The sequence below is a fragment of the Apis cerana genome, linkage group LG12 (assembly GCF_029169275.1).
Source record: "Apis cerana isolate GH-2021 linkage group LG12, AcerK_1.0, whole genome shotgun sequence".
Lineage (NCBI taxonomy): Eukaryota > Metazoa > Arthropoda > Insecta > Hymenoptera > Apidae > Apis > Apis cerana.
The window spans coordinates 1,201,266-1,345,444 of record NC_083863.1 but is presented as its reverse complement, the minus strand read 5'-3'; the positions used below and the strand labels follow the sequence as shown (position 1 = coordinate 1,345,444).

At 25.4% G+C, this 144,179-nt stretch overlaps 8 protein-coding genes and 1 long non-coding RNA gene across 29 annotated transcripts in view; 3 read left to right on the top strand and 6 right to left on the bottom strand.

Moving 5' to 3' along the window:
* LOC108003690 (microtubule-associated protein tau) overlaps positions 1-44,607 on the top strand; it is a 69,013-nt gene extending 24,406 nt beyond the window's left edge. Inside the window, exons 1-10 of one of the 11 annotated variants that reach the window (XM_062083231.1) lie at positions 5,500-5,902; positions 20,877-21,023; positions 24,173-26,429; positions 28,012-28,058; positions 28,154-28,259; positions 29,648-29,856; positions 30,717-30,902; positions 32,743-32,787; positions 34,116-34,277; positions 42,738-44,607. In XM_062083231.1, coding sequence (XP_061939215.1) covers positions 20,946-21,023; positions 24,173-26,429; positions 28,012-28,058; positions 28,154-28,259; positions 29,648-29,856; positions 30,717-30,902; positions 32,743-32,787; positions 34,116-34,277; positions 42,738-43,469 — 3,822 coding nt within the window. In that variant the 5' untranslated portion in view covers positions 5,500-5,902; positions 20,877-20,945 and the 3' untranslated portion in view covers positions 43,470-44,607. Of the gene's footprint in view, positions 1-1,092; positions 1,214-5,499; positions 5,903-20,876; positions 21,024-24,172; positions 26,430-28,011; positions 28,059-28,153; positions 28,329-29,647; positions 29,857-30,716; positions 30,903-32,742; positions 32,788-34,115; positions 34,278-36,261; positions 41,376-42,737 lie in introns of those variants that run through there. The other 10 variants (XM_062083229.1, XM_028669645.2, XM_028669643.2 and 7 more) reach the window with 10 other exon arrangements.
* On the bottom strand, positions 44,307-47,213 carry LOC108003688 (cyclin-dependent kinase 2-like). The gene is made up of 5 exons (XM_017066116.3): positions 46,863-47,213; positions 45,416-45,611; positions 44,997-45,269; positions 44,675-44,878; positions 44,307-44,606 (listed from the first exon to the last, which is right to left on the bottom strand). The coding sequence occupies exons 1-5, from the start codon at positions 46,976-46,978 to the stop codon at positions 44,496-44,498; spliced, it is 900 nt and encodes a 299-aa protein (XP_016921605.1). The 5' UTR covers positions 46,979-47,213; the 3' UTR covers positions 44,307-44,495.
* A 1,141-nt stretch (positions 47,214-48,354) lies between these two features.
* LOC108003681 (tetraspanin-13) lies at positions 48,355-54,169 on the bottom strand. 2 transcript variants are annotated; one of them, XR_009832243.1, is made up of 7 exons: positions 53,726-54,162; positions 53,163-53,330; positions 52,386-52,484; positions 52,182-52,301; positions 51,969-52,100; positions 51,662-51,789; positions 48,355-51,482 (listed from the first exon to the last, which is right to left on the bottom strand). XR_009832243.1 is itself a non-coding variant. In XM_062083240.1 (6 exons), exons 1-6 carry the CDS (start codon positions 53,783-53,785, stop codon positions 51,411-51,413), a joined length of 651 nt encoding a protein of 216 aa, XP_061939224.1. In that variant the 5' UTR covers positions 53,786-54,169; the 3' UTR covers positions 48,355-51,410. The 2 variants fall into 2 exon arrangements, 1 of the variants encoding a protein (XP_061939224.1); XM_062083240.1 differs by lacking the exon at positions 51,662-51,789 and having other exon boundaries at positions 53,726-54,169.
* Positions 54,170-56,601: 2,432 nt separating this feature from the next.
* LOC108003687 (facilitated trehalose transporter Tret1-2 homolog) lies at positions 56,602-63,213 on the top strand. Its single transcript, XM_017066115.3, has 3 exons — positions 56,602-56,743; positions 57,722-57,797; positions 58,538-63,213. The coding sequence occupies exons 2-3, from the start codon at positions 57,746-57,748 to the stop codon at positions 59,917-59,919; spliced, it is 1,434 nt and encodes a 477-aa protein (XP_016921604.1). The 5' UTR covers positions 56,602-56,743; positions 57,722-57,745; the 3' UTR covers positions 59,920-63,213.
* A 1,242-nt stretch (positions 63,214-64,455) lies between these two features.
* On the bottom strand, positions 64,456-112,342 carry LOC108003700 (polycomb group protein Pc). Of its 7 annotated transcripts, none has more exons than XR_009832239.1 (5): positions 95,975-97,016; positions 80,763-81,149; positions 79,737-80,034; positions 72,023-77,572; positions 64,456-71,750 (listed from the first exon to the last, which is right to left on the bottom strand). XR_009832239.1 is itself a non-coding variant. In XM_028669639.2 (4 exons), exons 1-4 carry the CDS (start codon positions 109,671-109,673, stop codon positions 77,496-77,498), a joined length of 1,020 nt encoding a protein of 339 aa, XP_028525440.1. In that variant the 5' UTR covers positions 109,674-112,342; the 3' UTR covers positions 64,456-77,495. The 7 variants fall into 7 exon arrangements, 2 of the variants coding, with proteins under 2 accessions (XP_028525440.1, XP_061939211.1); XR_009832238.1 differs by having other exon boundaries at positions 64,456-75,692; positions 77,143-77,572; XR_009832241.1 differs by having other exon boundaries at positions 64,456-77,572; positions 80,763-87,378; positions 95,659-97,141.
* A 453-nt stretch (positions 112,343-112,795) lies between these two features.
* LOC108003683 (urea transporter 2-like) lies at positions 112,796-133,244 on the bottom strand. 4 transcript variants are annotated; one of them, XM_017066111.3, is made up of 10 exons: positions 133,086-133,244; positions 132,779-132,901; positions 132,430-132,549; positions 131,949-132,100; positions 131,238-131,382; positions 123,596-123,688; positions 122,738-122,885; positions 122,009-122,193; positions 121,694-121,861; positions 112,796-113,067 (listed from the first exon to the last, which is right to left on the bottom strand). In XM_017066111.3, exons 1-10 carry the CDS (start codon positions 133,122-133,124, stop codon positions 112,846-112,848), a joined length of 1,395 nt encoding a protein of 464 aa, XP_016921600.2. In that variant the 5' UTR covers positions 133,125-133,244; the 3' UTR covers positions 112,796-112,845. The 4 variants fall into 4 exon arrangements, with proteins under 4 accessions (XP_016921600.2, XP_016921601.2, XP_061939209.1 ...); XM_017066112.3 differs by having other exon boundaries at positions 123,605-123,688; XM_062083225.1 differs by lacking the exon at positions 112,796-113,067 and adding an exon at positions 120,062-120,221.
* A 395-nt stretch (positions 133,245-133,639) lies between these two features.
* LOC108003697 (DNA replication licensing factor Mcm6) lies at positions 133,640-137,466 on the bottom strand. Its single transcript, XM_028669638.2, has 11 exons — positions 137,061-137,466; positions 136,823-136,966; positions 136,457-136,721; positions 136,159-136,361; positions 135,880-136,081; positions 135,270-135,800; positions 134,887-135,192; positions 134,481-134,811; positions 134,276-134,395; positions 134,073-134,212; positions 133,640-133,972 (listed from the first exon to the last, which is right to left on the bottom strand). Exons 1-11 carry the CDS (start codon positions 137,150-137,152, stop codon positions 133,865-133,867), a joined length of 2,442 nt encoding a protein of 813 aa, XP_028525439.2. The 5' UTR covers positions 137,153-137,466; the 3' UTR covers positions 133,640-133,864.
* A 1,179-nt stretch (positions 137,467-138,645) lies between these two features.
* LOC108003698 (uncharacterized) lies at positions 138,646-142,800 on the top strand. The gene is made up of 3 exons (XM_017066139.3): positions 138,646-138,765; positions 139,390-139,700; positions 141,361-142,800. Exons 1-3 carry the CDS (start codon positions 138,727-138,729, stop codon positions 141,827-141,829), a joined length of 819 nt encoding a protein of 272 aa, XP_016921628.2. The 5' UTR covers positions 138,646-138,726; the 3' UTR covers positions 141,830-142,800.
* Positions 138,815-141,362, bottom strand: LOC133667047 (uncharacterized). Its single transcript, XR_009832151.1, has 5 exons — positions 141,054-141,362; positions 140,827-140,972; positions 140,520-140,745; positions 139,717-140,376; positions 138,815-139,626 (listed from the first exon to the last, which is right to left on the bottom strand). It is a non-coding gene; the product is annotated as an uncharacterized LOC133667047 (long non-coding RNA).
* Positions 142,801-144,179: the final 1,379 nt, after the last annotated feature.

Here is a 144,179-nt window from a genome sequence, read left to right as displayed (position 1 = left end):
TAAAAGTGGGACAGTTATTGCATCAAATATAGAGAAAAATATATGTCGCTAAAACTAAGAAGATATTAAAACTTTTTATCACCAAAAGTAACTTTTGACGAAAATTGTGCTCACAATTCTAAAATGTCAGAATACATACATACGTATATATATTATAATAATCGCGTGAGTAAGTTATTTGTTTGCAATTGTTTTTAAATTCAATTTACTATTCTCTTTTTTTGAATATTTTATTTTAAATATTAATTTCTCATGTCAAGAAAAATATTTATTTATTTGTTATGTATTGTATAATAATACATATTTAAAATAATTACGTACTGAAATTAAAGTTATATTTTTTGAAAATATTAATAGACAAATTTATGAATTGAAATTGAACAAATAAAAATAAATATAAAAATTATTAATCTTTGTTAATCGTTTTTTAATAATTTAAAATAATATGTATATATTTCTAAATCACTAATTATATCATTTATTAAAGAGTATAATGTATTAATATAAAATTAGATGGAAATCTAGTTTTTAAATTTGCAAAAATCGAATTTTGTGAAATTTTCTAAACTTAGAATGTTTCTTCTCTCTCTCTTTCTTTCTCTCTCTAAAGAAATATTTATTTTGATGAATTTTTGGAATTTTTCAAACTTAAACTCATAATCAGCTAATAGTAATAATAATTATTTGATTCGTAAAAAATTTAAAAAATTTTACGCAAGTTATTTTTCTCACGGATTTCAAGAATTTAAAATTACAAAAATAACAAAAAATTTTGAGATTCAAAAATTTAAATGATGACTTTTTAAATGATCCATCCTTATAATTCCCTACATTGGAAAAAAAATATTCCACGATGGCAGGAATAACTTTTCAATTTATAAAAATCAATTTAAGCCATCAAATTCATTATCAATGTAAGAAAAACATTAAAAAGAAAAGATTTAATGATGAAAACAGTTTATTAATTTACACATAATCCAAATAAATAGAAAAATTACAAAATATTATTTCATTTTTATTAATATATTTTATTAATTTACAGAATTCAATTTACAACAAATTTAATAACGATAAGTCTTTATTTTATTTCAGGTAAAAAGAATCAAATCCTCATTGTTGAATTAAAAGAAGCTATGCAGTGAAGCAAAATCTCCAGCAACCAGAAATAGTCGACAATCGTGAATTTGATATTTTCTGCAAACAATATAGTCACGTATGTAACATTTTAATATTATTTTATCATCGATCTTCTCGTATTTCTGTACAAGAATGTGGCGCCTGTGGGTCGCGACACAACACATTAGTTCGTCATTTGTCGATAATATCGCCACTTGGAACATGGTATTAGGGTATACCACATTGAGAAATGAATGAAACAACTGTTTCATTGAAGAAGTTTGACTGGATCTTTATACAGTTAACAACATGTAACCGACGATGAAGCGCGAAATAAGCAAGGGATATATCAATGATGGGCTTACAGCTACTGGATAATTAATCAATGGAGATACAGGCGAACTCTATAACCTCTATAATTTAACTTTAACAACATAACCTCTAAATTTGTTAAATCTTTAATGTGAAAAATTTTACGAGCGGAATTTTATTATTGTACTTAATTTAATTTTTAGATGTATTAGTTTTGAAAATTCAAACCAATATTTAAAAAATTAAAATTTACCTTTCTAAGTTTGTCTCTAATATTATCTTTTATAGGAGAAAAATGAATATTACTGAATAACTTCTATAAATCGAAAACCTTTATAAAATTATAGTTTTATTTATTCTCTTTTTATTTGAAATCTCTGTAAATCGAAATATAAATTGAGTTATTACGCTTTTAGGTTAGGTTAGATTAGATATATAATATTATTACTATACTAGTACTAATAATTGAATTCAAAAAGACTTTTATAAATCAAATTTATATAGTAGTAATATAATTCTAATTATAATGATTATGACAGAACAATCTGTCAATAATCATTCGATAGTTTTGTTTCAACTAATAAAATTATAATAACATCGAGTGGCCGAAAACAACAAAGTCGATACTTGTGAATGTTCCTCTCTTTTATTTCCCCATGCAATTGGAAAGCTATCAACCCTTTTCAATGTTCCATAAAATTTTTATGGCTTGAAAACTTTGGTAAGATGAAATCTCTACAAGATTTTGTTTCCCTTTTTTTGAAATACGAGTTGCCAAGGTTTTAGCGTGTTATGATGATCTCGAAAATATTAGTCTCGTGACTCCGACTGAGCGATATTTATCAATGACTAGATAACATATTATTAAGCGAATTATGGACACGGTGATAAAAATTTTATTATCCTACCGTACATGCATTATAAAAAAATTCTACTTTGTGTTTTATATTTTTAACGGTATTCTACGGATTATAAAATTGTTGTACTTCTACTTCTAAAATAAATCAATACTATTAAATCAAGTGGATCGAATATTAAAAATTTTAAATTTTAAATTTTTTACTCTTGCAATATCAGATTACTAATAAAAATATCATTTTTAAATGTTATTCGATATGCGTATGACAGGTTAATTGATACAATTTTTAAAATAAAATTAAAAACTGCACATTACGAATTTATGTTTATATTTATATCAATTTGGAAGAATAAATTTTTATAAAGATCTGACTATCTTTATACACAGAAAAAGAATTGTAAAATTGATAACAAACTATAATAATAAAAAAATCATTCATCGATGGAAGATTAAAAAATAGCTTTGCTCTTTAATAAAAAATAGCACGTCTAATTGTTAATTAAAATATTTTATTTATCAAATAACTTTTCGTCTCGAACTTATAAAATTTTACATCTTTTTCACCTTTCTTTTGAATATTTAAAAAATCAAAAATCTGATGTTTATATACATTTTTATCATTAGATATAAGTTAGATAGAAATCAAAATTATACTAGAAATATTTATGAAATTAAATTAAATGTTCTCAATGGTCACTAAAAAAAATTATAATCAATTCTTGATGAATCTTGATATAAAAATTAAAAAAAACCTTTAAATTTTTTATAAATAATCGTTAAACGAATCCTTGAAATGTTTTATCCTACATGCATAAACTATTTATACACAGATATCAAACTCTAGAGACAAATTCTTTAAGAAGAGAATTCTATCAAAAATTTACTAGGAAGTTTGAAATATATCAAGCTAACTAGGGTGCCATTGCATCAAGGTAATAACACCGGAATTAAAGTGGCCGACTAGAAAAGGGTGCGCCATGCTTTATTCGCGCTACAGGCCATTCGACTCTTTCGTGCTTACAAGATAAATGTATATTTGCCCATAACGAACGAGAAAAGTTACGGTAATTAGAATGGAAGCGAACGACGTGTTTAACTATTTTCTGTTTCCTTTCCGAATTCGTGCTGCTGAAATCGTATTTTCGAACAGATACAAAGAAAGAATTAAAAAGATTTGAGGAGATATATTATTAAATGAATATAGACATATAACAAATCATAAGGAAGTTGATATTAAGTTTAATATTATTGAAATAAAAATGAAGTAAAAATATAGAAATATAAATATAAAAATATATATATATATATTAAATGTTAGATTGAAATTTAATATAATAATTGTGTGAATTGATTTAAGAACAAAAGTAATCACGTAACAAAATTTTCATGCAGTAGAATAAGAAACAATCAGCATTTCATTCTCTTTAAATCTTAAATCATCAAGTTCTTTTTTCAAAATTATAAATATCTTGAATTTGTTCTTTTATTCAAGTTTTTTAATCATGTTATGATTTATTTCTGTCTTAGTAATATATTTCGTATGTACTTGAATATTAATAATTCAATATTTTAATATTGAATTATTGTAAACAGAATTTTAAACAGAAAAAAGAAAAAAAATTTTATATGTATATGTTTATATATAAAACATTCACACAACAGAACATTTATATAACTCTATGATGAGGCAGATTTTACTATTTTATTGTTATATTTTATGCATTTGAAGAAATATTTATGTAGAAATTTATTCGAAACATTGTGTAATATTTATATAAGTCAATATAATTGTATAGAACATTATTCTTTATATTTCAATATTAACTATTGTGGAATATAAAATAATTTAAAATATATTTTCAATATGTAATTATTAAAAATATAAAAGAGAAAAAAAATACACAAAAATAGTTTAATAATTGATTTTTCATTACTGTTTGAGCTGTATTCTTTATTAGATATTTATTTAAAAAAAAAACTTATAAAGTATGTACAAAAATTTTAAAGTTAGCTGATAATAATAAATTCAAGATTTCTTAAAATAAAACTTTGCTAGATTATCAAAGTTTCACTAAGTTATCACTAAACTCGAATTAAATTCCATGAACAATTTTCCACCCCAAAAATCTCAACTTTTCAATTCACTTTCGTGTTCGTCAAGTGTACACTCTCAACAAATCTCCGATTACATAACTGCTTATCGCAAGAATAAACTTTTTCCTCGTTCTCTCTCTTTTTATTACTTACTTTTTATTTAATTATCGTACAAAATAAATTTCAATATTTTATCAGAATTATAATATTATATCACGATTGGCCAATTATCGAAATAAATATTTAATTGAACAACAATTTGAATAAAATTTTTATTTCATTTTTTATTTATTACACTTTATTTATTATATTTCATTCATCTATTTATTTCATCATGAATATAAAAAAAAAGTTTTTTTATTGTGGAATTTCTATTCTATTCTAAAGTCATTTTTTTTCTTTATTTATGTCAAAGTATATTACTTTTCATACTTTTCGACTAATGCACTTTTTAATCTCAGACGAAATCTGTATTTCTTATGTACGAGAAGCTATTATTCCTTATCTTTTATTTCCTATTATATGAAATAATCAATTATTTGAAAATAATTCATTTCTAAAAAAAAATTTGAGCGAAATTTATTACAAATAATAATTAAAAATTAAAAATTATTATTTCGAATAATGTTATTCATTATTTGATAAATAATATATATTAATTGAGATTATGTTTTTTATTTGGTTAATTATAAATATTTGAGATAAGGCCTAAATATTTGGGAAAATATCAAATCAAAGAATTAATTATTTAAGAAATTAATATGTACTTTTTAATAGAAAATTTGTTTTTAAAATGATTTTCAGAATATGAACAATAATTATAATGTAATAATGTTAATCAAAATACAGTAACATTTGATACTACATGCTATTTATTTTTATCGAAACAAATAATTTATTTCATGATATATTAAATAAATCATTTAATTGTATATAAATATTTCTATTTATTTTCAATATAAAATACTTTATATAACGTAATTAAAAATTTAAAAATCTAAAAACATTCAAATTTATTGTCAAATATAATTTTAAAATTCACATAACCATTATTTCAAACAAATCTATTTCGTTCGAATATTCCTTTTATATAAAATAAAAGATATCCAATCCTAATCATCTCTAACCATTGACCGAAATTCTACCAATCATCCCTTCTAAAATTTCTTCTGACAGAAAGCACAAGAAAGAAACTACTATCACTAACTATCGCGTGTATGAAAGAAGAAAAAAAAACAGTCCAGTGGTACATAATTTATCGATAGATTGTTTCGTAAAAGCTCGACCGACTGGGTGGGTTATCGAGTGAGCTGGTTAGGTTAGGTTGGGTTGTCTCGTCGGGCGTCGAGGCGCAGGAGCAGTGCACATCAGGACAAACGGACCGACGTGGGACGAGGGACGGACGTACCTTGCCGAGGAAGGACTTCCAGGTCTTTAAACGGGCTAGTTTCTCGTGAGACACTGATCGACGGACAACTCTGGAACCGTATTCGACAAACTACTTCTAAATTCTCTAATCAGGTAAGAGACACGCTGTTATCCAAGCACCAATAGCATCCAGGCAGCATCATACGTGATTGGTCAATTCTTGATCACATAGGATCCTGGACTGTCTTTCGTGTTGTCACTGAGAAAAATCGAATAAACGACAAATGTACCGTGCTTTTTATTTTTCTTTTAGAATTCGTGTAATATGATTTAGATTTATTTTAAGCGTAGTATATGTGACTGGTCAGTTCTGGATAACGTAGGATTCTGGATTGTCTTTTGTGTCGTCACTGAACGATCATCGAACGAACGATTCGGAATATATAACCGTGTCTTATTTTTATTTTTTATTTCTAGAATTTTTGTATCATGATTTGAAATCATTTTAAACATTGTTCACGTAGCATACATAGTTGACCAATTCTGGATTATATAGAATCTTTTATTATCTTTCGTGTCATCAAAAAAAATAGAATATACGATTCAGAATACAGGGTTTTTTTATTTTTATTTTATTCGAGACTCGGATATTGTGGTTTGAAATTATTTTGAGCGTGGATATTTTAGGATTGGATAGAAATTATGTCTGTGTCATATGATTCTGACGCTATACATACGATGCCTCGCGGAAGAGTCTAGATTCTGTGACCTGTATTCGCAGTAGATAAGTCTGGAGGATCCTAAGATGATTTTTTGTATCATCATTTAGATTAAGGAGTCAAAATTATTAATTTTTTAAGAATCATGAATATGAAATAATTAATATTTATTTTAACTCTATTAATATTTAGGTTTGTTATTTGTAACATTTTCTTATTTGAAAACATTTGCTATCGATTATATTGCAAGCTTGTAATATTTTGTCGCTAGAAAATTATTCAGAAGTTGAATAATTATGGCTGTTGACGTAAAGATTTTTATTAGAATAATTTTTAAGAAAAAAATGTCTCTTGTAAGGAATATTATAGCTATGGCATCGATGAATAGCACTGCTTATGCAATTCGTAGCTCAAGCAACTCGATAATTTGTTTTTAAATGGTTTCAGCCGATTCAAATTATTAGTGCAATCACCCGCAATAGTAATTGGAAGCAAACATCCATAGGCGTATAGAATACTTGCACAATACCTAGTTACATGTACTTAAATGTGCACTCTTCATCTAGTTCATTCTCTCAGTATTTTATTTAATTATTATGTCCAATTTATTTGTCCCTTCTCGTCTTCGAATCGAATAATATAATTCCTAACAATTCTTGACGTCAATATTTTTTGTTTCATTGTTTGGTGGTATTGTGTACGACAAGATAGCAATAGGATGATGAATATAATATCGAGCGACTGAAATGTAGCATTTGATGACCACACGAGGAAAACACGATGAATCATATTTTATATTTTTTTCAGAAAAACAATTTTAAAGCTTGAAAAACTGTCAATCGATATTATATTTCAAAGAAGAATATTTTCCATTTAAAATTAAATAATTCTTTCATAAATTTTAAATCGTTATCTTTAACATTTTTTTGATTGTTTAATAAAGTTTTATAAATTTATTACTTTTTTCTCTATTTGTTAAAAATTTTAAGACAAGAAGTTGTCATATCTTTCAATTTTTTAATTAAATTTTATTAATTTATTAGCTAATTTGTTAAAAATTTTAAATAGATCGATTTATTTCCCTTTAATTTTACTTTTTTTAATTTTTTAATGAAGTTTTATAATTATCTTAGATAAGGATTTATCATCTTTTGATATTTTTTTAATTTTTTAATGAAATTTTATTGATTATTAGCTTTTCCTTATTTATGAAAAATTAAAAAAAAAATTATTTATCATTCTCGTTGATATTCTCTTATTTTTAAAAAATTTTTTTAAATTTAATAAATTTATTTTTTAATTTTTGATAATATTTATATTGTTTATCACTTTGATATCTTATAAAATTATTATAAAATTGTCTTTGATTTGTACGTCATTTCTTTAATCGTTTTATCATTAATATTTGTCCCCGAATTTTAATTTGTCCTATTTCATGACAAATAAAAAATTCGTATATTGAATATTTGAAAAAAATAAAGATAGCGTATGAATAAAACGAAACTTATTTATCATTCCATGTTCGATCTCTGACATGATTAACATTCTAATTCACAATTCTAAATATGTAACGATACGATTATCTTGAGAATAGAAGTTAAATTGATTCCAACCCTTCTAATGAATAATTCTATTTCATATTTACGTATACATATATTGAAATATATATATATTTTTTTTTACTATCAAAAAAAAATCAAAGCTGAGTAAAAATTGAAATATTTCCATTTCCATAAACAAATATTATTTAAAAATACTATTTCATTTTATATCATAAATCAAAGTAGTATTTCGGAAATATTATTTTATTTAATACTTAAATTACAAGCAAGTATTATTTATTATTTACTTTTAAATAAAAAGAAGATTTCAATAAAATATTAAAATTTGAAATACTTCTTATTATATTATTATATATATTAAAATTATTTATGGGATTTTCTATTAAAATACTCTTCAAAATATTTGAAATACTCTTTCTTTATATAAATATTATTTCAAAGAAAAATTAAATAAAAACATTCAAAAATAAATAACCAAATATACATAACCTCAATAATACATGTCAAAGCTTAAAGTTGGATCAATACGTTAAATTATTTTATCAATTATTTTATTATAAAGAAATATATTGTATATTGTAATAAATTTCAACATTAAATACTTTGATATACATATTTAAAAATCAATATAACATGTAAAAATTAATATTATAATATATTTACAAAAAAAAGATTGCATTAAAGGAACTATCTTTTGTTGAATTGTTTGTTACATTATACAATATTATATTTTAATACTTTTAATATTATTACTTCACAATTGAGCAAGATACATGAATTTGTTGACTCAAATTTTTTTTAATATTATTTTTAATAAAGCTATTAAAAACTCTTATATTAATGGAAATAATCTATAAAAAAAAGTCTATTTCTTTTTAACCTAAAAAAAAAATAAATAAACAAAAATTAATCATTCAAAAATCAATCATATTCTTTCATCATAATTCTTATATAATTTAAGTAGAAAAATAGATTCGAAATATCAGAGAGTTGAAAGCCTTTGTTACGAAATTTACACGTTTTTCGCAGTAAGAACAAAAACGTATGCGCATTTCTGATTCGTCTCTATCGAATCTCCATCGAGGCACTCGTTCGATAGTACAATATCGTGAAAGCACCTTTGAAGAGTTGAGCCTATGCTCGAGCACAGAATTCGAGGTGTCGATCGTTGATTGATTGATATCGACTGTACCACCTATCCTGTTGGCACTTAAATCGCTTTTAATCTCGGTTTTCTAACGTGACTTTCGAAATTCCTCTTCGAATATTTTATATTATCACGAATAAATGATTCTAAATCATGAAACGTAAAAATTCCTTTCTTTTCGTTTGACAAATGAATATATTGTTTAATTTGAATCTAATTGTCTTATTACGAAAATGTATATGAATTAGGTTATATCAAAAGTTCTTTTCGCTTCTTATTGAACAAATCTATATTTTTTCTAAAATATTCATAAATATATATAAATATATTTATACAAAATAAAATATTCCATGTCAGAATCATTTTCTTGATTTAATAAATTAGGTTATATTAAAAATTCTCTCTGTTTCTTATTAAACAGATTTGTATTTTTTTAGAATATTAACACAGTTCACTTTATTATTTTATCACTCATTTTTTATCACAATTTTGTATAAATATATTTACGCATATAAAGTATTTTAATATCAGAATCATCTTGATTCAAAAAAATGTATAAATTAGGTTATATTAAAAGTTCTCTTCGCTTTTTATTGAATAGATCTTTTTGTCTTCTAGAATATTTACACATATCATTTTATTATTTTATCATTTATCTTTTATACAATTTTGTATAAAGTATTTTAATGTCAGAATCATCTCTTTGATTCAATAAATTAGGTTATACTAAAAATTCGTTTCCTATTAAACAAATCTGTACTTTTTTAGAATTTTCATGATTCAAATTTTCATTTTGTATTTATCCAATACATTTTATTATTTTATCATTTATCACTTATACAATTTTACACTTTATGTACAGAATACTTAAACATATGAGATTCACTTTGAAACTGAAACTCCCATTCTATTTTTTTAAAATGATTTTGACTCGTTTGCAAAATATCAAGGCTAATTTACAAAAACTTTTACAAAAAAAACACTCTTTTATTCATAAACAAACAGTTTACGATTAAATTCAAGTAGTAGAGTTCGTATAAGATAAAATGATATTTATATCTATTTCATTACAACAAAAATTGCAATTCAGCCTCAAACGTGAAACTCGCTATCTTATTGGCGTATAACTCGTGACCATGGTAAATAGGTTAGCATTCAGGAAGCGTTGATGTGTTCGATAACCACACCATGTGACAATTGTACATCAACATTGGTGATGTACTCGAAGATGCTGTTGTAAGATAAAAGCAATGTCACCTGTACCTGCGGGTGATTCGCCTGTTGTTATCAGTCGTTAACCTCAATCCGTCTTTTCGTTTTGTCCGCAACGAGAGTCGTAAATAATCCGAGTGCACGCAAAGACGCGTCTAGCAGTAAAAAGTATAAAGGCTTTGAGTTGTTCTTTCGGTGGTGAGATTTTTGTCGCAAGATCGATAAAATCGAAATTGAAATGCAATGTGAGTGGTTATTGGAGATATTTGATATAATTATTGACAGATATTCGCAGAATTGAAATGCAATTATTAATGAATATTCATAGAATCGCAAATAGAATTCGTAGAATCGAAATTGAGATAAATTGAGATAAAATTGAATTTAAAATACAATATTTAAGATTTTTGCCATGAGATTCATAGAATCGAAATTGAATGCAATATTGTTAATAAATACGTAATTTATATTTGTGATTAATAACAAGAGGACATCGATTGAAGTGATTAAGTAATTTCTATTCGAAAAATATATAATACAGAATTTTTATAAATACAATTCAGTGTTTAATTATAAAATGTGTATAACACAAATATCAAGTAGTACATATAAACCATATCTTCTGTGAAACTTTTGAAACGCTTTTGAAACTAAAATTTATTTATACTTTAAAGATTATTGATAATTTTTATATTTTTTTTTTAATAGAATTATCTTGAAATTTTAGTATTCAAACAATATTGAAATTTAACTTAATCTAACCTAACCTGATCAATTCAAAATGTATGAGAAATCAAGAAAATTCTATCGTTCCTTTTATGATAGAAAAATAAAATGGTAGATATAGTAAAGTAAGAAAACATTTTATGAAACACGTGTAAGCTCTATTCTACAGACAATTCCAAATGATTGTTATGACTTAAAATTGGATACGTGATAGATTACATTTACATTTATATGTTTCTCTGCATTTCTACTGCATTCGATTCAACAGCAAATACAATAAATTTGAGGTTAATTGTCACGAGAATGTAAATGAAACTTTCTCACGTTAAATTCACGTTCTCTTAACTTTTTTCTTTCGAATTTGTAAATAACTTTTCTTGATATAAATAATCATCTTCAAAATTAGAAATAGAGGATCAAAGGATTTTTCATTTTTTCGACAAATTAAATCGAAATTACAACATTCGTAATTTAATTCTCTTCTCTGCATTGCAATTAAATAATTATTTTAATTAATAGTAAAATTTGTCTCGTATATTTCTTTTTCATTCTTTTTTTGCTATTAAAAAATAAAAAGAATAAGCAGTTGAAAGTTTAGATATTATCATACACATCGACAGCGTACATATAATAAGTCTTAAATATCTTCTTTATTGATATGACACGATTGCAAAAGTTGCAAAAGTTTTAACGAAAAGTTATATTCATTCGCTGACCTAAATATAATTAAAATAATGTTTGATCGATGTATCGATTCAAGGTAATAAGAAAAATAATTAAAATTAACGTATCCTCGTGTTAGATAATTCCATTCCATCATTGATGTTTTAATATGATAAATGAAAAATTCATAATTGTTTCTAAGCAATGGAGTTGCTAACAAAATTTCCACACATCGTTTGAATTTATTTTCAGACGATTACAAACGTCTAGATCTAAAACTGTTGCTTGAAACATCGAAATTCACAGAGAAGGATCTTCTTAAAATATGAAACACTGCCAAGATCTGCTTATTATCTCCTATAATCTATTTATCAGAGATGTCGAAATTTGAATTTCTTTTTTTTTTCTTCATTTTAATTTTATCAACTGACTGTTGATCAACTTAATTGATTCAATTAAATTCAATCAATGATTGAATTTATATGTTATTTTTGAAAGATGATGTGATTCACTAATTATTATATTTGAAATTATGAAAAATAATTTTATTTATATTAAAGGATGATTGTATTTATATTAAATTTATTCATCTATTTATTACATTGAAATTATAAAAGATATTAGATAGAGATGCTAGAATATAAAAAAGGATGAGAGTTGGCTAGAATCAAATTATTATCTAATTTATCTAGAGAGACAAAAACTTGAATTTTTTGCAACTAGTTGATTGCTTGAATTGGTTGAACTCATTTAAGTCGTTGACAAATTCCTATTCCTTAAGTATCAGGCTTGAAATAGCTACCACCTACATTTTAATATGACAATTAACAAATTCTATCTCCCACTATTTATAAAAAGCTGTTCTAAAATCGAAAAATTAATTGAAACAATATATGAAAAATTCTATCTTTGAAAACTTTACTTGTCGATTGCACGATTAATTGAATTAGGCAATCTGGAATTTTATTAAGCAATTATTCGTTAATTGAGTGATGATTACATGACCATATGTGAGCTGATTGGATTCCATTGTTTTTTGATCTAATAATTTTTAAATAAAGCGTATATGTTGCTCTTGATGATAATTGAATAAAAATTTGCAAAAATTAAAAAAAATATGTGTTCGCATCTCGATATTTTGAAGAAGATATTTTTAGTTTGAAAAATATTTGAATATTTAATTCTTTAGATATTTGAAGCAGATGTATCTCAGCTCAAAACTATTGTTGGTCTCTAAGGCTAAATGTGATGATTGACCTACTTACTTAGACAGTCAAGGAAATGATTAATCAGTGAAACATTCGTATTCATGAGGATAATGATCTTAAATACACAAAAATATTCTGTATAAGCTGCAAAAATTTTTATTAAAATTTATAAGAAAGTGAAGTTGTGAAGACAAATTTTTGAAATAAGTAAACATTTATTTTCTTGAATGATAAAATATCTTGCAAATAAGTTTCTCTTTTAAGTAATAATTATAATATAACAGTTAATAACAATATGTAGAAAAATGAATATTTAAATAAATTATAAGAAAGTAATAATATTTTCTTAATATATCTAAAACCAATCAATTTCAACATTATTATCAATATTTATTGATTATATAATGAAATAAATAATTTATTTACATCGAATTTAAGTATAAATAGTCACAAATATTTATTTATATTTTAAAAATTAAATGAAATAATTATTTTTTTATTTTTAATTTAATTTTATTCTGGTATTTTATTTGTTTTAATTTATTTTTCCAATTTTTCGAAAAAATAATTAACTGACAATCTAAAGTAACTTTTTAGAAAAGGATAATGATTTGTTGTTAGATAAGAAACTTAGAAAAATCTACTTAGAAAAATTTTAATCCAACTTGTGAAATAATAGTTATTTTAATTTGATTATAAATATACAATTTTAAAAACATTAATATTCAAGGTATTCAGCATGTTCTTTCATTTAGTTAAGTGATAAAGATGATCTCATATGAGATCATAATTATAATGGTATAAATTTGTTTAAATAATATTTTAAATTATAATTCCAAATTAACATTTCAACTAACTGATCAACTAACATAACAATTTATATATATGAAACAGTCAAATTTTTATTTAAACCATTATTCTTTTCTAATAATATCAATTTATGTCAAATTAAATATATTGTGTTTAAAATAAAAATAACAAATAAGTAAAAAATATAATTAATTCAAATAAAATAAGGAATATGTTTGTGAATAATTCATCATCTTTCAAAATTATTGAATTATTCAAATAATTATTCACAAATTATTTATAATAGATCCAACTCATTTATTTGTCCTCTGTCTTTATTTAGAAATCGAAAATTATTTATAATAAATGTCAATAACAAATACAATATTGCTCAAAAGAAAATTATTTTTAAAAAAAGCAAGCAGAAAAAATTATTAAAAGTAAACAAAAAATATTATTCTAATAATTATTTATAAATATTATTAATTTATTCATTCTTTGCTTTTATTTATCAAAAGTCATAACAGATGTTAACAATAATCTTCAACAAAATAAAAGAAATTATTATGAATATGCACATACAAATTAAGAATATCATCTAAAATAATTATATAATTATTTATTCATCGAAAATCATTTATAACAAATGATAATAACAATCTTTCAAACTCGAATTCGAATATTGATATTGAAAGAAAGGAAAAAACTTATTATTACAAACAAATTATTCACGAATTATTCGATTCTAATAACCCAATTCATTTGTTCATCCGTTTTATTTCCAAATCTATATTTATACTGCCATCAGATATTAACAGCAACTCGAGTCATCCAATGGCCACTAGTTCAGGGTTAAGTTCCTTCACAAATAGTGGAAAATGGCGAAGCCTTCCTCACGCAAGTATATACGTGGAATGCTGCAAAATCTTGTTAATGGGCCGTGTATAGACAGTCGTCACGAAGGTGTCGCCAATTTTTTTTCTCCTCCCCCTCCTCTTCTTTGATGACGCGTGCACTCATTAACAAGTTAACTTAACCGTATTACACGATGTGCATATACACCGTGTGTATATAGAGTCGAACATGCTCACCGGGTCGGATCAATAACTTCAGGAATGGGCACTTGGGCTAAGAGTTGTACAGACACGCTGTGTATGACCTGTTTCTCGGTCTCCCTGGAAAATGGGGATGGAAGACTTTGATGTAGGGGCGATCATCCTCCAAAAGATGTATTTTAATGGACTTGGGCGGATTTGAGGTTATGTTACAACAGTAGATAAAATTTACTTATTCGAAATAATGTACAATAATTTTTGATTGGCTTTTAACGGAAAATGAACAATGGATAAAATTTTTGATGAGCTTCGTGGAATGTTTATATAAATAATTTATAGAGAATTATCTCAGTATTTTGAATTAACATTAAATCATCCAATCGAATAAAGTAGTAGACATAGAAATTATTTGAAATTATTTGAAATTAAAGATTAATTGAAGTATAACTTGAAACCACTTGTTATTTTTTTTATAATTATTTGAAGTAATTAAATGAAGTAATTATTTTTGATAACAATTTGATATATATCTGTTTGTATAATCTTAAACATTAGAATTTAAGATAATTCATTATAAAAATTTGCTTAATTTAAAAATAATTTAAAAATAAATCTAGTTTATTCTATTACTTAAAATTTTATAAGAATACAATTTACAATAAGGTGAAAGAAGGAATTGTTATGAGAATCAGGGCAATCACAATGAAGTAATTAAATATGTAAATAGGTTAAGTTAAGGTAAAAGTTTAAATAGACTTGAATTTAAAAGGAACATTTTATTAAATAAAGGAAATTAACGCATAATGTGAATTACACGTCTATTAATATAAAAAATAAAAATAAACTTAATTGTATGTAATTTTTTTTTCTTTGTTTCTTATAGAAATCGTTGTAAAAAAGATATTAAACAAATATTATTTAAAAGTCCATTAATTACTTTTTTTTTATTAAGAGAATAAATTTATAAATTAATAAATACTCAATGATTTATTTAGATATACTTTTTTATATTATTTTAAAAAATAAGAAATTAGTGTTTTATCTATTTAATGATGTAATAAAGAGTATATGATTTTTTATTCGAAGGATATTAAAAGAAAAATTAAAATTTTTTATGAAAAAATGAGAATAATTAAAATATTTTCTAATTTATCCAATGCTTATTATTAAGCAATTATTAGTAATTATTATTAGTGTTTATTATTATTAAACTTTCTTATTAAAGTTTTAAGATTTAATTTTATTTCCTATCTATTGGAATTGATTTAATGTCAATGGATAATATAAATACCGTAATGATAAAGTAAAATCAATAAAGAATATTTCTTATATAATAATAAATTCTTGAAATAATGAATTATATTCCAATATTAGAATCATTTCATTTATTACTGATTTAAATTAAACAAAATTTTTTCGATTGGTAAAAAATTTCCTTTTCGATATCGTCGATAATCTTGACCACTTTTTTCTAATTAAAACGAAAGGATTGTTTTCTAATAAAAACGTAAAATAAAAAAAGAAAGCACTGAAAAAAAATATAATTAATCGACAAAGTTTCTACAAATTGCAAGAGATTAATTACTATACGATTAAATGAGTTGTTTTCGAAAAGTGTAGTTATTTCTGACCATCAGATAGCTCGATCACGTGTTCACCGAAATGAAGTTCACACGAAATTCTGTCTTCTATAGATATTTCAGAAAATTCGAAGGGAGTATTCGTGTAAAATATATTGAAGGTGTAAAAGAAGGTGTAGGCGATATTCTGTCGAAAGAGAGCGTATATGAATTACGTTTGAGAAGTAACGAAAAAAAAAAAAAAAAGGAAAGGTCAGTAGATGCTTTAAACGATAAATATGTCTGGAGGTTACCAGAAGGTTAGAGATTATATTAGTGATGTAAGAAACGAGCGGCCACGATACATTGCCCTCATATTTTAATCAAATGGAGACGTTACATTAACTTGGACACGTTATATTAAACCGAGAAAAAAAATTCAGACGTTGTCTGATCTTTTATTTAACTTTTACGAAGAAATTTAATTTGTGGTAATTGATAACGGAGATAAGAAAACAAAATTTTTTATAAAAAAATATGTTAGGTGAATAATTTTTAAACGATATAACTATTTTATTCAATGTCTGAAAAGAAAAATGAAATAAGGTGAATACTGCAATAGGTGAATACGATTATCTTTTAATATAATATTCCCATTGTGTTACCATCGTATGGTAATATCTCTTTGTGAATGGTAAAATTTATTTTGAAAAAAATTATTTTGTTAACTTTACTAATTTTACTAATTTTTAATTACAGATAATGATTAATCGAATTAAATTCGTTTCTTAAAGTATAATTTTTACACTCGTGAAATTAAAATAGATCTCTATGATAGAATCGCGTACGTGATACGAGTTAGAAAAGAAATAAACATTTTGACACACGAGAGATGTATGATCTTAAAGGAAGTATTCCATTAAGGTAATCGGTCAAACAGGGACTCTGCGTTACTCCAATTTAATCTCTTTCACACGAAATAGTTACGGTTTCGTGATATCTACATAAATGTATTTGTCCAAGGTTAACCATTGCCCCTTATTGCCACGTAGAAATGCTATTCTTCAATCTTTCACGGATAGAATGGTTGCGTGCATTCCATCCCCCTACAAACTTTTTCACCTTCTTCTCTTTTTTTTTTTTTTTTTCTTTGTTTTTTGTTTTGTTCTCCAATGAAACTTTCACGCCTGAAAAATTAGTTAGTCGGCAACTTCCAACAACGAATCGAAAGTAATTTCATGTTTTCGCAATTAACGACCTGGTATTTATCTTCTTATTACGTTTGGAATTTTACGAATAACCGAGTGATTATTTTAAGAAAAAATATTTTATGGTATTTTATATAATGTTAATTAGTTTCTAATGTTATATGCAATTTTTTTTATTATTATTATTATTAATTATTGCCAATTTATAATTTTACAAATCTGCGAGTAATTATTTTTATTGTTATTAAATAATAATATTTCGTAAGGAGTTTGTTATATTTAGATACGACGAGGCAGGTATGTGATAATTGTATTTTGATAAAAATAAAAGTAAATTAAATTTTTTATTAGAAAATTCAAGGAAGTTTAGGAAATTGAATTTTTGAAGAAAAATTTATCAATTTATTAGTATTATTTATATTAGTAGTTTTGTTAATTTGCACGTTTTAGGCAATTATTAAAAGCGATTCTTGCAACATGATTAAAATATTTTATCAAAATAAAATTTAAATAAAGTCGTCGATACAAATGAAATCGTATGCAGTATTAATAAATGTATTTTCTTTTATCATTGTGCACATTTAATAACTTTAAAAATATAAAAAATATATCGCCTATATTTTTCATAAAATGAAATATAAATTACATTATAGCAACATATACACAATTTTCCGAATAAAAACGTATTCGCAATAAAAATTATAATTATAAAAAAATAATAATAATAATTCAATTTATCATATATCCAAGCCATTATTCCATTAATAAAGAGTACAAACAAAGAATCAAAAAATCGAATTCATTTATAATCAGCACATTTAAATTCACAATAATAATAGTGGCACTAATAAAATACACGAAACGTAAGTTGAGGCTAAAATGCTATAATCACGTTACCAGTTAGCAAATAGTACGTATTAGGCACGATATAACGTTGTATGTAATATTCTATAATTTCCAATTGAACAGTTGTTGCACGCACTATACGTAAGTATCAACAGATAGAAATAGCAATCGAGCAAATTGCACCTAATTATCGTTGAATTATTCACAGGAACTACAGTAGTTTGAATTTTCAACAATTTGATCCTCCAACACGCTGTCATAGAAATTGGTATCTAATATTGTATATATTTACATATAATTTCTGTAAACGTATCAAATGTACGGGTATCTTCCAAAAGTGCTTAATAATACACTGTTATCACGTATTATACATAAACTATTGTCACGAATAAACTAGAACTAGAATTCTACGTTGTACTAAATCGTTATAACGTAAATAAATAAGTAAATAATCGAGAAAAATATTTTTTTTAACTTTTTTTTTATAAAAAATGTGAAATATTCTCGATATATTCAATGATTAAAATTTAAAGATAATCGAAAATTTGTTTGCGAATTTAATTTACGCAAATATATTAAATATGTTTCGTACATTTTATATAAATGAGGAAATAATGAATACAGAGCGTTCAGAAAACGTAAGAAATTATTCTTCGATATAATCTTCAAAATGAAGCAAAATTTAAAAAATTGTATTTTAGTTTTTATAATTAAAATCGATCGAAATATTCTTAGGCACTAAACCTTCCTTTGAGAATGTAGGACAACTCAAACAATGAAAAATACAGTGATCCTCAATTCCAGGAAAACACAAATTTACATAGATTTTACTTGTTCTAAATTTTCAATATTTTGTTCTCTATAACTTTTAAGACCATTGCAATCACGCAAAATAACCAATGGAACTTAAATTTTTCACGAAAAAAAAGTAAGAGAAGAAATGAAAAATTTCATCTTTAAAACTCACTCAAGAAGTACAAGAAATTTTACCAATGAAATTACCTTTTGTTTCGTTCCAATATCTCGATTGGTTACCGAGATATAAATATTCAAAGTGTCCACAACGCTCAAGACAGTGCGAAAGTTATGAATGGGCCCACGATCCACTGACTTGTATCTTTTTTTCTTTACATCGCGTACCTTACATTTAAGAAATCGCGCCTGCACTTGTCTGGGCCTTGGGATTGGTCAGTGGCGAGGTGCGAGCGAGAGGGGGTCAAATCAGTGACGAGGACGGAGATAGTAAACGATTAAAAATTATCTTTTTCTTTATACGATGATATCTCGGGAACCGGAAGTCGTATCGAGATAAAAAAAAATGCATTTTAAAGGAGAAGGTTCTGCGCTTCTAATGATCGTTCACTCGTTGACCGGATGTTATTATGTTCGAAGTTATAGCGATTCAAAGTTTTTGCTAATTTTAATAAGCGGTTCGGTCGGATTGAGGGTATACGATTAAGAATTACTCTTTTCTTTAGAAGATTTCTCGGGAAGCAGAAGTCGTATCAGTATGAATGAAAATGTATCTTAAAGAGTAAGGTTCCACGCTTCTAATTGGATCTTTCACTCGTTGAGAAGAAGTTAATATCTTTGAAGTTATAGCATCTTAAACTTTTTTTAACTAAACTAATTTTAATAGAGCTTCAATTTTAAGATAAATTATGAGATGAATGTAATTATCCGTGGAAAAATATATGGAAGAAAATTAGATTATTTATTTCATTTCATCGATTTCAATTTAATTATGAATCGAAGGATTATAAGCTCTGCAATAAAAGATCTTCAAATTGTAATATTCTTTTCTGATCTAGTTATTGAATTTGAAGATTGTTTTCTTTGAGCTGTCCTACATTTGTTCTTGAAGAAAAGTTTTGTTTGCCTATAGATATTACATTGTTATCAACTTTTAATTGTCAATAATTAAAAGAGTAGTTTCTTTGAATTTTTAAACTCTTTACAACTGAACCTGTATTTATCTTACCGCTTATTTAAACAGATTAATCAATATGTCCAAACAAAAATTATTCGTTGCTCTAAATAATAAACACGCAAACAAGTATCAAAACTGTATTTTATATATGAAAATTAAACACTTATATTACATAAAGTACGAACGCGTACACATTCAGATTTTGATGAATGAATGGAACGAAGGAAAGCTCGATACAATCTTCCAAACTTTTGGAAGAATGCCGAACGAATTGGCTCTAAGGCCAATTATCAAAACCGCTGGAAAAGTAGTTCCATTAATAAATGGTTTCATTTATTAAGCAAGCTTCCTCCAAGCATCGTATGCGATGAATCACGCATCGAGAGTAGCGTTCAATATTTATTCGTTTAGACACAACGTAGATTGATTTTAAGATCATCGGCACTCACGTAGAGTTGTGTGATCTTTTTGATGATGCAATGACTACCAGTGATACGCAACAGGTTTATGGAGAGAGATATCATCTCGTCAGAGGTGACGAGAATCGTCTGGTCTGCTTAAACTCTGATAATATGAACGAAGTGAAAATGGATTCGCAAGAAACAACCAGCAACGCGGCTGAATCTCCCTCGAATCGCGAATTGAATGTGGTAAGCTATAATTTCACAAATCATCGTTTAAAGGTTTGTCGAAACTTTAATCCATCACGGTCGATAGATATTTCCGACAAATCCAATAAATTCTTCTGTTTTTCTGAAATCATCAATAAAATTGTTAAATTAATACATATTCCTTTTCATCATTCATTTCATTTTTCTAATATATTTCATTAAAAGAAGGAACTTTCAAAGGTTACATTAATTTATCATAATTTAATAAATAATTAATAATTTTTATCAAAAATAATATTTCACTGGAAAAATTTACTTAATTTAAATTTTAATAAAATTTAATAATTTAAATTCATTAAAATTTAAATTAAATGTAATACAAAATATATATACATATAAAGTTTTAATTATTTTAATATATTATATTGTATATTAATATATTATTATATATATTATATACTTAATTATTTCAATATATTATATTGTTCTGTTTTTGTCATCAATAAAATTGTTAAATTTTAATACATATTCCTTTTCATCATTCATTTTATAATTTTTCTAATATATTTCATTAAAAGAAGGAACTTTCAAAGGTTACATTAATTTATCATAATTTAATAAATAATTAATAATTTTTATCAAAAATAGTATTTTTAAATTTAAATGAAATACAAAATATATACTCATATAAAGTATTATTTCAATATATTATATTGTTCTGTTTTTCTGAAATCATCAATAAAATTGTTAAATTAATACATATTCCTTTTCATCATTCATTTCATTTTTCTAATATATTTCATTAAAAGAAGGAACTTTCAAAGGTTACATTAATTTATTATAATTTAATAAATAATTAATAATTTTTATCAAAAATAATATTTCACTGGAAAAATTTACTTAATTTAAATTTTAATAAAATTTAATAATTTAAATTCATTAAAATTTAAATTAAATGTAATACAAAATATATATACATATAAAGTTTTAATTATTTTAATATATTATATTTATATTATTTTTAATTATTTATTATTTATTATTTATATTATTTATTAATTATTATATTGTATATTAATATATTATTATATATATTATATACTTAATTATTTCAATATATTATATTGTTCTGTTTTTCTGTCATCAATAAAATTGTTAAATTAACATATTCCTTTTCATCATTCATTTCATAATTTTTCTAATATATTTTATTAAAAGAAGGAACTTTCAAAGGTTACATTAATTTATCATAATTTAATAAATAATTAATAATTTTTATCAAAAATAGTATTTTTAAATTTAAATGAAATACAAAATATATACTCATATAAAGTATTATTTCAATATATTATATTGTTCTGTTTTTCTGTCATCAATAAAATTGCTAAATTAATACATATTCCTTTTCATCATTCATTTCATAATTTTTCTAATATATTTTATTAAAAGAAGGAACTTTGAAAAATTACATTAATTTATCATAATTTAAGAAATAATTAATAATTTTTATCAAAAATAATATTTTAAAATTTAAATGAAATACAAAATATATATACATATAAAGTATTTAATTATTTCAATATATTGTTCTGTCAAATTTTTTTGTCATTAATAAAATTATTAAATTAATACGTATTCCTTTTCATCATTTCATCATTTTTCTAATATATTTCATTAAAAGAAGGAACTTTGAAAAATTACATTAATTTATCATAATTTAAGAAATAATTAATAATTTTTATCAAAAATGATATTTTAAAATTTAAATGAAATACAATATATATATATATACATATAAAGTATTTAATTATTTCAATATATTTAAAATATATTTATCATTGAAAATAATTATCACCAAAGTATCTTGATTAAACATTTTAAAAGAAACTCAATACCTTAATATCTTATCAAAAAATATCTGTAATATATTTTCCAAATTAAAATAAAATACTCGCTATTTTATCTATTTATATTTATACGTATTATTTTCATTCCAATCTTTATTTATTTATCTACCTGTTTTCCCCATATTTAACTCTGGCGAAAATACGAATCAGCATAAACGTTCAAGGGTGATCTTCATTCACCCCTGCACGAGAGATTTGTCCCATGAAAAAAAAAAAAAGGAAATCTCGTGCAAACAGTCTCTATATAAATTTCCCCTAATGTTTTCGCCGAGAATGAGAATATTGGACGAAGGAAACGAGGAGGGTAAACAGCCGTTCCTGAACGGTTGGTCGGCGCTACTACTGCTTTAAGTCACGCCATTCTGAAATACCTCGATGGATCGCGATGGATGTCGATGGTATGCTATAATCATTCGTGGTATAATCCCATAAAGGGAGGGAAAGCCGGTACGTGGCAGGTACGATAAATATATACCGAATCTTCGAAACCGTCGCCGTTTTGTATTACAATGGGCTCTGATCGATGGTCTCAGGGCCAATATCGACTTATCAGAATTTGAGAGAGTGCAGGTTCCAACTTTTCGTTCGGTCTTCCGTTTGAATCGATCGTCGAATAAGAATATTAAATCGGCGAAAAATATATTCGGCGGAAAGGGAATATGGGGTGGAATTGTAAAGGGAATTTATCCAAAGGTATTTTTAGGATTATTAATTATCCATTGAAAAGCAGAAGATAATACGTGGAAAGTTAAGAAATTGTTAGATGATCAAAGATTTTTTTTTTTTTTTTTGAGTAACAAGAATATGAAAATTATTGAAAAATATAATAGAAATTTGTTAATGGAAAATTAAAAATTAATAATGAAATTAAAATGAATATTAGAAACAAAAAATAGGATTATAGGAAATTAATTAATAAATTTTAAGTGATTTAATTATTTGAATGATCAGAATGGTGTTTAACGATATTTCTTAAATATATGTTACACTTTTTTTCTTTTATTTAAATTAAGTTTATTTTTACAAGTTGTTTAAATTAAACAGAAATTACTAAAGGAATGTTATTTATTTTAATACTATATATAGATAACGCATGAAGATTATCTTTATTAAATTAAATTTCTCATTCGTACAATTCATACAATATATCGTTCATCTCTATAATTTTTACCAGCCAAGTGAAAATATTTAATATTCCGCATCGAACAATCCTTCTCATCAAATATCTAATCACTGATTGAATTTCGTCGATCGCGGATATTGAAAATTATTATTCCGTAGGTAAAGCCAAACCCGCCATTACCGACCGTCTATCGGTCGAGACCGCAAGGTCCACCTGGATTACCGAGGCACCCTGTAAATAATGGTCCCATAGGGCAGCCACGACCGGGCCACGGACAGCCTCAAATCCGTTTCGACGCTCGATCCCCAGCAGGGCCGGCCAATCCCGGCCAGTTCGTACAGCTGAGACCGTACGGCCCCCCAAGGCCACCCGCAGCTCCTTATCAGAAGCCTCAGACTCAAGCCCAACATCCGCCCAACACCGTGCCGAGCCCACGTTTCCCACAATCGCAGTTGCAACGTCCGAGACCACCGCCACCCCCCCATCCCGGAAATTATCGAGCGCAAAAATTGCAGGGCAGCCCGCAGCGACCCCAGAGGCCGGAATACCCCCAGCAACGAGATCAGGACCCGCAACTTGCGAGATCGCGGTGTGAAATCGTGCAGAGACAGTTGCAACGAAATGAGTGGTTGGTGAGCGCGGGCTTCCAGCAGAGCTTGGGACAGGGGAGGGAAGAGAGGAAGCAACAACAGGTGGCGCGCGTGGTAGTGGCGGACAAAATGGCGGACGTGGACAGCTCGAAGAAGCTGCAACAGTTCGAGGCCGTTGTCTCGAAGGAGAAGAGCGAATTGAGGGGAAACGAGAACGACGACGACGACGACGTTGTGATGGATGACGGGAGGCGGTCGCCTCGCGCTAATGGGGATTTGATCGAGCCCGTGAAGTTGTTGAAGAGCGACGGTGTGAAGAGGCCGGAAGCTGCGACGGTGAACGGGAAAATGGCCGACAAACCGGATGTGGTCGGTCTGGGCGAGACACGTGTTAAAGATTCGAACGTGGCCGAGGGTGACAACAGATTGTCGGCAAAATTGGACGAGGAAACGCGCAAGGGGAGGTCGCTGGGCAAGGAGGGCGTCGATGATCAGATGGATGAGCCGGAAAGGAAGTTGTTGAAAGATCAAAATGAGAAAGAGAACTCGAATAAGGAAAACGATCCTTCGATCGACTCTTCGCCCGCCTTCGAAGGCGTCAAAGTCGAGAAAGAGAGTTTAAAGAAGGAAGGTGGCACGAAAGTGACTGTACAAGCCGATATGCATTCTTCGTCCGTTCCATTGATCAAAGATCAAAGCGAGAAAGAGAATTCGAATAGGAAGGATGACGAAAAAACGACGACACGGATCGACGCGAATTCTTCCATCCCGTCTGTGGAAGAAAATTCAAACGAGGAGATTAAAGACGCGAAACAAGCCGACACCCGTTCCATTCCAGCCTCTGACAAAGTCAGCGCGTCTACCGAAAAACCTGCTGGCGAAGAAAAGAGGTTGGAGCAGAGTTTACACGCGACTTCTCCAGAAAAACCGCGCGCACCGACGAAACCGGAAGAAGATAACAGTCAACAGACGCGAGCTTTAAGCTCCAAGTCAAGCCCCGACAGATCTCCAATGAAGGAGGAACTGAAGACGCCCGATAAATCGAGTAATATACCCTTGGAAGCAAGTCGAAACGAGCGAGAAGATGCGAAAGAATCGACCAAGGTACAGAGCGGAGAAGAGGTGAAGACGCCACGAAGCGAAGAAACGAAGGAGGATCGAAAGGAGAGGAGCGAGGAGGAGAAAGTGGATTCGAAGCCAGAAATGAAATCAGAGGATGCGTCGAAGGGACGGGACGAAGACGAAGAGGAATCGAAGGTGTCCGAGGACGCGTGGATGGAAACGAGTCGGGGCAAGGAGGAGGAGCCAGAAGCCAAAGAAGCAGCGTTGGATCCTGATCATTCTCCGAAGGAGAAAGTATCGAGCGATCCATCCCCGAATTTGGCCTTGAAAAATGCCGACGAACTCGAAGAGTCTTTGGAAGAGAAGAGTCGTCCTGCTTCTGGAAAGGAAGCAAGCGAGACGAAACTTTTGGTATTATCAGAGGATCGAGAGAAGGTCGAGTCAGCAGAATCGTCGGCTCCAATGTCTCCCGAGGAAGGCACGAAGGGTTTCGACAATGGGCAGCAGAGGTCGTTGTCGATAAAATCTTCGCCGAGTCAAAGTCTTCAGTCGCCCGCCTCTCCAAAATCACCCAAGTCTCCGAAATCGCCTATCGACGACAGGAAAGTGACGGAAGGAAAGGTGAAAACTGAGGAGGAGAAGGACGAGGATAAAACGACAGGAACCGAAACGAAAAGTTTGTCGAAATCGGCTACGCTTAAACGCGCGCCTGCGTCTGGTAAACAGGATAAGAAATCGAGAAAGAAGCCCTCTACGACACCAGGTTTTTATCCCTTTGACACGTTTGCAACTAGACTGAGAATTGAGAATTGTTTGTAGAGTGAGTCTCGTAAAAGTCTTTCTTTTATATTCAAAATTTTAATGAAACTTTGCATGTTCACGAAGCATTATAGAGGGTGTTGATATATATTTGCGGTGATCCTTTGAAGATCGATTCTAGAGACGAAAATAAACATGAAAGTTGGTATATAAAAATATTGGCTGACGCTTATTTTATTAAGTTACGAGCAATTTAAGCTGGAGCAAGATAACGTAAGATAGAATAAAACGGTGATGTGACGGAGACGGATAGTTCTAAGCTAATTTTCTATCTTGCTTCATATGGATGTTTAAATTGTTCACTTTTCGACTTACTTTGACTTTTAAAAGATATTTAAGATATTGATAAGGAAAGGATGTTATACGTGGAAAAATTCTTTTTAGATGGGAAGAATGTCTTTAAAGGGATGGTTAAAGTTGCAGCATCTTTTCATATTTTGAATAGAATTTTGCCTTGAGATATTTTTTACGATAGGATGGCAAAATGTTAAAATTCACTTGCATATTTTAAATTTTGCTCTATCTTGTATTGTTACAAAGTTATGTTTAAAAAACGACTTTAAGAGTTGATTTTATCCCTTCGAAATGATATTAATTGTTAAAAAAATATCGTTCCATATGCATATGTACAATCTATTGTAACGCAAGTTATAGTATAAAACTTTCATTAAAAATTGAATTTTTATATTTGCTATATGTTAATCGAAAGAATGTACAAAAGTTCTTGCTAAATAGATTCTTTTCAAATTTTTAAAGGATATTTACGATCGATTGCACAAATTTATACGTAATATATCTCGATGGAAAATAATTCTTTTTGTAAAAAGCTTTGCATAGACTGAAAATATATGAAAAAAATTGATATGTTCTTAATCATTAAAAAAAGATATTCGATGTTCTTCATTACTTTTGACAATTTCACAAGTTCATACAGATAAAATTCAATTTTAAATTGATTTTTATATAAATTTATATTTTAAAAAATATTTTATGAAACACATGCATATTGAACGTTAAAAATTTTAATAAATATGCTTGAAAAATGCAAAAAATCATAATATATTAAATGATTAAACTGGATCAATTGTATCATCAAAAAATAGAAAAGATTAAATTCACTACTTATTGAATGTATAATTATTAAAATATATCATTTTTAAATCTGTATTAAACATTTTTTAAACTATATTACTACGAATTCTTTTCTTTCTCTATTAAAAAAATTAATATTACAAAAATTGTATCCATTATTACAAAAACATTAGAATCTTTAAATTTGTTACTAGGTGCAAACGTGTTGGATAGATTTCAAGAGAGAATAAAAATTAGAAAAATATAGTAACATTACGAGAAAATAAATTTAAAAAATCGAAAACTGAAGTTAAAACTTGACTTTTTCGTACAAAAATTTTTTAAACATTTTACTGAGATTTTGCTTCACATATGCATTATACATGTCGCATTATATCGATGCATTGTTTTAATGCAACAAAAGAATTATGTCATTTCCGTTTCTGTTTTTGCAGAAGTAGAAAACGGCAGTGTAACAAACGAATCGGTTCAATCCAATGCGGTAAATATTTTTTATTTTTATATGCTTTTAACGTATATCTTAAAAAAACAATAAAATAGTTAATTTTGTAAGATAATTTTCAATCATTTTCACAGGAACCAACGACAAATGGAGTTGGGGATTCACCGACGAAAAAGTCACCCTCTAAGACGAAGGAAGCCGATAAAAGATCGACAGCTGGATCACCTGTAAAATCGCCAAGTAAGTCCGTCAAATCGTTGCCAAGAACTCCAGATACTCCTTCGTCGACAACTGCTTTGGAGAAGAAAAGTAAGTAAAATCGAAACTTTCTTTGGAATTTTTTTTCAAATTTTTTATTTCGTGTGATTAGCTTTGTATTAAATATATTTTTATTTTAGATTTTGCACGTGGAATTTAATCTCTTTATGTTTGAAAGAATTTTTGGAAAATCTGAGAGAATATGAAGTTGATGATCATATAAGTTGTAATATTTATAAAAATATAAAAATAATAGAAAATTGATTTTTCTCGAATTTTCACATTTTTTTAAAATTCTAAATAAACTAAAAAATTTGTAAAAATTTGTTAAACGTATTATATGTAATTTAGTCATAGTACTGAATTTCTTTCATGTGATAAAAAATGTTAGAGAAGATGAAATTCAAATTTGCAAAATTTATTAAATTTAAATTGCAAATAATATATTCTATGTTATTATTTTGTCTTTACTTAATATGTCTTTAATATGTTATTATTTTTCATAATAAGAATTTTTAGAAATTTAAATTATATACGTACTTAATATTATTCAAAAAATTTTCATATTTCAAAATTTCACATTGATTTTCTGGCTTTCATTTAGAAATATTGAATTCAAAAATAAAATTTTTTTAAATATTTTTAAATACAAAATTTGTAATTTTTATTCTGTAAATTCTCTCTGTAAAAATGTATATTAATTTTTGATTTAAAAAAACAAATTTTGTTTCAGTTATAAATTTCATTTCATTAGCATTTAAATGACACTTATTTATGCAATTCTTATTCAAATATCAGGTAAGTGGAAAAGTATAATAACAAATAATGTTTTATTTATAAATGTTTACATTTCCAATTAATAGTAATTAATAATAATTAATTACAACTATTTAAATAGTTATTTAAACAAATTTTGTTATTACTATTTCAAAAATGATATATTTTTATATTATATATTTTACATTACATTATATTAATTATATTAATTATATACATATTTAAAATATCAAATTTATTATTAGTTTAATATTTTAACAAAGTACAGAAACTATCATAAATATGTTTAAATATTTTAAAGTAAAAATAAATATTTATAGAATTATGTAAATTATATATAATTATATATTTTTCTACATAAATATTATTTACTTTTTTTATTATATATATTATATATATCCAAGAATATTCAAAACAGATAAATTTAAATTTAAATCAAAATAGTTATCTCTATAACAAATTATTGTTTCTGTGATATCCTCTGTCTATCATTCAAAAAATATTTAATGCATTATCCATTATCTATCCATTACTTTTAATTGTCACATTTATTAACTTGTTGCAGTCATTATTTTTTTTTAATTTTTATACAGAACTGCCTATGAACAAAATTCAAGTGGGATCGGCGCCTTCTCCAAATCTGAAAACAGTACGATCGAAAATCGGCTCGTTGGAAAACGCAAGTTACAAACCAGGTGGTGGAAAAGTGAAAATAGAGAACAGAAAGCTCGACTTCAGTAAAGCGCAACCGAAAATCGCCGCGAAAAATGAGAAATATACACCCAGTGGTGGCGATAAAAAGGTTAATTTTTTTAATCTTTTTAATTCGTTTATTAACTTCTACATATCTTTTTTTTTAAAACATTTTTTTTAATGCAAGCAATAAAAATTAATTTCTTTACTTCTTTAATATTTAATAAAATATCATAATTGATTTATTATATCAAAATTCAGAAAAATATTAGATGATTAAAAATAACGAAAGATATTTTAATAATTAAACAGATTTTTTAAAAACTTCATCATTAACATGACATTTCAATGAAGAAATCTCGAAAAATTTTTTTATTAATTTTATAGAAATAAATAAAAATATGAAAATTTTTTTCAATTCATTTAATGTTCAAAATGTTCAAATTTAATGTTCAAAGTTATATTAAGTTATATTAAGTTTGATTTAGGTTATGTTAAATCTATTTTTAAATAAATTTTTAATCTTATACTTGAATATTCTAGGAGAGAAATATGAATATTCGATGATTAAATTAAGCATTTAAAATTACTTAAATCAAAATATTCTTTTTTTTTATAAAAATGAATTTTTTAAAATTAACTTAATATTCAAATTCCTCTGATTAATTTTTTTTAATGATGCATTAAAAAATTGGAACAATATTGTCAATATTTGAAAAAATCATCAAACTAAATACTAATTATTATTAACTATTATTAAATATTAAATGTAATATATGTAACATAATTGAATTTTTTATTAAATAAGATTTTACAATACAATATATTTAATGAATAATAAATGCTTTACTTTTCTTAAATTTAATTAAATTTATAATTCTTAAAATAAAGATTTTAATTGATTCGAATACAATAATTTAATAAATAAATAATATTGTATGAAAATTATCTTTTGAAAATTACTTACAGATCGCCCAAATTAAGCTTCAATGGAATGCAAAACCAAAAGTCGGATCATTGGAAAATGCAACGTACAAACCTGGTGGTGGAGACAAAAAAATAGAAACAGTGAAACTCGATTTCAAGGATAAAGCAAAACCGAAAGTAGGCTCGAAGGAAAATGCCAAACACATTCCTGGCGGTGGTAGCATTAAAGTAAGAATTATGTCTTTATAATAGAGATAAGAAATATACTTTTTTAATTGGGAATGCCGAATACTTTAGAAGTATTATAGAAAAATTCAGTAAATCTTTTCATCTGCGTTTGAAAAATAATTAATATTTTTTTATCATATTAGCTATTTATTTTATTTATAATAATGAAAATTATCTTATTCTAAATTATTCTACGTATTTATTTCTAGTCATTATATATTTTTGAAAAATATAAATTTGAAAATATAAATTTAGAGCACTTAAAATATCTTTTTTTCAAAATAATAGAAAAATTCAAGATAATAGAACCAATTAAATCAAATCAAATTGATAAAATTTTAAATTTTTTGTTTTTGCCATTAAAAAAAATGTCTATGTATTTTTCACAGAATTATTAATATTAGTTTTTATTCAGATAGAAACATAAGTACATGATTCAATTATTTTCATAACAATACCTTAATTTTTGTGTATAATATACAATGTATAATACACATATTTAGATTCATATTATAATTCTAATATTACTTGAACAAATAAGAAAACTCAAAATTAAAAATTTGATTACAATTAAAAATAATCTCTTTCATAATATAAATATCATAAGTATCCTTCATATTAGATAATAATATTACATAATAATTAATAATTTTTACTAATTAATTTTCATAAATTCGTTGAAGAAAATAATTGTTTTAATCATGTGTTTATATTTTTTTTTCATCTTATCATAATTAAACATTAACAAAAGCTACAATGAAAACGAATGTATTAATAAATTTAAATGTGCTTTATCAAATTTTCGAACCATTATCATCATATGGTTCATATTTTTATCATTATATTGTCGCTTGACGTTATCCGTTTGTAGTGTTTGTCATTATTGTAGTAATGAATCATTTTTCTAATTAAATGCTTGCTTTCCATTCCAACATTTTTATCTATTTGTAATAAAATTAGTAACATAGCGCTTATTTCGTATATGCTAGGAGGATAACAGTTCAACCAAATGAAAAATTATTTATTTCTATTTTTATTGAATCGTTGCATGTAGAATGATAATGTAGATTTCTATTTAAGTTATTTTATTATTTAATTTTATTATTTATTTTAAAAATTAGCGTTTTCAGAATTTGCAAAAAGAACAAAAATTCTGGTATCAAGAAAAAAGAATTATATACATATATATATATATATATAAATTATAAGAGTACTAATCAAATATTAAAAATTAGTTGCAGAAAGAAAAAGTCTCATTAAACAAAAATTTATCTCAAAAAAAAAAAACTTTACTATAAAAATTATCACAGAATTTGATTTAATAATATTATAATTTTCAAGAGTTTATAATAAAGAATTTCAAAAAGTTGAAAAAAAGTTTCTCAAAAGAAAATTTAGCATAAATAAAAATTATTATCGAAAGAAAATTTAATTTTTTTTAAAGAAACTTTACTAAAGAATTACAAAATTGATTTTATCCATAGAATTATATTTACTTATATAATTTTTATCAAACAATATCATTACTATTGAAAAAAAATTAAATTTCTTCAAAAAAAAAAATTCTACAATAGAAAGATAAATTATGAAATAAAAATTATATTGATTAATTAGTTTATTTAAAATAATTATTATCAAATCTCATTGATTCGTTTATCTTGATGCTAAGAAATCTTGAATATAATAATAAAATATCTCTTATAAATGTGGATCTTTTGAATTCGTTGACCAGCAAAAAAAATACACTACCCTCCGTCTCTAAGCATACGATTGCCCTTCGTTGTCGCATGTATTTTCACCCATCATTATTAACAAGTCATTATTGTTTGTTGGTATTCAGTCATCGGCAACACCACCTAAGACGCCTCAGGATACGAACAACGACGTGAGTATATCTCTAATAATTTCACCACATCACATGTTAGTTGTCATTATCCTATTTTCATTTAATTAGCCATCGACACATTGCATCGACATTAAAGTGAAACCTACCCAATCTGGAAAATTATAAAGGGAGTAATCAATCGATTTTAAACAAATAACGTCGTGTTCATTTCTGATTATCTAATATTTGTCGCTTTTACGTATTACTGAAAATATAAAGCAAGTTTGCCATACTTGAACGTTAGGGTGGAACGAAATTTAAAGACAAAATTTTTTTTTTTGCTTTTAATGATTTTTAGAATAAAAATTTGTATAGTAAATGTTTTGATATTAAAATTTGAATTTGAAAAATCATGAAAATACTTTTATATATTTATTATAATAATTTACAATAACTCAATTTCTGTTTTTTTCAATAAATGTTTTTTATTACATAAAAATAATTTTGAATGTAGAAATTCGAATTAGATTTGGAATAAATTAAATAAAGTTATCATTTTACAAGTATTCTCAATTTTCTCATTTATATTAGAAACATCACATTACATATTCATTTTAAAATAATAAATAAATTTACAATTTAAGATCAAAGGAAAAATATTATAATCAATGTATTATAATAACAATAAAAATAATAAAATCAAAAAATATATTTAAAAGAAAACTAAAAATTAAAATTTGGAATTCCTTATATGATCTCAAAAATTAATTTTATAAAAATTATCTTTTATCATCATTAAAGAAAAATAGAGACAAGTTTTTTCTTATCAAAAAATAATCATGCATTATTTGTTTTTTCATTCCACCCTATTAAACGTATTCTTTTTTTAGCAGTAAGTAAATTCAGTTTGAAGAGAGATTAAAGCATGTTTTTGCATGTTTTAAGATTAGTATAAATGTTCGTTGCAAAAGTCAAATCAAATAGTTTAGAAAGCACGTTGCGAAAAATTTTGAAATTTGAATCTAAATTCTTATCTATGGATAAAATATCCATATAAATTTTTAAAAAAATCAATATTTGTTTTTTAATCTAAATTTTTTAGAAATTAATATTTATATAATATGAATATTTTTACAAATTAAAAAAAAAATAACATTTTAATTTATAAATTTTCTAAAAATAAATATTTCAGTGTGTGAAATAAATTCTCTCCATTATATTAATATCTCCACAATTTTAAAAAAAATAATATTCCTACAAATATCAATCTTATACGTGCATTTAACTAATCACAGCTTATCGACAAATTATTATCATCACCTAATCATATATTCATGATTTCTCATAGCAAAAATAAAATAATAACAAATGTTCCAATGTTTTTTCAGATTCAGACACAAAAAATTGACATCAAAGCTGAGAGTAAAGTTGGCTCCTTAGACAACGTGAAACATAAGCCAGGAGGTGGCGATAAGAAAATCTTCAACGATAAAGAATACCTTCGACAAACTGGTACCAATCCTGAAAGCCTTTGTGGCAGTGGATCACAGGTACGTTTCAATTTTTTTTAAATCTCGAGAATCGCACAAATATTTAGTTGTTATTCATATATTTTAAATAAAATACAATAATTATAATTTTTTATCAAAATAATTAATGTTGTCAAAAAGATTCGATTAACTTTTTGAAAAATTGTCTCGACTTTATAATATTTATTTCGGAATTTCGAATTTTTCTTTCTCGAGATTCTTCGACGTATCACATTTGTTTGCACTATTTATCACGAGAAAAAGGCTTGACAACACGCGTCGCATGCTTCTTTGCAATTTTTTTATTCAACTTTTATAATTTTATGATAACACTTTATGACAAAGAATTATTACTGAAATAGTATTCTAGCCTTTGCTTCAAATTTCAATTTTTTTATAACGGTGAATGATTAAATTTTAATTATTTTTATATATTTTTGTTTTGTAAAATGATTTCGTAATACAATAATGTGAAATATGTTTTCTCATTATCTTCTTTTATATCTAATTTAAATTAAAGATAAAAATCAATTCTAACAAAAATTGTTTTTAGATTAGTAAAATTATCTTTTAAAAGAAAATTATTTTTTATAATAATAAGATATGGATAATCAAAAATTTTTAATATATAAAAATTAGAGTAAATAATTATAATGGTTACTTGATCCTTTGAAGCATATTTTTGATTGGTTTTATACTACTTTTACTTCTTTTTATAAGAAGTACATATTTTATGTTATCAATATTGTTTAAGGGAACGAGTAAAGAATAATTCAAAAGTAAGAGCATTGTTTTATTTATTTGTATATATTTAAATGTAAAATTATGTCAATTTTAAATTTATTTTGTTTGAAAGAAAATAAAAATAAAAATTTAGTAAATATATCATTAAAGAAATATAAATAGATCTGTTATTAAAAATATAGTTAATTAGTCAACTTATCACATAGCTTTTATTAGAACACCTCTTTTTAATTATTTAAATTTAAAAATTAAATCTTTTATAATTTTTTCATCAAATAAATTAATAATCAGCTTGCATGCAATTATAAAATTTATTTGCAAAACTTTTAAAAATTTACTAATAATATCATATTCTATTTTAATGTCAATTTTTATAAAAATATGTATTTGCAAAAAATTTTCAATTTAATGATTGATTATTATTTTTCTTAATCCAGATAGTATTTTCCAAACCTCTTAAGAATTTTTTAAACATTTTATCTTTTCAAATTATATATTAATATCTGTAAAGATTCAAAAATATTTGTTTTTATCATGTTTTATATTTCATTTTCATAATAAAATTTTTTATGAAAATATTACGAAATTTAACACGTTTAGACTTAATTATTATATCAAATATCAAAATAGAGATTAGAATAAGATTTCGTGATGACAAATACTTATGATTATTGTACTTATTAAGAAACAAAAATTATTGGAAAATTATTATTGGAAAAAAAAAAGAAAAGAAAAAAACAGTAATTATATAGATCATAAAAATATATCAGAAGTATTATATATATCATTATTATTTTATATATCAAAAAGATGTTGAAATTGAAATTCATATTTTTATTTGAATATTTTACATAAAAATTTCCTTACTTAAAATATTCCTTAATTTCCTTTTTAAATTTCCTTAATTAAAATAAAGAAAGAAAAAAATACTCGACACTTCATAAAGTGTTTCGAATTTGAATTTCAATCCATCTCGCTTTAAAATAATCGAATCATCTTTAAACACACTGGGTCAGAAAAACGATTACTCGACACCCTTAATGCAATATTGACCCACTTCAATACGCAGAATCCATAAATAACCCACGACAAGTCATCATGGAGCGAAGCATATTACGTTCCCAGAAATATCAAAAAATAGAACTCAAATAAAATGCTTCAAAGGTTTAACATGACCCGAATTAAGAATGAGCTAGTGATCTAGTGAGATTCCAAATAGAGGTTAATGGGGCCACCTTAATCCTGTGTGTTGTGCCCGCAGAGCCCTGTGCCCCCTGGCACGGTCGCCGCCGGCAAGAACGGTCTGCCCACGTCGGACGAGAACCTGAACCAGGAATGCTAGATTACGAAAACACAACCGCTAGACCCGTTTTCCTTGTCATTTGCGTCTGATTATAATCATCCGTAATCTCTTTTCCTTCCCCGATCGTCGAATCGAAGGCCCGTATATTTATCCCGTAATGGATTTCAACACATTCGGCGCATAGTTACGTTACATGTATATCGAGAAACGAAGCAAGCGTTCGAATTCAATTTTTCAAAGCGTCGCACGCTTTTCCATCGTATTCGTCGATCTATCGATACATAGATCTCGAGCTACTCGATTTGTGACCGTCACGATCGTTTCGTGTGCCAGCGATCACTTAGAGGTTTTTTTTACGTGCCATACACAAGGGAACACACGTTTAATCGATGAGTGCGAATGGCGTAAAGAAGTAGAAGCATTTATTCCTCTTCTGCCATGTGTTCTTACTCGATCGATACGAGGTGTGTATGTGTGTGTATACTTGTCCAGTGTGTAACACAACGATCAGAGTGATTCTTTTTTCTCCATCCTATTGACGCATTTATCCGGAGACACACACATACAGCGACACCTTTTTCAGATTGAAAAAATGTGTTTTAAAGAAAAAGACTTTTCATACGATAATATATAACCGTAATATATAACTGTCATAGCGTGATTATTATATCGGAACGATTTATCACATCTGATTCTGTAAATTTTTATAAATGATGAAGTAATGCGTTATAATAGTGTTTCTCAATCTTTTGTCACGTAAGTCACATATATTATTTGTTTGTGTGAATCAAATTTAAAATATATAGAATGAAATCTCGTTTATACGAACAAGAACTCATAGATTCTATTATATGAACGGAAGTCAAATAAAGTGAGGTTAAATGTGTAATCTTCTTAAATTTCTTGATTCAAAAAATAAATTTTTAAGTTTGTTAACTATTTTTTTTATAAAATGCTTAATACTTAATTATTTGTATCTAAGGATTGAAACAAATTATAGTAAACACACTTTTTCTTTCATATTTTAATAAATCGTACATAAGTTAGAATTGTAAATGATCTAAATGATAAAAGCACCGAATTATATTTTAAATTAGCAAAAATAATGTTTATTTAAAACCTTCAAACATACAAATATCTTTAAATATTATACCAAATTGAAAATAAAAAAAACAGTTATTACTTATTATTAATCTAATCTCCATTATCTGAACTAATAAGAAAAAGATGATAAAAATGCTAAATCTTTATTAAACAATAAATTAACAATAAAAATTCTATTCTAAATTTTTTGAAAACCTTAATTATTAAATTCCGAATTACTATTTATATATTATATAAATAAATAAAATTATGCATATTTGAACAGTCTATTAAAAATACAATATGATTTATAGGTTGAGAAACATTGCATTATAGATTTTATCAGAAACCTACTTAAATTAGAATGATAAAGGAATATTCGATGAAAGGATACATTAAACTTCCTCTTAACGATTTGCAAAGATTGACTTACGATAAGAGTACTATGCAATTGTTTGCGATATCTTATATATGATATACATATTATACTGCAATAAAAAGCCACTTCGAAAGACTCAAACATTTCTAAGAACATTTTTCCGATCTGAAAAGGAAATGGCGGTAACGTGATACGCTTAAGTTATTGAAACAAGTGAATTCTCATTTTTCGCGATCACCTAGGCAACTAGCATGGCAATTAAACGAGATATAAAAAAAAGTCGCATAATATCTGAAATCATCGTTTCGAATTAATTATTGTAATTATCAACCGAGAGTAGGTGTATTTTTGTTAAACCTATGAGAATAATGCTAATTTTCAAGGCTATAGTGTAAATAACTATTATACTAAACGAAGCTTTGAATGTGCTATGATAACGTTGAAAAATATAACATTGATCGATTAATAATTTTAAATTTAATAATAATATTAACTAATAAATTGATAGAGCTAATTATGCAATCATAATGAATTCGATTCTAGCTTTTTTAATGTGCGTAATAACAAACACATCGATTAATGTTATGAATAAATAAATAATTAATTAAACAGAATGATAAATTTTGGTAGGAAAAAAAAATTAGAAGAAGAAAAAAAATTAAATTGCAAGCGTTGATAAATTGCTAAAATTAATCGATGTAGAATGAATTCTTTCTTTCCTGATTGTTTAAAACTCAAATTAAACGGTACAAAGTAAAAACTTCATTATGATTTATAAAAATAAATCTCGGTTAATGCAAAACATAAAATCAACGATAATAATAATAAAAAACTACAAAAAAAGAAATAATAAAAGAACTTATAGATGAAGACAAAACGTTGTAATTATATTGTCGTATAGAAAATACACTTAAAATTCAAACGCTATGGACGTAGTCATATTTCATATAAAAGGTTTATCCAAACTCGCCTACTCCCGGAAAATAAAAATATTAATATACTTTATATATACATATGAAATAATTAAAGTGAATGAAAGAGAAAATATGTGATGCACAGATTATTTATTTGTAAATGTTATACATAATTTCATTATTATCTAATTATTTTTTCGATATATTTTAATTAAATATATTATTATTTATTTTTAAAAAATAGTAATAAAAATTATACGTTATCACAAGATTACATACAAAAAGAGATTAAATACAAAAGAAAAAACAGAATTGAAAAAAATCACATTGTGCATCACCATTTATTAAAAAATATGTACGGAGTATATTATACCATTAAGTTTAAAAGATATATTAAAGTATTATATTATTATAATTAATAGAATATCTGTATATTCTTAAGATTGAGTTTTCAATATATTTCTTTTTTGTATTTTACAATGCATTTTTATCGTAAAAACAAAACGTACTCCGTACATGATATATGCATATAGGGTGTATATAAAATGTATTACAAGCTTTTTCTTTTAAAACTATAAAAAATAACAAGAAAAAAATATTCCTAATTGTTATTTGAGATTATTTATTAATACTTGTTATAGACCAAAGAGGAATTTACGTTAATAGAATAATGTATAATTTTTATATTTTCAAATAGATTTTATTTAATTTAATTGATATTTAATTGAAACATAATTTTATGTTTCATTTGTAATTTATTTCATTCTTTTTGTTGCATTTAATGATTTGAAAGAAATTGTCTTGTAATAGTTTCTATGATATACCCTGTATAAGGTGTTTGAATAGTTTCTAGTATTTTTCATTATTCATCGCTTGAACTAAATAAATTTGTTTTAACTCTTGAAATATCAAAAAAAAATTTATTACATTATGCTTTTCATTATTGATAAAATTTTTGATAAATTCAAATATTTTTTTTCTATTATAAATTTTCTAAAGAGAATTCTAAAGAGAAAAATATTATTTTTCTTGTCTAATAAGATTATATATTTTTTATTTTAACTAAATAAATATTTAATACATTAAATATTATTAGAATATATTTATATATTTATAATTAATTGTATTCAACATATTATAAAAAATAGTTTATTAGAATCCATTTCATTTACTTTCATCTTGATGTTCAAGAGTTAAATCAATTTCGTCTTTTACCAAATAAAAGTTTTATTTAGTGGATGTTAATCTACTAAAAAGAAAAAGTTCTAAGACATTCAAATCATTTGTATATATAAATCGTATGCTCGATTCTAATGAAGAAAAAATTTCGCAAGAAGCAAAAATTCGATTCATGCTTGAAAATTTATTTTAATTTTTTTTACAAGAAATTTAAACGATGCATGTTAAAAATAAAGTTTAGTCCTTTGCACTCAAAATATATATTTGCTACAAGAATGAAAGTTTTTGAAACTAATATAGAATTTAAGTCTATGTTATGAAATATCGTTTCATTTCATTGAAATTTCAATACAAGTTTTATAAAGTTTTTTTATAAAGATGGGACAAATGTTGCAATTCTATAAGCAATAAATATCAAAATATCGATAGTTTACATACAAATATTGCACATGTACTTTTTATAAAATTTTATATACATCGAAATCACATTTATATATATTATAAATTTATTAAAATTATATTTTACTTTATACATATCCTTATATAGCATTGAATCTTCAAACTTGTTTTTTTAATATGTGAATATACAACTTTTATGCAATAATCTATCAAATACTTTAGAATACAGAGAATTATAGATATCATCTAAAATTTTTGAAAATTGCAAAGATAATAATTGCAATTTTGGGGGAAAAAATAGCTCTATCTTGTCTAAAATCCTAAATAATAATAAAAAATATATACTTATCATAATATCTATTAAGTTTATCTCTAAATCTTTAAATTCCTGTACAAGTGATTATCTATTGAGTGCAAAGGATTCAAAGTGTGTATTTTTAACAAATGTTTATAATGTCGAGCGTCGATTTATTCGAAAAAGCGCGGGAAATAACGAAGTTCCGGTGGAACTTATCGCGCTAGAGGAATCCCACTAAAATGAACTCAAGAGAAATAAACAATAGTAGTGTATTACGCGCAATCATTATTCAATGCATCAAGTGAATAGAATTAATTCACACGATTGCATCGAATAAGTTTCATATTGTATTTAAACGATAGGATACGATCAATTCGTTACTGTAGATATATAAACTATCTCTACTTGTTGTATACGTCAGAATAAATACTTAGATCTTACAACTGTCAGTTTACAGTCAGTTGAAAAATAAGAATCGATAAAAGAGGCAAAATGTCGATGAAAAATATCGAAATATAGGGTAAATGATTTCAGAGAGATTTGTTCTCTCTTTCTCTTTTTCTCTATCAATTGTGTCACACTTAAAGAATTCACGCAATCTATACTAAGAAAGTATATAAGAAGTATTATAGTTTATTGCTTCCATACTGATTATATTATATACATACTTCAATTTGATTAATTACCCAATAATTTACAAAAAGATTAGGTACACGATATTAAATTGCGAATACATATTAATGTATAACGAATATTCGGTATACTATCAGACATAACAAGAGAGCCATTAAGTATAATAATATTTTTGTTTTTAAATTTACATTCTGGGCATTTTTATTTAACCCCATCGTTTTTAATAGCATTGTCCTAAATTGTACGATAAAATTTTTAATTATATAAAATCAGATAATTTTTCTATTTTATGAAATTACTAAATTGTATCATTTATAGATATTATAATGTATCTTGATTTCCAATTTGCAGACAAAAGAGGATTGCAAAATATTTTTTAAAGAATCATTGTTATATTTTATTAATGAATTTATTTATTTTATAATATCATGATTGGTATTATTTTATCATAAAATTATCTTAATTTTTTAAGTTTTCTTTATATAAGAAAAAAAAAACAGAAATAAACTCTTTGAATATTATAAAAGGAGATCATCAAAAAAGATTGGAAAACATCTATATTTTAAATAAATATGTTAACATAAAAAGTAAAAATTAATTTTTAATGTCAATATGAAAAAAATTTATCTATCATTTTTATTTTAAAATATTTATTGCTTATATATATACATATTACAAATATAAATTCTTTATTCTTTATTATAAATATAATTCTGTATAAATTCTTTATATTTGTTTCTTTAAAAAAAAAAGAAAAAATATTATTAATGATAATTCGTTATATCGATTTCGTGTCTTAATTTTATAAATTCTAATATAAATTCACAAAAAAATATAAAAATAAAATTTTTATATTATCATAATTTTTTTAATTGTTATATGAATATTTTTTTCAAAATATGGTATTTCAATTGATATTTTAATTGACATTTTAGTGCACAATTTTATCATCACAATTTCTTTTTTCTTTTTAATTAACTAGTAGTAATTTGTAGCACATATAGTGTAATTTAAAAGCACACAATTTTAATGGCAAATATAATTATAAATGCTAATGCTAATAATATAGAAATGATTTCCTTTTTTATATTTCGAGTATTTAGATATTTAGTATATTTCTTCAGTGAATTTTCTTATATGGATTAATAAGCACAATGTGTACTTCGCTTTTACACGTAATATTTGGTGGACACATCGCTGCTAATCACCGCATTTGTAAATTAAGGTCAGTTTGCACATGAATTAACACTTCAACTGGTGATTTATATAAAATTTAAGTATACAATTACAATATTATATTTTCAAAATATTTTTATTAAAAATTAATTATTTTGTAATAAGATAATTTTCAAATATATTTAACATATATTTAATTTTAAAAAAAATTACGTAAAAATTATAAATTTATTTTATTTCTTCTGAATTTGGCATTAAAAATTACAATAAGCATAGCGAATAAAATAAATTGATAAATGTAAAATTAAATTCACCATATATTTTTTGAATAAAAAAAATACTTGTAATCTATATTAATCTATATATTTTTCAGGAACATACAGTTGAAGAGATTAATTCTTCTCTTGAACAGGTAAAAGATGATTTACCACAACCACCACCAAGTACACCAACAAAAATACAAAACCTACCATCACCATCTTCTATGGTAACTCCTAAAGCCGTCAGAAGTAGTTTGGCTAAATCTCCTGAAATAGGATCAAAAAAAAATTCATCGTTTCTTGAAACTATAGAGAAGGAAGATGGAGACAAGAAAAATCTAAGTTCAGAAGATAGAAATATAATGAAAAACAGAACAGTAAAATCTCCTATAATTTCACATTCTCTTAATAATTCTCAAGCGAAAAGTCCAGAAAATAGAACAATGAAATCACCTACTTCTTCGCATATTCTTAATAATTCTGAATTAAAAAGTCCAGAAGATAGTTCAACAAAAATACCTACTTCTTCACGTCCTTCTAGTAGTTCTCGATTGAAAACTCCAGAAGAAAAAAAATTATCTATTTTCTCACGTCCTTCTAATAATTCTGCATTAAAAACTTCAGAAGATAAAACAATAAAATCACCTATTTCTCCACGTTCCGCTAATAATCTTCGAGTAAAAAGTCCAGATAAATCTTCCTCTCACATATCTGGAAAAATATCACCAAAAGAGTTACGGCTTCCAAAATTGGCACCCTCTCCTACACCACAAGAAATTACTACAATTCCTGAAGTTAATGCAAAAATTAATTTACCAAAATTGACGGAACGTACTATGCATTAAATTATTTTTCGTATATTTCATAATAAACTTATTAATTATTAAGACAAAAAATTTTCTTAAACTGTAAATGAATATTTGCAACATATATATATATATACATGAATTTAGGAAAGCATTAAATATGAGTGAAATATTTTGGCCTAATATGTATATGTTTTCTAAATTACTGATTTTATATTATATTGATAAATATAAAACTCTTTTAAGTAATTATAAAATAAATTTTCGAAAGATAAACTGAAAAGTAATGAAATAGAAGGCTTGAAATTTATATTTGCAAATCTGCTATTTATTAATAAAAATTTGATTTTCATCTCATTTCTTTTACTACAAAAAGATTGAAAATTTTTTATTTTTTAATTAATTTTATTGATTTTATATTATAAATTGTCAATATATATATAAAATATAAAATATAAAAACAAAATATAAAAACAAATTTGTTAATTTTATTATAATCTTTTATTAGAATATATTAATATATCATTTATTATATATTATATTATTCCATTATTTTCGTAATAGAAATATAAAATATTTCACTACTCTTTTTAATTTATTATTTTTCATGAAAACTATATTTATCAATGTATTTATATTAATATATTATAAAACAATGTTGAATGTAAATATTAAGACAATATTTATATATGTATAACTAACATCATAAAATAGAATTCCGTTAATTATAAAAAATGAAAAAACATTTTTAATTTAATCTTCAAACTTACAGTTATATATATTATTTGTATATTATTTAAAATTAACATATATATTAATTAAAAATGATAGCAATTAAAAATATAAGAGTTTTTAAAATAATATACGCATAATAAATAATATGTATAAGTAATTTTTAATGTACATAACAAAATATATCTTTGTTATATAAATGCATTCAGTATATCGGAACTAAAAATATATTTTAGTATAGTTTTCCAAAAATATTTGTTTTTATCAATTATATTATTGGCAGTTTTACATTGTAAGAATTACAAATACATAAAAATTAATAATATATCTTAATCAAGTTTTCTTTGGCAGTGGGGGTGGAACTAATGTAACTCCATTAAAATAAGGATGGCTTAATCCTTTTTTTGCAGTTATCCTCTGATTAGGATCATAAGTCAAAAGTTTCTGTTAAAACATATAACATTAAATTTACCAATTCAAAAATTTTTTTTTTTTATTGAAATGATTTTTACCAAAAGCAAATCTTTGGCATCAGAATCAAAAGAAGGTACAACTTCATCTAAAGGTCGTGGTTCCCATCTTGGAAACATTGATGTGTAATCACGTAGTTGTGATACTCCTGGCCAAATATTTTCATCTGGTGTGCCTAATGTACGGAATATCCTGAAGAGTTGGTCTATTTCTGAATCACCTGGGAATAAAGCTCTCCTAGTTGCCTAAAAAAAAAATGTAACTTTTTTGAAGAATTAAAATTATTAATAGGTAAATAAGATTTGAATATCCATATTTTATATAAGATTATTACATTGATTTTATTATTTAAATTATCATTACCATTTCTGCAAATATACAACCTAAACTCCAAACATCTACTGCATTGGAATATAATTTTGTTCCTAAAAGTATCTCTGGTGCTCGATACCAAAGAGTTACTATTTCATGAGTATATGTACGAACAGGAACACCAAATGTCCTGGCTAATCCAAAATCTGCTAATTTTATATGACCCTCCTGATCTATTAACAGATTCTGTGGTTTTAAATCTCTATGTAAAATGCAATGAAGATGGCAGAAAGAAATTGCTTTCAATAACTGATACAAATAACTCTGCAAACATAAATATAAAAGACCTGTCTTTTATAATGAAATTTCATTATTCTTTTAATAAAATATGATTCAATCATTGATTAAAAAGTACTTTCCTATATTATATGCATGCACCTATTTTCAATTGTGATTTTTTAGGGCAATACCTTAACAAGAGCTTGATCTAATCCTCCTTTAACGGAATCTAACAATTTTTTTAAATCTTGTTGTAAGAATTCAAAAACAAGATACAGATGATTATCCCCATCTACTACATCAAATAACTGAACAATATTTGGATGTGTGAGTTCTCTTAATAATGATATTTCTCGAATAGCAGTGGATGGAACACCTTCACTTTCCCTGATGCAGATTAACATTAATTTATTAATGATATATGTTAATGATCAATATAAGATTATAACATTGAATTATCCTTTTTCTTTGAAAAACTATAATAAATATTTATTTACATATAAAGCAATTTTTAAAGATATGTAAGTTAGTTTCAAATTTAATTAAAATAATAAGTGCATTTTTTGTAATGTAAATTGTGTAATTAGTATAAAATTATCAATTGTAAAAAATAAATATTATAAAACAAATACACAAAAGAAAATTCCATTTAAGAATATAGTTTCATTAATTTAAGAATATAGAATTAAATAAAGGATTTAAAATCAAAAACCAGCTGAGCATGACACAATGGGACAAGCTGAATAATGTGGTGCTACGAAAATTTAGTGTAACGTGGCCCCTGCAGATTCAGCTGACCCCAATGTGTAAATTAGCAGATGTGTTAGCAATGCATATAAGCAAAAGCTCTATCAATATGATATTTTATTTCACTATCTTCAAAAGTTACTTATATTGTTAAATAAAGAATGATTACATGACATTAATATTTTTAACCCTATAAACGTGCAAATTATTTGGATGTTTGCAGGGTGAAAAAAATATTAGTTATATAAAAAATCAATATTTTAATTTCTAAAAAACATATGATTTCAGTTTAATAACAATCTTTACACTATATAATCTATTATTTCAAGTTAAAATAGAAAATCATATTTTAAATATATTTAAAAATATTTATTATTCAAAATATTGAAAAAACAAAATATATTATTCTTTGATTATAATAAAAAAAATTCTATAATGTTATATTCTATAATAATAAAAATAATTATTTCCATTAAATATTAAATATATATTTATTAAACATGTATACAAATATCATTAGCTATTCATTTAATAAAATATAATTCAAAAATTAAAAAACCTACTATTTTGCTATGTATATATACATGAAAATGAAGATCTATTAAATATTTTTTGATTATTAGAATATTAAAATAAAAAAGAAATATTATCTAATAGAAATTATTAAAAGTTTACTCTATAGAATATTTACTAGATTTCTAAATACATTAAAAATATTTAATTTTATTTTAACTAATATTAATAACTTTAAATTAATTTTAAATTGTTATTAAAAGTATTATATGTTTATTTTGCGGTTAATATAATATGGTTATATACATCACCCGGCATAATATAAATATTAGAATAAAAATTCCAGATTTTTATATATTAATATTACAATCGACGTACGTCTCAAGACGAATCTTTTTAAGTGCCACCAGTTTTCCAGTTAACTTATCTTTGGCTTTATAAACCACCCCATAGGTCCCTTCCCCTATTTTTTCTATCTTGACGAAGTTGTCCATAACCTCAACGTCACGTTCGACGTTGTCACTCTTGTTTTGACACTCCGTCGTAATTGCGAATTTTTTATCACCGTTCCGAAATGTTTTCAAATTTTATATCAATGAAACGTCGACAAACAATGTCGACGATTAATAACCTTATAGGAGCCGTTTTATTGAAATTCTTTGTTTATCAACACTAATAATCCACTTGACATGCGTGCTTCAAAGTAGCCATTTTTATTAAGGTTTAGAATAATCGATTCGAGAAATCGATACAATTACATGAGTAATCGCTTTATTAAATAATCACTAATGTAATAGGTGAACGAACTAAATAATAAAACATTTGGTTCATTAGCTTGTATATCATTATATAATTAATAATTCATTTATTTTATTGAAATTATAATATAATTAACTCTATCAGTAAGTACAAGATAATTATTTATGTATATATTGTCATGTAAATATTTCACAAATTATTTCTTAAATTTTTAAAAAAAATTATTATTTTCTTTGTTTGTATTCAAATAAATAAATGTTTGTATTCAAACTAAAATATTTTTTTAAGTTTTAAGAAGTTTTTAAGTTTTATTTTGAAATAAAATGAAATTTAAAAAATTTCTCGAAATTTTAATTTATGTGAAATCGAAATATGAAATGTAAAAATTAATTACATAAACCAAAAAATAAAATTATATTTTTCAAAAATAAAACAATTTTACTAGAGATTTTTAAATATATTTATTTCAGAAAACATTCTATAAAATAGAGTAACAATACACATATTTATATATATGTAAAAATATAAAAATCATTAAAATTTATAACAAAATTTGTAATTATTCAAATAAAATTTGTTCGATTTTGTAATTATTTTTGTTACAAAATTAAGTATTATATAGAATAAAAATTAGATTTAACAAAATAATTAAAATTGAATTAAATTTTATTTATTAAAAATATGTTATATTATATAAAACATAGATTATTATTAATAAAATTATTGTTATATTTTTAGTTATTTTTTTTATATTTTATGTTTTCGTATTAAATTGATTTAAATATAACCTATTTCGATAAAAATACATTCCACTAATATTTTTAAATATTATAATTTAATATATTTTTAAATATAATAATATATAATTTATCATATATATGTATATAGAACAATATTATAAAACATATAAATTATATAGTTTATAACATACTAATTGCAAAATATGAATACTGATACGTAAATTTATTTTATTAAATTTTCTTACCAATTCTGTTTTATTTTTATATTATTATTATTTATATCATTGCGAATTATCTTAAAATCATTAATTAAATTTATAGTATGCTATATAAATTTTTTTTCAATTTTCAAAATAATTATTGGTTCAAAATTATATCAATATATATTTACCATTTATTTTATTTATTTAATACAGGTAAATTATATATTAATAAACATTTAATACAAGTAAATCAAAAATTGTAGTATAACTATTAAAAACATGATTTTAAACGTTTAATATCTACGTGAAAAAATATAAGAAAAATTTAATGCGAATTTTTTTATTTTTTATAAAATCAATTTTTAATTCTAAAAAAAATAAATGATTGAAAGCTAAAAAATTAATTTATTATTGTAATATGATATTATTATCATATATTTTATTATCATATGTTCGAATAATTATTTGTAAGCCATGTTATGAAAAGTACAATAGAAGTTATATTTTCAATAACAGAATAATAAAATCATATTTATTATATATTATTATTTATTAATAATAATATTTATTAATAAAATAATGAAAAATTTTATTGAAATCCATTTATTATATGATTTAAATTTATAAATATTAATTCAAACTTATTAATATAAAAAATAAGATGACAATCAAAATTATATATGTATAATTTTCAAAATTTTTCTCTGAAAATTTTGAAAGGACAAAAAAATCAACCACTAAATTTTTTCACGTAGAAATATTATATAATCAATTATACTATGATTTTTATCTTATCCTATATATGTTTATATATATATATATCATATATATATATTTAATTTTGCTCTATAATATAATATAATATAATTTTCACATACAGAAAAATTATAAATTTTAAGGATATTTATATTATTATTACTTCATATTTTTGATAAAAGTAAAAGAATAATTGGAATGTTAGAATAATACATTTCTATTAACCCTTTGCTACATGTTTTATTATTTTTTATTTTATTTAAATTTAAATATATATAGATCTTCATACTTTATTATGTTATTTTAATTAATATATATATATAAGAAACAAAATTTTTTTCATTTATAATAATAAAATAATTTTATCTTATTTTGTATATTTTTTAATTTATTAATAAATTATTTTATTTATTTGTAATTATATAATATAAGATATTATAAACATAATATTAATATCCTATATATATTAAATATATATAGTACATTATATTTTTCAAAATAATTTCCTTTATAATTTAAAAAATTAAAAGCATTGAAAGGGTTAATATGTATTATTTTTAAAAATATCCTAAAATGTAAAATATATAGAATAAAAAATTAATGTAATAAATAATCGTTATTAATCATTATATATAAAATGTTATAAAAAAAAGATTAAAATTTTATGAGCTTACAGTATTTTCTGAAAAAACAAAAAAAATCTAATCAAATATAGAAATCCTGAAATCAATTATATCAATAAATAATATAAAGATTTATTTTCACAATTATAATTGTAAAAGTATATATAATGTTATATATTTTATTGATAATAATGTTATATTATATGCTTTAATATTATATCTTCAAACCAATTCTATTTATATTCAATATATTGCTGAGAAGGTTTTCATCAAACATTTTTAATTCTTTAACATAATATTAAGATGATTGATTTTAGATTTATCAATAGATACAATTAGAAAAACATTTCTCAGTCAATATTATAGCAAAAGACATATAGTTATATAGATCTTTTTTTATAACAACATATATATTCTAATTTTTTGATCGTGCAATTTTATTGCCGTTCTCTTATTTTAATTATAAAAAAGAAAAGAAAACAAAATTAATATAGAAATAAAAATATTGATAATTTCAACAATATGTACCTTTTTTTTTAAACATGTACTTTCACAAAATAAATAAATGTTTATATAATATTCAGAACATAATATTATAAATACATATTTTAATAAGACATTTATTAGTTAGTGCAATATTAAATCTAAGTATAATATATAATTATGATTATTCTTTTTACTTATTAATTAAATAAAATAAAAATTTTAAAAATTTCATATAAGCATTACATATTTAATAAAGTTAATAATTTTTTTAATTTATTAAAATAACAATATTTTAACTTAATAGAATAATTTAAAAGATAGAATAATTGTAATAATTGGAATATTTCTTAAATGCATCATATATAAAATTTAGGAATATGCTCATAGAATTTTATAATGGAAATTTATAAAAATTAAAGAAAGCAGATTAAAAATTGGAAATTAATAATGATTAGTGATGATTATGATATTATTATACATGGCAGTATTGTAATAATATGCCAAGATCAAAGAATTGTGTATAATATTTTAATCATCACGTTATATTTTTTATTATAGCATTAATATGTTTGATTTGTGAAATATTAACTTTATAATTATTATAATATTAATACTTTATAATTTACAACGAAATTCTTTCGTTTTTTTATAACAATATTTTGATAAAAAATAATTTGATTTAATTTTCTAATTAATTTAATTAAAAATGAAATTATTAAAAATATTTATGAATATTATGAGGTAAAAAAAAAATTAAAAATCTTTAATCTTTTCTGATTAAAAATTAAACCACAAAAGATCTTTACCAAATAAAAAGAATTGATAATATTCGGGACATGTTATATTTTCTAAAACCTATTTAAAATTTTTAATAACACTTGTACTTTTAAAAAATATATTGATAGAAAGTAAATTAGATAATCAATCATATTTATATAAGTTATCTTTTATAAATAAACAAAGTTTTATAGAAAGGCTTTGCATAAATGTACCTAAATATTAAACTACAAGGCGCATTGAGGCTTAGTACGATTTTTCTAAATGGATGACTAGAGCACACATTTTAATTATATGTTATCTAATCTGTTCTAAAATCTATGACTGTTCCAAATGTGCTATTTTTTTTTTCTGTTGAGCATTATAAATTGCAGTGTGAAAGACCAATAGTTTTTCAAAAATTGTATTGTATGCAAGATGATGTTTGTACTGTTAAATAAAAATAGATCTTTTGACTATTAAATAATCAAAGTGACCAGAATTATAGTTATAAATCATTAATCTCATTACTTATTAAAATCTATCTTTCAATTAAAAAAAAATTTTTTTTTAAACTATATGAACTATGTAAATAAAATTATACTAAGGAAATATGGTTTTTAAAGATGGATTTAGTTGATTTCTATAATGTTTTGCCAAGAAAGCTGCAATCACCTGAAAAAAAAAATGATTTGAAATACTTTATATTAATTCTTAAATTTAATAAAACTTATATATATATATATATCGAATTACATAAATATGATATGATGTATGTTATATATAAAATATGACTAATATAAATTATTTTAAAAATCAATATGTAAAATAAAAAATCGCAACATGAGACCCACCATCTATTAGGAGGATCGCATGAGGTGACAGAGGACATAGCGATGATATTAGACTAGAGGAAAGCACTAGGATTAGCTCGTGGATCTTTCTGATTCCTGTACCGCACGGTCAACCAAACACCAACAAACTGTAACGGGTACACAGGTTAACATTTACTAAATAAATTACTACTTACTTTAACAAAGTGAAATTATTCACAAATGATAATCCTTTTAAGCATTAAGTGTAAATTTTCACATTGCACTTTATACATGAACATATATTAAACACATAAATACATTACATAAAATAACTATAAATACTTACTTCAGTAAAACTGAAAAACAATCCTATGCTACCACATAGCTTAAAGGCATAATCAATTGTGGATTGTAATTTTTGCATACAAGATGGACATTCACAATCAATATCTGTAGGATATTGACAAGAACAGAGTTTCTGAAATTAAAACAAAATTTCATATTAAATATAAGTTATATATATGATTGATATAATTAATTTTACTTAAATTATATTTACATTTTTACATGATAATGAATCTGAAGTATTCATTATAAATGTGCTATCAGTACCATTGAATCCACAACAATTAAAAGTTTCCTCAACTTTTGTTCTTAATTCTGGTGCATGTTTCCAACCCTAAAAATGTAATAATAAAATAATTAATTATATAATATTTCTTCAATTATTAATGATAATAATATAATAAAATATATATATTACCTGTTCTGCTAATTGTTCTTGCTGTTTGGCATTGACAGCAAGACAAGCACAAGCAATACTGAATTGAATCAAGAATAACAGAAATAAAATCAACATATACTATATAAACATTATTAAGGATTATATTCAAAATATATAATATAAAATATATAATGTTTTTTTTTTAAATAAACTATACACGTTTTTATTTATACAAACTATTTCATACATTTCATATATTTTGTTAGAGTAACTTTATAATGTTAAAAAAAAAAGATAATATTATATAAAGATTATATTACGATTAATAAGAAAGAATATATAATTTATTTCTTAAGAAATAATTTTATATATATTTTTTACTTCTTATTATTATTAAAATCATATTAATTTAAATTATTGTTTAATTATAAAATTTTATGTATAATTATGATTTCTTTTATGCTTACCATTTTCTTTATATTAAGAAAATTCATATAAAAGAATATTTGTTATAGATTGAAAAATTTTAAAAGAAAAATTGAACCATTATTATAATATAAGAATTTTTTTTATAAATCAATTTAAATTTTATTTTATATATTATTATTTTATATATTATATATACTAAATGATATATTAATAAATAAAGATTCGTATATCTCTTATATATAATAATAGATCATCGTTTTTAATTTTTGATAATATTTTTGATTTCTAAAATAATTTTTTTATTGATTTTATGTCTTAATAATGATATAAAAAGAAATTAAAATATGTGATTAAATATAATTATATTTAATATTTGTAAAAGGATACAAAGAATAATAGAACTTGATGATGTTTAACAGCACCAATCAGACCAATTATAGAAATTAGAATCAAAATAACACCACATGCTAAAATACCTCCAATAATAGGAAGATTTGTAACTAATGCTGAAGCTCTTCCATAAACAGCCACACCAATTAAAATAAATGCAACAACCTAAAATATTATCAAAATAATTTTTAAATTTAAAAATGTATTTGACACAATTCACATGTTATTTATAATTTCATATTATATTAATAATATATTCTATAAATGCATTTATTTTTATGATTATATCACTTTATATATGAATTATATGAATTATTAAATAAATTAAGTACTAATATATAATATTATTATATATATATATAAATAATGATATTAAAGCATTTATTTTTCCATAAAAAGATTCTTTTTAAAATGTTTCTATATTTTTTTTTAATTGTGAAAATATAATTTATTAAATATTGATAGATAAATTATTAGATTTTATAAATATACGAAATTGAAAATAAAATATGATTAAAATAATGTATTTGTTCAAATTTTATAGTTTAATTTTTGCTTACGATATAAAGAATATTTAGTGCCGTCAATGCGTTTTTAGAACACGTAAAACCACCGCACATCTTCGTATACGGTCTTTGTTCTCTTTAGCGTATTCACTCGCGAGAGTTCGTTGAGATATTATTAAATCCGTATTCCAAGAATTTCAGTACTCTAATAACACGGATTAATAAGAAAAACGCATGTGAGTTAACTGGTATAAAAACAAATATCTTGATATTCCTTCACTGAGGACAGACAATTTACGACTGCTCGCACTGCAACGGCTCGAATTATTGAAATGAGTTCGATCTCTCGAAACTTTGGCGTCAAGCGCGAAATTTTAGAAGTAAATCTTTCATGCGCAATGAATATAGTCATATATCCATATATAAATTATAATATATATTAATTTGGATAAATTTATCTTTTTAATATAATTTCTATAATTTTTTTGTAATTTTTAAATAATGAAATAATTTTATATTACAATACATAATTATATAAATAATAATTAGAATTAAATATTTTAAATATTGTGAATATTAGTATTTTAATAAATTATATAAATATGTGTTTTTATTAAATTTTATTTTAATTAATTTTATTAAAAATTAAAATTCAAGAATTTTAAAAGTAAGAATTTCTTTGTGTTTCTAACTTATTTTGTATCTACGACGAAATATAAGTATCATAAACGTATCACGATAACATCTGCAAAGATTAAATATTCTTCACACAGAATTTAAATTAAATATCAGAGATAACGTATTATACGTATTATACATAAATATTAATGTTTATAATTAGAAAAATAAATTTATGAAATATATTGCTATAAATTATTGTCCCATAAGTTATTTTAAAAGAAAATAAATTTAATTTAATGAATTTTCTTATATTAAATAAAAATAACTTTCTATGATATGATATTTTTTTAAGTATTATATCGTAAAGAATTATATTCTCTGTTCAACAAGATTTAAACGACGTCTGTCAAAACAAAAATTATCTTTGTAAGATTTAAAGAAAAAATATTTCGAGTCTGATTTCATTTTTCCCATTGCAATCTTTTTCTTTTTCAATAAGTCAATTTCCTTCAATAATTTGCATGACTTTCATTTTTATTAATGTATTCTACTTTTTATCCGTTTGATTGCAAATAAATCTCTATAATGAAATTTAAATTTAATTATTTCAAGAAGCAATATAATTTATTTATAAATTCTTTTTCATTATTACATTATTACTTTTATAATTAAATCTCTATATATTTAAAATTTTTAATATTAATTTTTGATTAATAATATTAATAAATCATATTATTTTGATATTGTGCAATTTTAGATGCAAGAGATAATAATTAATTATTCAATATTACTTTTTATATTGTTTTGAACTATTTTTATACGATATTTAAATTGTATTTAAATCAAAATTGTATCTAAATCAAATGTTTGAAACAAGTTCTCAAGAAAATTTTGATACTACTATAATACTATATTCGTTATCAATCTTTTTTGATATTCTATTATCAAAGAATCCTATTTAAAGTCCTATGTTTGTAATCATGATGTTTGTGCCTAAATGTCTAATAGACTTTGATTTGTAAATTTAACTATTATTAATCATTAATAAGATAATCATATTTGTAAGCGTCTTTTCTAATATTTTCTTTACGATATTTTGAACATTACGTTATATTTTCATTTAAAAATAAAAATAAAAATATTGAAAGTGAAATTTACATAAAAATATATTTATATCGATAAAAATACAAATGTCAATAATATTAATAAATAGAATAGAATTTTTATAATTTTTTTAATATTTTTAATTAGAATGATATAGAAATTATTTATTAACAAAATTAGAAAAATAACTGATTACATCTGTTTTATTCATTTATTATAATTTATTTATTATCTTGTTAATTTTTGAAATATTAATTAAATATTTTAAAATATTTTAAATACATTATTTTATTATCTTGTTTATTATAAAGTATAATATTTATAATATTTTTACCATTATATTAAATTTAAATTAAACAGTAAGTAAATTAAGTAAATCTCTTCAGATTTATAAATTAATATTTTTTAAAGTGACACATTAAAATTTCATGGTTTCAAAGTACCGTACGTACCATATAGATATCTTCATCAATGCACAGTTAGTAGAACGTCAGAACGGTCGATGCTTAAAGTAGAACGTTGTATATTAAACATTTCATTTCATCTGAATATTTTTCAGCGATGTTTTTATTTTAGTTTCGTTCGAAAAGACGTACAATTATTTTATAGTTTTTATACGATAGAATACTGAATAATATTTAAATAATTTTTTTATCAAAATAAATATTAATTAAATTAAAAAAGAAATATTTTATGTAATTTTTTAATACAATTTTTGTTTTGTATTATAGAAGAATAATAACAAAATGATTAATTTATCGAGATAAGAAATCTTTATTTATAGAAGCTGCATACTTACATATGTTGAAACATTTTTTTCAAATTTATTTTTTTTTAAATAAAATATCATGTTATTAGTACGTTATTATTATTTAAAAAATAATTTATATTTTCGAATAATTTTTATGTATAGAAAAATTTGTCTTTATAAATTTTGTATGCATATTTCTTATATAAAAAAAATTCTACTAAAATATAACATTTCGAAGTCACAAACAATATTTTATTTTTTATTCAAAAAATAAATATAAGCGAAGAAATAAATTCTTAAAATATATTCTCAAGCATGTATTTTCTTTTGTGAATCTTTTTCTTTTTTATCCTTTCTTAAATTTATATTTTTTTTTTTAATTTTCGTGTCTTAATAGATTTCCCTAGTTGCAAAATGAAGGTATGCACGAGATTCGATTGTGATAAGACAATCACTGATAAACCAACATACCTATAAAATGTAGTACATCGTGATTACACTTTTATTCTGTTTATAATGTTTTAAAGAGGTACGAAGAACGCAGCACAAAACCGTCGTTTTTCCTGGTGGCTTGATTGTGTTTCATCATTATCTCTGTAAATATTACAAATATTTTTATTGTTTTACTATTCTATTTGATTTTATATATTTTCATTATTGATAATTTTAAAAATATTTTCATTAGATTATGCTTTATATGAAATATAAATATTTATTGAATATAAATTATTATTTTTAAAAAAATCAAAAATATAGATTGCAGTGTAAAATTAATCATAAAATTATACCATTTTAATATTATGTAAATACTATTTTTGAAAAAATATCATAATTTAAAAATATTCAAAAAAAAATTTTAAAAAAAAGCATATCAAATTAATTTACAGCTTTAGCTTTTTAAATCATTTAATGAATTATGATATGTAATTTTATACGAAAAATTTAAAAAATACTATTTTAAAAATTATTTATATAATTTAGATGATTTAGATTATTAATAAAAGATTTGAAAATAATATAATAAAAAAATACAGACTATGAAAAAAACAATATAATAAAAAAATATAGACTATGATAAAATTTAAAAATTAAAAATATGCTCTTTTTTGTATAATATGAAAATATGATATATTGAATTAATAATTTTTTTTAATTTTTTAATAAATTCTTGAAAATAAGTTATAATAACTTTTCACGATGTTTTATTTATTATATTTATTATAATATATATTTATAATATTATAAAATAATATTCAAAATTTTTTTTGTGCATTCATAAAATGCATTCATTATTAGAATTATATCTAATTATTTAGAAAAATTTAATCGAAAAATGTTAAAAAATTTATAAATAAATTCATGAATTCTAATTTTTATCATTTTAAATTATTTTGCTTAATATTTCGTATAATTTATTTTCTAACAATAAAATATTAAAAATAGTAAAAATATTAATATTTTATAATTTATTATTGAACTTATATATTTATAATATTATCTATTTTTCTTTTTATAATATTATTTATCTATACATGATTTTATAAAATATTATTAAATTTCATTAAATATTATAGTCTGTAAAAGAAGAAATAAGAAGGATGAACAAATCGCGCATTAAGTGGTGGCCGCAATATTTAGCAGCGATTACAGGTAATTTTAAATTATTATTAAAAAAAAAGAAAAATTTTTTATTTTAAAATTTATTTAATACACATGAAATTTTGTTGTCAAATAATAATTGTTTAATTATCTTTTAATTCTGAATAAGATTATTATTAATATTATTAATTATTAGTTGAAATATGTAAATATATCACGAATTTTAATAAATATCAATTTTTTATATTTTTTAATATAAAAAAATCGAATACTACATATAAAAGATAAATAAAAAATAATAATTTTAAATGTAATAACAAATAAATAACAAATAAATTCGATATTCAAGATATTAATATATCTGATTTTAGAGACCAAAAAATACAAAACTCATATAATATATACAATATAATATAATATAATAATAAACAAAAATTTAATTAAACAAATAGTTGAAAATTATTTATTAAACTATTAAATAATTTAAATTAAATAAAATGACTGAAAAACATGATGATAAAACTTCATTCTATCTATGTTTATATTTTTTTCAATATGATTGATATTAAATATTTCACAGTATAATATTTCTTTTACTTTTAAAAGTGATTCAATTCCTCTTCTGCGGAAATTCGTCATGAAAATGAGTCATTTTTAGTAACTCAAAAAAGAAAAAACATATTGTTCCTATCTAACAACTAACCTGGTTTTCAGTTGAATTTCAATGCTGTAGATATATGTCTTATACATGTTCACACATTTAATATTGAACATATTTCTTTTTTTTTTAGCCACCTTATGTTTAGCAGCAGCTGGTACTCAGATAGGGTGGACATCACCGATATTGCCAAAATTAAAATCTCCAGACTCTCGTGTACCACTAACTTCGGATGATGCTTCATGGATTGCTTCGTTCTCTCTCCTCGGCTCAATACCTAGCATTATCCTCTCAGGTTTCATTGTAGATCGACTTGGTCGTAAAACAAGCCTCCTGATAGCTGGAATACCACATATAATTTCTTGGATTTTAATCATCGTGGCTTGGAATCCTTACGTCCTCTACTTATCGAGATTCATAGGTGGCATTGGACTTGGTATAGGTTATGTTATTTGCCCAATGTATATCGGTGAGATCGCCGACAAGGAGATTAGAGGATCTTTAGGTTCTTTTATCAAACTTATGGTAACTTTTGGCGAATTGTACGCTCACGCGATTGGTCCATTTGTGTCGTACGAATGTTTGGCTTACAGCTGCGCTGTAATTCCTATAATCTTTCTTTTAACATACGGTTGGATGCCAGAATCTCCTTATTATTTATTAATGAAGAATCGCGAGGATAAAGCGATGAATAGTTTAAAACGGCTTAAAAGATATGCGACAGAAGATCAATTGGAAGAAGATATGGAACAAATGCAGAAAACTATGATCAAAGATCTCAGTGATAGAGGATATATTTGGGATCTTTTCAACACTAAAGGTAACAGAAGAGCTATGTTGATCAGTTTTGGCCTTCAGTTAATCTTGCAATTCAGCGGTTTGGCTGCCATAGAATCTTATACTCAAGAAATTCTTGAGGAGGGTGACAGTACGAATTTATCAGCTGCAATAGCAGTGATCATTTTAAGTGTTCTTCAGTTGGTAGCAGGTGTTGGTGCTGCAGCTCTGGTGGACAAATTAGGAAGAAGACCGTTACTTCTCATTAGTACATTTCTTGGTGGATTGTCTTTAACTGTTGCTGGAATATTTTATCTTCTTAAACTTTACATGCTGGTAGACATAACTGGTTTTGGCTGGGTTCTTTATGCCTCTATTATATTTTACGAATTAATTATCGCATTAGGTTTGAATCCATTAGCCTATATGATGCTCGGAGAATTATTTCCAACTAACGTTAAAGGGGCTGCTGTGTCTGCAGTAAACTTGTGGGCTTCTTTATTAGCATTCTTCGTTTCGAAAATGTATCAAGTTATTTCCGACTTTTACGGTGTTTATACTTCTTTCGGTTGGTTTGCGATCAGTTGTTTTTTTGGAATTATTTTTATACTCTTTATGGTCCCAGAAACAAAAGGGAAAACTTTATTAGAGATACAAGAAGAATTGAATTGTAAACGAAAACAAGAGCGGAAAATAAACAAGAATAAACAAGAAGCCCACGTAAGTACGATAGGTTAAGTCAGGTATACGATGGAACGATAGTTTTGATTTACATTGATAAATTAATTGATGATGATTAATAAGATTCATTGCTATTTGACTTGTTATGAACTGTTGAAAATTATTTTGAGATCAAGATTGAATAAGTTTTCAGTATATTATTTAACACTAGAATTATCAAGAGAGTTTTAAATTTTGCAATTAGTAAAAATGTACAGATTTTTAACAAAATTTATATTTTCATATTATATTTAATTAAATTTAATTATTATATGTAATCATTTGTTTATAATATATTTAAATATATATAAATTAATGATTCTAGTGTTAAAGATAATATTTTTATTCAAAATTTATAATTTACATTTCGAATATAAAATCAAATATATAAAATAACAAGAGAAATAAAAGAAATTTATTAATTTTTATTATTTCAAGATGCAAGAAAATGTTAATCTACATTTTATCAATAATACATAATTGAAATCTTATTAAATTTTAAAAATGATTAAAGAAAACAATGAACTATCGTTCCAAATAAAAATTAAGAATCTCTTAGATATTGTTTTCAAGATATATCTCGAGCGTTTTCGATGTTAAACTTGAATTTTAAAATTTAATTCGAACAAAATATTGCTAAATTTCAATGAAAAGAATTCTATGGATCGTTTTCTATCGAAATTTTACTTTTTCGAAAAACATACTATTGTATAAAAAGTCGTTGTTAATATGAAATTTTATATATTAATTTTATTTTAAATTTGTTTAAATATTAAAAAATTTTTTATTTATTCAAATCAAAGAACAATTATGAAAAATAATTATGAAAATTCGAAAATTGTGACAAGATTAACACCGAAACGTTAAATTTTCTGAAAAAATTATATTTTTTGTTTTATTTTCTTTTTTTTTGTTATTGTAATTTAGAATATAAGACTTTGTTTCCTAAAAGAGGGCCCTTATATTCCAAAGAAACTTGCTTCGGATGAAATATCAAGATCGTTGAAAAAGATACTTGATTAAGATTTCATCGTTGATCAAAAAAAGCAAGTTTGTGAATTTCTTTAATAAATCATTCACATAAAAGCAAACATGGATAGATTAAACAACAAAAATAAAAACTCATATGTCATAAAAACAAAGAAAGAGAGGAAAATGTGATAAGTATGATTTAAAATAAAGACTTTGTACACATTTATTTTTTTTTTTTTATCATGTTCATATACAATTTACATGAACATTTATCAGTATTTTCAACGACTGATTATTTACATAAATCGTAGGAATTTTACGATGAAATCTTAGTCGAGATAATAACCGGAGCAATTTCAATGAAGAAGTACAATACAAGAATTTTTTTGTTAATTTCTGGAAATTAATTCGAAAATTCGAACAAGTTTCTAGAAATTGTATTGTATTATGAATGTGTTATTTAGGGTCCCAATTGTGTAAAGAGCAAACTCGCATGACCATCTTTTCTTTCCCTTTTAGGCAGGGTTAAACGTTGAGACTGATAGATTTTAAATTAATCGTAAGCGTATTTTTATTCATCGTCAAATGATATCACATTATAACGAAAAATTGATATATTGCAATGAAAGATTTATTTAAATTTTTGCGATATTATTCAATCTGTAGATTACTATGATAAAATTATATATTTATGTATACACGTTAATATATTTGTGAAACATCTTTGAAGAATCGATTCTAGAAATCTTATTAAGTTATAAGCAACTTAACTTTGTGTTAGATGAAATGAAATGCAGAGTAAGACATCATTATTTCTGTTACATCATTAGCTTATTCTGCCTTTGTTTTGCTTCATTTAATGAAAACTTAAATCATTTATAATTTAATAAGTAAGCCTCAATTGGTATTTTTGTATATAATATCAACTTTTATATTTACATTGAGGTCGTCTCTTCTATATTGCAAAAATATTTTAACACTATATAAAATATTCTTCTCATATTATAATATCATAATATCATATTATAATATCATGAAAAACATTTAACAAAATTATTTCCAATATTTATTTTATAATTTCATACTTTTAAATTACAAAGTTTTTTTATACAGAAGGTCTCATTTTAATAATTTTCTTATATTATTTTTTTTTCTTGTATCTACATATTAATATTTCATCTATGTATTAGAGTATTTAAGATATTGGAGTAATCTACAGATTAAATATATATTTAATAAATATTTTGAAATGTTCCTTGTGATTAATTTGGCGATTAGGACCATCTTTTATCCCTTTCAGGCAGGGTGCAAGATAAATAATTAATATAATGATTACGATTAAACATTATCAAAGCGCGCCGCGTATTATCGCAAATACAAAGAACCACGCGCAGTAAATGGCCCTGATACGAGATGGATTTAGATTGAGCACCGTAGCATGACTAACTTTATTTATCCCTTTTAGGCAGGGTGAAACATATTACTATAAGAATAGCTTCGGCGCAGAATATAATCGGCCCGATTATAATTATATATTTCTTATTATTAACATCGCTAATGAACAGCTGATATTTTATATATTTCGTTGGATATGGAAGATGTGGTTTTATGGAAAAATAACGAATATGTAATTGAACCGATTAATACTTGTGAAACATATTCGTTAATCGATTCATTAAAAATCGAAACAATGTAACCACATGTTATGCAAAGTGTCTCGAAAGGAAACCTAATACAGTAAAATCCCTATATCTTATTATTGATGTATGTACTTACTGATCGTAGTTCGAAAAATGAATAATTTCTATTTCTATTTTTCGTTCATCAGAAAATTATTAAAATTTTGTTGAAATTATAATATTGAAAATTTTTATCAATATAAAATGTTGAAAGATTTTTAAAAGAAAAAAAATTAATCAAAATTTTTTTTAAATGAATAAAAAACATTTGCTATTATTTAAGGGTTTTACTGTAATTTTAGATACTATCGATTTGTTTGCCAAATCATTTGAGTGAATACTATCATATATATTATAAATTTTAATTCATTCATTGACACCTTGTATATGATCGATTAAGTATTGATGAAAATTAATACTTATCGATAATGTAAACAACGAATTTATATAATATGATGAAGCTTAATGTACTTATTGTAAAATGGTTTTACTCTTATTCTAAAATAAGTATTATCCCTATGTTTACGCAATTGCAATTACGACTCTCTACAAGTCCCTTTAAGGCAGGGTGCAAGACTCGAAATGTATAATTTCATATAAATTTCTACAATGTAGACGTTTGCAATTTACGTTAACAATAAATATTATTGATTCAATGTAATCTGGACTTATATATTATTTTATTTTATAATATTTATTTTATTTTTAATTATCATTTTCATTTGTGTTTCTAAATGTAATTAGGATTTTTTTTCAATCTTTCACTTATACCACATTCATCTATCCGACAATAATACATTAAGCTATTTAAGTAACCTATTTTATTTAAATTATTTAACAATATAAAATTTGAAAAAATTTATTGCTAGAAAAATTTAGAAAGATAAAATCTAAGAAGAGATAACATATAGGACTATTTTTTTTTTTTAATTATAAAATTAAAAATTTTTAATCAATTTTATGATTTTAAAAAATAGTAATTTAAAAGGAAATGATATGAAAGTTATTCAAGAAATTTTATGAATAGAAATTTATATTTTTTTATTGTTATATTTAAATTTGTATTAATAGTATATATTGATTTGTATTATTTAACATATTTAAAAGAACGTAGTTTGGAAAATTATTTTGATATTTCTAAAAATAAAAATATTAATCATATATTTATCATTAAAATACTTATCTTTTATAAGTTTAAATATTTATCTCTAATTTTGTAAAAAATAAAGAGAGATTCTATCTCCGTTATATTTCCATCTCACTAGTATTTAGTCATTAGTGCCATCTTTATGAAACGTGCTCAAATTTGTATAGCTTTAAACGTCTTTTGCCATTAACTCCATCTGTTTGAAAAATATTGAACTTCTTATACTTGCCAATGATAAAATAAATAAAATCGACATATATTTTTCTTTAGATGCTTAGCTGTAACTTCTTTTGATGTCGCTAATATTCGAGGTAAACAATTAATGCATCATGCGTTATTAGATAATACATTATTCTATTGTCGGTAACTATATAAAGAATTTTAACATTTTTTTCAATAGATGGAGTCACTAATTTAAATCTATTAATCTTTTATGGATAACAAGTTTGATTTTTAGAAGAAATAGCGCAACTAGTTAATTGTTATTTAAGACAAAGAGAGAGCATTTTTTTATTCAATACAAAATTAAATTAATTATAATTTAAAAAACAAGTATCAACGAACATTTTTGCATTTTGCATATTCAATTTTTGTGTTTGTTTTAAATTCATTTTAAATTTTATATTTTGTCTATATTTTTTTATATATAAATATTGAATATATATGAATATTCTTATATCTAATAAAAATATAATAGAAATATATAAGAATATAAATTAGAACGAAAAATAATAAGATGCAATAAAAATCGAAACATGGACAACTAGTATGTATATTTTTTGCATTATAATAACCATTATACATAAATGTTATTACAATATAGAAACATAAACCTTAATATTTCATCCATTAACATTTTACAACATTGTCAGTATGATACACATCTCAGTTTCGAGATTATTATTATGTTTTCCTAAGATAAATCTCTTTGCTTATGCCTTATAAATACTCGTTAACCCATTCGGATTCGAGTGAAGGTTGTTCAAGAAAACGTTTACATCTCATTGAATAAAATAATCTCTCGTTGCACGTGATAGCAACGGACAAGATTCAAATTCGTATCTTTTAATTAAATCGTTACAATTCGTTACTTCATCGTTAAAGACTTCGAAATCCATTTTCAATATTTTATTGGAAAATGTATAATGTGCTGCTCTAGCATACGGTAATTAGAATTCTATAGTTTTCAATAATCTAACTTCGAAAAAGAACGATCGCGAGGTTATTACAATCTTTTTTTTACTCGATGCTTTTTTTTTACTTACTTTCTAAATAAATATTTTTTTATCATCGTTACAGCAAATCTTCGAACTAACAAACTTTCGAGAGAACGAAATTTATTTAAATAACAATATTAAACAATATTAAATAGTCATTTTATTATTTTTTACAATTTATTTTTCTTTTTCATTTTCCAATGAAATTTGGTATAAAAATTTTCGAGAAAATTATTTAAATAATAATAATAGAACCAATAATGGCACAATATAACCAATCGTGGATCATTTAATTATTTTTCAAAATTTATTTCTCCTATTTCTCGAAATTTTTATTCCGTTTTGGCGCTACTTTTATTTTAACTTTTTTTAAAATAATTTTAAAGTATATAGGAAGTATTTCTACTGTATTTATTACTGTTAATAGATCGACCACAAAGAATTGAAAACAGACAACAGATTTAAATAAACAATAATTATACAAAATCTATCAAAATTCCTTAAAAAAAATTTTTTATATTTCTATTATAAATAATTACATTACATAATGAAGAAATAATTTATTTCCTTTTATTTTCGATTTTTTTTTTTTTTTACGTCTAAAGGAAGACACAAGCAGAAGGAATAAAAAAAATGAATTTACCTCACAATTTGGAAATCCTAGAAATAATTCTCGCATCATTCTTCGTATATACTTAATTTTTCTTTTCTTTTCTTTTTTTTTTTTTTTCTTTTTTTCTTTTTTTCTGCAACACGATATATGTATAAAGCATTCTGAGCGACATATCGACGTATTTACGTCTTTTCTTTCTCGTATGCTTATTATTACACAAAAATATGCACACGCGATCTAGTACACGCTGATTGTCGAAGGAGAAAGTAACAATTTTATTTCAACTTTTCATTTCTTATTCACCCCTTACGCATCTTTTAATACGGTAAGAATAATACTCATTTTGGCACACAGACTGCTCGCTTGTAGATTCGTCGTGATTATCTCGCACACTGTTACAACGGTATGTAATTGTCTTTTTAATTTGATTGAATTTTCTTTGGTGACGTAGAAACAGAGTATATTCTAATATTTTCTTATTCTTACTTAACCATCGAAATCCTCGTTTCGTTATAACAGGGTGGAATAAGATGTAGAATTTTTTGATCAGAAATTGAAATTTAATTTGATCAATAAATTTGTCAATTTGTCGTATAAACTTTTGTTCGATCTTTTTTTTTTTTTTTTGGTAATTTATTCGTCGTTTGAAGAGAAATAATTTTTATTTTCTAATGATTATCTTGGATAAAAAAATTCAAGTAGATTTGGGAAAATTGAGAAATATTTTATCATTTTCTAAGAATTCTTTCCTTAATTTGCATATTTATGAAAATCATTTTATTCGTATAAAACGATTAATTTATATTAAAGAATTAATTTACGAAGTAAGATCAACGAAAGAATTTAAAATGATTGATAGGATGAACTTTTGAAAGGGCAAAACCTTGCGTTACCATAAAAATTAATTTCAGAGAAATTTAAAATTTACGCAATTCTTTTCATTATTAGAAAATGCTCACTTTGATTTTTTCATTCCATTTTATTGTGCAACAGTATTGATTTTTAGTATTACTATAAAAACAATTAGATAGAAAATTTATAATTTTTAAAAATTTCGTAATTTTTTATAATTTTCAATTTCATTTTTTTTTCTTTTAATTCTCTCCATGTAATATCATTGGATCCATTTAAAGGAGGAGATAACTTTTTAACAATTAATTTAAGAAATCTGATCAAAATAATTAATCGCGAGTAAATTTTCTTATAATTTTTGAAAAAGAAGAAATTTTACAAAATGGACCCAAAATATTAAGATTGTAACAGTAATTGGATCGTTATCAATATGCAACAATTTTAATTTATCCTCGTTTTAAGAAAACCTCGTCGAGAGAAGTGAAGTTTTCGAGGAGAAAAACTTCCAATTTTCATATAATTCGAATGAAATCTAGAGATCGAGATGCTCGTTAGTTTCGAAATTTTTAGATAGTTGAAATGTAAAATTTAATTTATTGTAAATATGCGCGTATTTTATTAACAATTTACGTTGCTACGTCACCGTTTCGTATTTAATCCGTCGCATTAAGAATATATTACAGAACGTTACAAAAGAAGAAATCAGAGATTTAGAGGAGTCGTACACTTTTCATTGTAAAATGCATTTACGGCAGGTCTTCTTCGAATAAAAATTTAGAATAATTCGAACATCTTATTATTTTTATCTCAGAAATGTTAATAGAAAAGATACCTTCATTTCCTGTAAATAATAATTTTTCACTCGTTTTTTATTTAATTAATTTGTTCAATTTATTTTAGAGAAAGAGAAAGAACAGACACGTTAAGTAACAAAATCTTTCATTTCAGAAAATTATGGATGAAATCGAACATTCACAATTTTTTCAAATTTACTTTCTATTTGAAAAAGTACACTTTATAAACTTTTTTATCGTTTCACACGAACTGCATATATCTGAAATCTGTCTTCTATTCTCCTCTATCTTTTGTATTTCAATCAAACGAGTTTCACGTTCGATTAAATTTAATGTACTAGTATATTCCATCTCTTTGGATTATTTCAATATTCGATATCGACGAAATTATACAGAGATTTTGCTATAAGATTAATTTCCAAGATTAAACATTTCTTAATCCTCTCACTCGCCTCCATAAACCTCTTAAATATCCGATTTCCACTTTCCAACATCCTTTTACGATGAGTAAAGATCGCATCACGGTGAGAATAATCCCTTTTTTTCAGTGATTCAGATTCACACTCGGATTGGAAGATGAGAATTAACGGCAGAAAATGTTCGCATTAGGCCAAATTATTTAATCTGCATCTGCTCGTTCCCCTTGAAACGAGAACGTTAAGAGGATTATTTATTCACATCCGAACCACTCTTAATATATACACTCATACACGCACGCATATACGTACACAAGTAAGTACATACATACATATATATACTTTATACACAAGCGGTGTAATGTTATATGCACAAGTGAAATTTTCTTGTTGGTTGGAAAATAAAAAAAAAACTGTTGGCAGCCATATTAATGCCACTGCCTGTGATATTAAGCGTCCGTAAGAAAGTTCTGTCGTTTCTTTTATCTGATGGAGGAATGTATGCAGGGTGTAACATTAATTTGTATATATTCATGTATATTGTTGAATTAAACAAACGTATATTGTATAGGTAATTAAAAGTTAGAAAAAAATGTTAAAACGTTGCGTAAATATAGGTCGTTTAAATTATTAATTAATGAAAAAGTTGCGATAAAAATATGAAATGTATAAAGGGGAAATAGCAAACACACAATTATTGCTATATGATTGAAGAATCAACAATATTTACGTTCGCTCTATTTATTCAAAAGGTAATCAACTATTATTTAAATTTATTTAATAAATTAAAATTTTTATTATTTTTTGTTATTGTTATAATATTGTATTTTATATTCATAATCAGTTTTGACATTAATAATTTCCTTTGTCTCTCTTAGGATAATAAAATTAGGCTTTTTCTAAATCTTAAAAATCTTTGTTTAAAGGATGAATTGTGTGATGGAATTTCAATTATTTTAATATATATTCTGAAAAATGGAACATGCTACAAGGTAAAATATTTTGAGATGAAATGATCGTTGAGACTTCGTCTTTAAAATCATGTTTAAAATAAAAAATAAAAAAAAGGATGTTGAAAAAGAGTTTTTCACTTTTCAAGGTTGTGGATCTTTTATGAAATGGATATTTATAATTATTTTCCTGCTTCGAACAAAGTAAACATGCTTATTTTTTAATGAATAGAAATTTTCACATGGAAACGACAAAATTTTTTTATCTGCTATCTGATATATTCATTCATCATATTTGTTACATTAGACATATAACAAAATGTTAATTTTGTAGCGAATTTAATGCAGGAAATTAAATTGTAATTAATGTTCGATAAAATGTAAATGGATTATTAGATTAAACATAGTGAATTTGCATAATCGTAAAAGTCAATTTGCATCATAATCATGAAAATATATGTTCATTTCATTATTGTATTATAAATTGTTATTACAAGCAATCTTTGTAATTTCAATATTTTATGATTAGAAAGATTACGAAGACAGTACGTCAAAATAAGGATAAATAAATAACAGAGAATAATAATAAAGCTAAAAAAAATATATAAATTAATTTTTTTTTTCCTTTTGCTTCAAATTTATATATATTGCTACAAATTCTCAGTTTTACGAAATAAATAGAATGTCATTAATAATTTAACAAATGATAAACTTAAAATTGTTTCTTACACATCGATAGAAGAAAAATTATCTAGAAAATGAAATTAATTTTAAAATAAAATAATTTTTACGATATTCTATCATCTAATGACTGAAATAAATATCAAATCAGATGACATAAATACAAAAAAAAAAGTGAAAAAAATTAATAAAGAAATTAAAAAGGAAATTAATTTAAAAATATAATGAAATTTAAATTTTATATCTAAGAAAATAAGAAAAAACTACGAAAATAAATATAACTCTTATGGCGAACTTCTACGCCATTTTCAACTTGACATTAAATTTTCCGAATCAATGATATTTATTTCACTTATCAGAGAATAGAATATCACATTTTCCAATAATTATTATTTTAAAAATAAAAAATTTAATGATTACTTGGATAACTTTTCTTGTTGGTAATCACTTTTTCAAGAAATATTATATTCCAAGTAGAAAACAAAATGAAAGTTGTTTCAACAAAATGGCGGCCAATAAATACGAACGAATCTACGATTATACTTGTAACTCTATACGTTCTTGTGTTAATAATTATTACTCATACAATTTTATTTGCCATCTAAGAAGTTGCAATTAAATCTGAGATTTTTATTTTTCTATTGTTATGCGAATAAGAAAAATCTTTTTTCTTTTTTTTTTTTTTCCTTTTTGGTTTCTACGAAATCAATGATCCTTTTTGTTTTAACTAATTCTACGAGATATAAGTATTGGAAAAAATCGACGAGAAGGGTCGATGGTGGATTGTACGACGCAAATACAATTTTCGAAAGCTTCGATATAATACCTCGAGAATTGGCCATTCCTATATAAATTTTCTTTTAAAGAGTGCTATATTTTACAGGTTTAATTTATTTAACTTATCTATCAACAATTTTAAAAGATTCATATTCAGAGATTTTTTAAACGTATTCGATTTTGATAATTTTGTTTAAAAATTTGATATCAAAAGTTTGATTTTAATTTGTACAGAGAATGAAATAATTAAATGATTCAATATAAAAATAAGAGAAAGATTGTTTTCAAAGAATGTATTACAATAAAGAATCATTAATTTGTTTTTTTATTAAGTGCAAATTAAGGAGAAATAAAAAAGAAAATAAATGGTATTCTAAACAAATAAAAAATAATTTAAGACTTATCTTATATCCATTGATAATGATTACCAACATAAGAGAAGTGATTATAAAATTAAAATTAAAATATCTTTATATTCATTCATAAAAAGAAAATTTTAATTCTATAAATTAAAGATTTTAGTATAGGATTTTAGAAAAACTTGTAATTAATAATAAACTGCAGAATCATTTATATTGGATTTTAATCAACTTCAAATAATATTGTACAATGCTAAAGAAATAGATTTAACGTGAAACTTATTGCCAATAAAAAACTTTGGTTTCTTGTCGTGAGAGATTAGCTTCTGCTCGTAAAATTTGCCAAAATTTTTTTGCACGAATTTCATCAACTTTTACTTTTTATTTGATGAAAACAACATTGATAATTGAAGAAAACTAAATATTGAGAATCAATTAAATATAATCAATTATAATATAATTTTAATTATAATTATAATTTTACAATTTACTTGTGTAGATTATAAAAATACGTAAATACATAGATATAAAAATAGATATTGAAAAAATATTATTCAATATCTGAAAATAAATTTTTTTATTTTAATTAATTATTTAAATAATAATATGATATATGTAGTTTATTATATATATTGTTAATAAAAGATTTGATGAAAAAGAAATTTTTGAAAGACTAATATCAAATTGAGAAGATAATTAAGTAGTATAACTCTAGAATTACGAACTCTATTATTTTGTGTATTACTACTTATTTATCCTATCTTGTCGTACAGATCTCGTTTTAAAGATATTTTTCAAAGAAAAATTATTAAACTTAGAGACAATCGATAAGATGAGCTGTAAAATAAAAGCATGAAGAAAGAAACAATCTTGTTAACATTTTGTAACAACAAAATTATTAATAATTTGCTTTGTTAATTCTTATTTTGTATCAACATGATAGATTTATTTCATAATATTTTGGGAATGGGAGCATATAAAATAATAATATATAACAATCACAAAATCAACTTGTTACTTTATATAAACTATTACAGAACATAATAAATAAATAAAACAACATAGAAACTTGTATAACGTAATTAACCTAATTAATAAAATTAATTATATATCGCTTTATCACATTTTTCGAAATTATTCATTTCGTATAAACCTCTTTTTGTATTTAACAATTTTAAAAAAAAAAAAGAAAAATTACAAAATTACGAAAAATCAAAAAATGTATAAACGAAATTCGTGAATTATTTAATTTCTTTCCATATTTATCACGATCAAAAATATTCTCTGAATATGATCTTTATTTAATTTTTGGAGAATCATTTTGCGACAAAAGCCTGTTCGAACTTTCCTTTCTCCTGAGAAGAAGATCAATCATTTCTTGAGGACGGCTGCCTTTAGAATAATAAGAGAAACAGTGTGTTTATTAGTAAAAATTCGGCGTAAAAGACGAAGAATTGACGAGATAGAAATTTGGTCGAGTATCGATGGATAAAACGATTCAATTCATCGAATTACGCTTAATTATCGTTTTACAGTGTGTGATTCCTAATAATTATTATGCTAAACTAAATAATATTTATTATAATGTATATCACTAATAACGCGTATTATTCGATATTACAAAGTATGCACGTATGAATTATAACCTAAAAGGTAAACGTTACCTTTCACAAATTATTCACGTTTCAATCCAATTATTATTTCAATACCATTTTCTTCTCTTTCTGTGTAGACAATACGTGTTTCGTTATTTTTCTTTTCTTTTCTTTTCTTTTCTTTTTTTTTTTTTATTTGATCGACTGATAAACCGAGAGATATTTTGTTGATATTCGCGAATACGTTTAATTGAGAACATTGCAGCAAGAGGGCAGATCCATCTTTCATCTTTAATAGTTTTTGAGTTATTATTGATACATTTTATGTATCTAAACGAAATATATAAATTCTCTATTTTAAGATATAAATAATTTTTTAGAGAATTTGAATTGAATTTTGCGAAATAGAGAATGCAAATTCTTTCTCTTACATCTAACAAAAGATGATATTTTTGATTAATAAAGTAACGATAAATGATGTGTTGTATTGTCTATTAACTATTGTCTTACTAAGTATTTTTTTTTATAATTTAGTAACAATTAAAGACTGCTTCATTTGAATAATTTATCAAGAATTGAATAAAATTTTATCACCATAAAAATTTATCACTTATTATATGAAAACATTTTTTTCGATTAGTATTATTTTTCAAATGTTAGAGTATTAGATAATAATTTTATAAACAATGTTTTTTAATTTACATTAATTTTACGAATTTTACAAATGAATGTGCCACGTTCTCTTGCAAAGTTCTCGAATTCAAATTTTAATTGCACATATATTAGAACATAAACTAGAAATAATTGAGAAACTTTGTAGAAGAGGATTTATAATTATTTTTGATATCTTAATGATTAAGATATTCTATTTCATATATTAAAATATTTTAAACAATTCTGATAATGCAAGAACATATTATGTAAGAATAAAAAATAAGTTTTTAACATCAAAACTCTATAATTTGAAATTATAAATTTTATTTCATGGAATGGAAAAAATTAAGAAAAAAATTCAGATTTAAATATTATCATTTACAAAAAATTTTTCTATAAAATTTACTATATTAACCAAAAATCTCAATACAGTTACAATTAGAAAATTAATTGCAACATTTCGAAAACAATTATATGATATCGAATAAAATGTTTGTTTATATCCTTTTTCAAAAAGTTTCTCAATCTTTATTTCAATTGAGCAGAATTATACGTTCGTTTCGTATATTTTCTATAATTCGAGTTAACGAAAGATCAATTTTTTTCGACGAAGAAAACTTCTATCCTTTCACAAGTTAATTATCAATTATAATTCTTCTTAAACGAATTCTCATTCGAGCCAACAATAGTTAACAATTCATCACTATTGTAAGTATCCAAAGTTTTATTCGTTTCACGATTTTCTTTTTGTTTCCTTTTTTGGCAAAAAATATAAGAGGTACCTTTTAAATTATTATTGTATTATTATTTCTAAAAGGCGAGGTCTCAGATGCTACGGCTTACAAGATTACACGACGAAAACATTAACGCTTGTTCAGATCCATCCTTTGACTCTTTGACACTGCGACTAAATCTAAAATGGTGATGAGATCTAAAATGGCGGCATCGATAAGTTCTTCTCGAACAATACTGTCACGAGAAAAGTTGTTCTTTCATTGGTATACAGTCGACGTTGATACGCATCTTATGGACGTAAAATAGTTTATTCAAATAAGTTTCAAGGGAAATCAAACAATTTTATCCATTGATGAATCGATCAGGCTTTGTGTTGTAGGTATTGTTTGCTTCGATTTCAATTGCGTTTAAAAGTATAAATTGCGTATGTCAACAGGAAAATTGTCACGATTATTATGAAAAAAATCTCAACTATTTTAATAATTGTTTGCTTGATTGTTTGAAAAAAAAAATTAATTCTAAAAATTCGTGTACACAAAGAAATTAAAATTTTATTCAATATCATTATATTATTGCACGAAAATCTTGTTTAAGATCACAAATAGTCAAAATAAATAATCAAAGTACGTATTTATTACATTATATCTGTAATTCTATCATCGAATTTACATTTCAATTTCTGTAAAAATTAATTGACAAATGATAATTGCTTTTGATTTAGATTTAAATCTATTTAAAATTTGAATGCATAAAAATGTATACAATACGTATTCGAAAAACAAAATTCAATTATAATATTTGAAGAATAAAAAGATTCTTTTAACATTTAATCTAATGATATTTCATGTAAATAAAATAAGTTTTTAAGTGTAAAATATTTAAATCGTGACGATATCCTTGTCAACGAAGTCCAACATTTCCTGCATTTTTTTCTCTTAAATACCAGAATAATATAATTTTTTTCTCGTATGAGATTGTCAACAACAATTATTCTGGCTATTTTTCTAACGATCGATGCTTCGTGTAATATAAATATTCAACTCGAAAGATTTCTTCACGAGCATCTTCATTGGGAAAAAAAATCGAGCAGTTCACTCATTTAACAACTACTTGTCACGTTTCCTCTAAATTGGAAGACACTTTTGCAACGAAAATTATAACCACTCTACATTTCTCGGTAATGAAAAAATCAAATTTACACAATCGAGAAATCGAGAATATAATTATAGAAAGAAAAACGACAGACGGATCTATAATTTCGTTTTTTTCAATTATTTACAATTTTTCTTCTAATAATAATTAAGCTTGTTCTTAATTTGAAATCACACGAATAACAAAGAGAGGGAAAAATAATTTATTCAATTTCGAGCATTGATAGGAATCAAAAATATCAAAGTCTTTATACTCTACTTATAATTCGAAATAAAATTGCAAATATACACAATAGCGTTCCATTATTTCCTCTTAAGTTAAAATTCATTTTTTGAAAAAGAAATATTTCAAATAAAAAATTATTTTGCAATGATCATTAATTTCAATTTATGTTTGCAACAGAATCGACGAAATATTCAGACAAACGAAATCTAAGGAAATTTGAATCACCTTGAATGACCTCAGACACGTTACGAGTCATTGAATTCGTCTATCTAAATACACACGATTCCATTAATAATAGACAAAGTTCACCTTGAAATCTCATCCACCAGGATTTAAGATAAGATTTAATTTGCGACCGCAAAGAAATTTCAATTTTCATTTGAAACATTCTTTTAAAAAATGAACAGTTTAAGAGACGATTTCAAATGGAACAGCCTGTATATATATATGTATCTACAACACACTTTCATTTACGCATTATCGATGGAACAACAGCAAGGTTACACTTTTGTCTCAGGAATACTGATTGTTTGGATTTCTTTTTTCAACAAGGAATTTTAAAATCGAGTTTCGCGAACTCTTTTCTTCTCTTTTTTTTTCTTTTTCTTTTTCTTTTTTTCTTTTTTTTTTTTTTTAACATTCCTTTCTTCGTTGTCGATATTATACGATGTGGGAAATTCGAAATTCAGTATACGGTACATTTTTATTTGGAATAGAATTTCTCGTGCATCGAACGAACGATACAATGCAGTTTCGTAACAAGGCTTCACACGGTCATCCATTTGCCGCGCCAATAACAACAACAAACTAACAATTGCGACTTGTATCTACATATAATCGTCGCAGATAACTTTTTTTGTGGATTCTTATTATCTTATTTAATTTTTTTCTTTCTTTCTTCTTTCTATCTTCGTGTTTGATTGTGCAGGATGTTTCCAACTTTTAAGAAAACTGCAGGAACAGTGGTTCTCAACTAATGGTAATTAAAAAGTATATTTCCAATTTTAATTCTTGTTGGTTCAATTTTGAGTGATGAAAGGGTTGCAAGAAATCGATAAAAATATTGATTTTTTTTTCTTTTCAAATAATATAAAAAAAATATGTATATATATATATATATTGATACGATTGTTAAAAAGAAAAGAATTGGCTTCTATATTTCAAATTATCGTATATTTTTAATTTTAATTTTAATTTCGATATGAAAATAACCGCTGTGCAAAAGTTGTACAATCTATAAATGAAAATGTAAAAGTTTGTTTAAAATGTTACAAAGTTCTAGGCTATTAAACGCACTTTAAATGTGTTAATAATAGTGTTCAGTATTAAATTGATTTTTATTTTATTTATATATTATAATTTTTTTTTAAATTTTTGATCGTTTAAATTGTTCACATTTTTATCTGAAAAAATAAAATTTCGAATTATCCTAATGCAGAATTTGCCGTTATGGAAATATTTAGATTGCACATATTTTAATGTATAACTTTATCTATAACTTTGTATGAAAACATTTACAAACTTCGTATAATATATTCACGAGACACCTTTCGAGGGTCGATTCTAAAGGCCAAAACAAACAAAAGAAGTTAGTTAATTTAAATGAAATAAAATGAAAATACTCGGCTCTGTCATAAGAATATATTAATATCTTGTATACATTTTCTTTTCTATTTTCATATATAGATTGTGCACCTGCAGTTTGATAGGAAAATAGGAAACACCCTGTATATCATTAGATTGTCTCAAAAATTCTTTTCGTTATTTGCATATTTAAGAAATTATTTTTCATTTTTCGAGAACACTTGTATTTTTGTTAAGTATCTTTTCGTAAAATTTATCAATAATATTAGAAAATTATCGAATTACAAGTTGAATAGATTGTAATCTATCTATTTTATTTAATTATATTAAATAAAATGGATTTGATTTTAAAAAAATTTATTCTTTGATATTAAAAATCTGACATAACACTATAATGATTAATGACAACGACACTAGCGCTACGTGATCATTAACTAATGACACTTAATATATTTATTCATTCATCTATTTATGCATTGATTTAATCATTTTTTACTCTTTAAATATTCGAAATATTCTTCTATAAAACATAACATGAAACATATTTTTATTAATTATTGATACAATTATAAATCAAAGTTATTTTGGAAAAATAATAGATGGAATATTAATACCAATCAATTTGTATATAAATTATATAAAATTTCACAAACGATGAAATGTCATTGTACTATGTATGATCATCGAAATTGCAAAAGTTCTAAGAGAATATAATAAATTCGTATTAAAAAAAAAAAAAAGAAGAAACGAAAAGAATTTTTGAGACAGTGTAATATTCGATTCCTCCCAGAGAATATCAAATTATACACTTCAATGAAAAAAAGTGAGGTTGGACGTACCTTCGAAATAACGAGGACAGAATTACAGATGTCGACACCATCTTGTTATAGATTTAGTTTCGAAGTTCGTACTCTATCGACAGAGTGGACAAATTAGCCTCGTGTCGACATTGACAAATGAAATTTGGCCATTTCCTCGCTACACCTAACTATACGTCTTGGATAAAATGGAATTGTAATAAAACTTTGCCTGCTTTTGAAAAACGATCCTTGATCTCTTCTTTTCTACTTCGAAGTTAAGCGATAGTTTTTCTTCTTCTTCTTCTTTTGCTTCTTGCTTCTTGCTTCAATTTCAAACTTCTCCGAAAGACGCATCAAAACAGGCCACTCGTCTTCCTTAGAAAACAGTTTGTTCAGAGTGTCATTGTTGAGTTTTCAGTTTCGAAGACTCTGTTGAGGGAATTCAACAGCTCCTCGTTTTCTCTGCGCACTGAAATCGATTAGAATATCACACTGTTAATTTGTGTAATTTCCAAGTGGTGTTATTAATTTTATTTAATATTTACGTTTCATTTTGTAAATATTATTGCGCGAAAATGCTGAGTGAAATCAGATGTGTTATTACAATTTTGCTTGAATGAAAATATTATCTATACTTTGAATACTTTTCCGCTTTTGTTTTCACTGTTATTTTATGAAATTTTCTATTTTCTTATAAAAATATCGTTGATAATAAATATATTAGTAGAAAATTAAATCATATTTTTAAAATAAAAAAAATAATTGTATTTGTGATATAGTTTTTTTCTATATAAATTCTGATTTCACTCGTATTAATAATTAATATTAGCGAAAAAGTTCTTTAATATTAAAATCAATTAGATATTCATTTATTCACAGAATCGATACTGTTATAATTTATTCTATTACTCTAATTTTTCCTTTGTTAATTATGAAATTAGACTAATAACTATTTAAATCTACATATTTTTTTAGATAAATTTTATTTATTTAAATCATTATACATAATATTTATATATTTTTTTAAATATCATATTATTTGAAATTAATTACTTCAATATGCTAATTTTTAGACTGCAGATTTTCATGTAGATATATATATATATTTCGTATTATATATGTTTTTCTTATTATACATGAGTGATAATAAAATCCGTTTTATTAATTAAAATAATTAATCCAATTGATTAAATAAAAATCCAAGTTACTTCAAAAAAGTTTTTCTAAATCAATTTAGAATTTTTAATACACTTTTAATAAGATCGTAGTAAATAATATTTTTCCAGAAATAGAAATATTTATCTCATAATTTACTTAAAACTCGATTAAACTCTATTAAAATTAAGAAAAATTTAAGCCGTTATAATTCTGAAGATAGTAATTCCCGGCTAATAGATGAGAGATCATTAGAAGCGCGGAATCTTCCTCTTTAAAACTAATTTTTTTTTATCCCAATACGACTTCCGGTTCCTGAGATATCATCGTGTAAAGAAAAGATTAATTTTTAATTCTTTACTATTCGGGACTTTTCGCTCGTATCTCTTTATGACCTATCGCAATATAATACTTTAGAAATTCTATTAAAATTAGGAAAACTTTGAATCGCTATAACTCCGAAGCTAGTGATTTCCGGTCAACGAATGAACGATTATCGGAAGCACAGAATCTTCTTCTTTAAAACGCATTTTTTTTTACGTCGATACGACTTCCGGTTCCTGAGATATCATCGTGTTAAGAAAAGAGTAATTTTTAATTCTTTACTATTCGCTCGCATCTCTTTATGATCTATCGCAATGTAATACTTTAGAAATTCTATTAAAATTAGGAAAACTTTGAATCGCTATAACTCCGAAGCTAGTGATTTCCGGTCAACGAATGAACGATTATCGGAAGCGCAGAATCTTCTTCTTTAAAACGCATTTTTTTTTATCTCGATACAATTTCCGGTTCCTGAGATATCATCGTGTAAAGAAAAATATAATTTTTAGTTTCTATTTTCGTTCTTGTTGGATTTCTTACTCGGATCTCTGATTCGCATTTAATCACTGACCAATGCTAAACAAATGGCAGATACAATTCTTGGAAAAGCGTAGTACTCATTTCCAGAAAATATAGGTCACTGGGTCGCGGTCCCATTCATAACTCCCGCAGTGCCTTAAGCGACCGTGAGTCCTTGTATCTCGGCAACCGATCCAGATATCGGGATAAAACAAAAAGTGACTTCAATAGCACGATTTTCTCTATTTCTTGAATAAATTTTTCGCATGTTTTTTTTTCTTTATATAAAAAATTTCCAAGTTTCGTCGCATGACTTTTATTATGATACGAAGCGTGTGGGATATGTTCCACATATTATGCCATAATTTCTGTATATATAATTGAATATTTGAAGATATTTTTGTTACACGAAAACCCACAGTCTATCGAATTTGAATATAAGAATATATAAAAAAAAAAATTATTTTTTTCTTAAATATTGATTCAATTCTCCGACTTCTCAACTCCATTTCTTAATTATTTCGAATAAATTTGGTCCAAGTTTAATTCCAGTATCGAACACGTAGCATTTTCTAAAAATTTCATATCTCTCAAAATCACTCGTACGGATAAGATATTTCAAAATGATAGTTTACGTCTGAGCTCGATGCTCGGCAAGCTCCTTGGAGCCCATGGGCGGGCTCAAAAACGTGCTGTGGGTTAACGTAACCACCACGACGAGTACGGAAGCCGCCAGAAGGAAAATAAACGTTCCCACGATGATCATAGTGATCCTTCGATGGCGTCTCGCCTGCTCTAAACTTCGTTCATCCTCCACAATTTTCTGCGCCTCTTTCACTACCATTTTCAGAGGCCGGACAGAATCCTTTCTATGAGTGGAACTCGCCCTTCGTACTTTCGTTCTTCTACTCGAGCTACCTCTTCTACCATTCCCTGGACATTTTTTTTCTCTTTTGAATAGCCATTGTATTCAACCCTCTTTTGGGTCCTATTATAACACAAGTGACACGAACTTCATCGTAATATATATAATCGTGATTTTTTTTCATTATTCTTGCAGTTAATATTATCATTGTTATTATTATTATCGGTGTGATGAAGTTTGTGTTGGCTCAATGAGACCCAATTTTTCGCTTTATTCGTTTAATTTATATTAATTTTGTATTCTTACGTCATCTCAGAGATATGTAAAATACTAACCACGTGCTTAATTGTTTGAAATGTAATATAATATATAAATATAATCGTTAAATAAATGTGTAATACAAAAATTAATATTATAAAAACGATGTAAATAATCGAGAAATTCCATACGTTAATTTTCATTCTAATTGATTAAACGTAATAAAAAATTATTCATCTTCTCTTTTAAAGAATAAAATGAAACAACGAAGCTCATCTTCCAAGTTTCGTTAATCTCAACAAAGAAACAAACAATCCTTTATCCAATAATACATTCGAATAATATATCATCATCATCTGCAGCATCATTCTTAACTTCACCCGTCAAAATTGATCATCGCGGCAAATTTGAGTATAAAATCGAGAGATAAATAAAAAAATTCCCTTTCTGATCGGTTGTTGTTATCGAAAGATGAGAAAACACCGCCTACGCGTATTCCCATCGATCGGAAAAGTCCGATGACCCAATTGTCTCCTACCTAGCGGTGTTGGCCTGCCGCAGCTGTTTGTCCTCGAGCGGTTCGATTGAACGCTGGAACGACGGCGTTGATCGACCATCGAATTGCTTCTGCCCTGTTTCGACATTTTTGCGCGCCGCGGTTGCTCGTAGGACGGGCAGAGACGATTGTTGAACTCGTTCGCGAACTCGATGCTCTCGATGTAGAAGGAGGCGGCGCGTTCTTGGCCGTCCCTTGGGCAAAGTACGTAGCAATTGTCGATCGATCGGTGGTAATTTAGGGGTCGAGGAGGGGTCTCGAACGGGGTGTCGTCGTCGTAGTCGTCGTGAGGGATTGTTGCACGATCGAACGAGCCACGATTCTCCTCCATCTCTTGATGGCGTTCGCTGTCACCGTTGTTCGACGTATCTGCCGATCGATTTTTTTTTTTTTTTTAGTTTCTCTTCGCTATCTGTTGATTTTAATTTTGGTGGAATTTTTGTTAATTTCTGCCATATTTATTGGTCAAGTTAATTTCTCAACTTTAAATGGATTATTTAAAGCAATTATAGTGGCAATTTTTCTTTTTTCTTCGAGAATTTTAAGGGGATGAAATTAAGGGAGAGTTCCTTTGAAAGGGATTTCTCGTCGAGAATACATGCATTAATTTAAAATGGTTTGGAATGTTCGAGTTGGATGAATTTCTCTGTGAAATGTGATTCGAAAAGCGAAGATGAAAAAAATTGAATAAGGAATCGTCTGATCAAATTTTCTTCGTGAATTTATTATGTAATTGAACGAGATAATTATTGAAAAGTAAATATATATTCCAAGTGTACAATTACGCATCTAATTTTAAATCTCTCTTTGTGCAATAAAATTCTATTGTTTGTAAAATGGTATTGCACAGGTGTGCAATTTTAAAAGTGATTCTTTATTTTGTCATATATTTTTTTTCTATCGTAAAAGGAATCATGGAATTTTCTTAATTATTTGATAATAAATTTGTTATAATTGCTTATCTCTTAAAATCACTATGGATTGTTTTGTTTCCATGAAATTCTTTCTTGTCTGTCTGTTACTCGTTGAAAGAAACAACGAATTGGAGAAATAGTATTGGAGTGGAAAATACGAGCTTCGTACTATCAACATTAATCAATACAATGGGTGGTCGTAAAATAGGCTGAACAAAGTTTGGCTAGCAACTTTTATTATCCCGACTATTATTTTCTCGGGCATTAGCCTATTATTTTATATCTGCTGCTTATTTCGTGTTCCAATACACTTAATATTATGTAAAATTTTATAAAATATTTTTTTTTAAAAATGAACAAATAATAATATCTTTTTTTAGAAAGTCACACAAAATAAAATGATATCTAGATTTATGAAAAAATTATTAAATAATTCTTGAGATTGAAAAAAAAGGATAATATATTCTCTTTTGGACAAATTCAGAATTATATTTGAAATGTTAATTTGCACTTTTATTTTTTTCAAAGAATATGCAGAAATCAGAATTAGTTCTCTCGATTTTGATTGATTAAGTTTCATTTTTAATATAACTTGATATAATTACAAATTTTCTTGGATTTTTCGAGTGGATGAAAATAATAGATGTTTAAATATCCGATCCATATTTAATAGAGGATTATTAAAGGAACACGATATTGTATTTCAGCGATAAAATTTATATTCTTGGAAAATTCATCAAAATAGAAGTTCAATTATAAAATTGTTTATTTGTATTTAGACTCTATATCTTCTAAATTTTAGATTCTGTAAGAAAATGATAAATTCTAAGAGAGATATGATTTTTCAAAAGTGTTGATGTATCTTTTTTGCTGAAGTAAAATGGAATAAAATGAAACGTTTTGAATCTATATAAAAATATAAAATCTTTATTTTGAAAAACGTTGAAATTGTAAAAATAGATTAAATATAATTATTACAAATAATAATACTAATAATAAATTTTATAATAATAATTACAATTATTTTTTCAACGTAAAAGAAAAATATATCTAATATTTTATGAATTTAAATATTCTTATATTATCCAACGATATTTTTCAATTTTATATTTAATTGTACAAATATTAGAAGAGAAATTAATGATGATAGCTCAACATTTATTACAACGTTTGATTAAAAATTCTCCCAATGTTTTTTTAATAAAAGCAATTTCCCTGTTTGTACTTGTTACGTACAATTTTAATAACTTTTCAGCAAAATATAATATAATCTCACATATTCAAGAATAAAAGAATATAAAATTTTTAAAAATATAATTAAACGTTACTTTATCAAAATTATTAAAAATTAAGAATATAAATATATCGAGGATACAAAAAAATACTTCAACATTCGAAATTAACATTAATCTTGCTCCTCTGATTTTTATTCGTCTCTTTTTATTTCCTTCTTATTTCTGATTCACAAAGGGATTTTCAATGTGCGAAGAAAAATTTTGATGCAAAATTTTAAAGTAAGAAATAATATTGATTTTTAAAAGTTTTTCTTCGTATTAAAATCAATAATTTAGTAATATTGAAAACACGAGAGAAACTTTTATATCTCGAGTTTCTTCTATTTCTGAATCAAAGATAGATTTTTTTTAATATTGGAAATATTTAAAGTAAGGATATTGGGTCAAAAATTACCCAAAATACTGGAATATTCAAAGTTGAAAGAATCGCACTTTTGCAATGACGCAGTGCATTTAAATGAACATTTCAATGGAACTTGTAAATATCCCAGTGGGACGAACGTGACGGAGTCTGACTTGGAACATCTGAAACTACTTTCTCGTTTATTAATTCTAAATGAGCTTCATTAGTGTCATCTAGTGGGATGCTTTGGAAGTTTATTCTTTTGGAAGTTTCCGTATCTTCTACCGCAATGCCGTGGCACAGCTAATCAAAGATTTTTACTTAATAAATAATCAATAATATAATATCACACGTCTTTTAACACGAGCAATCTGAAAAATATATTCATTAAGATGTGCAAATTAAAAAAATTTTAAAAATTGAAAAAAAAGAAATCGAAGTAATGTTAATACGAAAAGTTTTTTTTTTTAAATAAAATTTGTTCAAGTAAATTACTGCATATAGAGTAATTTCGATAGATATTTTGTAAAATTAATTTCGAGAATTGATATCGAAATTAAAAAAAAGTAAAAAGAATCGATATAGCTGGGAAAATAATTCGAAACTTTTGGCAAATAGTTAAAAACGAAATATTTAAATGTATGGAGTCATCGAAAAAGAAATAAGGTTTGTGCAAAGATTATTATTTCAGTTATGAGAAATAAATAGAATTTAATTATAGTTGAAAAATATACTATGATATTATGTTCTGTGTGCACACTTCATTTTGTGTAAGTCTTAAACTTAGGAAGCAATTTGACTTACTGTTATTAATTACTCACGATCTACACTGACGCACTGCAGAGTCCAGATACGCTATATCAACAAACTAACTGTGAAGTTATCCATTTACATATCCAAACTTCATCTATTACGCTGAATTTAATCATTTATATATGTTTAATTTAATCAATTGATTATTTTTTCTTATAAGTATCAAAATTATATGTTTCTTATAATGAAATCGAAATATTTATATATTTATATAAATTTAATTTTTATGAAGATTTTATAATATGCATTGAAATTTTTGGATTTTTGTTCAACTGCATTCTTTCTTGAATTGTAAAATAATAATAAATCAAATAAAATGTTTTCTTTTTTTAAAAAAAATATATTATATTCTACGATAGAAATTATTTTATAATTTAAATGTGCTTTAAACAATATCGTATTGTTATTAATCTTCTTTACCTTTCTTATCTATCTTATAAATATTATTTTAGAAATTAAACAATACGAAGACAATTATTCAATTAACAAAAAAACAAGGAAAAGCATCCATAATTCTTTATTTAAATCAAAAAATAAAAATATATCTCATTTTTTGAATCCTTTTTTTGATATTATAATAATAATAATAACAAATAAAAGATAAAAAAAAAATATCCTAATTTTTTAAATCTCGAATTAGAATGCATTATCAAAATAAAATCACAAATTCAGAAATTCTAATAAGAATGTTCCAAGAATAAAAATTTTGTCATAATCAACGAATTCTTCTCTCCTACTTTTATATCAAATACGATGAAAACGTATGACTATTATTCGTCATTTTACTATTTCAAATATAAAATAATTTTAAAAAGATAAATAATCCACGAGTAATTTTCTTTCCTTCCTTATTTATCATCGCCTAACTCCAACTAAATAAACACCAACAATTCGAAAAATAGATAAATTATTAACCTCCCTTCATTTCCCACTTCCATTCCAAATGAAAACTCTCCATTCATCGACACACACGAGCACACTCTCAATCACCTTTTCGAGAGCTAGCTTTTCGATTGCGACTCGGATTCAGCTCCGCCGGTAAAAGGAAACTTTCTTTTAAACGGCCAACTCAAAAGAAGAAGAAGAAAAAGAGGAATAAGAATGAATGTGTAACTAAGGACAGCTAAATACGTCGTGTCTATGTAGTGGACGTCACCCTTGAGTTTATTGCGACGTGTATTTTTAGCGGCGGATCTAGCAGGCCGCCTTTCCATGTCTCTTCTCCCCCCTCCCTTTCGCGCTGCATACGGCATCCCGCCTATGTGCTCGTGCCTGTTAACTCGCTCATACGTCCACCACCGACATGTCGATAAACACGCTCGGCCAAATATTTAGAAAATCCACGCCTACCGTCCGTGGATTTGAATTATTTGAATATTCGGCCGGTGAAGAAGAAGAAGAGGAAGAAAATTCGAAAAGATTGCACCCGCGTCACGACACCAAGCTAAAAAGGATTTATGCAGTGACGCATAATCGTCGATGGTATCATTGTTATTGGAGATTCGTGTTTTTTATTTTTCCTTTCTGAAATTTTCTTCTTTTTTTTGCAGTAAAAAGGATTGAACATACGTTTTTATAGTATTCGTGAATAATTTGTTATTAATTGTCAAGAATTGAGTTGTATGTTTAATGTATGGAAAATACATCAGATACTTGTGTTATTATTATTCCGTGTACTTTTGTTAAATGTAATTTTATTTGAATCATTGATGCTTCTGTATATGTTGTATAAAAGATAGTATTTCAAGAGTATTTAATTTTGAATGAATATTGTTTTTAATTAAAAATATGATACACTGTAGATAGAATTTTCTTTTAATTTTTATAAATATTGAATTTGAAGCAATATCCTTTTTATTCGATTTTAAGAATGTATTATAATATATATTAATATTTTTGTTGAAAGATAAAGGAACGAGGTATATTATTTTAATATGATTTATCGTAATTAATCTTTCGATAAAACGTGCGAATTCATTCACAAAGAGTTAAAGAAAATAAAATCCTTATCATCGATGCTCGTGATTATTCGTTTCTGCGAAATTGCATTTCTCTTTGTTACTGTAAGACGAGTTAACAAGAACATAAGCTACGTAGCTCTGCTCCGGGATATTTTCTGTCGAAGGTTTATTTTCGTAATTTCTTTTTTTTTATTTTAATTTTTCTAACAAAATATAGCATACGATTTATACAAATAATTATACAAAAATATTAGTTAATCAAGAAAGTTTCTTTCTTTGTGGAAAAGGAAAATTTAAGCAATGTAGAAAAGATCGAAAAGAAAAAAAATATATATAAATATGAAAGTAAAGACTTTAAAAAATTCTTCTCTTTAATACTTTTATTTTTAATTCTAAAAATAATTATTCTAAAAATAGGTTTATTAAAGATTACGTACACATATATAATAATTCAAGAAATCTTGAGACGATTTTTCTGGAAATGCTTTGCAAAGTCTCAAAGTATCATTCGAGACAATTTCGAGACGAATAATTATATATTTATGATCTATCATGAAAAGAAATAAGAAAATTTTCTTGATTACCTAATATTAAAATTAAAATAAGAAATATTAAATCGCGTATTATATAAAGAACTTTAAAAGGTGAAAAGTTAATGAGTTATTTTTAAGAATATATTGTCCCATAATTAACTCGTTTATTGAATATTGTCACACACAATTTTTATCTTCCATATAAATTAAGAAATATATTTGCAGAGAAATTGTAGAAAATGTTCCATTAAATTTAAGTGGATCAGAAATATGTTGTTTCAATGATATTATAGATCGCATAAATTAGAAGAATATATTTTGTAAAAAATTTGTAGAATCGTCGCGTCGCAAATTATATTATTTAAATTTTTTTAAATTCAAGAACATTCATGGAACAAGAATTAGATTATTTCAATCACACAAATTAATTTGCAGAAAGTTTGTAAAATTGTTGAATTAAATTTAAGTCGAATTGAGAATATTGATAGAACAGATTATTTCAGAGAATTAAATCTTCTCAGCACAGATTGTCTAGTCTACTACATTAGTCGCACGTTTCACTTGGGAAATTGATGGCGAGGAGAGGAAACTGGCTCTAATTGATTCATTCCTCCTCGGTTTTCTCATTCTAATTTTCAACTCCAATTCTAACATGCCAACCTTCTGTCATTCTTTGATTTACAAGTATGAGAGATGGTGAATTGTAATTTGGAATTTTTAGAAATATCAATTGGTTGATCTGAAATCACGTACAAATTGATTAAAACTTTCATTTTCGTAAAATTATTAAATTCCATTAAATTTTTATATTAACTATTTCAAAAGTTTATGTGAAAGATGATTTTTTCGCGATAATATTATTAATAATATTTCACAAAATATTATAAATGTATATAATAATAGTAATTATTTTTAAAATTTAATTTTCGTGATCCATAAGATAAATAGCTAATGAATATTTAAAACGACATGAAAATTTTGGAATTTTTAATTTTAAAATATTTAAAAAATGAAACAACAACAATTTATAATCTACTCCTTTTTAGAAAAAATTGTCGCTATTCCGCTTATTAATACTCTCCACTATATTCTTAGCACTTTTTCTTAATAACAAAAATAAATTTCAACTGTCAATCAATTTCACCACTCCTGAAAATAAAAAATTCTTCCCCATCTCATCTCTCAAAGATACGAATATAGATCCGCCATTTATACATATTTTCGTGAAGAAAGGAAATACAATCAAATTCTTTTTTTTTTTTTTTTTCTAAAAAAGACGCATAGATACCCCGTTAACATCGTAGGCGTATAGGCGCATTTGTATTTCCGGTTGTATTTCATGCGGTTATATCACCTGTTACGCTTGTCGCTCGGTTGTCCCCGTTTCTCCACAACACACTGTTGACATTATTATGCGAATGTCCTTACAACGGCGAAACCTGCTATACGCTAATATTGGTAACGAGTACACGAGTACTATCGATTATCGATATCTGACGCAGTCAGTGCAATGAGAGGAATCACAGAGCAATATCCTAACTCGTAAGGAATTTCGATTTCTCGTCAAGATTTCAGCTCGAGTTTCTCGAAAAATTTCGATTACCGCATCGAATATCGTTAATAAGGAACGGTGTTCAATCGATGGAATTTCATAGATTTTTTTCTTTTTATGTAGATCGAGAATATATATATATTTCGAAGGTAAGGAAAATATAAGTTGGAAGGCTTGACCTTGGGAGGAGGAGGAAATGTAAACAAAAGGTTTGACCTTGAGAGTCTTGAGAGAAAGAGTCGTGAGATAATTTTCGATTCGAGCGTTTTATATATCGTCTCACAGATATATAAATATCATCGTGTCTCTTGATGAGGAGCATTATATTTACAAATTGATGATGAAAAAATTCTGTCAATAAGAGATGCGCCTAATATCTTTTTCATAACAGTTTCTTCATTTATTTTGTTCTTTTTTTACAAAATAATTTACATTTTCGTCATATTTTTTTCACTCGAGATCGAACGAATTTTGTTAATTTTGGACGAGAAAAAATTAAAAACTGCATTTTTTAACAAACAAAAAGTTTGATAACAATTTTACGGAATAAGCCTCGATACTCTTCTGCGATTGAATAATTTCGCACAAATTCTATTAACTGTCTTCGTCCATCCATTCTTTTCAACTCGTTTTCAACGGATCAAGTGAAATCGTATCAAGAATATTGCGATCGCCGATTTCACGATTCCACGATTCAGATTTTCATTCGACTTCGCTTGTCAATTCGCTGTGTGAACCCTCTCATTGGATTACGTGTGATATCGACGTGTTGCCCGATTCCATGAGTGATCCGACTGTTAGTGTGAATCAAGCTTTATTCACGCTGCGCACGGATCAATCGTTTTACTGTTTTATGTAATTTTATATATGTGTGTGTTTGTGTGTGCGCGCGTGTGTGTAATGTATACAGCAAAATCAATGATTTGTTCATTTTTGATACTCAATGATCAGTATGCGTGATGAATTCAATAATTAAACGATTAAGCATTAGAAATCTCGATAGCGTGTTTATATATATATATTTTTTATCATATACGAGAAAAAGCCAAGTCAAAATCGGAATGGAAAAAAATATGGGGGGAGAAGAATTATATAGAGAAAAATATTTTAAAAAATCAAGGCTTGAAGATTTTTTATTTTTGATTTGATTCGATAGCTAATTTTTTTAAATGTCTTAATCTTCAAGTTAGAATTTCTTTTCACGATGACTCTTTTCACGATTCAATAAAACGATAAAAAAGTCCTGTTTATTCGGAAATTAATCCGTATCAACTATTTTAACTTTTACGATCTCGTTACTTTTAGCAAACTGGACGGATCGAACGTGTGTTTAGATCTTCCTTTCTAATCTTTCTAAACAAAATTATTTCATTGTAAAAAAATCTGCATATATCTCCCAAAAAGGCTCGAAAAAATAGAATCGAAAAATGCAATTTCAACGTGGAATATTAAAATCTTAATTAAAAAATATACATATATAAAATGTAAAAATATTTTAAGGGAAAAATGATTTCTAATTTATAATAATAATTTGCACAATGGCAGTTGCAAGAAAAATTGATAAAAGTCGAAATGTTTTACACGAAATTTACGTTATCGCAGCAATTGTTAATTTTCTAAATGAAATAATACGTTCGTAATCGTTTATTTAAGAATGAAAAAAGGGGATAGAACATCATCTTGACATCTTGAGAGATTTTGGAAACAAATTTTCTGATTCAAAAATTTTAAAATAATCTTCGACGTTAAAGAAGACTAAAATGGGGAGGGGAAGGATAGAAACGAAAAGAACGTTTTATGCAGAAAAAAAATTGTGGTTCGACAGTTTTAAGTTCGAAAAGAATAACAAAAAGAATAACAAAAATTGCCTAGGTGAGAAAATGTTAAAATTTATGTTACTGGAATACAACTGTAATTTATTTGGAATAGTAACTTTCGACGTGGAAAGATACGCAACCAGTCAGTTAAAGAAAACAAAAGTGATAAAGAGGAAAACATATCGATATATTAAAAGTTCTGACAAGATTTATATACTCTCTTTTTAAAATCAATTGAAATATAGAAATATTTGAACACGGAAGAAAAATGGTAAAAGATCTCGATGCAAAAATAAAATAAAAATTACTTTGTATAAATCCAACTCTGTATAAATTTTGTTTAAAGTATAAAGAATAGCAAAGGAAGATAAGAGACATTAAAAAATATTTATGTTTCTCTGTTCGACAAAAATGACAACAAAGTAACATTTCAAATGTACATTTTAATAATAATAATACAAAAAGGAAATTCATTTCCAAAAGTCTATTTCCCTGATACGATCATTCAAAAACCGAAATCAAAGAGAATAAAAATATTAATATTAATTTTAACATCGAAATAATATAATTGTTAATAACATCCTACAACGAGTTACAAAAAAAATCTACTTTTTCCCCAATTTGTAACTATTCGAATGACTAAAAAATAAGACTAAAAATAATATTTCAAATATACATATATACATACGTCGATAACGATGACAAAAATACTATGAATATCTCATCAAGTAAGAAACCCATCATCCTCCAATTTGTTGGAGGAAAAAAACTCAACCATTCGAATATAAAAAGAACGACAAAGATCGGATATAAAAAAGCACGAAGCTTTGAAATTGGACTATTCTTAAGACTTCGTCGAATCGGTAAATTCAACGGCACGATACACATTTCTGGCGCGCGATGTGCGTCAATGGAGGCGATGCAGGAACATTTGGGGAATCGAAGAAGAAGAAGGCTCGAGGCGCGTACGTGATCGAATTGGATATCGTCTGAACGCATAGGCGAAAAAGAGCAAGGTGGTGGTTGCTTTTATACACGATGTTTTAATGACGCACATCAAAATCGAACGATGGAGAAATGTGACTCGCCGTGCACACACATACACACACATACGTACACACATACACAGGCTTGACCTGATTCTAGGTGAGTGCATAATGGTGTAAACGTATCGTGGAAAAGTGTCGAACCGTGAGGGGGAGACGTTATGCGAACGATTTCGCGACCTATACCTCTCTCTCTCTCTTTCTCTCTCGATCGATCGATCGATCGATCGATCGATCCGAAAAGTAAGCAAACGCGTGTTTTATAGATGTTTTCGTTTCATGGTTGCCGCATTTATTACGGGCTATTCCATTTCTTTTTTTCTTTTCTTTTCTTTTTATCTTCACACATTGTTCAGATTTAAGGGGCTACTAGGGGTTATTTATCAAATTTATCTCCATGTAATTTTCGTTTGAACATCTGTTGAATTTTGTGAATTTTTTTTTTTTGGAATATTTATATCCGTTGCATTTTAATATTTCTTCTTTTTTTTAATGTCAAGATTTAAGTGAATATCATCAGCGTTCTCTTTGAAAATTTAAAATCACTGAAAGATACTTTTTCATTTTGATATATTTGTATAGAATATTAAATTTAAATTTTGTGATTATTAGATTTTTTATACGTATTATTTAAATTTGATAAATATTATATTTCTTCTGTGAAAATTTTCTATGTCAATGTAATTTATATATGAAAATGATTAAATATGTTTAATTTATGATATTTAAATTTAAATTTTCATTTTAAAATTTATTATTTTGGGATAATCCCCCCCCCCCTTTCACATTGTGAATCATGGCATCATATTTCTCTTAAATTGATTTACACATTTTTTACTTGAAAATACATAAGCTTGATTATTAGATGTTTTCGTTTTAAATTTATTATCGAAAGATGTCTCTACGAAATACTGCTCAAGTTTTATACACGTTGCTTAAATAACCAAACATTTTTCTTTTCAAGATATTAATGGTATTTATGGATCTAATAATACATAACCATTCTGTATATTTTTCATTATACTAATAACGGCTATGAAATCTCTTTCTCGAATTTTTCTTTTTATCCTTATGATGTTTCTAATCTAATGAATAACTCTTGTGTGTGTTATATAAATCTTGAAAATTTACAAAAGAAATTCAATATATTATTGCCATTTAAATTTGCTTAAGCATCTTTCACTTGTCTTTTTTATTCCGAGTAATCTTAAAAAAAAAATATATTTAATTTTGAAAAATTATTCGGATATTAAGAAAATTCTTATTATGATAAAAAAATATATAGTGTAATAAAACAAAGAAATCATTTATACAAAATATTGTATAATATTATTCTACAGACAAATGATTGTTCGAAGTAAAAAATTCTATGTATTGCGTTCGATGAATTTAAAATTCACAAAATTCGATTCACACTGTTCTCCTTTCGGATTGTTACACGTGCAAGTAATTCTTGTTAAACCCGGACAATCATCTTCGAAATTAAAAATAGAGAACGTTGAAGAAATGTTTTTCATTTCCTCGAATCGTGTTCTTTTATCATTTCTTTTTTTTTATTTTTATCATTGAAGCAGGAAGAAAATATTTATCTTAAGTGAATGGAAATTTCATTTCTCGTATTTTCCTTACAAAAAAGAAAAAAGAAAATTACAAAAAAATCTCTGGCGCAGAACATAGTTGTCTACAAGTTGCTTTAAATTTTAATAAAGAAAAGATGCATTGGAATTACGAAGGTATCGTTTCAATTTCTCAGAACGTGATGAAATAGTGAGTTCTTCGATAGTGTTCTCTTTGAGAATAGCTTTCTTAGTATTGACAGTTTAATAGTAGCATTGGCTATAACTCTATTCCACCGTCTTTCTCATTATTTTGATTTCTTCTCTATTTCGTGAGAACGATCATTAAAAATCGATCTATCATCAAAAGAAAATGCGATTGTTTTGAATAAAAGATTTACAAATAATATTGTAGTTTCATTAACTATATAATAATATTTTTTAATAATCATTTTGATTCTTTCTCGAGCGTCAGATAAATATATTAAATTTTATAGAATAATTTGTATTATAATTATGAAAATAAAATTTTTCGATTTTTCTAATTTAAAATGCAAAAGTATTTATTTAATGGATGGAAAATGATAAATAATATTTATATTTGTAATATAATAATTGAGTAATTTTCAATGCAAATATTCATTGACTTATGTCATTATAATGAACTTTTATATTTAGTGATTGTGATTATTAAGTAATTTTTGTTTATTTAAAAAATAAAATGTTTATTTAAATTATGAAAGAAAATTTATTTTTTATATAGATTACAATTACTTTTATTATTTTTGCAATTCATGGCATGAATAATAGTTAAAAGTTAAAAGTTAAGTAAGTTAAGTAAAGTAAAACTTTTTAAAAACAAATTAAAAATAAATTCCATAATATATAGAACACAATTTATTTTAACGTATAAAATGCTTATATTTTAGGAACTATGTTTCAACTTTTTATATAGGGTTGAAGAAGTTAGGAGCAAATGTCTGAATGTGCAAGGGTTATTTCAAAGTCATTTTTAATAACGATACAGTATATATTTTTGTATGAAGTGATCAAGTACAATGAACCAAGTTCAATTATCTCGTTATCTTTTTCATTTAATTCAGAATTCAGCAATTTTTCAATGAATTTAAAAACTCTATTTTTACATTGAATCCAAATCATATTGACATAAATATTACATTATATTACATTATATTTTTGAATAATTAATATCAATTATTAAGTACAAAATATCACTGGATCCTATTATGGAAAAATTTTTGAAAACATTTATAGAAATTTAATAAGGTATGATTAATTGATTATTATTTATAATTATCTGAAATTATCTTGAAATCCTTTTTAATTAAATCGTTTATTTTTTAATTTTTGAAACATGATAAATTAAAATTTGTTATAAAAAAAATTTTAATTGTATTTTTTAAACAAACAAATAATACTTATTGTATTTATTATGTATAAAATAACATATATTTGATTTTTTTAATAACATTTTATCTTATTTATTTTTTAGATTTAAAATTTAAAAGCATTAAGATTCTACCTCGATTCTTGTTCAATTATATGATGATATTCACATCGAAGGATAGTTACAATGCTTTTTCAGATAAAGCGAGATGTTCAAGAAGTGTGTTCGTTAAACTTGGCACAGATGAAATACTCGATCATGATCAATTGAATGACGTTTGTAAATGATACGTGATTTTGAAATTCAATTCACCATTCTTTTTTTTCTTTTTTTTTAGATAAAAATTTATCTGCTTATAATATATCTTTAATGATATTAAATTGAAATTTAATAATGCAATTAAACCTCTTATTTTATATTTAATGAATTATTCTGATATTATTTTTGTTTTAAAATTTGACGGTTAAAATTTACATATGTTTCAATTATTTTTAAAATAATTATTACAAAAAATATTCAAATAATTTTGATTTATGTTTTATATTTAAAATAAATATGCATAAAGCGATAAAAATATTTTATATTATATTATATATAAAGCGTAATATATATATGTATATAAAAAAAATACGAAAAATAATTTTTAACTTACGATTAGAATTAAAATTTTTAATAACTATATAGTTACAAGTACTTAAAAAAAAATAAGAGAGATATGAATCTATATATAACAAAAATAAATTACATTTAATTTAATAAATTTTTATAATGTTCTTGTGAATTCAAACAATTTTTCTCTCTTTCAAGTATCTTTGAGAAAAAAGAAATCATCAAAATTGTTTTTCATCAATATCAACAACAAATTGTCGAAATAAAACAAATATTAAATTTAGAAATTAATTCGATGCCTTTTTAAAATAAAATTATCATTTTTTCAAAAAACCACACAACTTTTATTTCTTTAAGATAAAAGATTCGCCATTGTTTTCAATAATTTTGTTCCGGAAAATCATTATAGAAAAATTTCAAATCTTCTAACTGAAAATAAAATACTACTTTTAATGTGTAATCATCGATATTTTTTTACATATTTTCTAATCAAATGAAATTGAAATGATTTGAACACATATAAAATTTAATAAAAGAATAATCCTCTAAATGATTTCTTATATCAGTAAATTATTTTTTTCTCTTTTGAGTTCATTAAGAGTTCATTTCTCAAGATTGATGTTGGTAATAATTTGCATTGATAATTGAGAACAAATCGTAGTGAGAACAAGACAATTCAGACAAATGCAATATCCAAATATTCATGGGCTTTTAGTACTTTGTGCATTGAATCCATTGTTCTTTTGTTTTATCAACAAAAAATAGAAATTCCAACAAAGAATTGCAACTAATAATATAACATAAAAATAATAATTCAAAAATGTATTCTTACTATAATTATATGTATCTCATGTTAAGAATAGCATAAGATGTTATATTAGGAACATTCTAAACAGAAAAATTAAATTGATCTAAAAGCAATTTATATAAATTTATATGAATTTTTCATTTAACCGATAATAGAATGTTTGTAATACAAAAAACTTGAAGCTAATAAAGAAACTAATCAGAACTTACTGAAAAAAACTTACCTTTAGTAGTAATATATATATGTGTGAATGAGTACAGATTTTTCTCGACGAAAAAGAAAAATAGATTTTAATAGTTTGTTAATGGAACAATCATATTCAAAATCATATCCATAGTTCCAACTACGTTTCTTTATAAAAATACTATAGATTCTCATACCTTTACTCTACCACATTCTCCACATCTTACGAAATATTTAAATCAAAATTATAACCTTTAACCTAAAAAATGAATTAAGTCCTACCGAATTAAGTTCTAGACCTAACGCCTAATCAAAAGAACAAATTTCTGAATTTTATATGCTATTTCTCACTGTACCACTTTCGATCTTGGATCGAATCCGGTTATAATTCCACCGATATCTCAGTTTGGATAGATCACTCGAACCCCACTCCAACTGTACAAATAAGCCACAAAGACAAATACACCCATCCTCCAAAGCAACGGCCGTAACCAACCGCAATTGTAAAACTACACGTGACGAATGCGCGAATAGGAAACGTTGCTTGATCGAAAATAGAACATGGACACGAACGAAGCTGTTTCCACTCGTGAGTGAAACATTGACCAATCCGGCATCGATGCACTCGTGACTCGTTTCGAACTTTTTTGTCTCTCTCGTTCGATAGGTATAGTAAATAGCGAAATGAGATGCGGTTTCTTCACGGGAATCCGACGACTGACTGGAGAATTCGCAGACGTGCGCCTTTAATTTAGAGCCACGGAGCGCCCTCGAGTTTTCACACTGCATACGCCTCGCTCCTGTCCATGTGTACATCGTCTGCGTGTATCCCGTACACAAATCCCTAGCCAAAAGTGGCTTTTCGCGTTGGATACCGTTGCTCGAGTGCTATCGACTGAATACACAATCCCACCGTGTTAATTGGCCAAAAAGGTCGCAACTTCACCGTTTTCAAAAAGTAGGATGTTTAAATTAGTCGATCTAACCTCTCGCGCGTGTTCTTCGAGAATGGATCGTGCATTGAAGATGGAGATCCTTTTCTTGGTATCCTCGTGTGCGTGACTTTTGACGAACAGCAGACAGCGATGTTCAATATGTTTGAGAGCTTTGCGAGACGTCGCAGTATTTTTATCAATTTTGGAAATTTTAATTAAAAAACAGAAGTTGATTTTCTAAAGCAATAATTTTTCTAAGGTAATTATTTTAATTATTGGAAATTTTTCTAATTTATGATAATATGAATTTTGATTTTAATAGATAATGTTTTTAATAGATAATGAAGATAATTTTAATTTATTTAATACAATTACAATTATTCTTTTTTTCATCTAATTGTAAATTGTATGACTTTATATTGTGTAAAATTTGGAAAATAAAAGTTTGAAATTTATAGTATTATGATATATTACATTTTTCTTTAGTGAATTATTTTTGATTATCAATCAAAAATATTTAATATAATTTTATCGCTTGAAGATGATTCCTAAGTATACATCTGCAAGAAAGGAGATCGAGTATGTAACGAATAATTGATGCATTTTTTGGAACAGTATTGTTGCGAATAGTTATGACAGTCAAAATATGAAAGATTGTATCTACGTATAATGTAATGTTCCATAACCTATTAGCTATATACATTTCTAAAAAGAAGATCGCGGGGTTACCGACCAAACAGGAAGATCTGTCATCAATCGTACTATTGTCCATAACCTCTAAAAACAAAGACGAAAACTAAATTTGTTAAATATTGTAAATTTTATAAACAAATTATTCTGAAATAAAATCTAGACGAGTGATTACATTTCTACGAAAATTTCAATATAATCAGATAGCAAATAAATAGAATTATACTCATTAGGAAAGATATTGGTACAGTAAAACATTAACACGGTATGATTGCAACTAGAGGTCATCTCTCTAGAGGTTGCTTGTATATTTTATCGTTAATTCAAAGAAGCTTCTCTGGAGACGTGCCCTAAATTTACTAGATTCTAAACTTCCTTAAGATATTATAAGATCGAGATCGAAATTCTTTTACATTGTATAGATATTGTACAGATATTCTGTTTATATTGTTTTCTTCGTATAAAATAAAATCATTAACACATAATTTTTTATAAAATACTAAAAATATTATTTAATTTCAAATAATTTTATATTCGAAAAAATAGTTATCGAATATTTTCTTTTTATAGAAAATAATAATATTATCGATTAAAATGTGCTTCGTTATTTTATACACGCTTCAGTAAAAATTTACGATTATATTGTGGATTTCATAATTATCTAAGCATATTAAGGTTACACGATTTCAATCAACATTTAACAGTATCGATTCTGAGATTTATAATGATTTCGGTTTTAAATTCTATGTTTTATCTCATAATAAATATTTTAACTATTGTTGAATAATATTGTGTATATTTAAGTAAATGTATATATATAAATTATATCTATAATCATCTTATTATAATCATCAATTATATCTTATATATATATAATTTAATCATAAAATTACCTACTTGAAAATTATCTATTTGAAAATCTTTAATTATCTTCTTTATTATCTTCTTTATTCTAATTCTTTATTTATTTTTAAAATATAATATGCAATAAAAAAATTGATATTGCAGAATCTTATAAGTAAATTATATATAACTAAAATCTTATAAGTAAATTACTTTTAAATTTAATTTTACTATAAATTTATAATATTATTTTTAAACATTTCAAAATATTCAAATACTTACAAACAACAGTGTATATTATATAAAGTTAGACACATACAGAGAATCAATTCTAGAGATCAAAATAAATATAAAAGTTGATATACAAAGATATAAAGTTAAGATATTTATTTATTAAGCAATTAAAAATTGTATTTAATATTACAAATAATTAATATTTAATATTTTTGAATACCAATTTTTATTTTTTGATCTCTTCTGATCTTTTAAATATAACACCTTTATATATCCCCTTTCCAATTGAATCAACAATATCTTTTCCAATATTTTCAAATTTCAAAATTGGACCAATAATTATTCTTTCAATACAACGAAATCCTATCTCAATTTTATCGCAAATAAAAGTTTCGTCCATTTTATAGAAATTGATGAACAATTTTTTCAATCAAAATTTTTTTTTAAATTACTCACCCATGTCGTCGATGATTGGCGCCATCCTGAGGGTAACCCCGACCAAAAGCAAAGACATGGTGAGAAGGAGGCAAGCTGTGGCCACGATCGTCCAACGCGCCCGTGGTGGAAGTTCTTCAGGATCGACGAGCTCTTCTTGAGGACCGGTATTGTTAATCTTGCATCGTTTCCGCTTCCTCTTTCTGCGTGGCCGGTGATACTTCTCCCGAGGTGCCTCGATCTTCTCAGTACCGCTCAAGATCTCCTCTTCTTCCAGCTCATCCGTTACGTTCAACGCCACGTAATCGTCGTCGTCGTAGTGGATCTTTCTGCAAGATATGGAATTTTTTGCTTTCTCGTTATTTTTGTTAAACGTTTGGTTGTAATTTTGAAATGAATTTTGAAACTAGCAATGAACGATGTCGCGATAGAATTATATTTTAAAGTGTAATTGAAAAAGTACAATAGAAAAAACTTTGTTAATGAATTTGTATGATACAAACGAAGCAATAATATAATAGTATAGTAATTTTTTGATAAGCGCAGCATATTAAGTGATGTATATCATTTTTCGTTTATCATGAAGTAAGGTTATGTTTTATGAAAAGACTTTTTGTAAGAGATACAATAGTTGATTATTTATTTTACAGTATAATAGTAAATTTAAAATTGCTTTCAGTTATATGATTGCTTAAAAAAAAGTAAAAATATTAAATTTTCTTTTCCTTTTTTATTCAACAGATAGAAAAAATGTCTTATTTCTTAAGCTTTTTGACAAATTGATACACAAGATACAAAAAAAAAATCATACTAAATTATGCAACATTATTTTTAAAAAAATAAATATCTTAGATTTATAATTGTATAAATGAAAATACAGTTAGAATTTATTTACAAAAATTGATTATCTTTAATTTGGTAGTGTTATAATTTTTCATATGAAAAATTAAATACAATACTTAATTTGAAATAAAAAATATTGAATTAAAATAATTTTAATCAACGCTATATAATGTAATGATAAAAAAATGAAAAATTTCGAGATTTGTGATCCACAGATTGAGAATCGCTGTCCTAGTCTATCCAACTCGAAGATTAAAGGAAAGCAAAGGAAAAGCAAAGCAATTTCCCTTGGATAACTTTCGCTCATGTAATCGTGAAAAGATACAACTTGTGGTCGTGTTCTCCATTATCCAGTGCAATATCTTACGATATTGAATACTATATTGTAGTAGAGATATAAATCTGCAAGGAGATCCGTAAATTATAGACAATTGCAGAAGTATTAGATTAATTTGGTTCAAGAAGTAAATATAAAAAGTTCATCTTTTCTAAAATCGAGAATAATTATAAAAAATGACGAACAAAAATATACATTTATCCAATCGATTTTTTTTAAGCTTTCATAATAATACGAATATATGCAAATATTTTACTTTTATTCTTAATTTTCTCGAATTAAAAAAAAAATTTAACACTTTTGCTTCGAGAGTTTGATCAAAATTAATCTTTCAACTCAATTATTTTATTCTCTTCTCTATTTAATTTTTATATAATCGTACATAATCATCTGTTTTCAGGATCGGGAGACATTCTGTGTAAAGTTTCCAAAACTACAAAATTGAAATTAATATTTAATAGTTTCCAAGATCTACGCCGAAAATACTTGAATACAAGAGTGAAACTTTATAACATTGACGAAGTTTCGTTCAACCGTTAAATATTTCAATACACTTTTGCAATCTATGTCTTGGAAGAACCCACTATTAGAGCAAAGTAAAATACTGCATTATACTTTGCAAACTAAATCGATACTTGTAGTTGCTCGACTAATAAATTAGAAGTTGTGAAATCGACATTTGATGTGTCAGAATTTTAAACATTATCGAAAACAGTTAATTTTATTTGAAGAAAAATTACATTTATAATAATTATATTGAAATGATAAATTTTATAAAATTTCTCTAAAATTTAAATTCTAGTTAATCAAAATTTTAAGTAGGAATTTTTATTTTGAATAAAATTATTGTGCTATTATTGTCGAAAGCAATCTTATTGAAATTCTAACGTGTAATTATCAAATTAATATAAATAATAATTTCAATCAAAACTTTAATTCTGTTGATACGCGTTTATTTAAATAGTTCAACGAAATTTAACATACAATTTAACATACACGATATTTAAAATTTTAATACGAAATCCCGATTTTAATCAAGTGACAAATCGATTTCCTCGAGAAAGACTATTTATATCGTATTCTTCAAAGCATTTTTTTTTCATGAAATATTTATTAAATTTCGCAAGGAAAATATTCAATGTGTCTCTGGGATAGGAACTATATTGTATATTTTTACATTTATTACGTTTTATTTTTTAATTAAAATATCCTTTATACAACAATAGATTTGAGACATTTTAAAATTTTATTTTATTCAACTGAAATGAAAGATGAAAAATGTAATATATATCGATTTATATGTTTCATTGAATTAATAAGTAAAATACGATGTAAAAAGACAAATATTTCAAATCAAAAGTGTATTAAAAAAAAAATTTATATATAATGAGATACAAAAAGAAAAAAGTTTTTTTCTAAATAAAATTATATATTAATCCTCGAAAATTTTTCTGAATTACAAAATTTGTTACAAAATAATGGAATCTTTTAAAACTACTATATTAAAATAAAATTGAATTTTACATTATAAAATACTTGATTGAAACCTCGATATATCTAATTATAATAAATTTTCCATTTAAATATAGAAATATATTGCAACTGTTATAAAGAACAAAATATTTTGCAAATTCTATTATTCTAATTCGACAATTGGACAATTTTGAAAAATAAAAAAAAGTTTGCAATTTGTACAAAATTAATAAACTACAACCTGTAAATGATCAAGAAATATAATTATTGTTATATTAATTTTATCATTGAAATTCTCATTCAATAGTTGTACAAATCTTTTAATTCATCTCACATTTTGCACTTATAATATTGTTTTAAATAAATTTGGGACACATCGATAAAATGCTGTATATAAGTTAATCGAATATCAATTTTTTACCGACATCGCTGATATCAATTTCTGATGAATTAATTCACTTAATGGCAACGTATTTTGTTCGTTAAGAAATCAGGAAATTAATGAACGCGTTATATTTACCGCGGCATCGTTCCTAATCCTTTAGCGGGTTAATCCATAATTAAAGACGTTTCAACTTTCGTACAAGTGGCTCGATCCAGAAATGTGTCGGACAAAGCCGCCTGATAAAACATCTGACGTATTCGTAATATAGGTCATGCCATATTTTTCAAGTATTACTTTTTAAACTGAGATTAAATGAAGAAAAGCGTATATATATATATATATATACACACGTCCTGTGTATAATCACGTTGCACGTGTACATATTTCAATACGTCTTATAAACTTGAACAAGAGAAACCGATATCTATCTTATAGGTTATCTTATAGACCGATAAAATAAAAATGTAAAAAAAAGAAAAAAAAGGTTAACTCGTAAAATTTAAAAGAAAAAGAACCTGAAGAATAATACACATTTATTTAATCTTCGCGAATTGAATGAAATTACTAGTGATTTTTATAATAAATAAAATTTAAATATATATATATATAGCGTGAAAAAATTTGCGATTATATAACGAAAATAAAGATTAATGAGGGGGGTAGAAATGAAATTGGAAGGAAAATCAAGGAATCTTGGAAGAGAATAAGATCGTAATTGGAAGAATCATGATAAAAATATGGATAGAGGTGCTTCAGCGTGCGGCAGTTTCTAAAGGAGGGGAGTGGGGGAACCACATCATTACGTCGAACAAAAGAAGGGCTATTGTCGATCTTATGCCGACTGTATACGCTGTACAAACATATTATATATTGCTTTGGCTCGTAGAAACGTGTTGTTTCTGTTGTCTTTTAAATCTGGTGGAGCTGTAAGTGGTATGGTCCAATGATAAGTTAGATTTTGGTATAAATACTACCATAACGTATGGTGATAATGTAGAGAGAAATTAAAAATAATTTCTAATGTTTCTTTCAGTTTCGTTTAATTGGAGAATAATTAAAAATTAAACGATTTTTAAATATTGTATAAAATAACACACAGCTATTAGTATTAATATTAATTATAAAATGAAAATCATTTTTCTCAGAATGATCTCGTGTTAATCGATGTTCTATTGCATAAGAAAACGTTCGAGGCTTCAAAAGTATGAAGAAAATTTGTTGAAAAAAAATCCGTATGAACATAATTTCAAAAATGAAACTCGATACAAAACAATTTTAATCAATAAGTAAAAAAATCATACTTTTACATTAATTTTTCACTGCATAAAATGTATGAATTTCAAATTTTACAGTTTTTTTTATCTTCCATTTCCAATAAAACATATCCTCGTCTTAATATAAAATTAATCAAAATTAAAATTATAATTATGTGAAAATTAAATTAAAAGCAATGTGAAATTTATCTTCGTACGTACAGAAATCGTGCACTGCTGCACTCCTGAGTAACGTTTAAAATGAAAAAGAAAAAAAGAAAGAAAGAAAGAAAGGAAAAACTCGATCGTCGAAGCGGATTGATGAAAAAGTAAATGCCTCCTGGCAAAATAACGTCTCTCCTCTTGATCTTTTCCACGTAACAACCGTCACCGACAATCTGAGTTTCATTACACGGTCGAATACGCTTTGTTCGCCTGGCGATCCTATGAAATGGTATTGGATGGAACATCTAACGAAGAGACCAACGATGTGCAACTACGCACCGACGATGACCCAGTTCTGCAGTATATTGCATTTAAATCGAGTTCCTCCCCTCTCTCTCTTTCTCTCTTTCTCTCTTCTCTTTTCTTTGCAAACACGCCTACGAATGTCTCCTCGTCTCATCCTTTGAAATTGCAATGTTGCAAAGGGGTATTTGTACCAGACGGAAATAAACAAGGTACAGTGTGAAAGTTGAAGCGATATTTCCAGGGTTTTTAATGTTTAAGCTCGAAGAAAAATGTTTGATTATTTTTGTAAAACGTTTTGGATTACGATTTTTATTATTTCTTTGTTTATTCTGTTCGTGAAATTTTTAATCAAATTTTAATTATCAATTTTCGTTTCTTGTCGCCATTTCCTTAGAGGCTGAAATTTTTAATCTTTCAAATTTTTACTTTCAATTCAAAGTTAGTTCAATAAATTATTCTGCTACATATTTGTGAGTTTCAATAACTTTATCTATCCCTAAAATTTTGTGACAGTAAAATTGCGAATTCAAAATTACAAAAATTATTTCACTAAATACTTCGAAATAGTTTTAATTCTAAACTACAGATTTCACCACTGCCTATTTCTCTTTATTTTCTCTCTAAATTACAACAATTGAAATGTTGAAATTGCAATTTAATGATAATTTCATAGTCAAACTTTTCAATTCGAAATCGTGAAAATTTTATTATTTCAAGTATTAAAAATTTTTTTTTAATTTTAATCTTAAACGATCATCGATATAATAATTGCATTGTAGAAACGTGACATTTTTTCTTTCTTATTACCAGATGCATTTCTGATGAATTTAATTATCAGAAGATGATGAATTGATCGATTCGAAAAAAAAAATGATTAAATGTATCGAATAACGTATTAACATTTTCAATCGTGACGATGAAACATTTAACAAATACATCATCACGATATAATTAAATATTTACATCAATAATCAAATTCATTTGTTTCAGAGATACAAAGTGATTGTTATCAGGGAATAAAAACAATTACATGCTACAATATATAAATACAATAATTTAGAAAATTAGATCCATCCATAAGGATCGACGAGAAAATTAAGAAAAATAATTAAATGGTAGAAAACAAACATCAAATATTATTAAAAAGATAAACCACTTTGTACTCTTTCATAGAAGAAAGAATAGAATCAATTGATTTAAAATTTATGATTTTTGTTCCAAATCTTCGCATAAATCGACATAACCTAACTAACCTAATGACGTTAAAATATCGTTGCACAGGTTTAAAATTCTTAAGTTTCATCGTATTTTATTATCGTAAAAGATGATACGATAAAACTTTCTTGATGATACGAATGATCTAACACGTGACATTCTAAATAACACGAAATACTACGAGTAGACTTACAATTGAGCAGTACTTTGGGGAAAATATGAGGCACTTCGGTGCAACTGTGGATATTCACAGGAATCGCTGAGAGTTTCTCGAGTCCTTTCAAAGTTTATCAATGCGAGATCTTGATCACCATCCATCCCAAAAAGCTCTAAACGTGAATCAAGACCGGCCGGGACGTCTTGGATTACACCGTGAAGGATGTGCGGGCTTTTCGAGTGTTTGCGCTTTTTTTTTGGACGTCGTGGACTTTCTGACGCTCTCCGCCGTGTTTTACCTGCAACAATGCGACATTTATTTCCATTTATCACACGAATACGAACAATGCGTGTCGACGTTGAAAGTCAATCGAATGTAGTCGATGGTATTCCTTGAAAAACACTCCAGAATAATGGTTTAAATTTCCAGTTGACAGATCCGAACACCGAATCAACACTGAATTATGAAAGTAAATATTGATCGAGAAAGAGGAATCTTTGAACTGTGCAAGCGATTTTCAAAGAATTTGTATACCGACTGGTCTCTGAAACCCTTGTGAAAATATTCAAGCATATTAATTTTTCTTATTCAATAGAATCTCGATTATTGGAATTTCTATTAATGGAACAATCAATTATCATGTTTCGAAGGTTTTTTTAGCTTTTTAATAGAAAAACAGAGTTACTTATTCGAATAACTGTGACATTTCTGCTTCCAACGATGGAATTTTTTATCGAAATTTTATTTCAATATAATCATTTGCAATTAATAATTCACGAGATATAAAAATTGATAAAATATTTTAATGTCAATCACAAACGAAGTATAGCAATTACGAGTGATGTTTATTTAATATAATTTACGATTTGCATCAATCACATTATGGATGTCTTTCATCGATAACACAAATTTTTTTATTTGAAAAAAGATTTACATTAATCAGGATAATTGTACGTGAAAATGTTGGAAAATATATTTATAAAGTAGAAATTATGTATTTTAGGATAAATTTTATGAATGTTACAATGTTATCATTGTATTTATCGATTTACGCTTTGTGCAAACTATTCTTTGACGTAAGCTAACCCTACGTCAAAATATAAATTACATCGGCGCACTTTACATAGAGTAAAATTTATTTTTACAATAAGTTAAACTTAGACACAGAGGCATTAAAAATGAATATAATGTGTATTTAGTGTATTTTTGAAATTTGATGATATTCGAGATGTTGAAATTTCAAATAACATATCATGCTTTTATTACATAATTCATAAGTAATGGCTGTTGTATAAAAGATATTTATCATGTATAATCGTTACAGCATAGTTTTAGAATAATTTTTCTATGAATTGATTACTCAATTTTCTATAACTTTTCATTTAATGATATAATGAATTTTATAAACTACTGTAAAAAAAATTAATATTAGATTTGATCTATTTTGAATATATAGAATATAATTTAACAGTCAAATTACCAATCAATAATATGTATTTCCATATATATTACACACGAATTATTAGGATTGAAATCTAGTATCATGAAAATTATTATACATAAATTATATATAATTACACTTTTGTTTAACGATACTATTATTAATTTTGTCAAAAGTGCGTCAAATTTTAGAAATTGTGAAGATATCTGAGATCAATTAATTCGAATAACTCTTGTGAATTTGAAAGTAATTATTTATTTATTTATAATTATTTCTATATCACGACAAAAATTTTTTTCTTTAAAACACCCTGCATTGAAAATTTCTATTTCGATTGTGTGTGCTTTTGTGCATATGTTTGAACTGTACACTTTTTTCCCAAGTATATAACATCATAAAATAAATTCACAATTACTATGTCTCATCACGTTGCGCATTTACGAATAAACAATGGCGTGCTTAATCGTGCACTCTCTGTATGCAACATGAATAGAACATTGATTAATGATCCATCGTATCTACAATTGACAAAATGAATATTTAATTCTATTGCTGGTAAAGTTTCATTAAACGCAATTTCCAATTACGATAATAACGCATGAACTGTTTCAAACTGTTTGCAAAATGTATATAACAAAACATCAAGTTTTTTCCCTGATCTTACTTCGCCCAAAATGAATTCATTTTCGATACATTCTCATCACGAGAGAAAGAGAGAGAGAGACTAGTAATCGGTCGATAATAATTTCACGAAGATCTAATGGAAAGCATGAATATTTGAATTTCTGTTGGAAAATGATTTTCATCAGATGCCCTTAATAACCTTTTTCGTTTGTGGCTGTACGTGGGTCGATCGTGAGTCATTAGTCCTCTCTCTCTCATCCATTTTTCATTTTCGCTCGTTTTCATCCCACAAAATCTCGTAAAGAAATTGTATCCCTGTCGAGTGATTGTCATCCATCTTGATAGCATCCATTTACCAAATCGTTTTTGTTCATTCTTTTTTTTTTATGGGAATAAAAATAAAAAAAATCGTATTAGATTGTTTTAAAAGTCATGCAAAGATTTGTTTTTAAAATCTACATGATTTTACAGTGATCGATTTTTTTTTCTAGAAAATTATCAAGTCATTGGATTATTAAAATAACAATGGAACCAACTTGTTAATTTTTTAATATTATTAATTAATAAATTTTTGTAAACAATTTGATAAATAGAAAAAATCGAATTTGTGATTAATACATAATTGATGATTTGATAAATTATTTTATATTTTCAATTATTTAACTTTAAATATAAATACTCGTGCGCGAATAATCGGTCATCGAATGATCGAAATTCGGATAATTAGTTACGTGAAAATACTTTAATTAATAGAATAATATTAATAATATCATATATTTGAGTATAAATAAAATTTAAACAAATTATCATTGTCAAATTTGATGATTTTATGTAAAAAAATATAAATATAATTCTTGGATCGTCATCAGTCAATTCTAATATTTACTTATACTACTTACTTACACTTATACTACTGAACGGACTTTTCACTTTGATTCTTTTTTACTTTTGAATCGTCCTTTGATACTTTTGAGTATCTTCTCAAAGAGAATCTAATTTTTTTCCAATACAATAATGATTCAAGTGTCATTAAATTGACAGTAAATGAAAACCAATAAATTTCAAAAGGTAATACATTCTTAATACGAAATTAATACGAGATCGAAAAAAAAAAAAGTGTCATCACTTCAATTTCGAATAATTTCTATCTGCTCCACATATTGATTCGCCCATCGATGCAGTCCACCGAGAGAACTAAATCCAATTAAATGATTTAATATTCGATAATCGCGGGGTTAATTAATGCAAATTTTCTTGCATGCATCCATTATATTCCCTGCTCTCTGTTCTATTTCCTGTATTATTTCGTTCGTTGCATTTTCTTCATTTAAGTGTAGACACAAAACGTTGCAAAATCGATGCAACTTTTGACAAGAATTATGCTTATTGTTTGATGCTGAGCGTTTCAGAATTGTGGGACAATTCGGGGAGAAAATTCAAGAATTGTGAAAGATTTTCTTGAAGAAAAATCTTTAAGAGGCAATTTAACCTTCAAACAAACACTCCCTTTTATGGGTATTGCGTTGTTTCAAAGGGATAAAGAGAATTCAGACAAAACACAAGTCAAACACTATCATCAGACCATTAAAGTTTGCTGTGGAAACTTTCTGTTTTAAAGAGCACCTTGGATATTGTTGCAACCTTCTCAAAGTGATCCCCTTTAACATTAATTTGTCAAAGATGCGTAGAATAACTCATACAGGTATTGGCAAACGTATAATAATTGATCTTTTGTATGAAAATATAATATAACGCATAAATTATATTTCCCTTTTTAATATGATCATATTTTGTATAAGAAAATCATTGTAATATAACATATTACATACAATATTTAAAGTTTAATCTTAATATGCTTCAAAAAATTAATCTTTCAAATAAGATTTTATTATTGAAAGAAAAATCTTTGAACTTTAATTAAACTTATTACACAATAAAATAAAAATTTTAGATTAAAACAATTATTAAATTAATTTCCTTCAACTTTTAAGTAAAATTAGAAAGTTTTTTTAAGAATCAGATTTAATTTACCTTCTCTAATAAAAAATGAAAATGACAAAAATTTTTAAATATTTTTAAACACTACATGTGACATTTTAATAAAATCTCAGTTGTAAAACAAATATAAAATACTTAAGAAAATTAAATATAAAACAAGTATAATTTCTTTATGTTACACACAACTTCGTATATAAGACAAAAAACCAAAAAGAAATCTATTCCTCTAATACATGATAATAATAAATCACTACATTTTCTTTTTCAAAAGAATTCAAACGTTCTGAATTCAACTTCTCTAAGAAGTAAGAAAAGGTACAATCAAGTCTTGATCTTGATCCAACTCACCATGATGCCCATTGTGCCGATGATCGGTGGCGTCGTCGATGAAGTCGTTGCACGGCGCCGAGTCGTGCCTCCTACGATGATGATGGTGGTGGTGGTGGTGGTGGTGATGATGATGATGACTCTTCCTTCGATGTTGGTGATTAAGGGAGGAGGAGGCGGTCGATGTTGAGGTGAGTCTGAGCCGGCGAGGGCTGGCCGGCGCGCTACCAGAACGCTTGCCCAAGGCCGAGGATGCCTTGATCGCCTCCACCTTGGTCTCCACCAGGGCGGCGAGGACGGCCTCGAGGCGTGCCACCTCCATACCACTGCCACCATCGTCCGTGGACACTGCCTTGTCAGCGACATCGGAGGTGGACGGAGTCACCGTCATCATCTCTTCGCCTATCCGGGCCACATTACGTTCACCGGCCTCGATCGCGACCACTTTGTAATAGGAACCGTCGCGGGACTTCTCCAAGGCCCGCTGACCGAACGGTCACAAAACCGACGCACCAGAATCCTCCCCCTTCTTCTTCTTCTTCTTTCCTCTTTCTTCCACGGCACTATCCACTGAAAGATCTCGAATGAATCGGGACAACATGTAGCCGACTATCTTCTCTCTTCTTTCATCTTGTGGAGAATCCGTTCGAGGTCTCTAATCAAGAAGAATGGACTTCTCAGGTTTACCGATTGCTTCACGACCGAGGATTTCGAAAGGAACGATTGTCATTGTTATCCGCTTTCGATAAGCTTCTCGACAAATTTTTCTCAACGATTTTTGCTAATTCGATGATGATCGATGCTGGTTGAACAGGAGGATCGTTCTCTGCCTCGATTCGGATGGGGTTCAATGGGAGAAGTTAATTAGACCATCGATGAAGTAAATACGAAAAGATTCTTCTGTCTTTGTTTCGGATTAGATTTGCCTTGTCAGAGAACAACGACAAGGGTTTCGTGCGAATTAATTTATTTTTCAGAATTCGAATTATCCATATACCCGTCTCTTTCCTTTTCTCGATTTACCGCAATTTGAGGAGCAACTCGATGTAACGCCTCGAACTTGATCCCCCGTTTAAGCACGAATAAAGAACGTGCTCGACGGCCCCTGAATAAGAGCTTTCCGCCGCGACCGCCTCAAAGAACTTTCCACCTTAACCGATCAACGATCCACCGCACTATCTGACGACAGTTATCAAAAAGAGAACGTACGACGAATCGGCGAGTTCATGCTTGGTTACACACCAATATTTAAGTGGATTTCGATCTGTCTCCATCGTAACTCGACACTTTTCCACTCTTACGTCATTGAGTTCTTCTCTTTTTGTCACAAGACCCATTCAGCCCGTTCGCCCGTCGCTTCCAACCGATTGGCCAGAATTAGTCACACTCCAGACACATCTGGTCGATCGATCGTTCGATATTTCGGTCCACTCAAACGAGATCGGAATTAGTACCGTTGCAATCGGTTTCCCGAGTGTTTCGTGTGTTTGCTAGAGATTTGTCGAGCGGCTCGAGGCTTCGAGAGGAGATCGAACTACGAAGTGTTGACCGTGGTGACGCTCTCACGAAATGATGAAAGAAAGGAACCGGCAGAAGTGGCGGGGTAACTCGTTCTCGCGTGGCCAACTTCCCTCGACCCTTCCTGCCTTCTCGCGTACCTAATGACCTCGTTCCTTTGTGGAGCTTGAAACGTAGCTTGGTCGAAACACGTAGCCATGTTAGGCAGCGTTCGTTGTGGAACACCAACGGTCGTGTGTTCGTGTCAAGTGTGTTGTCGAAACTGAGAGAGAGAGAGAGAGGAGGAGGAAGAGAGAGAGAAAGAAGGAAGTCAGAAGAAGCTACCTACTCTAAATTATCACCGAGCATCCACGACGAAGATTCGACAATTCATTCGTGTTATTCTCATCCCTCGAACCTCGTTCACTTGATCGATCACGAGGATAGAGAAATTTGATCAAAGTCGACGCATTTCTTAATTTCTCTTTTTAGGGTCGACGATTGTTGAAGCATCACTTTCCATATATATATACATCTACCAAGTTCGTTAATACGCGTTCTTCAAAACTTTTTTCAACGTTCGATTCTCAGACGCGTAAAATTTGAAAAGTAATCTCTTCGTCAGCTGAGTTGGATCGACTCGATCCTATGCATTCTCGTCGGGTGATTGATCGCCTCTGTCGGGAACGCGTAATCCCATTTCGCTGCCAAATTTTCCCACTAGAATTCTTTATCGCGTGACGATCGACACGGAGAAACTGGCGAGCTCGTTGCTCGTTAACAGTGTCCTTAACAAGTCCCCAGTGGCGATAAACGAAAGAGGAGGGACGTTGATGGGCAATCGAAACGAGCAACCCGTTGCCTGCGAGGCTCGAGCGCGAGAGTGCTCCTCGTTTGACCTATTAAACTCGGTAAACATTGATGCGGCTCTCGTACGAAACGAAATCCCGAATTTACACCGTGTCCATTAATCACGTTTCGAGCATCGAAACACGCGGGGCATCATCCATCTTCGTTCGCGTCCGTTCCAAAGCTCCGCCAACGGACAGAAAACGAGAAACGTGTCGTCGAGGCACGGCCGAGTCGAGGAGCTGCGAATACGCAGCGGCAGCCGAGGTACGCACGGGTTGCGTCGTTCAGGGGCACTCGTGGGATACCAGCGCGGTGATTCCCGGCGGATCCATAGCTGGGGGAGCAACGGTGGCGTGACGAACGTACTCGTCGGTGCGGTTGCTCGTGCACAGGCGGCAGCTATGAGACTCCTTTCTTTCTTTTCCTTCTTCGCGGGTATCGCGACGGACACGTCACCTCGAGCACGTTGCCACTACGTTGGCTGGCACGTAATTCGGTAGTACGATGCGTGTCGGCGCGGTGGCGCGGTCTACGCACATCCCAGCAGGGAACTGCGTGCGCGAGTAGTAGCGATCGCTCGAATACTGGGAAGCGTGGTGGAGCAGACAGGGTTGGTAGGCAGGTGGCCGGTCTGGCAGGGATGCGTTCAGCCTTACCCCTTCCTAATGCCACTTCCACCACCAGATGCCACCCTCCTTTCGCCTCGGACGCCCCCTCCGGCGACCTCCCTTTCTGCCCATAGTGCGGTCACCTTTGCCTGTAGTCGCGGGATATCGCGATTTTTCTTTTCTTTTTCTTCCTATCTTTGCTCGCGTAAACGGTATTAAGGGGTTCGAGGAAAATTGCGTAAAGGGAGGGATTGGTATTGGGAATTGGTCGGGAATTTGTTCGAGTAATGATGCAGTCGATTCTTTTTTCGGGTAATGGATGATATTTGTGGGATTTTGTCGGGATTAGTATCGAGAGGTTTGACGGGATAAAGAGGGAATTAGTGAATTTAGCGTGTTAGGAGGCTCGAACAAATTGAAGTAAATGAATAAATAGATTTGATATTTGGTACTTTTAAGGAGAAATTCAATCTGCTCGATATGATAGTTTTTTTCTTTCTTATTCACTTTTGTTTAAATATGAGTATAATATTGGGGTTTAAGATGAGGTTTGACATTATTGAATGTTTGTATTTAACGAATACATTAATTTTTTGTACAATAATGGCATTAGCATAGAAATAATTTATTTATTATTATGTGAAAGATTACGTGCATTAAATAAGTGAAATTTGTGATTGTATTAATTACAATAAGTGTTTTATCGTATTGCGAATCATTGGAAATAAGATAAATCTTTGCGACTTGACTTTTCCTTAGATTCCTCACGTACTTTAACCTTTTATCCTTGTCGATATCTCCTTTCACTATTTCAACAGGAACATGTTCAGCCTATAAAAATCAAATCACAGGATAAATCTTCACGTGGGATTATCTTTTAAATTGTATCACAGGAAAACAACTACCAATGTTAATTATTCTATTCTATGATCCATTGATCATAAAAATTCCAAATACACGTACATATCAAATTTTAATTTATACGCAACAAAATTATTACCGAGGAAATTTTAGTGATTCTGGTATTAAAATTAAAAATGAAAAATACGTCAGATAAAAATGTTTAAATTAAAGGAATAATTATATTTATAAAATCCTTTTTTTTTCATTCTAGTTTTTATTTAATTATTTAATAATAAATGTTAAGAGTTAAATGCAGTATATAAAACACGTAGATATATAAACTTTGTAAAGTATTAATTTTAAATGAAGTATTAATTTTCATTATATCACAACTGATTAAATATAGAATTTAATTAACTTTTTTCAAAAAAAGTTTATCCTTAAAATCCAGATAATCGAATGTATAAATAATGTGTAAATAAATTATTTTCTATTTTAAAATTTTTTCCATAGTCGCAAACAAAAATTGCATAAAACTTAACAGACCTCAATATGGATTTGGAAAATGTTCTAGGATAAATATTATCTCATAGAAAAATGTGCAGAAACAATGTTCTTTTCTTTCAATATTTTTCCAATTATTATTATTGTTTGATAATTTTAATAATAATTTAATCGCAATATTATAATAACAATTTATTAAATTAATAATGTTTAACAATATGTAAATAATACATCTGAAATATAAAAAGCCACTTTAATTGTATTTATTTATGTAAATTAAAAATAATAACTTAAATAAATAAATTAAATTACAAATAATATTATTTTTCATCATTTTATGTGGAAATAAGATTGATTGATCTTTTTTGAATACAATTCAATTATTTTTCAAAGCAACTTAAAAATTTTAACTCAAAAAATAAACGTGCGTAAATCGCGTGCTTAAATTTTTATGAGAAGGCATCCTTTGTTACATTCTTGTACCGTATGGCGAAGAATCCCAAAACTTTCCACGACTCGTTTATAATTTAATCCTAGAATTCCTTAGACCATACTATCCTGCGGTATAAACTTTATATCTAACTACGTCACGCAACTCGTGCGTCATGAATAATAAAAACTAAAAGAAACAATATTACAGTTTTATTGGGAAAAATCTTTTCAACAAGATCAATTCAAGAAATTATTTCTCCAAATCTTTGAAAATTATTATGATTCAAAATATTTTTAATATTGCAATAAATTATTCCAAAATATATAATTCATGAGTAAAAAAAAATATTATTATATTATAATGGAGTAATTATGCAATAATTTACTATAATTTGTGATTTTTTTCTTTCAAAATTACATAAAAATGCATTTTTGATAGAGTAAAATAAATATAAATTTTTTTACCATAAATTAATAAATTATAATAAAATATAAATTAATACCAGAGATACAAATCTTTAATCATTTTTTTTTATTTGCTGCGATAAGCATTTATTGTATACCATATAACAAAATAAATAAGTGTTGAAAATTTTCATTATAAAATCTTTATAAATAATTGCATATAAACGTCATAAACTATAAAAATATCGTAAAATGATCAAATTATAAAATATTTTATTGTCTTTAATACAATAAATATAAACAGCAAATAACAGCAAAAAAATTTTTCTTTATGGAATAATATTTTAATTTTATAATATAATTAATCTTATAAAATTGCTGTTCATTAATCTAATTCAATTACAATTTTTTATAATACTAATTTTGAAATTTTCATTAATTTATTAATTACCTATTTTATAAGAATATTTTAAAAGTTAAAATATATAAACGACAAACTTCTAGATTATTTTATTTCGTTTATGAATATAATATGAAAATACTGAATAACAAAGTACAAAAATAAAATGATAATTATTATCATTCTAATAAAGATAATCTAAACGAAGAATTGTCATTTGTAATCTCAATTTAGCAACTTTTATATTACGTGAAAAAATATATGTTATTTTGAAAAAGATTCTTCTTGGAAGAAGATTTATATCAATTAAAATTTACGTAATAGATAATGTTCATTATATCTATCCAATTAAAAATAATTTAATAAATTGTACATTCAAGATATTTCAATGAAAGAGAATCTCCATTTTTTTAAATGAAATTGTAACATTAATATTAACGAGCATCCAAACTTCAAAAAACTGTTTATTCCTTTTAACAACTTTGGAAATAGGATCGGAGGGATAAAACGTGAAAAGTATCTCCATTTTTCACTTTAAGTTATCGTTGCTAGAATTATACTTACATGAATGTGAATATTTTCCACCCTACTCTACAATTCTCTAAAGTTCACGACGTAGCATATGGATGATATCAGCTAGTTTTATATTCGAATATTTTTTCAAAATAAAGAAATCAAAAAATTTCCATATTCGAAATTTACTATTATTTTGTTGAATTTCTTCTTGTCTTTTTTTTATTTATTTTATATATTTTATATATTTATTTTATTATTATATATTCAATTATAATAATATAATTAATTATAATATTAAACTTTGAGCGATATTTTATTAAGTTAAATTTTTATTCGACGAAAATTGAAATTCTGTGATGGCCGTCAATATTCTATCCACGGCACGAAATATGTTAATATTGTTCAATCAGAAATTGTATTCTTTAGAATATGACATTGTAGAAATACAAATTTATTCGGTATAGCTATAGATAGAAATTTATCAGGAAAATCATTGCGAAAATAATTTGATTCCAAGAACGAGGTCATGTTCATAAATAATACTTTTCTTATCTGAAAAAAAATATGGAAGACAATATTAAGTTCTTGATACACAATTATACGATTCCTCATTTGCATTTGAATATTTAAATATCAGAATATTCGTTATAATATTGTGCAGAATAATAAAATTAATTGAAAAACAAAAAGTCGGCATATATTTTAATAAAAAAATAAATATTCGTAATATACAAACATGAAAATATTCGATTTTTTTAACAACATGTGTGTATTCTCAAGTTATTTAAAAATTATAATCAGAAAAATTAAAAAATTACAAATTATTAAATGAATCATTAAATATTTCAATTATTTTGAAAATTTAACGCACAAATAGCAAATGTTATAAAATTTTTATATATATTTCTTATTGAAAAGAAAATAATTTTTATCACTTATGATATTTTACATTTTATATTATTATTCAAGTAGAATAATTGATCAAGTGATAAAAGCCTCTATCTATACAATTTTCATTTTTAAATGCCAAATTCGAGATATTGTCGAGAATTAGAAATGGAGAGTTGTTCTAGACTTTTGCAAGTTAAACACGAAAACTTCATAGGATTCCTACCTGTTGCCTCATGCCGACGAATGCAGACTAATTAGAGGAAAAAAAATTTTTTTTTTTTTTTAGCATTTAACTCATAATTTGACACCTAAAATCCTGGCAATATATATAGGAAATAGAAGGATTTTGTTTTCTAAAAATAGAAAATTTTCTACTATTTTTCTTAATATCACATTGATCATTAAATTTTTTTAAATTAATCCTCACTTAACGATTAATATTATAAACTTTTTTTAAAACTTGATCTCACAACACAAATATAATACGTTTCTATTAAAAAACGTATTTTGTTGAATCTGTGTAAAACAACGATAAAATTATTATTTTAGTTTTTTTAGATCGTAATTATTTCGAAATTAAAATAATATTCTTTCCACTTTGATGTTCTTCTTCTCTAGAAATAGATTTTAAAGAAGATTTTAATTTTTTATTTTAAAATTTCACTTTTCAACGTATGCTCTTTATGAAATAATGATAATTCTGAGAGGATGTTCAGACAGTTTTATCAAACTACATACAGGAATCTTTTTATCGTGAAATTAATTTTCAGCAACTTGTTTGAAGCAACTCACGGTATAAATGATTAATACATTAAATAAGAAATTAAAATTAATAACATTTCCAATCTCTATATCATTAAAAATTAAATTTGTTACATTTTATGCAAAAACTCTTTTTATTCAAGATAAATCTAGAAAAAATGATATTTCAAAGAAAAAAATTTATATATTTATAATAATATAAAATCACTTTTTATATATACTGTTTTAAAATGTCTTTTGTGAACAGATATGGGAGTTGGACTGATCAATAAAAAAAAAAGAGTATGTTTTTTTAAATTATTATATAAAATTCAATCAAATATAAAAATATAAAAATATAATAAATCAATTGTATATAATATTTTATTATAAAATCATATATAACAGAAAAAAATAATTAAAATAAAGAATCAAAATTTTATAATAAAAAATTTATATTTATTAAATATTATATTAAAAGGTTGATGTAATATTTAAAAATAAAACAAATGAAGCTTTCAGAATAAAAAGTTGTTATAAAATATATATGTAGTATATAATATATATATTATAAAATATTGTATAATAAAAGAAAACAATAAAAGTATTTAAACAAACTATTTAAAATTTTATAATGAAAAATTTCAAATATTTATGTATACCAAATGTAAATTAGAAACAAGAAAGATATTTTCTTGGAGAAATATAAACGTGTATTAAAAAGAGGAAAGATATGATAAATGGAGGAAAGTTTGATGTCTATTTCACAAATTTTAACATAGCTAACAGATCAACAGCTTTCAATGCGCAATATCGTGCATACTTTTCCAATATTTTCCAAGTTATTCCGTTCTTTGGAAAATCCATCTTGCGTGAATAAATAGATATCTTCACTTGCATGATATATTAAAAGAAAAGAAATGTTCTGTAAATATTTAAAGATTAATAATCTATTTAAAAATTGAACGATTAAATACATATTTTCGTGGTATTAACATTACTTTATTATTAGTTATTAAAATTTGTTGAGAAATATTAAATATTTTACAGTCGGATGAATTTAATAGTTTAATTATTTATGAGAAAGAAACCAAGTTTAGAAGAGAAGAAAGCTAAACTTATTATCATAATTTAAGTTATTTCATGTTACTTGTAATTTTTTAACAATAATGAAATATTTTTGATAAATCATTTTAAATCATGCTCAAGATATTAATCGTTAAAAAAATGTAACTTATGTACAATTTGTTTCATTTTTTAAGTCTCATAATACTTTAATGATTGTATCTTTTTTTTATCATGCACATTTTTGTTTCATTTAAAAATTTATATGTTTCATTTAAATACAAATACAATTATTATATAACAATTATATAGAAAAATATTATTTATGAGAAGCTGAAACAAAGAATGAGATTCTTATCATTCAATCTCAGGGTTGTTTATGAAAGGAAATTGAGTGAAAAAAGTTAAATCACCTCTGTGGACAGCATTGATCATATATCTATTGTTCTTTTCTTTCTGAAATATATTAAAATATCAGGACAATAAATAAAATATATCAATCCTTGTCATTCTATTGTTAATTTTTGTAAAATAAAAAATTATTTCGTTTAATATCACGCTTATTTCATGTTAAAGTCAAATGAGCTATTTTTTATTATACATTATAGTAATTTTATAGATTAATTTGATAAATTAAATATTATTAATATAATTTTTAAAAAATTTTATTTTTAAACTTGATATTTAATTATGAAGTTAATAAAATAAAACGTTAAATCAAATAACTATTTAAAAGTTAAATAATTTTTCATTGAAATTAATTTATTGAATGAAATAATTAATCTTATCACAATCTCTGTGAAGAGATTTATTTGAAAAAAATATTTATTCAAGTATAGAATGTTAATTAATTTTTACATGTAGCAAAAATCGAAAGAAGATTTTTATGTAATAAATATATAAAATATAAAATGCAAAAAATAAAATTCTGTACAATGATGAAAAATGCAAATGAAATTTTAAATATAATATCAAATATAAAAAAATTGTATAAATATATAAATATATTATATAAATATATATAACTTGGTATAAAAAAGAAAATATTACTCTATCTCTTATTTATTGCCCCATTTAAGTAGATTCAGTTTCTTGTCTCTCTTATTTCAAATTATATCAGTTTGTCATTATCATATATCAGTATATAACAATCTGTATATAGAAATTGCATTAAAGAGAATAATTTTTATAAAATAAATTTTTTCATACAAATATTTATAACTTTTATCGGTTGAAAATAAATTTATTATTATTATTATTCACGCAGTAATGAAAAAAAAATTTTCCAAATTTATTTTTTACTGCATAATATCTTTTTCTTTATTCATATTTCTATACAAATTGTTTTGTTTTATTTCTTTAATAATTTATTTTACAAAAGAAAAGAAAAAAATTCATTAACATTTTTATTTTTTCAGAATAATATTTTAAGAAAAACCACTATATAAAATTCTGAGTATTCGGTATACAATAACCAGAGAATGTAATAAAAGAAGTAGTGCAGTGGTTGTTATTCAGAACAAATGAAAAACGTCAAATTTACGACTGGAGTTTGCATGGTAAGCTAAAAAAAGCAGCCAAGTAATTTTATTGATCGACTTGTGGATTCTGGAATACTGATCGTTAAATTGTTGTAAAATCCTATTTATATTTTTATGAGAGAAGGGATATTTGGTCTTATGACGTGAAACGTGGACGTTGATATATTTCTAATTTGATTTTATGTTTCAAGATGTTGCAAATTAATTCAAATTAATAACTTTGAAGAAGAAATTAATATGATATGATAATTAATCATACAACAATTTATATTTTAGATTATATTTTATGAGCAGAAAATAAGTATATACTAAAATTGTTAATAAATAAATTCAAAAATGCATGTTATAAAGAAAATCTTTTTATTTTTCCATTATTTTAATTTTTTTTTTTAGTTAATTTGAAAAAAAATTAAAGAATTTTTAAATTATAACTGGAGAAATATAAATTTTATATTGAAATTGTTATAAATATGTTTTAAAAAAAGAATTTTATAAAAAAAAATATTTTATTCTACATTTTTCATATATACATCATATAAATATATACATATATGCAAATATTGCATTATTTTTTTATTTTATTATTAAACGTCAAGTGTGGATATATTATTTTTATCTTTATAACTATCATTTTCTGGATCATCTACCTGTAAGAAAAAAAAAGAATATAATAATAAATTAAAATTTAAAAAAAAAAAGAATACATCTTTTATTCCTTTTTAATGAGAATTCAATTAAAATAAATTCTATAGAATTGTGAAATATTTTCGTAAGAAAATTATTTAAAGATATTAAATAGTATTTAATATTTATACTCAAATTTGATTTATTTCAATTTAAAGTTGAAAATGACTATATTCTATTTTTATTTCTTTTTATATATTTTATATATTTTTATTTACTTTTTATTTCTTATTTTTTAAATATTGAAAATAGAATTTTATATTAATATATTCATAAGATATTTTTGCAGTTGATTCTAAAGCTTAAAACAAAAATTCTTTAAATAAAATGTCGATCTTATTTATTAAATTATAAACAATTTATTTCCATCTCATTTCATTTAATGTAAGGTTCAATTGTTTAAAAATTGTTTATTCGAATTATTATTTTCTTATACTTCAAAAAATCATTCATTTATATTAATTTATATTTAAAATTATTGTAAAAAAGAAAATATTACTTTCAAAATCCTGCATTAGTGGAAAAAATAAAAAAAGTAGAATTATACTTATTTCTACATGTTATTCATCCATTTAAAAAATCTACTTTCTTCAAATTTTTATAATTTTTTTCATATGTATTATAATCTTTTATATTAGCATAAATTATTCTTTCTCTTTTTCGAATAAAATAAAAATTGAACATGTCACTGAATACTTTCACCGATATTCAACCTTTTGGTACAATGAAACCACATCCACCATACATCATTCCTAGATATCGTATAAAAGCAGACTAACCTCGATTAGGAATCGATTTTCAGAGTTCCTATTACAATAAGTTCTATCATAATATATATCAAACTTCTTCAATTATACGATTAATTGTGATTAAAATTAAACGCGAAAATTCTATATTTACATATGCCATAGTTTTAATGTTATCGTTGAAAATTATCATTGAAAATTGATTGAAGATGTTTTAATATTGAATATTGAAAAATTAATGAATTGAAAATGAAAATGAAATTTTTTTTTTAAATTTTTAGGTATGAATTAAAGATTCTTTGATTTACTATATGATACATGTGTGTTAGAAGAGTTATGTTAAATTTAGTTTAAAAATAAATAGTCTGTTTTTTTAGTTATAAAAATTCTAAAAATTTACATAATAGAAAGGAATCTATCTTTATAAAAATTTTGTAATATTTATTAAGATGAGTATGGATTATATCAATTTCAGAACAATGATATTTATGTTATTGCAAATTGAAACTTGATATTAAAAATAATAAAATTAAATACAAATGCTCAACCTTTATTATAAATCAATTTCAAATAAAATATATTCCTTAGTTCAAGATTAGCTCAAAAATGAATTACTAATCTTAAAAAAAATATTAAATAGTCATAATAACAAAATATGAAAAAAGAAAAGAAATAAAATGTATACTTACTTGTGGAATGAGATGAAATTGTGGGTTGGCAAGATAATCCTGACTTTGTTTCTGCGAAGATGGAATGGACGGTGATTGTGACGAAATTTTGTTCCCTGAATTGTTTCTTAATTTCAGAAACAATGAAGTCACCAAAATAAATGGCAGTGACAATATCGGCAACTTCAACTGCACAAAAAATTATTTGGTTATTCATTATGGTTCTTTTTACCAAAAAACAGTTACTTTAAAATATATATATATATCAACAATAAATGTAAAAATATTTTTAATAAATTTATCAAAAGTATAAAATAATAAAATAAATTTAATTACATTTTTAAAAAGGAACAATATAGAGTATTGTACTATCATAGTGTAGATAATTGCTACAATCGTAGCTGCAACCATTTGTCCATTAAATGTATAGAAGAATCCACCTAATGATATTCCTGTCAATAAAGTATTGAAACCCCAAAAACCGATATATATTTCATTAATCGGTGCTCCAAATATTAAAGCTAAAAGAAAAAAGAAAAAAAATATTTATATATATTAGGGGAAAAAATTCTTCTTTTATCATTCATTTTGTTATTCTAACAAACGAACAAAAGTTGAAAATCTGAATTTGATTTGAAAAGTTTTTATGAAATCATTGCAAAAAACTTGAAAATTATTATTTTCATTGATCTTATTCATTTCTGATTACAGCTTAATTTTTGTTTAAAGCAAATAATATTTTTTACTAATCATAAAAATAATTTCATTAATTTAAATATCATTATATATTCATTTTATAATATAATAAAAATAAAAAGGAACAAAAAGTCATCAAAAAATATGTTTAAAAAAAAACAAAAACCTGAAATTTTAAAACTTTTGCACTGTATAATAATTTTTAGAGAAACTATCATTTGCACAGAAAATTTAAGAAATTAAAAATAAGATTTTTTATATTACTAAAAAATAAACATATATTTTTTATTTTTTCCTTCTATCCTATACGTATGTAGATTGAATATTATTTACTCGATAAAGTAAAGATCTGTAAAAATAATATAATACCCGTCAATGAACCGATAAATGCCCCCAAAAAAGCAAAACTAGCTGCCTTTGGCGAAAAAAGTAGAATAGCCAAATAAACGACGCAACCTGTAATAGCATTTTCGACTGCTACTACTTGCGACGCTGACACTATAACGCCATGAAAAATCTGAAAAATGTATTTATATATATATACAATATATGCATCAAATTAGCTAAAAGTTCAAAAATATTTCATGGTTAATAAATATTAATAAGCCAGTATTAAGTATTCCAAATTAAATTTAGATTTAAACTGATTGATGACTGTATGTCTGGAAGATAAAAAACGCAAGATTTTAAAATATAGATTGAAAATATAGTTCATAAAAAAAACATAGTAGATTAATTTTTTGGATATTGTTTAATATATAGATTTCCAAATTGAATTTCTCAAAATTATAAAAAAATAATTTTTAATGATCTTTCACAATTTCTTTTATGTGCAATTATTTATTTTTATAGAAAATTTTATAACGAAAATTTCCAGGATTTGTTATTCCAATATTATATAAAAATTTTATATTTGACAATTTTTTAATAATTTCTTTTCTTTTTTTTTTTAAGAAATCAAAAATCGTTTTCTTCTACTGTAAACGATTCAGTTACCAGTATTTTTAAACAAACTGATATCGTCACAATCGAAACAAAAAAAGAAACCAAAAAAAAATGAAAGAAAAAGAACAATACGAAGCATCGCCAAAGATTTCGACAGGAAATATTCGAAAATCTGGAATACTTTCACGTATCGTATGTGTGTGTGTGTGTGTGTGTGTGTGTGTGTGTGTGTGTGTGTGTGTATGCGATGCATGATTGAATTGTGAAAAGTGGAGCACATACAAACTTTACCATTCCCCAGTCAATGTGCACCCCTGTCGCATTTTCTCCGATGAAACTGACATTGCTTGTCGTCGCATCACTTGTTGCATTGTCCTAGAAACAATGAGAATGCACCGTATAAACAACTGATCGTGTATGTGTGCGTGCGTTTGTGTGAATGCAATACATGTAGGCCGTGTACGTACACGATTCGCGATATCTTTGTCTCGAGTGCACATAACAAACCGTGCTCAAAACTAGGCTAGTTCGTCCATTGATATCCATGACCGAGAGAAAATTCGATGTAAAATTATTCTTTTATACGAAAATTTGGCAAAAATTTCATCTTGGATCTAACTTCAATCCATTCCCAGTGCTATTATAAAAATTATACGATTATTTCTTAATGGAAAAAAATTTTTAAATTTTGTATGTTTTAGATTTTTATAAGCAAAATTTTTCATTTCTGTAAAATAATTTTTGAGGTGGTTTTAAAATTTTAATTTCTTCTTTTTTTTTTAATATTTTTAATATTTTTAGTATTTTTTTTTTCCTCCTCTTATATTATAAATTTATTTTTGTTCTGAAATAAATATGAGTGTAAAACGATGTTCATGATATTGAAAAATTCAAAAATTATTTTTTATATAATAAGAAGCGTTATTTATTGAAAATAAAAATTAAATTACAGAAAATATAAAGTCAATGAAAATACAAATTTTTAAATAATTTATGTAATATTTAAAAATTTGTTGATCAATTCAGATTTTAATCAAAACAATTTTGATTTAGGATCAGAATTTATGAAAAAAGATTGATGTAAAAAAAAAATTAATGATAATCTATTCTATATATGATAAGAATTCTCTTTATTTCTTTTTTTCAATTAATTTTTTATATATATTTATGATTTTGTCTTATCAGAATTCTTATTTATTTAAACGATTGATTGAATTTATAATTTTTAAAAGAGATTGATTTTTTTCAAAAATTGTAACATTTATAATATATTTTAAAAGAAAGAATCATCATTAGAGTATGATTTATATAGCAGTTAATGTGTAGGATGATGTATGATAATTTTTGTGCAGCATACATAAATTAACATTTACATAATGAAGTCATTTATCTTTTGGAAATGCAAGAGAGTTAATTTTGTGTGACTTATTCTTGAAATTATGATTCTTGTTGACAAAAAGTTTATAAGATTAACTTCAAAACTGAAAAATATTGTTACTTAGAAATTTTTAATACCTTATTCTGCAATAAAAATTATTATATACATATATATTATAATTTATTTTTTATATGTATTTAAAACCAATGAAATTATCAGAAAAAGTTAGCATTTGAAAAATATAATATTATACATGTAAATCGTAAAAATTGTTCAATATTGTAATTTTTAAAATTCAAGACAAGTTCTTTTTTTATTTTTAAAAAATTTATCGAGAGAAAAATTCTCTCAATGATAATATTTTAAGAAGTATTACTGAAATAAATCCACCACAATTAACAAAAGAAATAAACTACCAAATGAGATTAGCTCTAACAGGAAAATAAAGGAATGGATTTTAGATGAATTAAACAGAAGTTTAAACAATTAGGATTGTTATCTTATTTCTTCAAATAAGCGTTGAGAATTAATGTTTAGAATTTGTTTACTTATAATGAAAAATAAAATTCTTGTATAATAATGGAAAATATTGAAGATGATGATGATGTGATAAAGATATCTGTGCATAATTAAATACAAAGAAGCTTATATGATTTATTGATATCTACTTTAATTATCTACATTGAAAAAGATACTTCTTCTTCTTTAATAAATATGCATATGTACATGTGACTATAAAAAAAATATTTTTAATATTTTAACTTTAATGATGAAATGTTTCTTTTGTCATAATCCATGTTTCATTTCTTCACAAATTTTTTTAGTTGCAATAAAAATAGTACTATAATAAAATGGACTAATTAATTAATATATAAAAATTATATAGTATAATAAATATATTAGTATATAAATATTCATAGATATTGATTAATTGATAACATAATCATATATTACTTGATATTATCTTGTTATTAAATTAGTAAAAAATTAATTTATAGTATCCATTATTTCATATATCAAACTTCATTGTGATTTTATCATTTTTCTATTATTCATTTGATTCTATCTGTTTTCTTTTTTTTTTCTTTTAATGTTACATGTTTTTTAATTAATAAAATTTTTAAAAACTTTTGCAATATTCTTTTTCTGCTGAAAAAAAATTTGAAAGAGATTTAAAATAATTCAAACTTTTGATATTTTTGTGATTTTTGAAACTCTTGAAAATTTAAAGAATTTATATAAACAATTTATATAAGAGAATGTTGTAATGATTTTTCTTTAATAAACTTCCTTAATAAACTTAAATAATTCATTATAATAGTTTGGATGAAGAAGGAACAAAATACAAAAATATAAGTTTGTATAACCTGAATTTGAACTTTTTCAAAAAATTATAAAATTTCTTAAAATTTCAATATGTCTAATCCTTAGAAGAAGAAAAAGGAAAAAATAAATATTCTGAGTTTCGAAATTTTCATAATTTCAAAAATTTCATCTCTATTAAAATTCCTTTATAATAATAAAAAAAACAATTTCCCAATATCGTTTCAAAAACAGATCAACTAATCTAACAACGCTATTTTTCACAGAGAATAATTTTCTCTTTTTTTTTTATTCAATTTAAAGCAAATCCATTTGAGAAAGATTTAATTCTAAAGTTTCGTTAAAATAATCAGAAGAAAGAAAAAAGAAACAAATGTACGATTTTAAATTCAAATTTAAAAATAGATCAATGAATCCATCCAACACGATTCCCATCTCGTTCTGGAAACAAACAATGATGATAGGCAAGAAGTTTGTATTGATCGTGTGCGTGCAGCACCGCGACACAACCAGAGTGGAAAAGGCTTTTAAGCTCCGCAGCTTAAGTTGGATGATACACACGCTATGACTAAACACGAAATTATCGTTTTCATCTGTCTTCTATTGGTCATGTGAGCTAATGTCACGAATGTTGTTTCCTGGTATTTCGTGATGATGCGAGTGAGATAAAAGATGGCTGTGCTTACTCTATGAAACGTTAATAAAAAATGTCATCAAATATTCAACAACGTTACAGTTACACCGAGAGATGCACGTAACGAATATTTCTAAAAATATCTAGGTAAACGTAAAAACAAAATAAAAAAATGTGTTAAGAGGAAGAATTGAAGTAGATTCTACGGTGTTACTTTTTTCTTGTTATTATTTTTTTTTTTTTTTAGTATGTAAAAGTTGCAAAAAGATTTTCAAATTATTTATAAATTATTTTTCAATTGGATCGTTGACGAAATTTCAATTTTATATAATTTTACTGTCACTTTCATTCTTTCAGAGATGTTTTAAAAATTTAGTTTTGTGAATGTGTTATACGAATGATTACAGATAAGTGACATTATAGATAAAATATTTCAAAATTATGATAGAAAGAAAAATAATAGATAAATATATTCAATTATGAAAGGAATTGGAAAAAGAAATATGAATAAATGAATATTCGTTTAATACTAGAGCTATCAGTCTATAATTTAAAAGTATTACAAATGATTAAAAATAAAATATATTGTTAAGATAATTAGATATGTAATCAATTAATAACAAGCAATTGGAAAGTTTGTGTTTAAGATAAAGCGAGATAGGGTTAGAAAAATAACGTTCTGTCTTCACTTTATTTCATTTAAATTATTTCTTCAATTGTTTCTTATTTAATAAGAATTTATAATTTTGCTAAAAGCATTTGCACATTTTCAATAATTACAAGATAAAGTCAATTTGGTTTGGTTCACTAATACCAGTCTTGAAGTCGATTCAAAAAGAAAGATTTTATTTCGTGGTAAATCGTTATTCGAACAAATATTTGTAGCCATTTTGTTCATAAATAATGATTTTATTCCTTTTAAAATGATCATAATATATTTTTTATTATTTTTGGCTACATTTCAAGTGTAAAGTACGTAAGTTTCGAATATTCTTTTACTTTGCTTCTTGGCTAAATTTCAGAATTAAGAATTTCAAATATTCTCTCGCTACTTTTGGTTTTATGTTTTATTACTTTTTTTATTTATGGACATTCTTGATTGATTTTGAATAATATAACAATTTCTATACAAAAATACAGAAAATATAAATAAATCTCCCTATCAATTGAATCCCTTTGTCTATTTGAACGAGAAATCGTAGACAGCAAACTTGTATCGTATGTATTCTATGAAATTTAATTCTGTTCATGTTCTGTGACTTTAATGAATTTAAACAAATGAAGTTTTAAATGTATTATTAGATCAGACACATATATATTTATACATATTTATTTTAATTATCATATAAAGGAGATAGAAAAGTTTAAAAAATGAAAAAAAATGTACATGATATACAAATATAGATAAAATATCAGAAAAAGAATATATATTATAATATTTAGTATGTTGAAACATGCATAAACTTTCATAATAATCTATAATCTGGATATATACTATATATATATATTGCTTAATAATTGAGAAATAATTACGATTAATAATAATTTTAAAATAATAATTTTAATTTAAGATATAAGATATAATTGAAATATATTTCTATAAAAGACAAAATTAATTTTTAATAATTACAAAAACAAAAAATTTGTTCAAGAATTTAAGAATTTAATATTTTTAATATTAATATCTCTACTAAATTTTTTTTATTCCAAGATTTTATAATGCTATTAATACTACAATATTCTTTTACTAATATGTAAAATCCATATTAATAAGTGAAATAAAACCAACTAATGGCGTTACAGAGAATGTTAGTGTTTCTAATCTCGGATTGATATATCCGGTTTTTCATGATAGAAGTAAGTTTTTATTCGAAATAAAAATAATAAATAAAGGGGGCAAATAATTATTTCAAATAAAATAAGTTCATAAAATAAAGATATTTACAAATAAGTCCTGAAAATTGTTTTTCAGAGAAGAAATTACTTTCAAATGGTTTAATTATTATTATTTATTAATTTTTAAATATTAGAATCATAAAAAATGAAAAATAATGAATAATTAATTAAATTATTGACATATAATATCTACATAATGACAAAATTAATTGAACTTAAAAATAATGAAACGAAATAAATTGGATAAAATGAATTTTATCAATGATAAAAAATTTCAGATAATGTAAAAAATCCTTCCAAATTATTATTTCCATATTAGAAAAATTGCGATTTCCATCGATTTTCAATTATAAAAAATAAAGAAACTCTATAAAGAAGGTAAACAAGAGTTGTACGTTCATCGTCTTAAGTAAAATATTTTACCTAGTATTTTTTCATCTTTATAAAAATTTAAAGTTCTATGCATGTTTCATAATAAAGTTATCTCTTCATAATAAAGTTACAAAATTCATATACGAACTTTGCAGGGATTTAAGTCGAAGTAAGACAGTTTAATTTATTTTTCCTAATAATGACGCTACAAACTTGTTGAAACTTCTCGAACGTTTCAAATTTTTAGATAACAAATTTTAACTAAAAGTGGCAACGTAATACATTCGTGTAAACAATGTTACAATTGAAGCCATTTTTATAAAAATTACTATACTATAAAATTCATGATTATATATTTACGTTTTAAATAAAAAAATAATATTTGAATAATATTTGGATAAATAAAATAAAATTTGAAATGTCAGAAGTGTGCAAATGTGAAACTTTTTCAAGTTGTTCTAATTTTACAATTAAATATTCAAAAGTATCTCTATAAGAAATTTATGCTAAAATTCTAATTTGAATTTGAGAAATATTATATCAATGCAAAATTAATTTAACACTATCTCTATTGGATTTTAATTAAATTTTAATTAAATTAATCTATGCAAACATCTCAAACAAATATGTATCTATGTATAATATCACGCGTTCTTCAATAAATATGCAAAACGTATATGTATTATTAACAAATGAAACGTGAAACAAATGATAATGTTATTTGGCGTCATCTGCACATATAAAATAAGCGAAACATTGATGTCATCTGAAGCAAATGTGGTAATCATTTATCATTGTAAATCCACTTTTGTATAACAAGGCTGTATAACATAAATTATAGATATGGATCGAAATTTGATTTTTAAATTCGCGAAATTTTATGAGATTTTGAAATTTTCAAAATTTTCAAAAGTATTCTGAAACTGATCAAAAGAGAAAATACAAATTTTTGATTTCTGAAATTTTTCAAAAAACTTTTCAAATTTATATATATATATATATATATATATATATATATATATATATATATATATATAAGCCAATAATAACTATAATTCGGTTGATTTGTAAAAAAAAAAAGAAAAAATTAAATTTTTATCTTTCCTCCGCGTTTGTTTATTGAATTGAAACGATAAATTGATGAAATCAATATCGACTAAAATAAATCTAGACATTAATTAAATCTAAACTAAATCTCAACAACAAACTTAATTATCTATATCAATTATTATTTATCTCGATTTAACGAGTTAAAAATATTAATAAATATCGAGATTCGAAATGTGTTATCGAATGATATGAGACGAAATAAAAAGGAAAAATATATATATATATGTATTGATAAATAATCCAGTTTCATACCATGTACATATCATAAAATCTAACGGATGCAAGAATAATATTGGATTTAACGAAATTAATCTTTAGATTATATGAAGTGAAATTGAGTTAAGCTTGTGTCCTTTACGGGTTTTGAATTCATTATCGCAAAACAACAACATATTTTAGAAATATAATTATTTATCGTATTACATATCGTATACTTACATAATGAAGATAATATCAATATAATAATTTTTCCATGATTAAAATATTTCAAGACTAATATTAGATATTTCAATGAAATTAACCTCAAAGTCATGTGAACTGTGTCCCTTATACGATATACGAATAGAAAAAATTTATATAACTCTATTGAAAAGCATTTAAACGATTCGTTAATTAAAGAACAAGCGTTTTAAAAATAATTGCTTTTTATCATGAGCATAACGAAGATAATCCGTATTTATTTCTTTCCGCGAAATTAATCTTAAGATCGATAAAAATCAGTGTAAATATTATCATATATATAGAGAGAAAATAATATGATTCCATTCAACTAGAATTTATATTAGGGTAACCTTGGATTTTCAAAATGTCCGTTATCGTTATGCGTTGTGCACATAATACAGATAAATTTTAGAGTTAATAACTCTTTTTACTACATTGCAAACTGTTGGAAACCGTGTGGACACATTGTATATCGTGCATCCACGATAAACAATAATTTTATCACTTCTTATATGCATGCGAATTTGCAGTAAATAACGTTCATGGTTGGTATCTAGTTAATTCATGTTGCGTACAATACGCAATACTAATACGCATACTGAACAACGTTTCGCTCAATGATAGGCGTGCAATTAATTTTTGACCGGAAATGTAATTAATTATTGCGAAAGAATGGAAATTCTTCAGAAACATAAAAATTGCATGATTAAGCACGTGCTTAAAGAATTGATACAATAGCAAAGCTGAATGCTCAAAACAAATTCTATTACCATTCTCATAAGTTGCAGTTTCTCTGCCGTATCAAGCCCATTGTGTTTGGTATAAAGGACCAGCAGCAATGCAAATTCAGCCAGATTAAACGGCCATGCCATAGCTGGTATTTTATTGTCTCTCATGGATCGGGTCATGTAAACACTGTGAACATTGATCGTTAATTGTAATAAAATTTAGGAAACAAACTTCTATGATTATCTTAAGTGTTCGTTTCTTTTCATCGTTTGATTTTATTGTAGAATATTAAATTTTATCCAGTAATAGGAGAAATGTAATTTCAATATTTTTGATATTTAGCGATAATAAAATATTTAAATTCAATAAAATTTAATTATTTTTTTCAATTAAAAAGAAATTAAACTTGAAATAGAGATTTAAAAGAATTTAATTTTTTTTTAACAAAGAAGGATAATAATTTTTAATAATGATATAAATTAAATTTATGTACTATGATATTACTTTGAGCAAATTTGAAATCTGAAAACTATACATATACAATGAAAAATGTATATTTTTATTTAAATAAAATGTAGCAATCTGTTTCGTCGTCACTTATTAATATTTATAAAAATGTTATCAAGCAAGCATATTATACATATATATTCGTATACTTGCTCTTATATTTGCTACAATTTTAATTATAGATTTAATCATTGTAAGATAAATTTTATTAATGAAAATTTCTTATTATTTATTATTCAACTTGCCTGAATATCGTCCCCAGAAGTATCAATAATATACTTAAACTGTCAAATGGTCCATAGACTTTTGGTATCAAAGCATAGGATACAGCTCCGACTAATAGTGGATTGAACACGGTCAACCCATTTGCAATATGCTCCTGTGGATCTCGCAACAGCTGCGAATGAAATATTCTTTCCAGAATGTAAATGTGCAAATTCATATGACATGAATGAAAAAAACTCGGTAAAATGTACCACCATGCGATCGAATTAATTTTCGCAAAAAATTCCGCATTGCAGTCATTTTGCCTGACACTTGTGACACGATGTATTGTTAACGAAAAAAGCAAATAATAAAAAATGAAAAATGATCATATTGCTACGTCACATAATAACAATTATGCAATATCTATTCTTTAATTTATATCGTTCTTCATTAATTTGCGGAAAATAAATAATTTTTATTTTCAAGGGAAAATATGAAATTTGATATAATTATACGCACCATGGATAGTAGAAGACCTAAAAATCCGGTGCTGGCTGCGAATAATAATGTACCTGGTGAAGTAGCTCCTAAAGAAATTATTATCAATAGACCACTAATTGGATTATTCGAAAACACGACCTGTAAATTTACGGCGATTAAATTTGAATCTTTTAACCGATTTGAATAGATATGTGAATGTTTTCTAAATGATTTTTATATTTACATAAATTGAAAGATATCTGATACAAATAATTATTTATTCATCGTGTACTTTTATTTCTAAATTTTCTTATAATTTTTTTTTATCAATTATTAAATATATATATATTTTTTAAATAAATTTTAAAGTTAAATTTAAATAACATACTTGACCAAAACCTCGTAGTAAAAAGTCAAATAAGCGTACCACGCTCCAGAGGTAACTTTTTTTTTCTGATAAATATTCTTGCAAAATGCTAAAGTTTCCAATAAAAACTGGCCACGAATAATCCTGTATTTAAAATATATTTATAAACATACGATACAATGATACGATATAAAAAATTTGCAAAAAAAATACATAATTAATAATTCTTTGTAATAATAAAAAAAACGATAATTGATTCCTTATGAATTGCAAATAATGTACACGTTATTTTTCTTCTCTCTCTTACATCTTTTAATTCAATACTCACATGGCGAGGTGATTCTTTTAATTGTTCATTCACAGTCATCCTGTGATAGAATCGCGCTAAACACTACAAATTCATCTCAAAAGTAAATTCTTTTAACCACGCTATACAAATTCCCCCACCATATGTAAAGTAAGGTAATGATAAAGAGCTATGTGTTACTGTGAGTTGTGTCTTAACGAAGCTAGTTGCAAAACGTTAAAATATTTCTTCTGAAAGTTGTGTGTGATAATCTGTTTTAAATTTCTAAAATTTACATCATTACTTTAAATCATTATGTGTGAAAATTAATTTGAAAAATTATTATTATTTAAATATGAAATAATATCGATTTCATTTACTTTCAGATACTTTCAAACGAGTATAGGTCGTCTCAAATCATCTATTTTATACATCTTCGCTTCGTACGAATGTTAATTTATGAAAGCATTAGACTATATGAATGACATAGCAACCTATATAACAATTAACACAATTAGCAACTACTTCGTTAAAATATCGTTAAAGAGTTGTAATGGTTTTAAAGTAGTTAAATAAACATTCAATGAAACAAAATATATATAAATATAAATATTTATTTTAGACTACAAATTGTAAAAAAATGTAAAAATATAGTATCATTACCGTTTTCGAATTGTAAATTCAATATTTTCATTAAGTAAAAGTAAATAGAGATAAATTTCGATTTAAATACGTCAACAGATTTAAAATGTAATTTCATTATCTCTACTTATATTTACTTGATAAGTATATGTTTACCATTTTAATTATATTACAAAAATTTAGACATCAATAATATAATTAGGATGCACAACAAGTAAAGGATCATCTTCTTCTTCTTCGTCTTTGTCTCTTAGATCTGTCGTAGTTAGAGGTATTATAATTTGATCCTAAAATATAATTAAGCAAAAAAGAGAAAAAAAATTGAGAATTGAAATACCAAAAAAAATAAAATTCGAACAATTTTAAATTAACAATTTTAATACATACATGATATGTTAGTCTATCAATAATTTTTTCAATAAAATTTTTTCTTTCCAATAATTCTTCCTCTGAATCTATTTGATCTTGTATTTGGTCTAGATACCATGCCACTAATTCTGATTTTTTTAATCCACCTTTGGCATCCTCTACATAAAAGAAAATATGTATATTGAAATAAATATATATTTAAATAATATCTATAAACATACCTGAAGGTTCAGTTTCTGCACGAATTTCTTCATTTCTCATATACAACACTAACATGTTAGATAAATTTTTATATTCTTCAAAGGACATTGTTAATTTCTTTTTGGCTATCTCTTGCGATTCTATAAACACGATGCGAAGAACAAGAAATAAATAAGAATCACTTTTAAATATTTCTATGTAAAATATAAAAAAATAATAATTTACGTGGAGGAGTTTCCATTTCGTTATTATCTATCGCATTAAGAGCAGCCATAAGAGGTGGAGCTTCGTTCATATCAACGTCCATATGCTCATTTTCATCTTCTTCCAAATCTATATCTGGCTGTTCTACAGTAACAATACTTTTACTTAATAAACGTTTTGCTTCTTTAACATGTTTTACAGTAACTTCATCAGAACATTCTAACTTAGCCATTGCTTCTGATAATCTGATAAGACTTTCTAATTGTCTAACGGTAACTCTCCATTTGCCGGCATTAGTACCGGTCCTTTGCCTGAGCAATGTATAACTATCAATTAAAAATTCTGATGCTTCCTATGAAATTTAAAGAAAATTAATTCAAATACTTTAACAAATGATTTAAAAATTTAGAAAAGTATAATATCTTACCTGACTTAATACAGGTTTAAAATGTTTAGCAAAATTAATGTATCTAATAATCTCCGATTGTGTATATACTGTTTCAATGTCTTGAAAATTATCACAATGTAGATCAATAATTCTTTTAGCGATTGCATTATCGATAATTTCATTGCACTCATCAACTATAATAAAGAATAGATCAAATCTGGACATAATAGGAGCTGTTAATTGAACATTTTGCTGCAAAGACTTTTTTCTGTCATATCGTCCTCCAACAGGATTTGCCGCCGCCAATATTGACGTTCGAGCGTTCAAAGTTGCTCTTACACCAGCCTAAAAATTTATTTATTTATTAATAATATAACAACATTTAAAAATTTATATAATTTATTTATATAATGTTAACAAACTTTGGCTAATGAAATTGTTTGCTGCTCCATAGCTTCGTGTATAGCAACTTGATCCCTGACATCCATTTTATCAAATTCATCGATACAACAAATACCTTGATCAGCAAGCATCAAAGCACCAGCTTCAATAACAAAATCAGGCGATTCTTCGTCTCTTACTACAGCAGCAGTTAATCCAGCTGCAGAAGATGCTTTTCCTGAAGTATAAATCGATCTTGGCACAATTTCAGCAACACTTTTCAATAATTGAGATTTTGCAGTACTAGGATCACCAACAAGACAACAATTTATATCTCCTCGTAGCGAGGTGCCTTCCATTGTTGTTTTTGGTACTCCACCAAACAACATTAAAATAATTCCCTTTTTAACTTCATCGTTACCGTGCACTGACGAAAATAAACTATTAACAAGATTTTGATATAGATTTTTATCGCGGCTCATTTCATATATACGGTTCCATTCTGCTTCTGACATTCGTTTTTTCATCATTTCTTGAGAAAGTTCTTCCATATTTGTTTCAGTACCACCAAACTACAAAAACGTTAATCATTTAAAAAAATTGTAAATGAAAATATCGTAAGAAAAATATTTCATGATTAATTTATCGTACTCTAAAACTTGTTGGAGTAACGCTACAAGCCAAAAATGCTGTTTTATATGTTAATTCACGCGTTCCCAAAGATTTCAACCCTGTTATACCATCTCCATCTTCTGGAGTTTTCCGACGTCTTGCCTTAAGATCAGCTTTTACACCAGGAAGTGAAAGAACAGATATATCTGGTATTACTATCATAGTTCCTGTAAAATCATATCTAAAAAATATGTATAATATTTAACAATATTTTAAAGAAATAAATAGAGTTATATAAAATCATTTTTAATGAAATACCTATCACCAGCTTGAACAGTTTCAACAGCTTCAGCTCGTAAAATTATTTCAAGTGAACGAGGAATACAACCTCTAGGAAGTTCTGCTTGTGTTTCTTGTACTCTTACTTTTTGAAAATCAATAAATATGGAATTATCAACATCCAATAAAAAACGCCTCCTATTACTACATACTGGATTATGACAAATTGTTGGATTTGTAAACTGCAAATAATTGTATGAATTTGTACAAATTTGAACAAATCAATTATAATTATATATATTTGTGTAATAATAAAGTTAATTGCATTAAACTATACCTTAAATTGTTGTTCTACATTTTTTATAACAGCATTACAATCCATACAAACAAACGTTCCTAATACTAATTCTGGATGCACAGGATGTGTCCTTATTACTTGGCCAGATATACGTATTAATGTACCAAACTTTGATGCATTTAATTCTCTTAATTTTTGTCTTGTTGGAACTTCCACAAAACTTACATAACATTCTTTTTCTTTATTTAATTCTGCAACATCTTTGACAAAATTACACACTGCTTGGCATAAATATGGATAAACTCTAAAAAATCACAATTCGTTAAATAAGAATAATAAAATTAATTAAAATACAAATATTGAATTATATTAAGAAATATTTTGAAAAATTTTGAAATTTTGTACCTGTAATATTCTTCAACAATAGTTGTAGAAAGTACTTGATTATATTCATCTACATCATCAAAAGTCACTTCTAATGTACTATGTTCTGGACTTACAAGTTCTTTGGCTGGTTCAAGATACTTTACAACTCCATCTTCTTTAAATCTAGTTAATTAAAAAATAATAAATATAATTGATTTATAATATATTTGAAAAATTTTCAATTATTATTTTACAAAATAAAATATAAAAAATTTACTCTTCCAAAAAGTCTTGAAATAATTTTTGACATTTGATTCCAACTTCATCAGTTACACGTGTTCTTGTAATTTGCGAATCTCCAACATCCATTTTTTAAAATATTTATCACTTTTATTTACAAAATTATAATTAAACAACGATATTCAACAATGGAACAACACGTGAGAAAAAATTGGCGGGAATTATATTTAGGCGAGTTTTCAAAGAGTTTTCAAAACATACGTCATTTTTATAACCTTTGTAAAAATAAATCATTTCTTTATATAATATTTAAATAATATATTAATATATAAAGAATGTTACATTACTTTTTTAATTTTTAATTAATAACAATTGTTAGAAAAGTTAAAAAAATATCTAATAAATATAGATAAAGAGAGGAAATAATAAAAGAAGGACAGAGATAGAGTAAAAATTGTGAAAGCAACGCCATCTTCAGAGTGCCGTAAATGAAACATATATAAAAAGGACAGCAAATAGTAGGAAAAGGATAGAGATAAATAAGAATTGATACATGGCGTCATCTCTGGACTACTTAAAATATCTCTTTTAAAAATATTTCAAGAGATGACGCTAGTTATTAATTCTTATTCTATCTTATCCTGTTTTTAAAGAGGTATTTTTAATATTCAATAGATAGCAGTAGTAATCAATTCTTACTTTATCTTTATCTTTCTTTTACTGTTTTCTGTCCTTTTTATATGTGTTTCATTTACGGCACTCTCAAGATGGCGTTGATTCCATAATTTTTATCTATCTCTGTCCTTTTTCAACTATCTGTTCTTCTTGTTTTACTTGTTCAAATATCATATCAAAAACTAACATTGACATTTAATTAGTTTTATTATGTTTTTTTCTAACACTAATTAAAAATCTTAACAGAAACTTGATTTATTGAAAAATTATAAGATATTTTATCATTTTTATCTATGATTAATTAATTATTTCTATAATTTTAATTATGATTTCACAAAATTTAAATTTAAGTTTAATTTCAAAATCACGATTATATAAACATAGAATAAAAGAATACATTGTAATTGCATGGAATGATATATCATCGTGCTCTATTTATATCTCTTTTATGATATAATTTTTTGTCTTTCTTTATTTCTCATTTCTATATAATTTTACGTGTGATCATGATGACAAGTAATTAAAAATAACATTCTTTCACATTTCTAATTCTAATATTTTAACGAATAATTAATAATTTATAGTTAGTATATTATAATTTATTATAATTTAGTAAGTATTTCAAATATTTCATTAATAGCAAATGTTATAAAACAAAAACTTTACGTATCGCAAATAAAATATACGTATAAAAAATTCATAGAATTTCTCAAAGAATATCGATTATTGAAAGACTTTTATTATACGTTTTACGACATATTATAAAGCATCGTATATTTCAAAAAAAAATTTCGTAAATAAAGAATCGTAATGAAGGGTAATTAGAGATTTCATCACATGAAAAAAAAAAGGGAAGAGAAAGTCAAGAAATCTCTTTTCGTATGTAAATAGATACGTACTTACTTACACGATGTATACACTTCCTGCGACGTACAAGACTTCGCTCTTAGAGGGCAGGTAGTGTTATAGGATATAAAAAGAACTCCAAGTGCATATTGTCGCTTTAGTTCCCTCGAAAATCTTCCAGAATGTTAGTCAGTGCCGTGGATATTCTCGTTTTTTATTTGGTAAAATTAATCTTTCTTCTTTTTTAAACCTTTTCAATTTCTAAGTAAACATACATTGTTTAACTTTATTCTTATACTAAAGATTATTAGGTATCTCTTATACATACGTAGTTAGTGTACCATTTATGTGAAATAGTATTTTTTTCAAAATATAATTATCTCAGAATTTTTCTAGATTTTTTAAAAAAGATCTAAAAAGATAAAAATTAGATTTGGATAAAAATCACTTAGTTCATTTATAATGAAAAATTTAAGATTTTCTAGCAAGAGAAGTTCATTTTCAAACAATCTTTCAATTATGTAAAAAAAGCTATACATTCTTACAACAATTTTTATGATTGATAACTATTTTAATACAAATTTAATAAAAATTCGACGAATAATAATAAACTTTGGTCTCTGCTATTTCGTATCTAAAATTTTATCCAATTTTTATACAATAAAAATTTTTTTCCTTCCAATCACACTACAAAAAAAATACCCTCCCTCCGTCCCCCTCCTCAAAAAAATCTTTACTCTCAAAATAAAAACTACATACGATAAAATTTACTAGAAAATAAAAAGTGAAAAGTGGCAGCATAATAAATTCACACTGAGCACAGGGGGAAAAACTATCCAATTTAGGTGACGGTTGCACATTTGACCAACGGTGTATTGACAACAGAAGCGCCTAGGAATATTCAACTAGTAACGAATTTACAACCACCGGCCCTTAGTTACCTTCCAACTACGGCCACGGTGTTTCCAAAACTTTCTCGACACGGTGTTTTCACTGGCCAAGCTTTGGACAATGGGCTAGAGGATGGAGACCCGAGTAGAGGCTTAAAGGCCGAAAGGCAAATACAAGCCGGGTATTCGTACCTGAAACCATTATTGATCGATCTCCAGTTACCATTGAAAGATCAGACGATTAAATCAATCGGCGATAAGCAAAGGTAAGAATTCACTTACTGTTTTTGTCGATCATTCTTATTCCTCTTGTTTTAATTCGATCTATTTGTAAATTTAAAATTATTATATATTCAATCCCTGATTTCATTAGTTTGATTGTTCGCTTTTCGATTAATTGGATGTGGTGGAGGAAGCGGTGTGCTTTTTAGTTATAAATGAGACGGACATTTAATTGTGTGTGAAGAAGATCGATGTTGTTAAATGATTTATGTAGTAATATCCTTTTTTTTTTATATTTAACAATTTATCAAATACGGATCTTTGTTACGTTACAAAGAGAAATGAATTGGAAGAAATTTAATAAATATCAAATAAGTCTTATTTACAGTGTGTAATTCTGTCTTTATCCATTATCAGTTGTAGAAAATATTCGTATATCGATTTAATTACAAGTTATGATTACAAATTAAATATCAAATTATTTTTAAATTCTTCGATTTTTAGATTTCATCGCAATTATTTTTTAAATTTTGTAGCTTTATCATTTTTACAAAAGCGTAATTTTAAATAAAATTTTGCTTTTTCCAGATTTGAATCGTACGAATATTTATTATTCATCCAAATTTATATACGAACAATATTCGTTTTGTTTTCTCAATAATTTCTTCGTTATCTTATACTCCCTTTGTCCGAAAATATAATATACATTTATGCGAAAAACTAAAATTAAATATAAAAAAAATATTAAATTCATTTTATTATCGCGATATAATTAAATACAAATAATTTTAACGTGATTCAAATTTAGTTGAAATAAAATTTAGCCTTGTTGAACGCTTCATATCATCACGACGAAGTTTTACCTTATTTATACGACGAATTTTATAGGAATTTCCTCCTCTTGTCGACATAATTAATTCCATACACGTTTGTAATGTTATCAAGAGTATCTCTCTCTAATTTATTAAATGTATCTTGAATTCAATCAATTCATCAATTGTGTTCGGCGAAACTTCGTAGTATTATAGTGATTGAATAGAATTAAAAAACCTCAAATGTTTGGTAGTTGTGACTTCCAATCGATAGAATCTGCAATAATAATATATCTTTATCAGAGGAACTTTGCAACTTTATTAATAGCACCGTGTTCTAATTTTTCTTTCTTCTTACGTATAATAACTATATAATAACTGTTGCAAGATACCATGATCATGTTCATTAATCAATTGCTTCGATTTAACATCTTCTCTTTGTAAATTCGCATTTATTTGGATTAAAATTTTCCATTTTGAAATTACTGTGACTGTTTTATTTTCCTTAAAAAAAAAAAACTAATTTTTAGTCTTCAAATTCCAACTTAACTTCAATAACAACGCCAAATATGTTAGGTTATTTACCTATATAAACAATATCAATATAACGAGTATTGCCAATTATTTTCGAAACTCTAGATAATCCAAGATTTTCTTTCAAACGTATATATTTTCGAACATTTACTCACCGTCACTACGAATATTCTTCACTCCCGTCACAAACGTCTACACAACATTTCCTCAAAACATACACTCGAATATCCAATATAATTACCAAAATTACGAGTCATACGAGGTATAAAATTAACTAAAGTAAATCATAATCGATGATAATCGATCGGTGGCCGCGTTGAGCGGCGATAAATACCCGTTCCAATATTTGCATTTTCAGGAGCGAAAGCCAAACTTCTGGAGCAACGGCGTTGAGGTTAGGCGAATCATGGCGGCCGGGAAACGAGACGAGGCTGTGGCACGAGTATCGCGCTCACGTACCACGCCGATCGGCAGGATACAGTGTCGTGGAAGAGGTCGATGAATACGTAGCGAACGATTCGGATGGATTGGGGCGTCGTGGGAAGGCGACGAGTCCCCATCGTAATTCGCAGGACATAACGGCGGCCATCAAAGCCCTCGATCGCTTCCTGACCGGGGTTCTGAACGATGATAGTTACAACAGCGTGCTACATCCACCGCCCAATCCTGTTCTGGCCCTCGTCCTGTCTCGATACGGCCGATACGTGCCCGGATCACGAAACTCTCGCATGTATGCTCACATGGCCGTAAACAATATACATAACAACAAGCCTTTCGGTAGTTATAAGCTGGAGTGCGACGAATCACCCGTCTACGTCACGAGATAACGATTAAAGTACTGAGTAGCCAATCGAGTGGATCGTAGAATGATTATAATTGGGTAGAGAAAAATAAATTTCGTTATTTGTGCGTTAAAACAGTGTGGTAATGGCAGTTAAATATGATATTGTTTATTTATTGTATATATGTTAGAAATAATGCTGACAAGTATATCGGTGTATTAGTGTTTATTTAATACAGATAAGGCAAAATGCTTTACACTTTTTTTTAACGAACTCTATACGTTTTTTCGCATTTATTCGATGAATTTCTTAGCTAACTTAAAATGATTTTACATACAAATTAACGTATAAAATTTTTATATTTTAATATTTTATGTATCTTTACACGTAAAGAGAGAAAATTTGTCGAATATTAAAATCTATATTATTGTTTTGTGTGATATTTTAATAATAACGTAATTACCAAGATGCATTTTCGGTTTGTCAGGACATATATATAGCGATAAAATGTCGTTTTTTATCTTTCTTATTTTATCGAGAGCAAAAATTACAATCCTAATAATGTGTTCTTCACCATCATCATTTTTCGTTCGTTTTACAATCATTTTACACTATATCGTCAATTTCTTAACAAATAGAAATAATTTCATTATTCAATAACGAAAAATCAAACTCATCTTCGCTCGAATTAATTTCATTCCACGCTTACAAAAATGAAAAAACTTTGAAAATAATATTTCTATTCCCATCACTGTCAAACTCGAACCAATGCCGAAAATATAATTCAATCCGTGATATCACGATCTAATTTGAGATCTAAAAAATCTAACCATTCGATATATTATATTATCCCACACTTTATAAGATTATACGTAAAGAGGTTAGAAATCTATTCGTGAAACTCTTTTCATGATATTTTATTTTTATCGCGTCAAACGTGGATGTCTGTGAGCCACCATTGGAGCGCAAGTACTTTTTACTTCAAATATAACGACACTCCTCTTTTTGTTCGAAAATATCAATCTCCAAAGCGCGTAATCCGCCCACAACGAATATAATTCGATTCAACCCGAAATGACATTCGACCAAAACCACCAGCAGAGAGCAGCAGTGTGCCTAATTAACACTTCGCGCGTCATTGACATCCCGTTTAATCGAGAATGCCACCGGTTACCTAAATTCGATGCAACGATTCATAGGTGCAATTTCACTTAGATTAATTCGCTTTTCGTTGATCGATTAAACCGCATCGACCACGGGAAAGCTTCATCGACGTCCATCGACGTTTTCACTGATTAATTATCCAAATGACACTTCACTACCGCCAACGAGTATTAAAGAAAAGTTGGCTGGCTCCTTCGTTGCCCATTCGAAATTTAATCAATATCACACGGATTTACCCTTGAATCTAGCGGCAATCGGGGTTGGTGCGCGAAGTTAATTGGAGTAGTTCGAGATGCCGCTCGAGAAACCCCGATTAAGCACTAAACTACTCTCATTACACCTTCCTGTCTCCCAGGAAACCTCTCCAGATACTACTAACTTGATTTCATTGATGAAAGCCGGCCGAGACTGCTCTGTTCCTCTACTCTATATACGTCCATCAGAGTGGTGGCTCCATGTGCCAATAAACCTTTCTGATGTTGCGCGTTCTCCGACGAACTGATTGCTCGATCGATCAAAAATTCTACGATTATTACCATTGGATTACGCGTAATACAGTTCTAAGTGGCTGGTTGCAGTTGGAGAGGAATTCGTTCAAGTGTGGCTCGCGAATGTTTATGCAGATGATAAAGTTTTATGGATGGAAATTATAAATTTATTAGAGTTTCTACTTTTTATTTTATTTTTAATTTTTTTTAACAGATTTGTATGTGAACACTTTTGCGTGTAAATATTTGTTATAAAATTTTAAAGACGAAATTATAATGAATTATAGGGAAGAATTAAATTTTGAATCGTAAAAATTAATATTAAGCATTTTTTTGAAACAGAAGTTAAAATTCATTATCTCAGTCACAAAAATAAATCGCAAATAACGATTAATCGATTGAAATGTATGTATAAGTAAATATTATTATTTTTCTAAATTTTAATCACTTATACATTAATTAAAATGTTTTATCTAAAGTCTTGAAATATACAAAGTGTTGATATATTTCGATCGATTCCAAATATCAAAATGAATACAAAAATTTCGATTGAAACATATTTATTAATCAATTAAACTTTTATACTTCAATTTATAAGAAATAAACTTCAACGTATTTTGTACTATACTATCTTTTGAATTTTTTTCTTTTGATACTTGGAAACGAATATGTTAACACTTTCTAAAAAGAAAAAGAATCAAACACTTGCAATATTTTTTTAATCACCATTGAGATATATTATT

Bases quoted from the DNA above. Each gene is read 5' to 3' on its own strand.
- LOC108003688 (XM_017066116.3), bottom strand. From the start codon at position 46,978: ATGGACAACTTCGTCAAGATAGAAAAAATAGGGGAAGGGACCTATGGG. The intron at 45,612-46,862 runs GTACGTCGATTG...AATCTGCATCAG, and splicing joins AAAAAGATTCGTCTTGAGAC to GGAAAGTGAAGGTGTTCCAT. The intron at 44,607-44,674 runs GTAAAAATCATT...ATGTTTTAACAG, and splicing joins ATGCCAAAGATTTGCTTTTG to AAACTTTTGACTTATGATCC.
- LOC108003681 (XM_062083240.1), bottom strand. From the start codon at position 53,785: ATGTGCGGTGGTTTTACGTGTTCTAAAAACGCATTGACGGCACTAAAT. The intron at 53,331-53,725 runs GTAAGCAAAAAT...ATAATATTTTAG, and splicing joins CACTAAATATTCTTTATATC to GTTGTTGCATTTATTTTAAT. The intron at 51,483-51,968 runs GTAAGTATTTAT...TTTTTTTTTCAG, and splicing joins TGTTTTTCAGTTTTACTGAA to GTGATTGCAGCTTTCTTGGC.
- LOC108003687 (XM_017066115.3), top strand. From the start codon at position 57,746: ATGAACAAATCGCGCATTAAGTGGTGGCCGCAATATTTAGCAGCGATT. The intron at 57,798-58,537 runs GTAATTTTAAAT...TTTTTTTTTTAG, and splicing joins ATATTTAGCAGCGATTACAG to CCACCTTATGTTTAGCAGCA.
- LOC108003700 (XM_062083227.1), bottom strand. From the start codon at position 96,434: ATGTACACATGGACAGGAGCGAGGCGTATGCAGTGTGAAAACTCGAGG. The intron at 81,150-95,974 runs GTACAGTGAGAA...ATCGATCGGCAG, and splicing joins TCGATCCAAGATCGAAAGTG to ATACGTCGAACAACGGTGAC. The intron at 80,035-80,762 runs GTAGGAGACAAT...AAAAATGTCCAG, and splicing joins CGGCAGGCCAACACCGCTAG to GGAATGGTAGAAGAGGTAGC.
- LOC108003683 (XM_017066111.3), bottom strand. From the start codon at position 133,124: ATGACTGTGAATGAACAATTAAAAGAATCACCTCGCCAT. The intron at 132,550-132,778 runs GTATGTTATTTA...GTAAATTTACAG, and splicing joins TACTACGAGGTTTTGGTCAA to GTCGTGTTTTCGAATAATCC. The intron at 121,862-122,008 runs GTAATTAAATTT...TTTTTTGTGCAG, and splicing joins TATTGTTCCTTTTTAAAAAT to TTGAAGTTGCCGATATTGTC.
- LOC108003697 (XM_028669638.2), bottom strand. From the start codon at position 137,152: ATGGATGTTGGAGATTCGCAAATTACAAGAACACGTGTAACTGATGAA. The intron at 136,967-137,060 runs GTAAATTTTTTA...TTAATTAACTAG, and splicing joins TTTCAAGACTTTTTGGAAGA to ATTTAAAGAAGATGGAGTTG. The intron at 135,193-135,269 runs GTTTGTTAACAT...ATAAATTTTTAG, and splicing joins AAACAATTTCATTAGCCAAA to GCTGGTGTAAGAGCAACTTT.
- LOC108003698 (XM_017066139.3), top strand. From the start codon at position 138,727: ATGTTAGTCAGTGCCGTGGATATTCTCGTTTTTTATTTG. The intron at 138,766-139,389 runs GTAAAATTAATC...TATCCAATTTAG, and splicing joins ATATTCTCGTTTTTTATTTG to GTGACGGTTGCACATTTGAC. The intron at 139,701-141,360 runs GTAAGAATTCAC...TTGCATTTTCAG, and splicing joins TCAATCGGCGATAAGCAAAG to GAGCGAAAGCCAAACTTCTG.